This window comes from Lepidochelys olivacea, assembly GCF_965140295.1.
Source record: "Lepidochelys olivacea isolate rLepOli2 genome assembly, chromosome: 24".
NCBI lineage: Eukaryota > Metazoa > Chordata > Testudines > Cheloniidae > Lepidochelys > Lepidochelys olivacea.
In genome coordinates this window covers 15,782,457-15,901,761 of record NC_140434.1, presented here as the reverse complement: position 1 = coordinate 15,901,761, position 119,305 = coordinate 15,782,457, and the positions used below count along the sequence as shown (strand labels likewise).

Below are 119,305 nucleotides of genomic sequence, written 5' to 3'. Positions count from 1 at the left end.
GGGGTCCGCACCTCCATTTGAAATTTTTTAGGGGTCCACAAATGAAAAAAAGTTGAAAACTCCTGATCTACACAGCTATTTTTAATGCAGTCACACACGTCCCACCAGCAGCCGGGCTGGAAGGCTCTCTCTCATACGCAGGTAGATGTACCCCTAGAGTCTTTAAGACCGATATTAGATGTCTTTCTGAAAGGTGTGCTTTAATCCTGCTTCTGGGAGAAATTTTGTGGCCTGTTAATGTGAGGGTCCAGCTGAATGGTCACAGAGGTCCCTTTTGACCTTGGAATCTGTGAATGGATAAATCTCCGTGTTCCTCCCCTTCCTTCCTTTGCCTGAGTGACAGTAGGATTGTCCAACATGTTCATAACACTTTTTGCTCTGCATTTGATAATGTCTGTCATCTAGTCCCATGCTTCAGGGCTACAGCCAGTCACCTGCAGGGGTCAGGAGGGATGTTTTTCCTCGATGCACAATTGTAATTTGAAGGTGGGTTTCCACCTTCCTCTGATGCATCAGAAGGAAAATTCTGACATTTGGGGTTGAAATGAAACATTCTGATGGGTTGAAATGGAATTTTTCATTTTGAATCCATATTTCGAAAGAAAATGAAATTTTGATTCAAAAATGAAAATGTCGATTTGAAATTATATTTCTGTTTGTTGTATTTCTTCCCATTGGAAAATTCTGCTGAAATCAACCTTTGCCCATAGAAAAAACTGAAGTAGATGAAATCAGGTTTGTCAAAAATAAACTTCTTGGGTGCAAAATTTCTAAATAGCCCCGCCTGGGATGGCCTGACATCTGCATTCCCACTGTCTCCCTCGCTGAGGGTGGGACGGGAGTGCCCCTTACTCCTATGATATGCACAGTCCAGAGCGATGGGGCCCCACTGTCCTAGCTGTTTCACAAACGAGTTGAATCCACAGATCTGAGGGAAGCCTGTGGCGCTGACTCAGAGAGCAGGAGGGAAGGTGCGATGTTAAATATTTACTCTAAATTTTTATCTTCGATAGGCTGAAGTTGTTGTTTTTGGACCGATACCAGACCAGGTCCCCAGCAACTTGCACGGAAATCACAGAGCCAGATTGCCAGAGAGTGCAAATCAGCATAGCTACATTTTAGGCAGTAGGGACAGATCCCAGATGGCATAAATCAGTGTCACTCCATTAGAGTCAGTAGGCCAGGTTTCAGCTGGTGTAAGTTGACTGTAGCACCTTTAAAGTAAACAGGTCAGAGCCCAGCTGGTGAGAATCAGCCACAGTCCAAATGGGGTCAGTGGGGTGATACCCCACCTGGTGTGAATCAGGCCTAGCTCTATTGACATGTACACCTATTTGCACCCGCTGAGGATCTGGTCCAGTAGGTTTTATGGGTGGTCATTTGCAGGCAGGATTTGGCCTGTCATCTTGATAAAGACCTTATCAACTCCTGGGTCATGAGAGAACTGGAACAGTAAACAGGGTAAGGAAAGCTCTGTGGGACAGTTCTCCCAAGAAGTCAGTGAAACAGCTAATAAAGGACGGCTGGTGCCAGATGGTGACTGCACTTCGATAAAACTTCTCACAAGGGGCGTCTAACAAACCATAAGGACTTGCCCGTTGAGTGGTAGGGCCCAGCTTGGCAGCTGCTGCTGTAAATCAGTGTAGCCCCACTGGACTCAATGCCAATTGGCCTCAGGTGAGGATCTGTCCCCTAAGTTTCTGTGGTAGGTTGGAACCAGGGCATCAAACCCATTCTGTGAAGAAAGCTGAATTCAGGCAAGATGCCCCACAGACGCACCTTGGCATGGTTCTATTAAATTCCGAGGGCCAGCTTCCTGGCTGATGTAAATATGTGCCTTTCACACAAAGTAAGAGCTTACAGGCTCAAAAGACATGGTAGGCAAAGGGCTGGAGAGGAAACAGTGGGACAGAGTGGGGTAATAACTTATTGCTTATCCACATGGAGTTAGTGCGTAGCAAGCTGAGGGGTAATCTGCAGAGCACAATCTTGCCTGTCATTCTGTGGCTGTGTGGCCCCTGCTACCCTGGGCACTTGGACATTGGAAACACCAGGATGTCAAAGTGCCCTGCAGAAGTTTTAGAGCACACTAGCAGGGTCCGCGCAGCCACTGTGTGCCCAGCAAGCGAGAGTGCTGTAGATGTTTACGCTGGCTTGTCATGCACTCAGGCTCTGGGTGGACAAGCCCGTCTCAAAGTCACCTAGCAGATCTGTGCTAGACCCAGCTGTACGACATAGCTCTCCAGCCTGTGAAGCCAATGGCCTGTGGACTAGATCAATGAGCCAGCTCTCCAGTGGGTGTGTATCAGAGCAGCTTCAGTGGAGTCAAGGAAGTCAGATCCAGAGCTGGCATAATTCCAGAGCACGTGACACTCTTTCAGTCATAGAGTATCTGGCCCAGTGAGTTAATCTGGGAATTCACACAAGGTGAGAGTAATGCCAATGTTTAGGGTTGGCACAAAGACCTTTGCACCATATAATAAATCCCACACAGAATAATGATCAAACCCTCCTTGCATGTTATAAAAGACAGCTATGTATGGTGATTGGATCAGATCTTCAATGGGTGTAAACCAACGCCTCTCCATACGCTCCAACAGAGCAATGTCAATTTACACCAGTTGCAGACCTGGCCCATTGATGCCAGTGAAGTGACACTGATTTATATCATACGCAACGTGGCCCTGATCTCAGTGGGGGCAGGGACTATCTATCGCTGTGTCTGGGCAGCACCTGGCACAACAAGATCTGAGCACCAGAAAGGACCCTTATGATCATCCAGTCTGACCTCCTGCATAACAGAAGCCAGAGAACCTCACCCAATAATTCCTGCATCAAGCTGGTAAGTTCTGTTTGAGATAGTTCGGAAAGGGACCCAGTCTTGATTTAAAGACTTCCCTATGCTAGAGAATCCACCAGCTCTCTAGAGAGATGGAAAGTCCACCACTTCTTGACCAATCGCATAGCTTTGTTAGCTCCTTCTGAAGTGCCTCACAATCTTCTTTACACCCAACTAACCAATGTGTATTGTTGGTAAGTGGTGCCTTCTCATTGTCCACTCCTCCCTCCTCCAGACTGGTCTTACAAATGATACTTAGGTCTTAAATGGGGCATTTCATCCCTGTCATTTTACAAAAGCAGGTCACTTTGGGGAGCCTGTTTTACAGATGTGCCTAGAGAGAGGGCCAAGGACATACACTCAATCAGTGGCAGAGCTTGGAATGAAACCCAGGAGTCCTGACTCCCAAGTCTGCTGATCTAGCCACTGGCCCCACTCCCCTCCCAGAGCTGGGAATAAAACCCAACAGTCCTGGTTGCTACTCCTTGTGCTGGAACCCACTAGGCCCCGCTGCCCACCCAGAGCGGTGGATAGAACCCAGGGGTCCTGCCTGATTCCCATTTGGCTGGTCTAACTATCAGACTTCACTCCCTTCCCATAGTAGAACCTTGGAGTCCCTACTCCTGCCCCAACCACTAGTTCATACTGCCTTAGCGGGGGTATAAGCTGGAACCCCCACTGCTGAACTCCTTCCGTGTTAAAAACTGACCATCTACCCGTACGCTGATTCCTGTTCCTACTGATCCATGGGTACCTCTCACCCAAAGACCGGGCTCCTCAATATCCCGTAGTGCGGGGCTTTATCGCAGGAGTTGTGAGAGCCCAAACAAATCATATCTTCTGGACTCCTCCCTTTCACATTTGTCCACTCCCTTGAAAAATTCTAACAGGGTGGGGTGGCTCAGTACTTGACATCTGTCAGCAGCCAAGCCTATAGGGGCACAATAGCGTAGTGGGGCTCCTTATCTTTTATGCTTCCCTTAATAAATATGTGCAGCCCGTACTATTCTATAACTTTCAATATTAACTTTTTAACAGCCCCAAGCCCCACCCTGTTATTAGTATGAGCACTGTTTTTTATGTCAGTAATGCTTAGAGACTCCACCTGAAATCAGGTCCCAGTTGTGCCAGTGTGATGAAGTGGGAATGTTCTTAATGTTTTCTCTGAATACTGTGTGGGTGCCTCAGTTTCCCCGATGCATTTCTTAAGTATCTAGGTGAGGGGATAAGGGGGTGTGATTGTTGCAGAGCCCTAGAGGGCAGGTGTGATGGTGTCTGCACAGAGAATGGCCGACACCCTGTCTCCTGGCAATTGATGGCCTGGGCCCCTGCCCTGCAAGGTGCCAACTGAAGGTGTTGGAGAATAAAGAGATCAGGTGGCCTCCTTGCCCGGGAAAGAGACAAAGGCCAGAGGAGGGGGCTGGAGAGGGTGTCAGTTTGGAGCTGGCTGGGGAGACGGGGGGAGGCCCAAAATCTGGGTCTGGGCTCCCTACCCCCAAGATGGACCTAAGTGAAGGGTTCTGTTTTCTGTACCTACAAGCTCTGTTTTAGACCATGTTCCTGTTGTCTAATAAACCTTCTGTTTTAGTGGCTGGCTGAGAGTCACGGTGAATTGCAGGAAGTGGGGGGGGGTGCAGGGCCCTGACCCCCCCCCCCCACTCCATGACAGCCAGGCACTGCATGGACACATGAGAGATAGTCCCTGCATCAGCTGAGATCAGGGCCCTATCGTGCCAGGCACTGCCAAGACACACAAAGAGGGAAACTGTCCTTGCCCCCAAAGAGTTCACACTCTAAACAGACCAACTAAGGGATATTCTCACCCTTTTATAGGCGAGGGAGCTGAGAGGATAAGTGACTTGCATGAGGTCACACAGAGATTCTGTAGCAGAGCCAGCAACTGAGAGCAGGAGTCCTGAGTCCTGATGCCTTAACCCAGACCAGCCTTCATACCACTCTTGAATAGGAATTGGCACTATCTTAAATGGTGCAACATTCCATTGTGATGAAAAGAAAAATATTAAATTTATCACCAATGAACATGGAGAGGAGAGAAATGGTTTGCTGGTGAGATTTATTTTCATTCCTTGTGAAGCTTCTGCTGTTCTTGGTGTAAACATTAGTGAACGTCCCCATTGTCTGCTTGCTGATTAAAGGCAGCAAAATCAACTCTCAGAACTTCTTTCCTGCCCCAGCCCCTCACAGCACTTGTTACTACACAATTTGCGGTTAGCATTTGATTGAGGAGATCAGAGCGTGGAAGATGGGTCTTCATTCTTACCATCATAGCCAGGTTCCCAGCTGACATTTCAATGATCATCCTGCTGTTTGAACCTCTACGGCTGGAAGGGGAAAGAAAACAAGTGTGAAGTACAGGGCACGTTTCATAGAGTCCTAGATATTAAGGCTATAGGGGACCATTATGATCATCTAGTCTGACCTCCAGTATAACACAGGCCGGAGAAATTCACCCAGTGGCCCCACTACTTGAGTCTGACTAAGGCACAAGTCTGGATTTGAAGACATTAGGAGCGAGAAAATCCACCATGTCCCTGGGGAGATTGTTCCAATGGTTAATCACCATCACTGTTAAAAATTTGGGCCTTATTTCTTATTTGAATTTGCCTGGCTTTAACTTCTAACTATTGGTTCTTACTCTGCTAGATTTAAAAGCCCTTTATTACCTGGTATTCCTCATGAAGGTCCTTATACCCGGTAACCAAGATACCAGCAAATAAGCCATATAATAAGCTGCAAAAAATCCTTAGTGCAGGGATTTCACATCTAGCTCCTCCCAGTTAACAGGGTATCAGTGTCTCTGTAGCTACCCCTCTCCCTTGTGGAATAGAGGACATTCTTGCAAGCCTTCTAAATGATGGGACATGGGCATCAGCATAATAGGAGGGAGAGGAGAGATTTTGGGGAGCAGCCCTCCTGATTTACACCAGGATCTGTGCAGCCCACGATGTTTCATAACACACACAACATCCATGGCCTGTTAGTTTACAGCTAATGACAGACTCATAAATCTCTCTACATGCGCCAGACAGGGACAAAGGGACAAACGGCTAGACAGGACATAAAATTCTTGTAAACAATTTTATAGCTTTCTCCAAGATGAACCCTATTGGTTTTATTAGCAGTGGTATGAGACTAGCATGGATAGGGGTCCACTCCTGGTTCAGGGCCCATCCACATAAGGGATGGCCCCTGCCCCCAAAATCTTACAGTTTAAGGCCTTGTCTACACTGGGAAGTTTTCCCACTATAAGCTAAAGTGTGAATTTAAACCAATATAGTTATACTGGTATAATGCACCATGTGGACGCTCTCTTTCCAGAGTAAATTCGGGGCAGCCTTGTAATGCCATGCCCCTGGGTGGGTGATCAGCAGGAATCCAACAGGGGACCGCTGAGTCTCGGAGCAGGAGTGGCTACTGCCTCAGCTAGAAGACTCGCATCCGTTAACCGAGGCTCCTACAGGCTCATCGAGTGTGAAGTACAGGGCACGTTTCATAGAGTCCTAGATGTTAAGGCTACAGGGGACCATTATGATCATCTAATCTGGTGGTTCTCAAACTTTTGTACTGGTGACCCCTTTCACATAGCAAGCCTCTGAGTGTGGGACCCCACTTAAAAATTAAAAACACATTTTTATATATTTACAACCATTATAAATGCTGGAGGCAAAGCCGGGTTTAGGGTGGAGGCTGACAGCTTGCGACCTCCCATGCAATAACCTTGCAACCCCCTGTGGGGTCCCGACCTCCAGTTTGAGAACCCCAGATCTAGTCTGACCTCCAGTAAAACACAGGCAAGAGAAATTCACCCAGTGGCCCTGCTAGTGATCTCACTACTTGAGTTTGACTAAGACATCGAGTCTGGATTTGAAGACGTCAGGAAAGAGAGAATCCACCACTTCCCTGAGGAGATTGTTCCAATGGTTAATCACCATCACTATTAAAAATTTGGGCCTTATTTCTTATTTGAATTTTCCTGGCTTTAACTTCTAGCCATTGGTTCTTACTCTGCTAGGTTTAAAAGCCCATAGATGACACACAAAATAAGATCCTGCCCATAACTCATCTGGCCTGATGGGTTTTGTTCTTTGTCCTGCAAGAAATAATTGGAGGTTATTTCTCTTCACTTGGAATTTTTGTCCAGCAGGAGAGAACCCAGCACAGTGCTAGGGGCTGGGGGGATATCTCCCCCACGTTCCTATACTGGCCTCCTTCCCCAGTATGGCTGAGACCCTCCCCAATCTTGTTCCTTGTCCTCCCCCCGCCCCTGCTGCATTGGTTTTCCAGTCTAGCCATACCTTCTGCAGCAACCTTGCCCTGGTTCCTTATTGCTGGGCAAAGAAATAGAACAGAGGAGTCAGAACAGACAAGAAGCAACAGATATTTGGGACGTGAGGATTCGGCCCTAGAGACTCCAGCAATCTCATGGTTTTAGGATTGCTGGAGTCTCTACCACGTTGATGCCCATCTTAAAAGGATCCTGTAAAAAAGAGCCAGAGGTTAACATACCAGTCCCTATTTTCTCCCCTCTGTCATGGGGATACCTGAACTAGCAGGGGACCCTGTTAGATGGATCCCTCTGCTCACCCACCATGAGACGCAATGGGACTCCCATCATCACACTGGGGCTCTTGGTTCTGATCTCACCTCTCTGCCTAGGACACACTCAGATGATGTTAAATAACATCCAGCCCATAACTCACCTGGGTGTCTGGGTTTTCTTATTGGCCCTGCAAGAAATAATTGCTGATTATTTCTCTTCAGTCATCCTCTCTCATGTCCAGGATGAGACCCAACACAGTGCTAAGGGCTGACTGGGGGGCCTGCTGGAAATGTATCTCCCGAGGTTCTCACATTGAGTGTCAATTCCAGTGTCAAAGCCCCACACCAAGCATTTCCTCCCAGCCCTGATTTTCCCCCTTCTGGCTGTAACTACACTTCATAGCAGTGACCTTGCGGGGCAAAGAACAGGTGATGGAAGACAGAACAGACAAGAGGCAGCGGGTAGTTGGGTCATTGAGACTCAGCCCTAGAGATTCCATCGGACTCAAAGTCTTCTGAAAACACTTATCGCCCGGGATGTGGCCAAATGTCACTGAAATCTGCTGGCTTTATCGGATGAACATAACCAAAAATAACAGCATCTCTCGTCTCTGGCAGATGGCCAGGAAAACAGAGCCACAGGCAGGGGAAGCTGAGCCAGCATCTGACCCATTTTCTACAGACAGGAGCTGCCCCAGCGTGGATGAGTAAGATCTGTCCAGCTTTTCAGCCTCCCCAAAGTCTGTCTGGCATTGACGGGACAGGATGAGCTGTTCCCGCGGTTACACCTCAAGGGGGAAACTGTGGCAGGGGGCACCTGCAGGGCCAGGCTCGGCCAGCAGGAGGTGCCACAGGGAAGACAAATCTTTTGACAGAGGTTTGGGGGTGGGAGCCATCCTTATACTGCAGCCTAGCGCAACGGTCCCTGTCCTCTAGGAGCTGCCATAATACAAACAAATAAGCAGACACTCACCAGCCCCAGGTTCAAACCAAAACCAGGCTGTAAGAAAGAACCAGAGGTTAACGTGCGGGTCCCCATTCTCTCCCCTCCGTCATGGGGACATCAGATCCAGCAGGGGACCCTGACCTGGAAACATCCCTTCTCCGGGGGTTTCCCTTCCCGCGTTGGGTCCTCACACAGACAGGGCACTGGCCTGGGCCGAGCCAGACACGAGATGGGGCAGAGTCTCCAGTGGCCCCTTCATACAGAGTGGGGGGTAGGAGGAGCCAGCTGGGAAGGGGCCTGGAGTCCCAGCTGTGAAGCCCTAACTCTGCAGGGAACCCGGCAGCTGAGATGCCCCTTGTGCGCTGATCACCGGGACTGCCCGTGTTACCCCACTGGGGAGCCCCTTGCAGTCACCACTGGAATCCCGCTGGCAGAGCGGGACACTGGGTGGGCTCTTCCCTGGTAGATGGACCTCTCTGCCCACCCAGCATGAGAGACACGGGACTCCCATCGCTACACTGGGGCGCTTGGTTCGGATCTCATCTCCCTGCCTGGGGGGCCCTCAGGTGATATTAAATAACATCCAGCCCATAACTCACCGGGGCTCCTGGGTTTTGTTGTCCGCCCTGCAAGAAATAATGGGTGTTTTTTTCTCTCCATTAAGGGTGACCAGACGGCCTGATATTGGGACCGTCCTGACATTAGGGGCTTTGTCTTATATAGACCACTCTACTTCCCTTCTCCCTCCACCCCCCCGCCCCCACTTGCTCTCCGGCACCTTACGTCTATTCTCCTCCCTGTGCCCAGGAAGAACCCCCCTTCCCAGGGGCTTACAGCAGAGCCTGCTGGGAACGTATCTCCCAGGTTCGTAGAGTGGCCTCCAATCCCCTTGTGTCTGAAACCCTCACCACCCATTTCCCTCAGCACTGCCCGACTTCCCCTTCCAGCCAGACCTGCATTTCCCAGCACTGACCTTCCCCAACCCCTTATTGCCAGGCCAGGCAATGGACCAGGGGAGTCAGAGCGGACAAGAGGCAGCAGATATTAGGGGCATGGGGATTCGGCCCTAGAGACTCCAGCTGAGATGTCCCTTGCGCTCTGATTACCTGGCTGTCCTGTTACTCCACTGGGGATCCCCTGGCAGTCACAGCTGGACTCCAGCTGCTAGAGGGTGTCGTTCTGTGGGCTCTTGCCTGTCAGATGGACCCCTCCACCCACCCACCCACCATGAGAGGAAATGGGACTCCTCTAGCCCTATTGATGGCATTAGTTCCAAATTTTGTGGGATAGTCCTAAAATTGGAGAGCTCCTCGTGCAATGAAGATGAAGTCCCGGTTCTCAGTAGCGACTGTTCTGCGGTGTTTTGGAGGTGCAGGAAGGCAGGATGTGGGGTCGGAAGAACTGGGGCCCATGAGCACAGAAAGCGGAGGGGAGAGAACAGGGAGTAACAGGCGAGCGGAAACAGACAGAATTCGGGGGCGAGGTGGGTCAGTGAGGGGAGAAGATCAGTGTGTGCATGGCCTGCACTACGGGCTCCTGAATGCAGACGGGGCAGAGGTTGACTTTCACTGTGTGCCTATGCAGTGCCTGGCACAATGAGCCCCAGTCTCCCTTGTGTCCGTGTCTGGGCCGCACCGGGGACATCTTGGCATGGCTGCAGGGCAAATCAGGATTCTGGGCCAAGATATAGCCCCCAAAAGCGACAAATGTTTTTGAGGGCCTCAGTTGCTGGGAGTGCAGCTGTAGACACCTGGAAGAGCCCTGGTTTTCAGAAGGCAAGTGCTCGGCGCTTTCTGAAAACAGGGTCCTCGAAGGTTTTCAAAGCCGTACCCCCAAACACGGAGGGATTCAAAATCACTAAGCACTTTTCAATTGTTGACTCATGAGAGGTTTCTGTCTGCCCAGCAGCTGCTGCCTTTTTGATGGGCTGAGATGGAAACATCTGTACTAGTCTTCAGTGAGCATCTGGCCCATTGACTCCAATTGACCTATGGAAGATTGACCCCGCCTGGAATCTGGCCCCATAGACACCAATGGAGCTACGGCCGATTGATCCCAGCTGGGGTCTGGTCCCATGGACTCCAATGGAGCTACGGTCCATTGACAGCAGCTGGGATCTAGCCCGTAAAGTGAAGTTACTCCCAAAGAAAGCAGCGTTTAGTACTTACCTGCTGGCAAAGGCCTGCTTGCCCCTGTGCCATATTTTGTTAGGAAAACCAGGAGTTAGAGCATTTGGGAGACAATGAGACGTGAGCAAAGGGCTGAAGATTTGCAGAAGTGAGTAGAGATTTTTAAGGCCCTACTTGGGACACTTTAATTTTCAGGAAGCGCTGAGCCCCCTGCCTCTGAAAATCAGACCCCTCTGGGACCCCAAACTGAGACCCCAAAATCACTGGTCATCCATCTGTTGACTAATATCTGCTGGCTAGCACATATATATATACACACACTGCACCATCAATGTATATTAGCATGTATTAAGTAGCAGTAACATTCAGCACAAATATTGTAACAGGGATACAGGCTAAACTGGCCTATACCATAACACTGTTCCCTTAGGCTACGTATTCCATAACTCCTTGTGTTTTTGCTGAAGTAAGCCGTTTGGCATAAGCAGATAGGAAACTTGCCAAAATCAAGAGATAGTCATACAAGCTCAGGAAGTATCTTCACAGACTAGTACCTGGAATGCTGGTATCCAAAACAAAGATAAGGAAAGAACAGAACAAGAAGTTAGGGAACCGGGACAAACTCGTGGGCTGGATTTTAGTGACATATAAAGAGATGTGCAACTTGTAAAATCTTAACAAGAACAAGAATGGCCAGACTGGTCAGACCAAAGGTCCATCTAGCCCAGTATCCTGTCTGCCGACAGTGCCCAATGCCAGGTGTCCCAGAGGGAGTGAACAGAACAGGTGAGCCATCAAGTGATCCATCCCATCGCCCATTCCCATCTTCTGGCCAACAGAGTCTAGGGACAACATTTCTGCCAATCCTGGCTGAGGAGGGAGGGATAGCTCAGTGGTTTGAGCATTGGCCTGCTAAACCCAGGGTTGTAAATTCAATCCTTGAGGGGGCAATTTAGGGATCTGGGGCAAAATTGGGGATTGGTCCTGCTTTAAGCAATCGTTTGGACTAGATGACCTCCTGAGGTCCCTTCCAACCCTGATAGACTATGAAAGAATAATCTCTGTTAAACTGAAACATTTTGTGATCTTCATACATTAAACTCAGAGTAGCCAGGAAATCTGGCTGCTGGTGGAAGTGGCAAGGCTGCACTAAGACTCTTGACCGGCAGGGGGTGATGTGGCATTGCAGGCAGCTGGGGCATCCAGGGCTGCCAGCACAGGGCTGCGTTCCTGGGGGTGGGGTGAACTGGTCAGACTGGGAGGTGATAGTGATGCTGGTTATTGATCATTGCAGGGAGTCAGAGTGGCTAGGGCAGGAAGCAGTGCTTTTTGCACAGTAGGGACTTTTACTGGGAAGCAATGGGGTGGAGTGGGTTAGAGCGGGGTAGCGGGGGAGCTGGGAGCCACGACTCCTGGCTTCTTTCCCCAGTTCTGGGAGCAGAGTGGGGTCTAGTGCATAGAACAAGGGTGATGGGGACTTTTCCATTGTGTTACCAGACTTGCCATTGAGAAGCGTCATCGCAAGCAAATGTCTTAAGCTCTCTGTACCTGCAATCAGTGGTCCAGTGAGGGGGGCCCTCACTTTGCAGTCAGGGCTGGCCCTGATGCCCCAGTGTGGTACTAGGGGGTGCTGTGCTGCAGGGAACTGGGTGGGGAACAGCCCGACAGTGAATGGGCGACAAGCACATGGCACGTGAGAATAAAGACACAAACTCCATGTCTAGGCAGACACTTCATTGGGGCTGAGCAGGAGGGTTAGCGTCCCCCCGAACCCAGACAAATTCAGCCCCAGACTGCCTTCGATCTGCACCCAGGCAGGGCTAGGGAGCCTCATGGTGCCCACAGGGTGACGGACAAAGGGGGTCAGAAGTCGCAGCAGATCCCACAGCCTCGCCACCCAGGACAGCAGAAACAGCAGAAGTGACAGCCAGCGAAACTCTGAGCCTTTTGGAAGAGATGGAGAGACTAGAGTGAGGCCCGCCCTTAACCGACACCCCGATTACCTTCTCCCAAGCCGCTTTCCACTCCCAGAGCTGGGGACACAACCCTGACTGCCAGCCTCCCTGTGCTAATCACCAGGCCCCACACCCCTCCCAGAACTGGGGACACAACCCAGTAGTGCTGGCTCGCTGTCCCTTCCCATCTTTTCCCCAACCTGTTATTCCAATGTGGTGTTGGAGACACTTTTTGATCTGTACAGAAGAATTTAAATTTTAAAAGGCTTCTGGGAGGGGAGTGGGGTCTAGTGGTTAGATCGGGGGGGGGGGGGGTGGGAAGCAGAGGAAGAACAAGGCTGGGAATCAGGACGCCTGGGTTCTATTCCTGACTCCCAGCAATGAGTGAAGACTAAAGGGTTATGTTCTCTACATACAGGATGTCAGAGTTCATGGACTGACCACCGCTGCCCTCTGCTGGGCAGGAGAGAGGCTTGTTGGTAGGAATCTGCCATGAGATATTATTGGGGTTAACCCATGCAATAGTATTGGTATTAAACCGTGGAACTCATTGCCACAGGATATGTTGGGGTTAACCCATGGGACTCCCTACCACAGGCTTTCCTGGAGTTAGCCTGTGGGGCTCCCTACAACTGGATATTAATGCAGTCAACCTATTGGATGTATCAGGCATTTATCTGATCAACCACCTGCCACAGGATTTTATTGGGGTTAGCCCATGGCACCCAGCATGCCCCTCCCCTTCCCCCATCAGTCCCAGCAGTGACACAAGCGAAGCCACCTCCCACTACTCACCGCTTCTCTCTTCACCATCTCCTTGGACTCGCCTCGTCCTTCCTCCAAGGGCTGGGACTCCGAGCCCTGACAGAGCGGGAGAGCAGGGAGTCACTTGTGCTCCATGTGTTTCTTTCACCAGCAGTCGTGGCTCCGGAGGGATCATGGGGAATCTAATGCCCGTCTCTAAAACACGTCCCGAGTGGACTGCTGGACTCTGTCCCCAGCTCTGGCAGTGGAGCGGGGTCTAGGGGTCAGAGCAGGGGTGCTGGAAGTCAGGACTCCTGGGTTGTATCCCCGGCTTTGGGAGGGGAGGGAAATCCACTGCACTGGAGCAACGCGGGCCGGCGGCTCTGAGAAGCAGGACTACTGAATTTCATTCCCAGCTCTGCTGCTGATTTGCTGTGTGTCCAGGAGCAACTCACTTCCCCAGGCAGTGCCTCAGTTTCCCCTCCCACCCTTTACTGCATTGGAATCTCTTTGGGGCAGGGTCAGCCTCTCGCTGTGTGTCTGGACAGCACCTGGCACACCAGGAATGGTACAGGGTCCCCCACTCACCCCAGCCAGGGACATTCCATGGATTCCCTCGGCGCAAAAGAGGGACACGAACAGGAGCAGGACAGCCAGCATCTGGACTCTCATCTTCTCTCGGGCTTGGATCTTCTCTGTGAGTAGCCGAGTGGAGCTGGGAGCTACAGGGGCCTTTATTCACTAGCTCAGAGCCCTCTTGGCCAGCGGAGTTAGTGATCTGCAGGAGAGGGCAGATTCCAGTCAGGACGGGGCTGGATGAATAGCTGTTTACCTACGATCCACGTCCTTTTGGGAAAAGACTCTTGTGGTTCCAAAATATGGGCAGTTTTTACCAGAATGCTTCCGTCTCTAGCCAGGTGACAACACCCTCTGCCAGTCAGTCCTGATTCTCAGCCCACTGCTCTGACCTGCTCGACCCCCCCCTAAGTAGGGTAGAACGAGGGTTGCCAATTTTGGTTGGACGTATTCCTGGAGGTTTCATCACATGACATCATCTTTCATTAAAGCTTAATATTCAATTCCAGGAGACATCCTGGAGCGTGGGGAACCCAAGAGAACCCAGGAGTCCTGGCTCCCAATCCCCCTGCTCTGATCTACTACACCCCTCTTCCCTCCCAGACCTAGTGATGGAACCCAGGTGTCCTGACTCAATTCCCTTTAACAGCCTTCCACCCAACTCCACAGTCTGGCCTTCTTGTTTGGAGGACATAGGCCAATATTTTAAGACTTTGGCCAGAGATTTTGATGGACTCCACGTTCATCTGGATCAGCTTGGAAAAGATTCCCGGAGGTGCTGCTCTCCCAGATTCCAGTGCTGTGGGGACTTGTCATTAGTTATATTACAGAGGTGCACGAATAGACCCCAACAGATCAGGGTTCCTTCGGGCCGGGTGCTGCCCAGACACAGCGAGAGACAGTCCCTGCCCTGCAGGTGAATACCCTGCTCAGCATTTCAATAACTGTGTCAGTCTGGGACCGAGCTCCAGGCCGACGGGGCCGGGGAATCACACCGCGGGGCTGCGGGCTGGGGCTGTTCATTAGCCAGAGCCCGGGCCGAGCTGTCACAGCACCAGGCGGCCTAGATTGGCTCCGAGATAGCGAGCTCAGCACAGCCCCTTCACTGGAGCATGAGACGGGGGGCAGGGAAGAGGACGGGGCCAGACCAGGGCCGGCTGCACCTGCCCCTTCCCTGACTGCAGCCGTCTCTGAGCCGCCACCTCCCTGGGGGGATCTCGCTGTCGACTGCTCTAACCGGAACCGAGACTACACTGCCGGGGGATGAGCCGCCTTTGCTCTGCCGGCCCGATGGGATGCAGCCCCTGCGAGGAGACCTGTCTGAAAGACCGACTGTCTCTGGCTGTATCTGGGCAGCGCCCGGCCCAGTGGGGCCCTGATCTGTTGGGGTCTATCCGTGCACCTCTGTAATATAACTAATGACAAGTCCCCACAGCACTGGAGTCTGGGAGAGCAGCACCTCCGGGAATCTTTTCCAAGCTGGTCCAGCTGAACGTGGAGTCCGTCAAAAACTGCCACAAACCTCTGAAAATGTTGCCCTGTGTCCTGCAGAGAAGAAGGGCAGACCTTGGAGGGTCTTAATGTGTGCTCCCCATTCCCATGTCAGCACAGTCTGGGGAAGGAGGGGGAGGGGAATTTGCCCCGTTAGCTTTGGATTAAAAATGGCCGAGATCCTTAAACACTCCTAAATTCAAAGGCCAGGTCGGCCCACTTTTCAGACACCCTGCGGGGAGTGGGTGAAGGGCAGAGAGCAAAGATCCAGCCCCTGGCCCATGCCTGGCTCTCAGGTGGGTTCAGGGGTTAATCGTTAACCAGGCATGTTCCAGTAAAAGGCCAAGATCCCTGCTGTGAGGCTGCAAATCTGGAAATGCCCCAAACGGGGGTGCCGGGGAGGGGCTGAGAGTCTGGACTAGCCTCAGCTCTGGGAGGGGAGTGGGATCTAGAAGGAGTGGGGCTGGGAGTCAGGACTTCTGGGTTCTCGACTCTATCCCTGGCCTAGAAAGAGTCGGGGAAGCCTTACTCGCGGTGTGACCCCCTCTTGTTACAGTGTCTGGGATTTGGGCCTGCATGTCCCCTCTAAGGAAGGACTCCGATTTGCATGGCCGAGCCCACACGCCCCCTGCCCTGCTGTGCTGTCTACGGCAGGGGCTGATCAGATCCTGTGAGGTCTCTGACAGGCTGCAAAGTAGAGACGTATGGCATGGGGCTCCCCTGTGCTCCCCACCCCCACCAGCTCTGCAGGAGCCCCTCACTCCTCACCCACAGCCCCATGCTTGCCCAGCCCTGGGATTTCGCGGTTACCCACTCCAGACCGGGCCTAGACGACACTCCCAGGGGATGAGCAGCATTTGCTCTGTAGACCCGACGGGATCTGATTCCCGGTTTGAAGCTGAGAATTTCCAGTTCTCAAGGTCTTTGTGTCCGAACATCCCACTGGTTCACCGCAACACGGACAAGAGACACTCCGGGTCCGGGCAGATCTCCGCTTTGCGCTGGAGGGGTGGCTCCCCGCTTGGAGAGCCGTCCCCACCCGAGCTGGTGCTGAGCACAGGCAGCTTCCCAGGGAAGGGATAATTGTAGCCGGCCAAAGGCTGTTTCTGCAGCTAACTGTCCCGTTCACAACATAGGGACCTAGAGCGAAGCCGGGCCGAGGTGCCCGCAGGGGCTGGGCCTGGGACCAGTGAGGGGGCAGGTCGCATCCTGCTGGTTTTCTCCTTCCCTGCCCCGAGAGCAGGGGGGGCTGCGTGTTCCCAGTCCCTGTCCCTACCCAGGATCGCCCCAAGGAGCAGAGCAACTCCTTCATCGCTCCCCACTGGCACTGAGGGAGCATCCACCTGCCCCCAGCTTTCCCCTTCCGGAGCCGCAGAGCCAGGAGCCCCCCTCCCTGATCATTAGCCTCAACCTCCTGTCGATAGCCCTGCTGGGGGCACTCAGCCTGGGCGTGGAGCTGGCTGCTAAGAGACTTCTGCCCCCGCGGCCACCCGGGTCCCTTCGAAAGCTGCTGGGGAAATGTCAAAGAGCATCAGACCTCAAAGGCAAAGGAGGGAGTAGGGGCCTGGCTGCCTCAGGGAATGGGACACAGGGCTGCTCGCCTCTAGGGGACAGGATATTAGGAAACACTATTTCACTCGGAGGGTGGTGAAGCACTGGAATGGGTTACCTAGGGAGGTTGTTGAATCTCCATCCTTAGAGGTTTTTAAGGTCAGACTTGACAAAGCCCTGGCTGGGATGATTTAGTTGGGGTTGGTCCTGCTTTGAGCAGGGGTTGGACTAGATACCTCCTGAGGTCACTTCCAACCCTCATATTCTATGATTTTATGACAGGGGAATTTTGTGATTTCAGGATCTTTGCGAGTTAAGCTGTGAGTAGCCAGGAAAACTGGCTGCCGGTGAAAGTGATCAGGCTGCACGAATGCTCTTGACCACCAGGGGGTGATGTGGCATTGCAGGCGGCTGGGGCGTCCAGGGCTGCCAGCACAGGGCTGCGTTCCTGGGGGTGGTGTGTATTGGTCAGACCGGGAGGTGATATTGATGCCCGTTATTGATCATTACAGGGAGTCAAAGCTGGGACGAAGCAGCGTCTCTTCTGCAATCCTTTTAGTGAGAAACAGTGGGGTGTAGTGGGTTAGAGTGGAGGGAAGAGGGGGCTGGGAGTCAGGACTCCTGGGTTCTCTCCCCGGCTCTGGGAGGGGAGTGGGGTCTAGGGCATAGAACAAGGGTGACTGGCACTTTTCTACTGTGTTACCAGAATTACCATTGAGAGGCGTCATCTCAAGAAAATGTCTTAAGCTCTCTCTTACTTGCAGTCAGTGGCCCTCTGAGAGGGGCCCTCACTTTGCCATCAGTGCTGACCCACTACACCAGTGTGGCACTAGGGGGCGCTGTGCTGCAGGGGTGGGGTAGGGTGGAGGATCTCCCCTGGCAGTCAGGGCTGGCTCCAATGCCCCACTGCGGTGCTAGGGGGTACTCTGGTGCAGGGGGCGGGGTGGGAGACAAACTCACAGGGAATGGGAGAGAAGCACATGGCATGTGGGAATAAAGACAGAAACTCTACGTCTAGGCAGACACTTTATTGGGGTTGAGCAGGAGAGTTAGCGTCCGCCCTCCCCGAACCCAGTCGCTTGGTGCCAGGCGGTTTCGGCCCCAGGTTGGCTTGGATCTGCTCCCAGGCAGGGCTGGGGAGGATCACGGCGCCCGCAGGGTGACCAGCAAAAGGGGTCATGAGGAGCAGCAGAACCCAAAGCCACCATTCCCAGGACAGCAGTTATAGCAGAAGTAACAAACGAAATCCGGAGCCTTCTGGAAGAGATGGAGAGACTAGAGTGAGGCCTGCTCTTAACCGACTCCCCGACTACCTTCTCCCAAGCCGCTTTCCCCTCCCAGAGCCAGAGACACGACCCAGGAGTCCTGATTCCCAGCCCCGCTGTGCTAACCACAAGACCACACTCCGCTCCTAGAATTTTCCCCAAACTATTTTTCCATGTGATGTTTGAGGCACTTTTTCATTTGGGAGAGGAGTGGGGTCAAGTGGTTAGATCGGGGGCTATGGGGAGCGGAGGAAGGACAAGGTGGGAATCAGGACTGTTGGATTCTATTCCTGGCTCCCAGCAATGAGTGAGTACTAAAGGGTTATGTTCTCTGCATTATATCAGAGTTCATGGACCGACCACCACTGCCCTTTGCTGGGCAGGAGTGATGCTTGTTAATGGGATATTATTGGTATTAACCCGTATGATAGTGTTGGTGTTAAACTGTGGAACTCATTGCCACAAAATATGTGAGGGTTAACCCACGGGACACCCTACCACAAGGATTTCTGGGGTTAACCTGTGGGACTCCCTACCACTGGATATTAATGGAGTCAGCATAGGTGACATTTTAGACATAAATCTGTTGACCCACCTGCCACAGGATTCTATTGGGTTAGCCCATGGAACCCAGCATTCCCTTCACCTCCCAGCACCTCCCACCACCTCCTGCTACTCACCGCTTCTCTCTTCACCATCACCTTGGACTCGCCTCGTCCTTCCTCCGAGTGCTGGGACTCCGAGCGCTGTCAGAGCGGGAGAGCAGGGAGTAACTTGTGCCCCACGTGTTTGTTTGACCAGCAGTGGTGGCTCCGGAGGGATCACGGGGAATCTAACACCCATCTCTAAAGCGCGTCCCGAGTGGACTGCTGGGCTCTGTCCCCAGCTCTGGCAGGGGAGCGGGGTCTAGTGGTCAGAGCAGGGGCGCTGGACATCTGGACTCCTGGGTTGTAACCCCAGCTCTGGGGGGGGGGAGGGAAATCCACTGCATTTGAGCAGCAGTGGGAGGGGGCTCTGAGAGGCAGGACTGCTGAATTCCATTCCCAGCTCCGTTGCTTCCTTACTGTGTGACCAGCAGCAACCTACTTCCCCAGGCAGTGCCTCAGTTTCCCCTCCCACCCTTTACTGCATCGGAATCTCTTTGGGGCAGGATCCCCCTCTTGCTGTGTGTCTGGGCAGCACCTGGCACACCAGGAATGGAACAGCGTCCCCCACTCACCCTAGCCAGGGACGCTCCGCGGATTCCCTCGGCACAAAGGAGGGACACGAACAGGAGCAGGACAGCCAGCATCTGGACTCTCATCTTCTCTTGGGGTTGGGTCTTCTCTGTGAGTAGCCGAGTGGAGCCAGGAGCTACAGGGGCCTGTATTTATTCACTAGCTCAGAGCCCTCCTGGCCAGTGGAGTTTGAGATCGGCAGGGGAGGGGAGATTCCAGTAAGGACGGGGCTGGATGAATAGCTGTTTACCTACGATCCATGTCCTTTTTGGAAAAGACTCTTGTGGTTACAAAATATGGGCAGTTTTTACCAAAAAGCTTCCCTCTCTAACCAGGTGACAACACCCTCTACCAGTCAGTCCTGATTCTCAGCCCCCTGCTCTGACCTGCTCGACCCCCCACCCCAAAGTGGGGTAGAACAAGGGTTGCCAATTTTGGTTGAACATATTTGTATAGGTTTCATCACATGACAAAATCTTTCATTAAAGCTTAATCTTCAGTTCCAGGAGACATCCTGGAGGGTTGGCAACCCAAGAGAACCCAGGATTCCTTGCTCCCAGCCCCAGTGCTCTGACCCATTGTTGGGGACACTGGGGCATGGCCACTAGGTAACTCGACGGGATGGAAGACCACGAGCGTCGATGAAGCCCCCTCGCACTAGGCCCCGGTGTCCTTGGCCCCCCCTCCCGCCTGGAGGCCCTCGCAGCAGCTCTGCGTGCTAGGCCCAAGTGTCCTTGGCCCCCCCGCCTGGAGGCACACACAGCAGTTATGCTGAGAATCTGCAACAATATGTTGCAGAGTCAGACTGCCTGAAACTAAACAAGGCCAAACAGGGGAGATAGGGAAGAACAATGCTGAATAAAGCAGCTTTATGTATAGTTTAACATATGATACAGAGAACCAGGGAACTAGCTGGGAACTGGATTGGCTGGCTATATGGATACTTGGGGCAGCTTGCTATTGGATAAGTATGCTGGGAAAAAGGATGTATAAAAGCCTGTGTAACTTCCTGCTCTGTGTGCAGGATTTGAGATTTTATTCTCCCTGTACCTTTTTGCAGCTGCAAATAAACTTTTCTGCTTCTCCACCCCGTTGTGATTATTGGGTGTAGCACACCGGGTAACGAACCAACTCAAGCTGTTGTTCAGCCTCTCGGCACTGGGTGCCGGCAACACCATTACACCCCATTTCCGTCCCAGACCTTGTGCTGGAACCCAGCTGTCATGACTCAATTCCCTTTAACACCCTTTCACCCCACTCCACAGTCTGGCCTTCTTGTTTGGAGGACAGAGGTCAATATTTTCAGACTTTGGACAGAGATTTTGATAGACTCCATGTTCAGCTGGATCAGCTTGGAAAAGATTCCCGGAGGTGCTGCCCTCCCAGACTCCAGTGCTGTGATGAAACTTCCAGGAATACATTCAACCAAAACTGGGAACCCGCATTCTACCACAGTGGGCCATTGGAGCCAGCCCCGACTGCCAAGGGAGAGGCCCCACCCCACTCCCTGCAGCACCGAGCCCCCTAGTGCCACGCTGGGGCACTGGGCCCAGCCCTGGCTGCAAAGTGAGGGCGCTTCTCACTGGGCCACTCACTGCAAGTACGGAGAATTTAAGAGATTTGCTTGAGATGACGCCTCTCAGTGGTAAGTCTGGTAACTCAATGGAAGAGTCCCAGTCACCCTTGTTCTGGGACCCCACTCCCCTCCCAGAGCTGGGAAAAGAAGCCACTGGGATACAGGACCTTTCCCTTCTAGACGACGTCAGCTCCAATCCAGCCCAGGGCGGGGACTGGCTGGCTCAGGGGCTGGGGAATGGGACTCGCGGCCTTTCCCCTCTAGGTGGGCACTGGTACCAATCCATCCCCAGGGCTGGAGACAGGACTGGCTGGCTCAGGGACTGGTATCCTGGGCCTTCTCTATCTCAGCCACCGACAGTAGTGTCTCTGATGGGGAGCACGAGAACAGCATGGCAAGCAGAGGAGAGACATTTGGTGGTTTAGGGGGAACTGGCAGCAAACTTTAACCTTTCCGCACATCTCTAAATGCAGGGGGGAGGAGGCAGAAACATGAGCAGAGAAGCCAAAACAATCTAGCAATCAAAGCTCAGGTTACAAATCTTCCCCCATACCTGGTGCTTCAGAGGAAGCAGCGACCAGAAACCAATTCTGCTGGGTCTGTCAGCTCTGGGAAGGGAGTAGGGTCTAGTGGTTAGAGCCGGGGAGCCAGGACTCCTGCGGGTCTATCCCCAGCCCTGGGAGGAGAGTGGGGATCTTCAGAGGTAAAAGCATGAACCTCAGCTGCTTGAGCTGGGTATTTTAATATACTCGTCCAACCATTATTTTGGTCGTGCCCAGAGGCCCCAGCTGAGATCTGGGTCCCATTGTGCTGGGCGCTGCCCTGCCGAGACACAGTGAGAGACAGTCCCTGCTCCAGTCTCTGCTAACAGACTAAATGTATGAATGATTAACATCCCGGGGGGAAACTGAGGCACGGGCTCACAGACTCTAAGGCGAGACGTGACCATCATGATCATCTAGTCTGACTTCCTTCACATCGCAGGCCACAGACCCTCACCCACCCACTCCGCTAATAAGCCCATAACCTCTGGCTGAGTTACTGACATCCTCATATCTTGATTTAAAGACTTCAAGTTACAGAGAATCCACTAATTTAAACCTGCGAGCGACCTGGGCCCCATGCTGCAGGTGCTCGAAACACCACCACCACCCCTGGGTCTCTGCCAATCTGATTCTGGGGAAAATTCCTTCCCAGTTCCAAGTGTGGCTCCCACTGAGACCCTGAGCATGTGGGCAAGATCCACCGGCCAGACACCTGGGAAAGAATTCTCTGTAGGCAGCCCTGTCAGACCATCCCCTACAGAATCGTGTCAAGCTCCGTCTTGAGATAAGTCAGATATTTTGCCCCCACTGCTCCCCTTGGGAGGCTGCTCCAGAACTTCACTCCTCTGATGGTCAGAAACCTTTGCCGAATGTCAAACCTAAACTTGCCGGGTGTATTGGTTGATTTCAAGAGGTCTCTGAGCCGCCCACGGGATGTGGCCGTGAAAAAGGCTCACACAGTCGTAGGATGCGTCCGGCGAGGTATTTCCAGTCGCGGCAGGGAAGTGTTAGGAGTAGGCAAGGCACTGGTGAGACCCCCTTGGGAGCATAGCGTGCAGTGCTGGGCTCGCAGGGTTAAGGAAGATGAATCCAAATGGGACCAGGTGCAGAGAAGGGCGACTAGGATAATCAGGCAGGGGCTGGAGCTGGTTCTAGCCAGATGCCTTTGTCTTCCGCGTCTTGATGCCAGCAGCAGGCTGCAAAATCTCCCGGTGAGTGCCAGATTCATCGCCTTTCTCCTTTGCAGGGGTAGGTGCGGCTGCCAGGACTGGAGTCATGTTGCTGGTTTGGTGCCGACGGGGAGCAGATCTCCTGAACGGAGCAGCGCTGCTTCCAGCCGAATTGGGCTGGGGCCCTTCTGGTCAAGGAGCCCAGAGCTGCCGCTGCAATTGTGTGTGAGGAGCAATAGTGTCCCCTTCTGGAGAGAATCAGGTCTGCTCTTGCGTGTGGGTTTGAGCAGGGAGGCTGGGCTTGGAGCCTGGACTCCGGGGTTCTATCCCCGGCTCTGGGAGGGGAGTGGGGTCTAGTGGGTTAGAGGAGGGGGGCTCTGGGATTAAGGACTCCTGGGTTCTATCACGGCAGGGCTCTGGGATGGGAGTGGGGTCTATGGGTTAGAGCAGGGGGGCTGGGAGCCAGGACTCCTGGGTTGTATCCTCAGCTCTGGGAAGGGACCCCACGGCATCCTGCATGAATTCCTGAAGTCAGTATCATGCAGTACTGCCACCTAGTGGACATGTACGTTCATTACACACACTGACTGCCTGAGCCCTAATGCTCAGCTCGGGTTTCTTAGTCGAGTAAGTTCTGTCCCTTCTGCTGCAAGATCCACCAGTGGGGCTGCGGGGGCTGCTGCAAGCCTCAAACAGGCCCCCAGGGACCCGCTGTGATCGTCTCTGTGTCCCTGCCCTCCTAGGGGGATGAATGCCTTTGCAACTCCAGCTGAACGGGAGCAGGGGTCTGGAGATGCTCTGAGGGATGGCTACTGCTGCTGTGATGTGGGAAACAGGGACACTTCTGGTGGGGCTGGGCAGGGGAGCATCTGTCTGTAACCTACCTCAATAAATTGATAGTGATTAAAAGACTTTCTCTTATGTGCAAGGGATTGGCTGGCTCAGGGGAGTGGGGAATGGGACATGAGGCCTTTCCCCTCTAGAGGGGCACCGGCTCCCATCTGGTCCCAGGGTGGGGGACTGGCTGGCTCAGGGGAATAGGGAATGGGACATGAGGCCTTTGCCTTCTAGGCAATGCCAGTTCCCATCCGGCCCCAGGGTGTGGGACTGGCAGGCTTGGGGGTGGGGAATGGGACCCTGGCCCCTTTTGGGCATTGTAACGATGCTGCCTTTGGTGGGACCCAACTGAAAGTGTCAATTCAGGACAAATTGCTCAGAGCAGGGCAGTTACAGCCCAAGGCTGGGGTTCCTTTGCACATCAAGGCAAGCCAAACCAGCCAAACAGAGAGGACTTCGGTTTTACCCCACTGGCTAACTACAAGTCACACAAGCAATTCCCTTAGACACTCCAGTTTCCCAGTATCACCAACAGTCATTATGGGGACGAATGGTTATGAAAACCAAAACCCCAGTAAAAGAAAAAGGTTCTCCTGATCCCAGAGGGCCAAGCCCCAAACCCAGGTCAATATACAAGTCAGATCTTACCAACAAATGACGCTGTTGCCAATCCTGTAGAATCTAAAATCTAAAGGTTTATTCATAAAGGGAAAAAGATAGAGATGAGAGCTAGAATTGGTTAAATGGAATCAATGACATACAGTAATGGCAAAGTTCTTGGTTCAGGCTTGTAGCAGTGATGGAATAACCTGCAGGCTCAAATCAAGTCTCTGGAGAACATCCACAGCTGGGATGGGTCATTTGTTCAGAGCTTCAGTTTGTAGCAAAATCCCTCCGGAGGCAAGAAGCAGGATTGAAGACCAGATGGAGGAGCTGCAGCAGTGTTTTACAGTCTCTTGTCATTTGGCCTTTCTTTCTTTGTCCCAAAGACACGCATTCCAGCACATGGCCTGGAAAAACCTCAGAGTTCTGTCCATAGGCATGTCCCTGCAGACCTTGCTGAGTCCCAAGGTGTATCTGCCTTCTCTCAATGGGACAGTTATATAGCTGATGGTCCTTAATGGGCCATCAAGCAGGCTAGGCAGAGCTGACACCAAATTGTCCGGGATGTTCCCCAGAAGCATAGCACAAGTTTGAAATACAGACAGTATAGAGCCAATACTTATAACTTTGAATACAAAAATGATACATGCATACAGATAGCATAATCATAACCTGGAAACCATAACCTTCCCAGGGACACCTTACTCGCCAAACTTCGTACAATATTTGCTGCAAATATATAACAGTGGTTGCAACAATGATCTATATGGTCACAGTTTATGTCAGTAACATCACAGGTGCCACTTTCTAACTCAGATTTAAGGGTCATAGGACGTTCACTGGCTCTCGGATCAAGGGTGAATGTCACCATATAAGAACAGGAGCTCTCGGTAGCAGGACAGATGGGTGGAGAATGATGCAAATCTTCTTCTAAGACTTGTTCCGTTCCCAAGTGTGTTTCAGTTCCACTCTCTTGCATTTCTGTGACCCACTGGGCTTTGCTACCCTGCATGAGTTGGAGGGTGAATTCTCAGCTAGCTAGTACTGACCCTTGTACCATATCAAGAGTCTGCCAGTGAACCCCACTTCTAGTGAAGAGTGAATGCACTGCTGACTCACAGAGGGGGGCAGGTACTTGCCTAAAGTCACAGCGCAATTGTAGTCAATTGTGGTCTAGTGGTTAGAGCAACAGAGTCCAAGCAGGACGCCTGGGTTCTATCCCCAGCTCTGGGAGGGGAGTGAGGTCTATTGGGTTAGAGGAGGGGAGCTGAGAGCCAGAACTCCTGGGTTCTTGCCCCAGCTCTGTCACTGACCTGTTTTGTGATCTTGGGCAAGGAGACGTCCCTGCTCTGTGGCTCAGTTTTCCTCTCGTGCAACATGAAAAAACCATATGCGGTACCAGGAAACAGTTATTCACACTGGGTTAATCCAACAGTTGGCCTTAATCTATTGTCAGTTCCTTGGAATGCTCTGAATGACCTAGCAGGTGCTATAGATCCATAAGGATAATTTTATCTCTGCCAAACTTACTACACCTTTAGTCAACACAAAGTCATAAAATTTAGGGCTGGTGGAAATTGCAGTAATTACCCAGAGGTCAATACTGGTTTACACTATGATTTACACACGACTAGGGCTCCGAGGGCCTATGGTAACACAAATAAAAATAATAAACTCCAGTGGAACTACAGCCAATTGACACCAGCTGGGGGTCTGGCCCCATTGATTTCAGTGGAGCGACCGCCAGGTGACCCCAGCTGGGGGTCTGGCCCCATTGACTCCAAGAGAAGAACAGCTGATTCACACCTGGGCTGTTTCTACAGGCTCTTTTTTGATTAAAATATATGCAAAAGTGCTAAATAAAGGGATGTGTCTTCACATAGGCTTGTCTTTTAAAGGGATTATTCCTTTACAAAACTTTCACCTCTATTTGTTAACAAATTACTTTTATAAACTAGCCGGCTGTGGCTTTAACTCTAAGGTAATTTCTTTTTGTATTTTACCTTGTGAATAAGATTACTTACAAAGCAATGCCATCTTTACATAACAAAAGAAAAATGTTTAGTTTAACAAGTCTTGGATATCATTTTGTTTTAAAAGCAGACCTAGGGCTTTCTTGTTATGTTCTGGCCTTCTTATCTCCAATCACAGAGGCTGTTTTTGCTGACAAGGGCTTTGCTGCTGTTTCAAATTGTGCTTATTAAAAAATAACCCACGTTAGTCTAAACCCCAGGGGAAACACTTTTTTTATCACTATACCTTACTTCTATAAACCAGTTCTCTGTGTTTTTAACCCTGGGTTGTTCCTGCAGACTCACATGTTATTGAAACACTGTGCCAAGGGGGTTAAATAAAGGAACGTGTCTTCAGATAGCCTTGTTTTTCAAAGGGGTCGTCGTCTTCTTTTCTAACCCACTACCTTCAAAGGGCTGTTTCAAGTTGTTCTTACTAAAAACCTTGGGGAAAAGCTTTTAAAAACTTTTTGTTCGTCAGGGTTTAGGCCATGGTTGCTTCTGCGTGCTCTTTTTTATTGAAACACCTCTATAAATAAAGGACTGTGTCTTCAGATAGATTTGTCTTTTCAAGTCATTATAAAGCGGAGCTTTATTCCTTTACCAAACTTAATGTAACTTTTACTGGTGTTTGGTCAAAAGTTTGGGAAAGAAGCAGTCTCCTTCTCTGTGATCCCAGAGGCTGTTTTTGCTAAGGGGCTTTGCAGCAGCTTCACATTCTTCTTACTAAAAAATAGCCCCTGTTAGTCTAAAACCTAGGGAAAAACTTTTAAAAATGGTTTGTGACTAAAAGCTTAGGGTTTTAACTTTTATGAAAGCCCCCCTGTAAAAGGACTACCTGGCAGGAAAATCTGCTGAGGGTCTGGTTTTTCAGGTAAGGATAAGGCAGTTGAAGGGGAGAGAAGGGAGTTGGCTCTCCTTTAAAATCTTGGGACTCTAGGATTGGTTCAGGAAAATGAATTCTATGACGCTGCTGTAGAACAGCCTCTGATTGGGCCGATCCAAAGGCGGTGACAACAAGTCTGATAACAGAGGGTTTGAACCAGGGAAGTTGCCTCATTCTACAGAAAAACTTGAAAGGTAAGAATTCTCTCTCTCTCTGATTCAACCATGCGCTGCCTATCTTTGCCCTTTGCAAAGGGGCTTTCTTTTCCCTTTTCTTGCCCTGTTCTTTTTTCTTAACCTACCCTTGTATTGAAATGCTTTTCTATTCACTTTTTTACCATGTGCTTACTAAACAGGCTTTGCCCTGTGTGTTCTTTGTCAACCTAGTTTTCAGTGTTTTTAAAAGCTCTTTTCTTAACCTACCCTGATATCGAATAGTTTAAATGTGTTGTTTTTCTTAGCCCCCTTTTATAGTCTTTACCATGTACTTACTAAACAGGCTTTGCCTTAGTAAATTCCCTTTTTAAACCTAGTTTTTAATATTATTTAATTATTTTAAATGCTCTTTTCTTAACCTACCCTTATATTTAATACACTTTTTACATTTATCTCAAAATTTTCTGTTCTTTAATAACATGCCAAACTAGGCCTTTAAAAGAAAAGGAGGACTTGTGGCACCTTAGAGACTAACAAATTTATTTGAGCATGAGCTTTCGTGAGCTACAGCATCCGATGAAGTGAGCTGTAGCTCACGAAAGCTCATGCTCAAATAAATTGGTTAGTCTCTAAGGTGCCACAAGTCCTCCTTTTCTTTTTGCGAATACAAACTAACACGGCTGCTACTCTGAAACTAGGCCTTTAAAATCATCTCTCCTTACTCAACCTCCCCAAATAACCTTTCTTTTGTTTTTTCCTCTAAACTTTACCCAAACTTTCTTTTTTCATCTTTAAACTCTCACTCTATTCTTTCAACCTTTTGCTCTAAATGTATCCAAGTACAAACACACACACCACTTCCCCCATTGAAACATACACATTTTTTTTTCAAAATGACCGACAGCGCCAAACTTCGGTGCCAATGGAAATGGGGTTGGAGGGAGGGACATAAGCCCCAAAGGGGGTGTGGAAACCTGTCAAAAAATGCATGGTGATGAATGCTATCGAGCCGGATAATACTAACAATTCATAAACTCAAAGTTGGTACGTAGGAAGAACATCTCTCTACAATAGAAACGAACACAAATAAACAGGGTCTCATTGTTCTGTTTTGCATCTTTAAATAAGATGCAGTTATTGCCCTCAGCATCTGGCATTATCCTGACTGGGCTGATCTTAGCAAAGCAAGGTTATCGTGTGTTTCTTCTGCTTCTCTTACCTAATCACTATTTGCTAGGCTACTGACCTCTTGACCAAACTCTGGACTTTGGGCCTGTAGAAAGAGTTGACACAATCCAAAGATCAGGTTGTTATATAACAGCAAATGCATTTTAACGCTTCAGGCAGTATCATCAATGGGTCACAGAGGGATTCGGTGCATGACCCGGCCGCCATCCAATGTCCACAAACACTTGGGCCTCAGTCTTCAAAGGTGTTTTAGGCTCCTAAGTGCCATTGATTTCAATATGCAGTGTTGTTGTAGATGGGTTGGTCCCAGAGGGACAAGGTGAAGGAAGGAAAATCTTTTCTTTGACCAACTTCTCTTGGTGAGAGAGACAAGCTTTCAAGCTACACCGAGCTCTTCTTCAGGACTGGGAAATGTACTCAGGGTGTCACAGCTAAACACAAGGTGGAACAGATTGTTTGGCACAAGGAGTTAATGCATATTTCAAGGCCCTGCCTAGGTTTCAGAGCCCAAGCTCCAGCCCAAGCTAGAATGTCTACATGGCTATTAGCCCCACAGCACTAGCCCCCCAAGTCTGCAGCTCCAGGCTTGCCCTCCTCTGTGACATAGTGTCAGGGCTGGTCGAAAAATCCACACTGATTTCCATTTCCTCCTCAAAACCCACCTTTCCCGTGACACATATAGGAAGTTGCAACCTGATGACAGCTGGGGAGATGGCAGGTTGTTTGTCACCTTGTCTCTTCCACTCCTCCCCGGGGCTGTATCTTTGTCCACCTGGCATAGATGGATGTTTTATATCTGTAAGCGCTTCGGGGCAAGTGCTGCTGTTTATTATATCATCTCTCCTCTGCCTTGCATGTCAGTTCCCTGTGAGATGAGAAATCAGTCCAGCTATTGGTTGGTTGCAGTTGTTTATTTGCTCTTAAGGATCTTTGTTTTCAGTTTGTACTGATTCAGTTTGTACTAAAGGAGTTGGCGGATGTGATTGCAGAGCCATTGGCCATTATCTTTGAAAACTCATGGCGATCAGGGGAGGTCCCGGACGACTGGAAAAAGGCTAACCTTGCCCATCTTTAAAAAAGGGAAAAAGGAGGATCCTGGGAACTACAGGCCAGTCAGCCTCACCTCAGTCCCTGGAAAAATCATGGAGCAGGTCCTCAAAGAATCAATTCTGAAGCACTTAGAGAAAAGGAAAGTGACCAGGAACAGTCAGCATGGATTCACCAAGGGAAAGTCATGCCTGACTAATCTAATTGCCTTCTATGACGAGATAACTGGCTCTGTGGATGAGGGGAAAGCAGTGGACGTGTTGTTCCTTGACTTTAGCAAAGCTTTTGACACGGTCTCCCACAGTATTCGTGCCAGCAAGCTAAAGAAGTATGGGCTGGATGAATGGACGATAAGGTGGATAGAAAGCTGGCTAGATTGTCGGGCTCAATGGGTAGTGATCAATGGCTCCATGTCTAGTTGGCAGCCGGTATTAAGTGGAGTACCCCAAGGGTCGGTCCTCGGGCCGGTTTTGTTCAATGAATTCCTTAATGATCTGGAGGATGGTGTGGATTGCACCCTCAGCAAGTTTGCAGATGACACTAAACTGGGAGGAGAGGTAGATACGCTGGAGGGTAGGGATAGGATACAGAGGGCCCTAGACAAATTAGAGAATTGGGTCAAAAGAAATCTGATGAGATTCCACAAGGACAAGTGCAGAGTCCTGCACTTAGGACGGAAGAATCCCATGCACCGCTACAGACTAGGGACCGAATGGCTAGGCAGCAGTTCTGCAGAAAAGGAACTAGGGGTTACAGTGGACAAGAAGCTGGATATGAGTCAACAGTGTGCCCTTGTTGCCAAGAAGGCCAATGGCATTTGGGGCTGTATAAGTAGGAGCATTGCTAGCAGATCAAGGGACATGATCGTTCCCCTCTATTCGGTACTGGTGAGGCCTCATCTGGAGTTCTGTGTCCAGTTTTGGGCCTCACACTACAAGAAGGATGTGGAAAAATTGGAAAACGTCGAGCAGAAGGCAACAAAAATGATTAGGGGACTGGAACACATGACTGATGAGGAGAGGCTGAGGGAACTGGGATTGTTTAGTCTCTGGAAGAGAAGAATGAGGGGGGATTTGATAGCTGCTTTCAACTACCTGAAAGGGGGTTCCAAAGAGGATGGCTCTAGACTGTTCTCAGTGGTAGCAGATGACAGAACAAGGAATAATGGTCTCAAGTTGCAGTGCGGGAAGTTTAGATTGGATATTAGGAAAAACTTTTTTACTAGGAGGAAAAACACTGGAATGCGTTACCTAGGGAGGTGGTGGAATCTCCTTCCTTAGAAGTTTTTAAGGTCAGGCTTGACAAAGCCCTGGCTGGGATGGTTTAGTTGGGATTGGTCCTGCTTTGAGCACGGGTTTGGACTAGATGATCTCCTGAGGTCCCTTCCAATACTGATATTCTATGATTCGTAGAGAAAACTTCCTGGGTTTTATAAAAGCTGTGATCTGGCGTTTGCCAATTTCCGCATGAATTTTGGACTGATCCAGTACATGAAAATACAGATGATGTTCAGCAAATCCAATACATGATGTCAGGTAAATGTGTTGATGTTAATCAAAGTTAGGCTAAGTGTGCCTGCGTGAGTGTCTATTAAAGTAAGGCGCTGTAGTGGAAAATACACCTGTGTATGCTTGGCCTATGTGTACATGCAGTTAATGTCCAGTTCATTAAGTAAACAACAGCATTAAACTACTTTACTTTCTTGGAAACCTTTTCTCTATTTGTTGCTTTTCTCTGTTCTCCCATCTCCCAGTACTAACCCTGGTATTTACCCAAAAACTGCAAAGATGATTTTTTGCACTGGTTTTCACCTGTTTTTTAATCTTTATAATAAACACTGATATATTCTCAGGACATTTTCAATAAAATAATAACTGAAAACCAAGGGGATTCTTTACAATATATACCCTAGCCCTGGAACAGAGAAGACACAAACAGCATGCAGGCGGCTCCCTCTCAGTAATCCCAGGCCATACACCCATGCTTGGTTTTCAAGGAGCAACCCTGCCCCAAGAACTGACTCCGGTTAGAGAGATTAAGACAGGGAGCAAACTCTTTTACTGCTTGCTACAGCTCCCTCCTGAAGTAAACTCCATCACAAAATGAACGACAACGCAGAATGGCTAAGGAAAAGGACTTGGAAGACTACATGTAACAGCACCACCTGGTGGCTCCTGATGTAATATGTTTGCTCAATGTCCATCACAGTGGGGTGGGTCCTTGTGACAGATGGGAGACCTTGGAAGCATGTAAAAATGTGCCAGATGCTCCATGTCCCTGGCATATTGATAGCCTTTTGTACCAGGATATCTTCTATGTAACTGTGTGTTCCTGGCTCACTGGGTGGGTTTCCTCTGGAAACTGGAATCAAACTGCAGTCTCCCAGTGCTGGTTATGCTGATCCCCCCGGGACCAAGCTGTATAAAGGGGCAGCCGGAACTGACTCAGGACCCTCGTTTGACCCTCCAGCTGATGTAAGATTTTAACCAAGAGGGCAGTGTCCTACTGGAAGGGTTGGAAACCCGTCAGGGCCTCCTTGTGGATCCTGGTATAGAGCTTCCAACAGGTCCGTATTATAAGCACCATGATGACATCTGCACAGTCTGCTGGGGACTGCTGCGCCCGCCCAGTGACCACAGCTGGCGTCGTCGTACAGGGGGAAGCATATAGGGAAGTTCTGTTCCGGCTCAATCCTGCGAATCCACGACTCTGGGACGGCCCCACAGGCAGCGGCTGGTAGATTCAGGCCTCGTGCCCCTTCACAGGTCAGTGGAGACTCTGAGAGCACATTGTGCTGGGGTATTTTTGTCCATCCTGATTACATGGCCGAAGAGCATGCAACACCGGTTTTGAATAATGAGCAACTGAAGGAAGGCCAGATCGCCAAGAAATCACCACATCTAACAGGTGCCAGACCTTGAGTTCGGTCTGCCCCACTGGACTGCAGGAAGGTTGCTCCTTCCTCAGTGACTTGATCGCTTTGTGGCAGAAGGAGCTCCGCATTGCCAGCTCTGGTGCGGGTGAGCTCTCTGACAAGAACTGTGTTGTACCCAATACCGTTCACCGCTAACATGCTCCATGTGGCGGCATGGGACGCACCCCTAAGGCCTGCTTTGGACTTCCTATATTTTAAGGCATGTCCCTTATTTAAATAACAAATTGCCTGTCCCATACTAAATCAGTACAGGATGCCTGTTATCCTGGAGTTCAGCTTGGGCTGCCTCCTGGCCGGTTTTACAGCCTTGCCGATTGCTGGTGAAAACGTGCCGTTGATTTTTTCACTGGGACCAACTGAGGGAATGTTGGTCCCGGTGGAAAAAACCCCTGGGACATAAGCTGCATGCGTGCACAGCCTGACAGTGAGACTGCGCACATCCAGCTGGGAGCACGGCCGGCCTGGTACTCCGGGCCCTGCTCTGTGTGGAGGACTCATCTCACGAGCCAACAAAGGGAGGTGAGGAGCAGGGTGGTGCTCGGAAAACTGTCCCGTATGATTGAAATACAGTGTTAGGAGCCCTAGAGATGGGGGGCGCCTGGCGAGCTGGCGTGGGCGCTGACTGGCTGCATGATCTATTTTCTCTATAATGCTTTTGTCCTAAATCAATGTCCTGTGCCCTGGGAGAGCCGGCTGGTCACTGGGAGCCTGTCCGTAAGCCCTGGCAGAGAGCGGCTCACTGCTGCTGGAGTAAAGTCAGACCGGGACACAGGTCCTCACCCACAGACAGGTGACTGCCGGAGCTTGGCACCTTTTCTAAAATAGACACTGTAGATCAACCACCAGATATGGGCTGGATGCAGGGATCCCTGGGGGTAGTTCTCTGGCCTGTCTGATGCAGAACGGCAGAGTGACTGATCAGTGGCCTTAGGCTCTATGACTCTAGGACATGGGAGGAAGGGAGCACAAAGAACTAACCCTTGGCTTTTTCTAACAGGGTTGGCAGTATGGATCTGATTATTATTATGACCCCCAGGTAAGTCTCAGACATTCTGTCAGATAGTAGAGCCTCTTATATGTCTCATAATGAGAGATCAGACACAGCTCTTGGGCCTTTCCTGTGGAAAGTGGAGGAGACAGATTAAATGAAAGACCCCTGGTGCATCAAACCCACAGAAAAACCTAGACAGATGGATGGCCAGGCTCGTGGAGGACTCTAGTCTACCTCCCTGATAGTTCAGGGACCCCCATTATGTGTCCATTTTGGCAAGGCCAACCTAAAAGAACGTGGTTCCTGCAGCCTTTGGAGCTGAGCACCACCACCAACCGGCTGCTAAATGCTGCACAATAACAGCCAGCTAGAAGCTGTCAGGGACGGTTACACAACTGTTAGGCTCAGCAGATGTGTTCATCCCACTGTACAGGGGGCAGGTGCTGGGTGGAACTCAAAGCATGTGTCTCTGTCACAGGTTTTCAAATACATATGTGAGGAGATAGCTAGATATGCAGGTGTGTGGATGGATGGATAGATAAGTATATATGGGGCTAGATAGATAAGTACATATGCAGATTCATGGAGGATAGGTCCATCAATGGCTATTAGCCGGGATGGGCAGGAATGGTGTCCCTGGCCTCTGTTTGCCAGAAGCTGGGAATGGGTGACAGGGGGTGGATCACTGGGTGATCCCGTTCTCTTCATTCCTTCTGGGGCACCTGCCATTGGCCACTGTCGGAGGACAGGACACCAGGCTAGATGGACTTTTGGTCCGTATGGCCATTATGGCCATTCTTGTCCTTATGATTTTACAAGTTGCACATCTCTTTATATGTCACTAAAATCCAGCCCTTCAGTTTGTCCCAGTTCCCTAACTTCTTGTTCTGTTCCTTCCTTGTCTTTGTTTTGGATACCAGCATTCCAGGTACTAGTCTGTGAAGATACTTCCTGAGCTTATATGACTATCTCTTGATTTTGGCAAGTTTCCTATCTCTTTATGCCAAACGGCTTACTTCAGCAAAAACACAAGGAGTTATGGGATACGTAGCCTAAGGGAACAGTGTTATGGTATAGGCCAGTTTAGCCTGTATCCCTGTTACAATATTTGTGCTGAATGTTACTGCTACTTAATACATGCTAATATACATTGATGGTGCAGTGTGTGTATATATATATATGTGCTAGCCAGCAGATATTAGTCAACAGATAGATAACCAGTGATTTTGGGGTCTCAGTTTGGGGTCCCAGAGGGGTCTGATTTTCAGAGGCAGGGGGCTCAGCGCTTCCTGAAAATTAAAGTGTCCCAAGTAGGGCCTTAAAAATCTCTACTCACTTCTGCAAATCTTCAGCCCTTTGCTCACGTCTCATTGTCTCCCAAATGCTCTAACTCCTGGTTTTCCTAACAAAATATGGCACAGGGGCAAGCAGGCCTTTGCCAGCAGGTAAGTACTAAACGCTGCTTTCTCTGGGAGTAACTTCAGTTTACGGGCTAGATCCCAGCTGCTGTCAATGGACCGTAGCTCCATTGGAGTCCATGGGTGTTAGGGGGCTTATTCCTTCACCCACTTACTTCCCTGGTCCTTCTCGCATGAACAGAGAGCAACAATACCCGAAGTCCAAAGGTGCAAACAATTCGATGTTTATTGGGGTGAACTTCCAGCAAGCATGATTCCAGTTTCCTTCCTTAGTATCCTCCTTCCCACCTCTGACACCACAGAGCCTTACACCTGTGTCCCTGTTCCCATTCCAACCCTTAGCCAAACATGATTCAAACTTCCTTACTCCCATTCCCTGTTCCCATTTCCCCCTTTAGCAAAACATGATTCCAATTTTCTTACCCCCATTCCCTGTTCCCATTTCCTCCTTTAGCAAAACATGATTGCAATTTCCTTACCCCCATTCCCTGTTCCCATCTCCCACCCCCACCCCCACTCCCCCCCACACCCACACCCCCTCACTTCCTCATTGACTCCAGATTATATAGTAAAACTTGAGTTCCGCTTAGCTATACCTTAACCAATCATTTTCCTGAAATTTAACTAACCAATCCTAACATATTGTAACATGATTATGTAACCAATTATATCCCACCACCTTAATTAGTTTACACCCAGCAAAATTAATTATACAGCAGACGGGAACAATCACAGAACCAGACAGAGATTACACAGACAAACAATAGCAAAGTGGGAACTATAATGACAAGACAATACAGAAGTGAGGATTTCACATCCCAGTATTGATAAGTGAGTTCTTGCCAGACAGGATGCTATCAAACTAAGTTTCCTTTTACATTTTCTAGGCACTTCCCTTTCTCTGGAGGTGATAGGAATACAATCCTGTCCTGATAGTGCCTAACAGCCCAATAGCACCTTATTTCAATGTGACTAGTTTGGAATGTGAGGATGTGACCGGTCGCTTCCCAGCTTATGGCTGCCTCTGCTGCTTAGCCAAAGGCCTTAGCCTAAGAACAGGGCCTCAATCTGTCACAGTAAGAGAAGGCCCTTACACCGGCAGACAGTGATTTCTTTCTTTTATACCTGTAGAACTAGCCAAGCGATAAGAATACACCTAAATTCTTAGAGTATAGGCCTTTACAGACAGGCCTGAATATCTATATCCTAACAATGGGGCCAGATCCCAGCTGGGATCACTGGGCCATAGCTCCAATGGAATCCATGGGACCAGAGCCCAGCTGGGATCAATTGGCCGTAGCTCCATTGGTGTCTATGGGGCCAGATTCCAGATGGGGAGTCAATGGGCCAGATGCTCACTGAAGACTAGTACAGATGTTTCCATCTCAGCCCATCACAAAGGCAGCAGCTGCTGGGCAGACAGAAACCTCTCATGAGTCAACAATTGAAAAGTGCTTAGTGATTTTGAATCCTTCCATGTTGGGGGTACGGCTTTGAAAACCTTCGACGGCCCTGTTTTCAGAAAGCGCCGAGCACTTGCCTTCTGAAAACCAGGGCTCTTCCAGGTGTCTACAGCTGCACTCCCAGCAACTGAGGCCCTCAAAAATATAAGTTGCTTTTGTGGGCTAAATCTTGGCCCACAATCCTGATTTGCCCTGCAGCCATGCCAAGATGTCCCTGGTGCTGCACAGACACGGACACAAGGGAGACTGGGGCTCATTGTGCCAGGCACTGCATAGGCACACAGTGAAAGTCAACCTCTGCCCCGTCTGCATTCAGGAGCCCGTAGTGCAGGCCATGCACACACTGATCTTCTCCCCTCACTGACCCACCTCGCCCCCGAATTCTGTCTGTATCCGCTCGCCGGCTACTCCCTGTTCTATCGCCTCTGTTTCTTGTGCTCATGGGCCCCAGTTCTTCCTACCCCACATCCTGCCTTCTCGCACCTCCAAAACACCGCAGAACAGTTGCCATTGAGAACCGGGACTTCATCTTCATTGCACGAGGAGCTCTCCAATTTTAGGACTATCCCACAAAATTTGGAACTAATGCCATCAATAGGGCTAGAGGAGTCCCATTTCCTCTCATGGTGGGTGGGTGGGTGGAGGGGTCCATCTGACAGGCAAGAGCCCACAGAACGACACCCTCTAGCAGCTGGAGTCCAGCTGTGACTGCCAGGGGATCCCCAGTGGAGTAACAGGACAGCCAGGTAATCAGAGCGCAAGGGACATCTCAGCTGGAGTCTCTAGGGCTGAATCCCCATGCCCCTGATATCCACTGCCTCTTGTCCGCTCTGACTCCCCTGGTCCATTGCCTGGCCTGGCAATAAGGGGTTGGGGAAGGTCAGTGCTGGGAAATGCAGGTCTGGCTGGAAGGGGAAGTCAGGCAGTGCTGAGGGAAATGGGTGGTGAGGGGCTCAGACACAAGGGGGTTGGAGGCCACTCTACGAACCTGGGAGATACGTTCCCAGCAGGCTCCGCTGTAAGCCCCTGGGGAGGGGGGTTCTTCCTGGGCACAGGGAGGAGAATAGAGGTAAGGTGCCAGAGAGCAAGTGGGGGCGGGGGGGTGGAGGGAGAAGGGAAGTAGAGTGGTCTATATAAGACAAAGCCCCTAATGTCAGGACGGTCCCAATATCAGGCCGTCTGGTCACCCTTAATGGAGAGAAAAAAACACCCATTATTTCTTGCAGGGCGGACAACAAAACCCAGGAGCCCCGGTGAGTTATGGGCTGGATGTTATTTAGTATCACCTGAGGGCCCCCCAGGCAGGGAGATGAGATCCGAACCAGGAGTCCCGTGTCTCTCATGCTGGGTGGGCAGAGGGGTCCATCTACCAGGGAAGAGCCCACCCAGTGTCCCGCTCTGCCAGCGGGATTCCAGCGGTGACTGCAAGGGGCTCCCCAGTGGGGTAACACGGGCAGTCCCGGTGATCAGCGCACAAGGGGCATCTCAGCTGCCGGTTCCCTGCAGAGTCAGGGCTTCACAGCTGGGACTCCAGGCCCCTTCCCAGCTGGCTCCTCCTACCCCCCACTCTGTATGAAGGGGCCACTGGAGACTCTGCCCCACCTCGTGTCTGGCTCGGCCCAGGCCAGCGCCCTGTCTGTGCGAGGACCCAACGCGGGAAGGGAAACCCTGGAGAAAGGATGTTTCCAGGTCAGAGTCCCCTCCTGGGTCAGATATCCCCATATCAGAGGGGAGAGAATGGGGACCAGCACGTTAACCTCTGGCTCTTTCTCACAGCCTGGTTTTGGTTTGAACCTGGGGCTGGTGAGTGTCTGTTTATTTGTTTGTATTATGGTAGCGCCTAGAGGACAGGGACCCTTGTGCTAGGCGGCGGTATAAGGATGGTTCCGAACCTCTGTCAAAAGATTTGTCAAGGACCACTTGGACCACTTGGAAGGAAGCTAATTATGGCACAGGCAGGACGGATGGAACAGGGCTGGCTACTCTAGACCTCCTGGTCCTTTGAGGGCCAGGCCACTCTGTTACGCGATCACAGTGGGCACGAACTGTCTCACCCCCACCAAGTCCTTTGGCAGCATCGGCGTTCCAGGGAGAGATTGACAGAGGGAAGGAGAATGAATGTTCCCAGTGCGGGGTCCCCTGCAGGCTGAAAGGTCCCCGTGGCAGAGGGGAGCGAAGGGGAATCAATTAACTAACCTCTGGCTCCTTTTTCCAGGAACCTTTTGATTTGGGCATCAATGTGGTAAGGGTTTGAATTTCCCTCTGCTGCCGAGTCTCTCCCGTGCCAGCATTTCCTCGCACACGGGAGACCCCGGCCCTAAAGGACAGTGATACGGGGCTTTGTTGGGCTGGGTAACGTGACTGGAGGTTGGATGCAATGATGAGCCCTGATCTCCAAGAAGGGCTATGAACACTGACCTAGGCAAAGGAAGGGAGGGGAGTATCTATTGGTGTAACCACGGGAACAGCTCATCCTGTCCCGTCAATGCCAGACAGACTTTGGGGAGGCTGAAAAGCTGGACAGATCTACTCATCCATGCTGGGGCAGCTCCTGTCTGTAGAAAATGGGTCAGATGCTGGCTCAGCTTCCCCTGCCTGTGGCTCTGTTTTCCTGGCCATCTGCCGGAGACGAGAGATGCTGTTATTTTTGGTTGTGTTCATCCGATAAAGCCAGCAGATTTCAATGACATTTGGCCACATCCCAGGCGATAAGTGTTTTCAGAAGACTCTGAGTCCGATGGAATCTCTAGGGCTGAGTCTCAATGACCCAACTACCCGCTGCCTCTTGTCTGTTCTGTCTTCCATCACCTGTTCTTTGCCCTGCAAGGTCACGGCTATGAAGTGTAGTTACAGCTAGAAGGGGGAAAATCAGGGCTTGGAGGAAATGCTTGGTGTGGGGCTTTGACACGATGGGACTGACCCTCAATATGAGAACCTCGGAGATACATTTCCAGCAGGCCCCCCAGTCAGCCCTTAGCACTGTGTTGGGTCTCATCCTGGACACGAGAGAGGAGGACTGAAGAGAAATAACCAGCAATTATTTCTTGCAGGGCCAATAAGAAAACCCAGGCGCCCAGGTGAGTTATGGGCTGGATGTTATTTAACATCATCTGAGCATGTCCTAGGCAGAGTGGTGAGATCAGAACCAAGAGCCCCAGTGTGGTGATGGGAGTCCCATTGCTTCTCATGGTGGGTGAGGAGAGGGATCCATCTAACAGGGTCCCCTGCTTGTTCAGGTATCCCCATGACAGAGGGGAGAGAATAGGGACTGGTACATTAACCTCTGACTCTTTTTTACAGGATCCTTTTAAGATGGGCATCAACGTGGTAGAGACTCCAGCAATCCTAAAACCATGAGATTGCTGGAGTCTCTAGGGCCGAATCCTCACGTCCCAAATATCTGTTGCTTCTTGTCTGTTCTGACTCCTCTGTTCTATTGCTTTGCCCAGCAATAAGGAACCAGGGCAAGGTTGCTGCAGAAGGTATGGCTAGACTGGAAAACCAATGCAGCAGGGGCGGGGGGAGGACAAGGAACAAGATTGGGGAGGGGCTCAGCCATACTGGGGAAGGAGGCCAGTATAGGAACGTGGGGGAGATATCCCTCCAGCCCCTAGCACTGTGCTGGGTTCCCTCCTGCTGGACAAAAATTCCAAATGAAGAGAAACAACCTCCAATTATTTCTTGCAGGACAAAGAACAAAACCCATCAGGCCAGATGAGTTATGGGCAGGATCTTATTTTGTGTGTCATCTATGGGCTTTTAAACCTAGCAGAGTAAGAACCAATGGCTAGAAGTTAAAGCCAGGAAAATTCAAATAAGAAATAAGGCCCAAATTTTTAATAGTGATGGTGATTAACCATTGGAACAATCTCCTCAGGGAAGTGGTGGATTCTCTCTTTCCTGATGTCTTCAAATCCAGACTCAATGTCTTAGTCAAACTCAAGTAGTGAGATCACTAGTGGGGCCACTGGGTGAATTTCTCTTGCCTGTGTTTTACTGGAGGTCAGACTAGATCTGGGGTTCTCAAACTGGAGGTCGGGACCCCACAGGGGGTTGCAAGGTTATTACATGGGAGGTCGCAAGCTGTCAGCCTCCACCCTAAACCTGGCTTTGCCTCCAGCATTTATAATGGTTGTAAATATATAAAAATGTGTTTTTAATTTTTAAGTGGGGTCCCACACTCAGAGGCTTGCTATGTGAAAGGGGTCACCAGTACAAAAGTTTGAGAACCACCAGATTAGATGATCATAATGGTCCCCTGTAGCCTTAACATCTAGGACTCTATGAAACGTGCCCTGTACTTCACACTCGATGAGCCTGTAGGAGCCTCGGTTAACAGATGCGAGTCTTCTAGCTGAGGCAGTAGCCACTCCTGCTCCGAGACTCAGCGGTCCCCTGTTGGATTCCTGCTGATCACCCACCCAGGGGCATGGCATTACAAGGCTGCCCCGAATTTACTCTGGAAAGAGAGCGTCCACATGGTGCATTATACCAGTATAACTATATTGGTTTAAATTCACACTTTAGCTTATAGTGGGAAAACTTCCCAGTGTAGACAAGGCCTTAAACTGTAAGATTTTGGGGGCAGGGGCCATCCCTTATGTGGATGGGCCCTGAACCAGGAGTGGACCCCTATCCATGCTATTCTCATACCACTGCTAATAAAACCAATAGGGTTCATCTTGGAGAAAGCTATAAAATTGTTTACAAGGATTTTATGTCCTATCTAGCCATTTGTCCCTTTGTCCCTGTCTGGCGCATGTAGAGAGATTTATGAGTCTGTCATTAGCTGTAAACTAACAGGCCATGGATGTTGTGTGTGTTATGAAACATCGTGGGCTGCACAGATCCTGGTGTAAATCAGGAGGGCTGCTCCCCAAAATCTCTCCTCTCCCTCCTATTATGCTGATGCCCATGTCCCATCATTAAGAAGGCTTGCAAGAATGTCCTCTATTCCACAAGGGAGAGGGGTAGCTACAGAGACACTGATACCCTGTTAACTGGGAGGAGCTAGATGTGAAATCCCTGCACTAAGGATTTTTTGCAGCTTATTATATGGCTTATTTGCTGGTATCTTGGTTACCGGGTATAAGGACCTTCATGAGGAATACCAGGTAATAAAGGGCTTTTAAATCTAGCAGAGTAAGAACCAATAGTTAGAAGTTAAAGCCAGGCAAATTCAAATAAGAAATAAGGCCCAAATTTTTAACAGTGATGGTGATTAACCATTGGAACAATCTCCCCAGGGACATGGTGGATTTTCTCGCTCCTAATGTCTTCAAATCCAGACTTGTGCCTTAGTCAGACTCAAGTAGTGAGGCCACTGGGTGAATTTCTCCAGCCTGTGTTATACTGGAGGTCAGACTAGATGATCATAATGGTCCCCTATAGCCTTAATATCTAGGACTCTATGAAACGTGCCCTGTACTTCACACTTGTTTTCTTTCCCCTTCCAGCCGTAGAGGTTCAAACAGCAGGATGATCATTGAAATGTCAGCTGGGAACCTGGCTATGATGGTAAGAATGAAGACCCATCTTCCACGCTCTGATCTCCTCAATCAAATGCTAACCGCAAATTGTGTAGTAACAAGTGCTGTGAGGGGCTGGGGCAGGAATGAAGTTCTGAGAGTTGATTTTGCTGCCTTTAATCAGCAAGCAGACAATGGGGACGTTCACTAATGTTTACACCAAGAACAGCAGAAGCTTCACAAGGAATGAAAATAAATCTCACCAGCAAACCATTTCTCTCCTCTCCATGTTCATTGGTGATGAATTTAATATTTTTCTTTTCATCACAATGGAATGTTGCACCATTTAAGATAGTGCCAATTCCTATTCAAGAGTGGTATGAAGGCTGGTCTGGGTTAAGGCACCGGGACTCAGGACTCCTGCTCTCAGTTGCTGGCTCTGCTACAGAAACTCTGTGTGACCTCATGCAAGTCACTTATCCTCTCAGCTCCCTCACCTATAAAAGGGTGAGAATAACCCTTAGTTGGTCTGTTTAGAGTGTGAACTCTTTGGGGGTAAGGACTGTCTCCCTCTGTGTGTGTCTGGGCAACACCTGGCACACCTGGGACCTGATTTCAGGTGGAGACTCTAAGCACTGCTGACATAAAAACAGTGCTCATACTAATAACAGGGTGGGGCTTGAGGCTGTTAAGGAGTTAATATTGAAAGTTAAAGAATAGTATGGGCTGCCCATATTTATTAAGGGAAGCATAAAATATAAGGAGCCCCACTACGCTATTGTGCCCCTATAAGCTTGTCTGCTGACAGACGTCAAGTACCGGCCACCCCACCCTGTTAGAATGTTTCAAGGGAGTTGACAAATGTGAAAGGGAGGAAATATGATTTGTTTGGCTATTTGATTCCCATTCGCCTGATCTATCTATCAGACTTCACTCCCTTCCTATAGTAGAACCTTGGAGTCCCTACTCCAGCCCTAACCACTAGTTCTTACTGCCTTAGCAGAGTGTGAGCTGGAACCCCCACTGCTGAACTCCTTCCGTGTTAAAAACTGACCATCTACCCGTACGCTGATTCCTGTTCCAACTGATCCATGGGTACCTCTCACCCAAAGACCGGGCTCCTCAATAGCCCGTAGTGCGGGGCTTTATTGCAGGAGTTGTGAGAGCCCAAACAGGCCATTGGCTTCACAGGCTGGAGAGCTACATCCTACGGCTGAGTCTAGCACAGATCTGCTAAGTGACTTTGAGACGGGCTTGTCCACACAGAGCCTGAGTGCATGGCAAGCCAGCGTAAACATCTACAGCACTCTCGCTTGCTGGGCACACAGTGGCTGCGCGGACCCTGCTAGTGTGCTCTAAAACTTCTGCAGGGCACTTTGACATCCTGGTGTTTCCAATGTCCGAGTGCCCAGGGTAGCAGGGGCCACACAGCCACAGAATGACAGGCAAGATTGTGCTCTGCAGCTTACACCCCAGCTTGCTACGCACCGAGCTTCCATGTGGATAAGCAATAAGTTATTTCCCCTCTCTGTCCCACTGTTTCCTCTCCAGCGCTTTGCCTGCCGTGTCTTTTGACCCCGCAGGGGGTCATGATGAGATCGGACCATTACTTTCTGCATTCCCGGGAGGTATTTGAATTTCCCTACCCCCCAGTAGGTGCACAAGACCTTTTCACACCATCCCTACTTCAGTTCCACAGCACTCAAAAGTCGAGAGGCAAAGGCCACAGGTCGGTCCTTTGCTCCATATGCCTGTGTTAACGCACAACCAATGGTAGTGTCCAATACCAAAGGGTACAGATAAAAGAGTTTCTTCCCATCCGGGAGACCAGCCCTGGAGCACTGGCCAGGTTTTCCTTTAGCACTCTCACTGCCTCAGGACACTCTTCTGACCACTCCCAAGTTGAGGCTCGGGTGAGGTCAAATACAGGCCGGGCTATTTCTGCATAATTGGCCACAAAATCCCTGCAAAATCCAGAAAATTTTGCAAGCTTTTAACATCCCAAGGCAGTGGCAGGGAGTGGATCAATTGCACCGATCCCTTATCAATTTCCCTTCCCATCCGGGACACTTCTGCTCCTAAGTAGGTCACTCTTGTCTGTCCCATCTGAGCCTTTTTCCCATTGACCTTCAACCCTGCTCTTGCCAAAGCTTGAGGACCTGCTCAGTTAGTCCCCTCTCTTCCTCCTCTGTCCCTGACATTAGCAACAGGTCCTCTACATATTGTGTGCACCTTGCTGAATCCACCCCCTCCGGAGCCTGACTCATTTATCTGTGAAAAATTGCAGGGGAGTCCCGATATCCCTGGGGTAGGACCGTCCAGCAGAATTGTCTGCCCTCCCATGTGAATGCTGACACGAGGTAGCTAGTGGCAGAGACCAAACCCCATTCGCTATGTCCAAAACAGTGAAAATTTGGAACGGGGGTCCAGTACGAGCGAGCATTTCAGGGTCCGCTGCCACCACTGAGGCTGGCCAATTGGCCAGAGCGTTTAGTGCCCGTAATCCACAGTGAGGCGCCAGGCACCGTTTGGCTTCCTCACGGGCCGCACAGCAGCATTGCAAGGGGATGCAACCGCTCGAATCAGTCCCCGCTGTTCCGATTCCCCATTCGTTGTCCCCACCTCTGCCAAGGCCTCCCGAGGAATAGGATACTGTTTCTGTGGGGGAGGGTCCCCTCCCTCCAGCAGTACCTCCATGCGGCCCCTCCCACAATCCAGGTTATCCTTCGTCCACACAGGGATGTGTTCCCACCCGGCCGGGGGTGGTGGGAGGGCATGTGCTTCTTTAATGGTCCAAGTGGCTATCCCCGTAGGGATGGTACAGCCCTGCATCTGCTCCAGTATCATAGAATATCAGGGTTAGAAGGGACCTCAGGAGATCATCTAGTCCAACCCCCCTGCTCAAAGCAGGACCAAGCCCCAGTTTTTGCCCCAGATCCCTAAATGGCCCCCTCAAGGATTGAACTCACAACCCTGGGTTTAGCAGGCCAATGCTCAAACCGCTGAGCTATCCCTCCCCCCCAATAATGCATCCAATTGGCTAAATCCACTACAAGTCCCAGTTTGTGTAAATCTCCTGCCCCCCACAGATTAAGCAGATCATTACAGCCCCACATAATCTCCCCTTCCCTCCAGATTCCTGTGACCTGTTCCCGCCTCAGGGTTAACTGTGTCTCCCCTCCCGTTGCCCCTACAATTGCCACCGTCCCTTCTGAGGGTCTCCCCTACCCCCATGTGGTTAAGCTGATGGCTGCTCCAGTGTCTATCAAAATATCCCTCATGGGACTCCCTTCAAATGGAGCGTGGGGCCACCAGATGCGTTTTGTCCTAAACTGAGAACATGGACAGGAAGCCTCCCAGGGCACCCCTAAGTTGCAGCACCCACCTCTGTCCCTCCCACTGGTTCACAGGGGGGTCAAGGGGGTCCTGGCACCGAACACATTCCTGTCTCCAAGCAAAATTGTGTGCCTGGCATTTCAGGCAGTCCCAGTCCCCTGGCCTCCGGGGCTACTTTCCTCCTGGTCTGGTAAGATCCTGGGTAGTCAGTTTAGCCTGCAGTCTCTGGATCTGTTGCTCTATAACTGCCTGCTCATCCCTACTATCCCCCAAAGCCCGGCCTCTCCCCCTACCTCCTCCCCTCTGGGCTGACGCAGCCCTTTCCACCTTGTATTGATCCCCCGCAGTAATCGCATGGACTGGCTCTCCCCCCAATGCATCTGCCTTCACACATCTGCCTGTTCCAGAAACCAGGGTAGCTGATTGGGAGCAAGTTCAGGGTGCTGCAACCTTAAATGCCCCACGAACCGCGGATTGCTCAGCTCCAACCATTTCTCCAGCAATTCCACACCCCTACCCTGCTCCACACCCCTACCAGGTCCCAGTGCCCTGCCTGGGGCATCACCCATGGACCGTCCAGGGGATCCACCCAGCACCGTGCCCATGGCTGTATGCGATTAAGTGTATCCTGCCTGTTTCCCCAGGGATTCGCTTCATTTTATTCATCCCCGCAGTACGAGAGTACACCCCAAACAACTGTTTTGCCACCTGTCCGGGGATTAGAAATGGGTATTCCACTCCTGCCACATCGACTCCCAAGGTGCCTCGTCACCTCAGTCCCTGGAAAAATCATGGAGCAGGTCCTCAAAGAATCAATCCTGAAGCACTTGCATGAGAGGAAAGTGATCAGGAACAGCCAGCATGGATTCACCAAGGGAAGGTCATGCCTGACTAATCTAATCGCCTTTTATGATGAGATTACTGGTTCTGTGGATGAAGGGAAAGCAGTGGATGTATTGTTTCTTGACTTTAGCAAAGCTTTTGACACGGTCTCCCATAGTATTCTTGTCAGCAAGTTAAGGAAGTATGGGCTGGATGAATGCACTATAAGGTGGGTAGAAAGCTGGCTAAATTGTCGGGCTCAACGGGTAGTGATCAATGGCTCCATGTCTAGTTGGCAGCCGGTATCAAGTGGAGTGCCCCAGGGGTCGGTCCTGGGGCCGGTTTTATTCAATATCTTCATAAATGATCTGGAGGATGGTGTGGATTGCACTCTCAGCAAATTTGCGGATGATACTAAACTGGGAGGAGTGGTAGATACGCTGGAGGGGAGGGATAGGATACAGAAGGACCTAGACAAATTGGAGGATTGGGCCAAAAGGAATCTGATGAGGTTCAATAAGGATAAGTGCAGGGTCCTGCACTTAGGACGGAAGAACCCAATGCACAGCTACAGACTAGGGACCGAATGGCTAGGCAGCAGTTCTGCAGAAAAGGACCTAGGGGTGACAGTGGACGAGAAGCTGGATATGAGTCAGCAGTGTGCCCTTGTTGCCAAGAAGGCCAATGGCATTTTGGGATGTATAAGTAGGGGCATAGCGAGCAGATCGAGGGACGTGATCGTTCACCTCTATTCGACATTGGTGAGGCCTCATCTGGAGTACTGTGTCCAGTTTTGGGCCCCACACTTCAAGAAGGATGTGGATAAATTGGAGAGAGTCCAGCGAAGGGCAACAAAAATGATTAGGGGACTGGAACACATGAGTTATGAGGAGAGGCTGAGGGAGCTGGGATTGTTTAGCCTGCAGAAGAGAAGAATGAGGGGGGATTTGATAGCTGCTTTCAACTACCTGAAAGGGGGTTCCAAAGAGGATGGCTCTAGACTGTTCTCAATGGTAGCAGATGACAGAACGAGGAGTAATGGTCTCAAGTTGCAGTGGGGGAGGTTTAGATTGGATATTAGGAAAAACTTTTTCACTAAGAGGGTGGTGAAACACTGGAATGCGTTACCTAGGGAGGTGGTAGAATCTCCTTCCTTAGAGGTTTTTAAGGTCAGGCTTGACAAAGCCCTGGCTGGGATGATTTAACTGGGAATTGGTCCTGCTTTGAGCAGGGGGTTGGACTAGATGACCTTCTGGGGTCCCTTCCAACCCTGATATTCTATGATTCTATGATTCTATGAAAAGACTATGCCATATTATCACCTGGTCCTCATGAGTTAGACCCCCCATCTCCCTGCCCACCTCCAGTAGCCACAGCACAAACTGATCCCAATCCTCCCGGGGTACCTTTCCCAAATGGCCCAGTACTGCCTCCCGGTCCTTCAGGGACAAGGAGCAGATTTCTGTCTCTTCTACTACTTGTGGGGCATGGTCCCTCCACCCGCAACCAGGGCCACTATTCCGGCTTCTGCAGTTCCTCCTGGGTAGCCGCTCTTACAGGGGCTGTAACTGTGGATCGCTGGATTATAATGTCCCCTGGCAGTGGTGGGTACAGTGTATTTTCAGGGTAGAGTGACGGAGGTGTCTCCTTCAGTTCCATTAGTGGGGCAGATGTTTTGGGGTCCCCAAGTCCATTTCCCCCATGTTTACATTGATACAATGCCTCCTCTAAGTCTCCTACGCTCCCAGCAGTTCATCCCTCTTTTGCCGATTGCCTCACAAGACTCCTCTGTCCATGCAGCAGCCCGTGCCTTCAAATCCGCTCCCTCAGTGGTTCCCAAACTTGTTCACAAAATGTTACAGGGGGTTGTCAGGAAAAAATTCCCTAATGGCGGAGAGAGTTGTTCCTAGGAACCCCAGGTAGCACAGGGCCAGCAGCCCAGAGCCCCGGGACTTCCAAGAGCTAAGCAGATCAAAGCAAGCATCTCTATCACAGTGAGGAGATTTAAATTTCAAGACTCCTTATAAGAAATGGAAAGGGAGGTGGGTATTTTTTGCTGTTTTTAAAATTATATAGGCCGCTAGTGTTGTTTTTAAAATTATTATGATGAACAAGTTTAAGCTTTGTTGTAATGTGTGTTGGTTGCCTGGACTGCTCAAGACCTGAATGCTTGTGTAGAAGAAACTCTTTGAGTTGGCTTCTTAAATCCCTTCATGCTGTTTCACATCTGATACTCCTTGATGAAACATAGGAGCCTTTTCTTATAACAGGCTGATTCATAGAATCATAGACCATTTGGAAGGGACCTCAGGAGGTCATCTAGTCCAACCCCCTGCCCAAAGCAGGACCAATCCAATTCAAAGTGATACAAGCTATGAAAGTGAGAACTTGGAAGAGTGTTGCCATTTTCATAATGTACTAAAAATACTGTAATGATAAATAATAATTAATAATAAATAGTGTGTAATAAGCATGTCATAAAAACAAATTTTATATTTCCAAGATCGCTGCTTTTATCATTTATACTCAGGTAAAGGAGAAAATCCCTGGAAATGTTCATTTTTAGGAGGGGGTTCGCGAGACTTGACATTTTAGTGAAAGGGGTTCACAGGTTGTTAAAGTTTGGGAACCACTGATTTACCTCTACCACTAACATGGATTTTTCTGTTAAAATCCATTACTGATCCACAGTCCCCTCCAAATCCTTAATGTGTTGGGGGGAGATCGGCTTCCCTTTTTACCCAGTGTGCCATCCCAGCACACAAACCTTGTAATACCATTCCCTATTTCCTATACTCCTTTCCCTTGGGGTCTCCCAAAACCTCCCCCATCTCCTTCTCAATCTCATCCAGGTAGTCCCCTACATCTGGTATGGGCCCTGATTCTTCCTTATCCATTTGTTCAAAAAATCCGTTACCCTGGCTTGCCAGAACCCGCAACTACCATCATGAGAGTTCACCAAACCCACTCCAAGCAGCTGTGCAGACTGTTGGGGAGGGGGACTTACAGGCTGCCACTCACCTATCCAATGTGATGTATCCGAGTCACGGCACCAAGATGTTAGAGGGCTTATTCCTTCACCCTCCCACGTCCCTGGTCCTTCTCGCATGAACAGAGAGCAACAATACCTGAAGTCCGAAGGAGCAAACAATGCAATCTTTATTGGGATGAACTTCCAGCAAGCTTAAATCCAAGTTCCTTTTTCCTTATTTTTGATCCCCAACTTACTTCCTGTTTGCCCCTAATTTATATAGTAATATTTTCAGCTATATCTTAACCAATCATTTTACTAAAATTTACCTAAACAATCCTAACATATTGTAACATGATTAGCTAACCAATTATATCCCACCACCTTAATTAGTTTACACCCAGCAAAATTAATTATACAGCAGACAGAAACAATCACAGAACCAGACAGAGACCAGGCAAATAAACAATAGCAAAGTGGGAACTCTAATGACAAAACAATACAGAAGTGAGGATTTCACAACTACACGGATGTAAGCAGTGTCAGGATGAGCTCCACCCTGACATCTGGTGGTGAGGTGTGGCAAGTTGTGAAAAAGAACTTCAGGGGATGATCTTATTTGCATAGGTACACCCACCCCACCTAGAATGAGGCCATAGCTGCCCAAATGGTCACTTTGGCTGCTGTGGGATCCCCAGCGTCTCTGTTATTGGGGCAGGAAGAATAAATTGTTATTACCCTGATTATGGGAACTGTGCTTGGAACTGTACTGGGCCTTTTGTTACGATGGAGGGACTCGCCATCAACTAAGTAGCACTCGCTAGGCAAGGGACATAGGTTCCAAACCTTTGTGAATTGAGAGAAGCTGGGGATAGGTGTTAATACTTGGTGGTATAGGTCACCTGGTGAGGGCCTTACATGCTAATTGTACGTCCTCCTCCACTGTGGAATATCAGAGCTAATGTTGATTCCATTAGGAGCCTAATTATAGGTTGCTGAGCTGAATTCGCTTTGGGCTAAGGGTGCACCAGCCCTGAGGCTCCCCTACTACAAGCTGAAGTCACAAGAGAGCTAAAAAGTGACTAAGAGCTGAAATCACTGAGCGTTGTGTTAAGTAGTTTGGGAGCCTGAAGATCTATTGTGGAGCAATTTGCCGGACGGCAGGAGCGGCTTGTGGACCGGCTGGTGGAGCAGTTCATGGGACGGCGGGAGCTGCCTGTGGGACACGGGGCAGAGCTGAGCGGAGCAGTTTGTGGACCCGCTGGTGGAGCGGAGCGGAGCGAAGCCCTATGGAGCTGTGGGGCAGTCAGCTTCAGATCACGTAAGGTGCCCCTTACCTCTTCCCCCCCGCTCCCCCATCTCCACCCAGGTTGGGAGGTAAAACTCTGCAGATAAACTTTCGAACTCTGGGGCTGCCCTGACCAGGGACAGAGACTTTTGGGCCATTGGACTTTTGGGACTTTGGGTGATTTCAGGTTGCTGGACTCAAGAACCCAAGGGAAAGGACACGCCCCAATTTGCTGTGGGTGGGTTTTTGCTCACGGGTTGTGTTATGAATCCTGTTGGTGGTGTTTCCCCAACATAATGCCACATTGTTTCTCTCTGTTATTAAAAGGCTTTTTGCTACACTCAGACTCTGTGCTTGCGAGGGGGGAAGTATTGCCCTTTGGAGGTGCCCAGCGGGGGTGGTATATATTTGTCCCAGGTCACTGGGTGGGGGCTCGAGCCGGTTTGCATTGTGTTATTGGAATGTAAATCCGTCCCACGCACTGTTCTGTCACAGGGTGACATGCCCGGAGTCGTTTATAAGCACCTGGGGTAACCTCCGAGTAGTCTTGGAAGAATTAGAAGTTTGACAACGAGCTCTTCAATCTCCCAGAGAAAGGTCTAACATGATCCAACAGCTGTAATATGACGTTAGATACATTCAGACGAGAAGGGCGTGGATTTTTAACAGTGAGGTGAAAAATCACTGGAATAGTTTACCAAGCTGTGAGGAGGGGGAGTTCTTCATCCCTGGCAGCGTACAGATCACGATGGCATGTCTTGCTGAAGCTTCCACACTAGGGATTATTTGGGAGACATTCTCAGGCCCGTGTGACACAGGAGGTCAGATGAGATGATCACAATGGTCCCTTCTGCCTTGGAATCTCACAGTCTAGTGCATATTATGACCCCCGGCTACTGACATGATCTGAAATACCCGACAGAGCTGAGATAAAACAAACGGGGAAAATACACACAAAAGAGAAAACCCAAGTACAACAGAGATTTCAAAAAGAAGTTTTGGAATGACCTGAAATGAGGTGAATTTCTTTGTTTCAAAATGTTTCCTCAGCTGGGGCATGAACTGGTTCTGGCAAGTCCCCACAGCACCGGAGTCTGGGAGAGCAGCACCTCCGGGAATCTTTTCCAAGCTCATCCAGCTACACATGGAGTCCATCAAAATCTCTGGCCCAAGTCTGAAAATATTGACCTCTGTCCTCCAAACAAGAAGGCCAGACTGTGGAGTGGGGTGAAAGGCTGCTAAAGAGAATTGAGTCAGGACACCTGGGAAGCTCTGGGAGGGAAGTGGGGTGTAATAGATCAGAGCAGGGGAATTGGGAGCCAGGACTCCTGGGTTCTCTCGGGTTGGCAACCCTCCAGGATGTCTCCTGACATTGAAGATTAAGCTTTAAGAAAAGATTATGTCATGTGATGAAACCTCCAGGAATATGTCCAGCTAAAATTGGCAATCCTCGTACCACCCCACTTTGGGGGGTTCGAGCAGGTCAGAGCAGGGGGCTGACAATCAGGACTGACTGGCAGAGGGTGTTGTCACCTGGCTAGAGACGGAAGCATTCTGGTAAAAACTGCCCATATTTTGTAACCACAAGAGTCTTTTCCCAAAAGGACATGGATTGTAGGTAAACAGCTATTCATCCAGCCCCGTCCTTACTGGAATCTCCCCTCCCCTGCCGATCTCAAACTCCACTGGCCAAGAGGGCTCTGAGCTAGTGAATAAATACAGGCCCCTGTAGCTCCCAGCTCCACTCGGCTACTCACGGAGAAGACCAACCCCGAGAGAAGATGAGAGTCCAGATGCTGGCTGTCCTGCTCCTGTTCGTGTCCCTCCTTTGCACGGAGGGAATCCGCGCAGCGTCCCTGGCTGGGGTGAGTGGGGGACCCTGTTCCATTCCTGGTGTTCCCGGCCCTGCACAGACACACAGCGAGAGGGGGATCCTGCCCCAAAGAGATTCCGATGCAGTAAAGGGTGGGAGGGGAAACGGAGGCACTGCCTGGGGAAGTGAGTTGCTCCTGGTAACACAGTAAGGCTACAGCAGAGCTGAGAATGGAATTCAGCAGTCCTGCCTCTCAGAGCCCCCCCACCCCTGCTGCTCTAATGCAGTGGCGTTCCCTCTTCTCCCAGAGCCAGAGATACGACCCACAAGTCCTCACGTCCAGTGCCCCAACTCTGACCACTAGACCACTAGACCCCGCTCCCCCGCTCTGGGGACAGAGCCCAGCAATCTGCTGAGGACGTGCTTTAGAGACGGGTGTTAGATTTCCCGTGATCCCACCGGAGCCACCACTGCTGGTCAAACAAACACGTGGGGCACAAGTGACTCTCTGCTCTCCCGCTCTGACAGGGCTCGGAGTCCCAGCAGTCAGAGGAAGGACGAGGCGAGTCCAAGGTGATCGTGAAGAGAGAAGCGGTGAGTAGCAGGAGGTGGCTTTGATTGTGTCACTGCTGGGAGGTGAAGGCCATGCAGGGTTCCATGGGTAACCTCAATAAAATCCTGTGGCAGGTGGTTCAAGCGATGTATTTCTAAAATGTCCCATCGGCTGACTGAATTTATATCCGGTGGTAGGGAGTCCCACAGGCTAACCACAGTAAACCCTGTGGTGTGGAGTCCCGTGGCTTAACCCTAACATATCCTGTGGCAATGAGTTCCACCGTTTAACTCTGACACTGTCATATGTGTTAACCTCAGTAATATCCCACCAACAAGCATCTCTCCTGCCCACCAGAGGGCAGAGGTGGTCAGTCCATGAACTCTGACATCTTTGCAGAAAACATAACCCTCTAGTACTCACTCTTTGCTGGGAGTCAGGAATAGAACCCAAGAGTCCTGATTCCCAGCCTTGTCCTTCCTCCGCTCCCCCCAGCCCATGATGTTACCACTAGACCCCACTCCCTCCCCTCCCCGATCAAAAAGTGCCTACAGAACCACATCTGAGTAATAGTTTGGGCAAAATCTGAAAGGGGAGTGGTGTCTCGGGATGAGAGCAGGATGCTGGGAATAAGGACTCCTGGGCTGTGTCCCTGGCTCTGGGAGGGGAGCGGGGTCTAGTGGTTAGCGCAGCGGGGCTGGGATCAGGACTCTTGGGTTGTGTCTCTGGGAGGGGAAAGCAGCTTGGGAGAAGGTAGTCGGGGGGTCGGTTAAGGGCAGGTCTCACTCTTGTCTCTCTGTCTCTTCCAGAAGGCTCCGGATTTCGTTTGTCGCTTCTGCTATAACTGCTGTCCTGGGAACCGTGGCTTTGGGTTCTGCTGCTCCTCATGACCCCCTTTACCGGTCACCCTGCGGGCGCCGCAAACCTCCCCAGCCCTGCCTGGGAGCAGATCCAAGCCAGCCTGGGGCCGAAACCGCCTGGCACCGAGCGACTGGGTTCGGGGAGGGCGGACGCTAACCCTCCTGCTCAACCCCAATAAAGCGTCTGCCTAGACGTGGAGTTTGCGTCTTTATTCCCATGTGTTTGTCGCCCATTCGCTGTGGGGCTGTGCCCGACCCCACTCCCTGCACCACAGCGCCCCCTAGCACCACAGTGGGGCATTGGAGCCAGCCCTGACTGCCAGGGAGAGACCCCACCCCACCCCACCCCTGCAGCACAGCGCCCCCTAGTGCCACACTGGGGCAGTAGGGCCAGCACTGACGGAAACTACAGACAGCTTAAGACATTTGCTTGAGATGACGCCTCTCGGTGGTAATTCTGGTAACACAGTAGAAGAGTGCCAGTCACCCTTGTTCTAAGCCCTATACCCCACTCCCCTCCCAGAGCCAGGGAAAGAACCCAGGAGTCCTGACTCCCAGCCCCGCTTCCCTCCGCTCTAACCCACTACACCCCACTGCTTCCCACTAAAAGGGTTGTAGAAGAGACGCTGCTTCCTCCCTGCTTTGACTCCCTGTAATGATCAATAACGGGCATCAATATCACCTCCCGGTCTGAGCAGTACAACCCCCCCGCAGGAACGCAGCCCTGTCCTGGCAGCCCTGGACGCCCCAGCTGCCTGCAATGCCACATCACCCCCTGGTGGTCAAGAGCGTTCGTGCAGCCTGGTCACTTTCACTGGCAGCCAGTTTTCCTGGCAACTCACAGCTTAACTCGCAAAGATCCGGAAATCCCAAAATTCCCCTGTCTCAGTCCCTGCCCCTGAGCCAGCCGGATCAGAGCCAGCGCCCCCTAGAGGGGAGAGGCCCCGTGTCCCAGTCCTTGCCCCTGAGCCAGACGGATCAGAGCTGGTGCCCCCTAGAGGCGAGCAGCCCTGGGTCCCATTCCCTGAGGCAGCCCGGCCTCTACTCCCTCCTCTGTCTTTGGAGTCTGATGCCCTTTGGATTTTCCCCAGCAGCTTTCGAAGGGACCCGGGTGGCCACAGGGGCAGGAGTCTCTTAGCAGCCAGCCCCACGCCCAGGCTGAGCACCCCCAGCAGGGCTATCGTCAGGAGGGAGGCCAGCGGTCAGGGAGGGGGGCTCCTGGCTCTGCAGCTCCAGAAGAGGAAAGCCGGGGGCAGGTGGACGCTCCCTCAGTGCCAGAGGGGAGCGATGAAGGAGTCGCTCTGCTCCTTGGGGCGATCCTGCGTACGGACAGGGACTGGGAACACGCAGCCCCCCTGCTCCCAGGGCAGGGAAGGAGCAAACCAGCAGGATGTGATCTCTACCCTCGCTGGTCCCAGCTCCTGCGGGCACCTCGACCCGGCTTCGCTCTAGATCCCTATGTTGTGAACGGGCCAGTGAGCTGCAGAAACAGCCTTTGGCCGGCTACAATTATCCCTTCCCATTTCCCCCACCCACACCCCCCACACTTCCTAATTGACTAGACCATATAGTAAAACTGGAATTCAGTTTAGCTATACCTTAACCAATCATTTTCCTGAAATTTAACTAACCAATCCTAACATATTGTAACATGATTATGTAACCAATTATATCCCACCACCTTAATTAGTTTTCACCCACCAAAATTAATTATACAGCAGACAGGAACAATCACAGAACCAGACAGAGATTATACAGACAAACAACAGCAAAGTGGGAACTATAATGACAAGACAATACAGAAGTGAGGATTTTACATCCCAGCGATTGATAAGTGAGTTCTTGCCAGACAGGATGCTATCAAACTAAGTTTCCTTTTACATTTTCCAGGCACTTCCCTTTCTCTGGAGGTGATAGGCACTATCAGGACAGGATTGTATTCCTACCAGCCCAATAGCACCTTCTTTCAATGTGACTAGTTTGGGATGGGAGGATGTGACCGTTCGCTTCCCAGGTTATGGCTACCTCTGTTGCTTAGAGAAGGCCCTTACATGGGCAGACAGTGATTTTGATTCTTTCTTTTCTACCTCTAACTAGCCAAGTGACAAGAATACACCTACATTCTTTGAGTACAGGCCTTTACCGACAGGTCTGAATATCTATATCCTAACACTCCACCTCTTTTTTTTCTTTTTCTTTTGGGATCCTCCTGCCCAGGTATCCCTGGAAAAGCATAGGACATATGGCGACACATTCCCTGACAGAGCCAGGCATCAAGGTGGAAGGTGTCGCTATTCCATTTGTCCCACTGCCCCTTGTGTAGTCTAGTGCCCTGCACCTTCTCTCGTACGGCTTACCACACCTATTCCAATTAGTGTTCCAGACTTCCCATTAGAGTGGGCCTGAGAAGGTTGGGTCCGGGTTGTCTAGTACACTGCAGGGTTTGGAGGGCTTATTACATTACTTATAGGTTATCTCCCTTTGCAACGTAACACAACTACAGTTAACAATACAAAATCCACAGCAACACCGAGTCCTGACCACGGCAGTATGATCCAACATCCGAGACACCCCCAAAACGCGGCCTCTCCTCCTTCGACGGGGTCACAATCTTATGTGTCCAGTTGCTGGTAATTGCTTTTCCAAGCTCATCCAGCTAAACATGGAGTCCGTCAAAATCTCTGGCCCAAGTCTGAAAATATTGACCTCTGTCCTCCAAACAAGAAGGCCAGACTGTGGAGTGGGGTGAAAGGCTGTTAAAGACAATTGAGTCAGGACACCTGGGTTCCACCTCCAGGTCTGGGAGAGAAGTGGGGTGTAATAGATCAGAGCAGGGAGATTGGGAGCCAGGACTCCTGGGTTCTCTCGGGTTGGCAACCCTCCAGGATGTCTCCTGGCATTGAAGATTAAGCTTTAAGAAAAGATTATGTCATGTGATGAAACCTCCAGGAATATGTCCAGCTAAAATTAGCAACCCTCGTACCACCCCACTTTGGGGTGTTCGAGCAGGTCAGAACAGGGGGCTGACAATCAGGACTGGCAGAGGGTGTTGTCACCTGGCTAGAGACGGAAGCATTCTGGTAAAAACTGCCCATATTTTGTAACCACAAGAGTCTTTTCCCAAAAGGCGTGGATCGTAGGTAAACACCTACTCATCCAGCCCCATCCTTACTGGAATCTCCCCTCCCCTGCCGATCTCAAACTCCACTGGCCAAGAGGGCTCTGAGCTACGGAATAAATACAGGCCCCTGTAGCTCCCAGCTCCACTCGGCTACTCACAGAGAAGACCCAACCCCGAGAGAAGATGAGAGTCCAGATGCTGGCTGTCCTGCTCCTGTTCGTGTCCCTCCTTTGTGCAGAGGGAATCAGCGCAGCGTCCCTGGCTGGGGTGAGTGGGAGACCCTGTTCCATTCCCAGCCCTGCACAGACACACAGCGAGAGGGGGATCCTGCCCCAAAGAGATTCCGATGCAGTAAAGGGTGGGAGGGGAAACCGAGGCACTGCCTGGGGAAGTGAGTTGCTCCTGGTCACACACTAAGGCTGCGGCAGAGCTGAGAAAAGAATTCAGCAGTCCTGCCTCTCAGAGCCCCCCCACCCCTGCTGCTCTAATGCAGTGGCATTCCCTCCCCTCCTAGAGCCAGGGATACAACCCACAAGTCCTGACGTTCAGCGCCTGTGCTCTGGCCACTAGACCCCACTCCCCTGCCAGAGCTGGGGACAGAGCCCAGTAGTCCGCTCAGGACGTGCTTTGGAGACGGGTGTTAGATTCCCCGTGATCCCTCCGGAGCCACGACTGCTGGTCAAACAAACACGTGGGGCACAAGTGACTCCCTGCTCTCCCGCTCTGACAGGGCTCGGAGTCCCAGCACTCGGAGGAAAGAGGAGGCGAGTCCAAGGTGATGGTGAAGAGAGAAGCGGTGAGTAGCAGGAGGTGGCTTTGATTGTGTCACTGCAGGGAGGTGAAGGGCATGCTGGGTGCCATGGGCTAACCCCAGTAAAATCCTGTGGCAGGTGGTTCAAGAGATTTATTTCTAAAATGTCCCATCAGTTCACTGAATTTATATCCAGTGGTATGGAGTCCCACAGGCTAACCCCAGTAAACCCTGTGGTATGGAGTCCCGTGACTTAACCTTAACATATCCTGTGGCAATGAGTTCCACAGTTTAACTCTGACACTGTCGTATGTGTTAACCTCAGTAAAATCCCACCAACAAGCATCTCTCCTGCCCAGCAGAGGGCAGCGGTGGTCGGTCCATGAACTCTGACATCCTGCAGAGAACATAACCCTTTAGTATTCACTCTTTGCAGGGAGTCAGGAATAGAACCCAAGAGTCCTGATTCCCAGCCTTGTCCTTCCTCCGCTCCCCCCAGCCCCTGATGTAACCACTAGACCCCACTCCCTCCCCTCCCAGATCAAAAAGTGCCTACAGAACCACATGTGAATAATAGTTTGGGCATAATCTGAAAGGGGAGTGGTGTCTCGGGATTAGAGCAGGATGCTGGGAATCAGGACTCCTGGGCTGTGTCCCTGGCTCTGGGAGGGGAGCGGGGTCTAGTGGTTAGCGCAGCCGGGCTGGTAATCAGGACTCCTGGGTTGTGTCTCCAGCTCTGGGAGGGGAAAGCAGCTTGGGAGAAGGTAGTCGGGGGGTCGGTTAAGGGTATGCCTCACTCTAACCTCTCCATCTCTTCCAGAAGGCTCCGGATTTCGTTTGTCGCTTCTGCTATAACTGCTGTCCTGGGAACCGTGGCTTTGGGTTCTGCTGCTCCTCATGAGCCCCTTTGCCGGTCATCCTTCAGGCGCCGCAAACCTCCCCAGCCCTGCCTGGGAGCAGATCCAAGCCAGCCTGGGGCCGAAATCGCCTGGCACCGAGCAACTGGACTCGGGATGGGTGGACGCTAACCCTCCTGCTCAACCCCAATAAAGTGTCTGCCTAGACGTGGAGTTTGTGTCTTTATTCTCACGTGCCATGTGCCTGTCGCCCATTCCCACCCTGCCCTCTGCATCACAGCACCCCCTAGTGCCGCAGTGGGGCATTGGAGCCAGCCCTGACTGCCAGGGAGACACCCTACCCCACCCCACCCCTGCAGCACAGCGCCCCCTAGTGGCACACTGGTGCAGTGGGTGAGCACTGACGGCAAAGTGACCACCCCTCTCAGAGGGCCGCTGACTGCAAGTACAGAGAGCTTAAGACATTTGCTTCAGATGACGCCTGTCCGTGGTAATTCTGGTAACACAATGGAAGAGTCCCAGTCACCCTTGTTCTATGCCCTATACCCCACTCCCCTTCCAGAGCGCGGGAGAGAACCCAGGAGTCCTGACTCCCAGCCCCCGCCCTTCCTTCTACTGTAACTCACTAGACCCCAGTGCTTCCCACTAAAAGTATCTCCTGAAGGGGCCGCGCTGAGCTCGCTATCTGTGAGCGAATCTAGGCCGCCCGTACTGTGACATCTTGGCCTGGGGTCGGCCACAAACTGACACAGTTATTGAAATGTTCAGCAGCATCTTCGCCCGCAGGGCCGGCGCATGGGGCCTTGGAGCCTCCTGCAGTGACTGAGCTCAGGGCGACCTGCCAGCCACACCCAGATTTCAAGGGCTGCTTCTATTTCTGAGGGGGTTAACCCACGAGACTCCCTGCCACTGGGTGTTAGAGGGGTTAGCAGACAGGACTCTCTTCTAGTGGGCATTACCAAGGTTAACCTGCAAGAGTCCCTGCAACTCAGTATTCGTGGAGTTGTCCCAGAGGACTCTTCCCCTGGATATTTGTGGTATAGACCCGGAAGACTCCGTGTCACTACATATTGAGTGTTAGTGGGTTAACTCATGTGACTCCCTTCCACTGGGTATTAGTGGGGTTAACCTGTAGGACTCCTTGCTGCTGGCTATTAGTTGGATTAAGCCCTGAAACTTCCTATCACTGGATTTTACCAGGTTTAACTCATGTGACTCCCTGCCCCTGGATATTAGTTGGGTTGCCCCATGAGTTGCACTAATGCCATGTACAGAGGTGATATCACAGCCCTGCTCCCCATTCCCCTGCCAGCACAGCCTGGGGGGTGGTATTTGCCCCTTTATCTGTGGACTAAAAATGCCCCAGGTCACCAGACACCCCTAAATTCAAAGGCCTGGTCACCCCACTTCCTAGACACCCTGCAGGGAGCTGGTGAGGGGCAGAGAGCAAAGATGCAGCCCCCTGGCCCAAGCCTGGCTCTAAGACGGGTTCAGGGGTTAATCGTTAACCAGGCATTTTCCAGTAACAGATCGAGTTCCTGACTCTGGGGCTGCAAATCTGGGAATGACCTACATGGGGGAGCCAAGGATAGATGGGGCGGGGAGTGGGAACCAGTGGGGGTGGGGCTGGGAGTCAGGACTCCTGTGTTCTCGACTCTACCCCTGGCTGCAGGACCTCTTGTGTGCTGGCCTAGAAAGAGCGGGGCAAGCCCTACTCGCGGTGTGACCCATCTGGTTACAGCGGCCGGGATTGTCAGTGCCTGGAAGAGCTGGAGATCTGGGGGCCTGCACGTCGCCTCTAAGGACGGACCCTGGTTTGCACAGCTGAGCCCACATGTCTCCTGCCCTGCTGTGCTGTCTACGGCGGGGGCAGATCCAGGCATTAGTAGGAGCATTGCCAGCAGATCGAGGGAAGTGATTATTCTCCTCTATTCGGCACTGGTAAGACCACATCTGGAGTATTGCGTCTAGTTTTGAGCCCTCCACTACAGAAAGGATGTGGACAAATTGGAGAGACTCCAGCGGAGGGCAACGAAAATGATCAGGGGGCTGGGGCATATGACTTACAAGGAGAGGCTGAGGGAACTGGGCTTGTTTAGTCTGCAGAAGAGAAGAGTGAGGGGGGATTTGATAGCAGCCTTCAACTACCTGATGGATGGAGCTTGGCTGTTCTCAGTGTGTGGCAGATGACAGAACAAGGAGCAATGGTCTCAAGTTGCAGTGGGGGAGGTCTAGGTTGGATAAATCATGATGGGACGTCTTTCTAAAGGATCCACACTAGGGAGTATTTGGGGGCCGTTCACAGGCCTGTGTGACACAGGAGGTCAGACGAGATGATCACAATGGTCCCTTCTGCCTTGGAATCTCAGAGTCTAGTGTATATTATCTAGTGTGTTAAGCTCAGTTTGCGGTTTCGTTTATTTACTAGGTAATCTGCTTTGATCTGTTTGCTATCACATATAACCAATTAAAATCTATCTTTTTGTAGTTAATAAACTTATTTTATATGTTAATCCAATCCAGTGTGCGTTTGACTAAGGTTCTGGGGAAAATCTCAGCTTGGTTTCCACAAGTGTGCATGGTCTTCTTCACATTGAGGGAGAGTCGAACCGGGTATTAAACCCACATACTGGCCAGATTTGACGAGGACAGGACAGCACAGCTCTGGGGTCTGAGGCTGGGAGGCCAGCGGTCAGAGAACCGGCAGATAATTGCAGGTGGGTGTGTCCCTGCCTGTGTGAATGCTGGTGAAAAGGCTGCCTGGAGGGCTTTGCAGCTTGTCACAGCAGCACAGCACGAGAGGGAGCCCAGTCTGGTGGGTCAGGGGGCTCAAAGGTACCCCAGTTCCAGGTGGCAACCTGGAGCAAACCCCTCACAGAAAGGTCTAGGTGCTGCTGGCCTTGGTCTGGGCCCCGTCCTCTCCCCTGTTCCCTGTCTCATGCTCACACTGAAAGGGCTGTGCTGAGCTCGCTATCTCTGAGCCAATCTAGGCCGGCCTAGGGTCTAGCTGATAAACAGCCCCAGCCCACAGCCCCACAGTGCGATTCCCCAGCCCCGTCGGCCCAGAGCTCGGCCACAGACTGACACAGTTATTGAAATGCTGAGCAGTGTCTTCGCCTGCAGGGCAGGGCCGGCGCGCGGGCCCTTGGAGCCTCCTGCAGTGACTGAGCTCAGGGCGACCTGCTGGCCTTGCCCAGATTTCAAGGGCTGCTTCTGTGTGTTAGGGGGTTAACCCATGGGACTCCCTGCCACTGGGTGTTTGTGGGGTTAGCACACTGAACTCGCTTCCAGTGGGCTTTACCAGGGTTAACCTGCAGGACTCCCTGCCACTAGGTATTGGTGCTGTTAACAGGTTGGACCCTCTTCGACTGGGTATTAGTAGGTTAACTCATGTGACTCCCTGCCCCTGGGTTTTAATGGTGTTAACCTGTAGGACTGCCTGCCACTGGCTGTTAGTGGGGTTAACCCCTGGAACTTCCAGTCACTGGATATTAGCATGGTTAACTCATGGGACTCCCTGCCCCTAGGAATTAGTTAGGTTACCCCATGAGCCTCACTAATGCCATGTACAGGGGTGATATCACAGCCCTGCTCCCTATTCCCCTGCCAGCACAGCCTGGGGGGCATTCGCCCCTTTAGCTGTGGATTAAAAATGCCCCAGATCACCAGACACCCCTAAATTCAAAGGCCAGGTTGCTCCTCTTCTCAGACACACTGTGGGGAGCAGGTGAGGGGCAGAGAGCAAAGATCCAGTCCCCATGGCCCATGCCTGATTCCCAGGCAGGCTCAGGGGTTAATCGTTAACCAGGCATGTTCCAGTAACAGATCGAGATCCTGGCTCTGGGGCTGCAAATTTGGGAATGCCCCACACCGGGGAGCCCAGGAGGGATGGGGAGGGGAGTGGGATCTAGTAGGGATGGGGATAGGAGTCAGGACTCCTGGTTCTCTACCTCTGGCTTCAGGACCCCTTGTGGTTGCTGGCCAAGAAAGAGCAGGGCAGGCCTCATTCACAGCGTGACCTCTCTGGTATCAGTGGGATTGTCAGTGCCTGGAAGAGCCACAGAGCTGGGGGCCTGCACGTCTCCTCTAAGGCAGGACCCCGGTTTGTGCGGCAGAGCCCACACCCCTGCTGTGCTGTCTATGGCGGGGGCTGATCAGATCCTGTCAGGGTGTAAATCCAGCACCCGCAGCTCCCCTTTATTAGCTCAGGTCTCTGACAGCCTGCGAGGTAGAGACCTAGGACATGGGCTCCTCTATGCTCCCTGCCCCCACCAGCTCTGCTGGAGCCCCTCACTCCCGACCGGCAGCCCCCTGCTAGCTCAGCCCTGAGCTTCCCCCACTCCCCTGACTGCTTCGCTTCAACACCCACGTTCATCTGAGTGCACGGGAGGCCGTTCTGGTGGCAGGAAGAGGCCGGGGGGAGGAGTCCCAGAGGCAGGTGGGTTTTCATGAAATGCCCCCAATAAGAAGGCAAGAAATCCCGAAAACAAACAAGAGAAGCACCTGAGGAAGGAACAGATCCCAGGAGTCCTGACAGCCCTGTCCCGCTCTCTTACTCTAACCACTAGACCCCACTCCCTTCCCAGAGCCAGGTATTGAACCCAGGAATCCTGACCACTCATCTCTGCTCTGACCCGCAGGCCCTGCTCTCCCAAGCTGGAACAGGGGTCCTGGCTCCCAAGCCGCGGCTCTCAGCCCCTTAGCCCGGCACGGGACGCTCAGCGGGGAGTTCCTCTACCTGGCGGGGCCACCACACTCCAGTCCCCTGCTGGCTGCGAGCGAAGACTATGAGGCTGGAGCTGGGCTGCCTGGTGCTGTGGATCCAGCTCCTCCCCTGGGGTCCAGGTTCCTTCGCAGGTCAGTGAGCTTCCTTCTCGGGGTGGGGGAGAGCTGCGCCCCCTCCCACCCCCGTCCCAGGGTGGGGGAACAGGAGCTGTGTGTCTGCCATAGACCCCCGTGTGACCAGCACAGGGGGACTTGGAACCAGGACGCCTGGGTTCTAGCACCAGATCTGGGAGCGGAGTGGGAGGTAGGGCGGGGGATCATCTGTGTTATTATCTCTTCTGAACTGATCGTCTATACTTTCCACGGTATGCATCCGATGAAGTGAGCTGTAGCTCACGAAAGCTCGTGCTCAAATAAATTGGTTAGTCTCTAAGGTGCCACAAGTCCTCCTGTTCTTTTTGCGAATACAGACTAACACGGCTGCTACTCTGAAACCTGAAATGTTTATTTCTCCTACCGTAACTCTGCCCTGTTTGCACACGGAGGTTGTCCCACTGCAGCGAATCTCTGTCCCATTAGATTTCAGAGTAGCTGCCGTGTTAGTCTGTATCCGCAAAAAGAACAGGAGGACTTGTGGCACCTTAGAGACTAACCAATTTATTAGAGCATAAACTTTCGTGGGCTAAAACCCACTTCATCGGATGCATGCAGTGGAAAATATAGGAGGAAGATTTTATCTACACAGAGACCATGAAACAATGGGTGTTACCAGACACACTGTAAGGAGAGTGATCAAGTAAGGTGAGCTATTACCAGCAGGAGAGAGAAAAAAAACCTTTTGTAGTGATAATCAAGGTGGGCCATTTCCAGCAGTTGACAAGAACGTGTGAGGAACAGTAGCGGGGGAAAATAAACAAGGGGAAATAGTTTTACTTTGTGTAATGACCCATCCACTCCCAGTCTCTATTCAAGCCTAAGTTAATTGTATCCAGTTTGCAAATGAATTCCAGTTCAGCAGTCTCTCCTTGGAGTCTGTTTTGAAGTTTTTTTGTTGAAGAATTGCCACTTTTAGGTCTGTAATCAAATGACCAGAGAGAGTGACGTGTTCTCCGACACACCACACACCAGAACCACTAACCCAGGAACCTACCCTTGCAACAAAGCCCGTTGCCAGCTGTGCCCACATATCTATTCAGGGGACACCATCCTAGGGCCTAATCACATCAGCCACACCATCAGAGGCTCGTTCACCTGCACATCCACCAATGTGATCTATGCCATCATGTGCCAGCAATGCCCCTCTGCCATGTACATTGGTCAAACTGGACAGTCTCTACGTAAAAGAATAAACGGACACAAATCAGATGTCAAGAATTATAACATTCAAAAACCAGTCGGAGAACACTTCAATCTCTCTGGTCACTCGATTACAGACCTAAAAGTTGCAATTCTTCAAAAAAACCCTTCAAAAACAGACTCCAACGAGAGACTGCTGAATTGAAATTAATTTGCAAACTGGATACAATTAATTTAGGCTTGAATAAAGACTGGGAGTGGATGGGTCATTACACAAAGTAAAACTATTTCCCCTTGTTTATTCCCCCCCCCACCCCCCACCCCGGTACTGTTCCTCACACGTTCTTGTCAGCTGCTGGAAATGGCCCATTTAGATTATCACTACAAAACGTTATTTTTTTCTCTCCTGCTGGTAATAGCTCACCTTACCTGATCGCTCTCCTTTTTTGTGTGTCTGGTAACACTCATTGTTTCATGGTCTCTGTGTATATAAAATCTTCCTCCTGTATTTTCCACTGCATGCATCCGATGAAGTGGCTTTTAGCCTACGAAAGCTTATACTCAAATAAATTTGTTCGTCTCTAAGGTGCCACAAGTCCTCCTGTTCTTTTTGTCCCGTTAGAGCGAGTCAGCCCCCCATGTACCCATGGAGAAGCTGGTACAAAGAGGTGCAGACTGGGAAGGCTTTACCTGAAGGGCAGGGAAAGAAGCGATCGTTTAGCTCTGCTCCTCAGGGCGATCCTGCGTACGGACAGGGACTGGAAACACGCAGCCCCCCTGCTCCCAGGGCAGGGAAGGAGGAAACCAGCAGGATGAGACCTGTCACCTCATGGTCCCAGTCCCTGCATGTGCCTCGGCCTGGCTTAGCAATAGGTCCTTCTGTGGCGAACAAGCCAGTTAGCTGCAGAAACAGCCTTTGGCCGGCTACAATTATCCCTTCCCTGGGGAAGCTACCTGGTTAGCTGGTAAAGGGCAGGATCTGTCTCTCACTGACCATTTGGGCAGCGCCCGTCGCAACTGGGCCCTGATCTCAGCTGGGGCAGGGACTGTCTCTCACTGTGTCTGGGCAGCGCCCGGCATGACGGGGGATTTCTAGTTATTGTAATACAAAGAACCCCAAGTATGAAGCGACAGGGACGGCAGGCTGGGAATACTAGTGGGTCGCGCTCTGTGTTTTCTGCAGCTTGAACGCATTGCACCCCCGCAGGTGCCCCTTCCCCCTCTATTTCTGGACTCCCTGAACCCTCCCCCCAACTCCTCTGTCACGCCAAGGGCTCTGGCTGCCCACCTTCTCCCCTCCCCCCATGTTAGGGTACCCCAGTCTTCCCCATATCCCCCCTCGCCCACTATTGCCCCCCATTCTCCTCCCCCACACCAGGCGTTTTGTGTGCACCCCCAGATCCCTCTGTCCGCCCCAGTTCCTCAAGCTCTGCTTTGCCCCGTACCCGCATACTGGTGAACGCCATTCTCTCCCCTGCCAGGGGCTCCGTGTGCCCCTCAATCCTCCCTGCCTCCCACACCAAGGGCCCCCAATCTCTCTCCATGCCAGAGGCTCTGTGTGCCCCTCCATTCCTCCCTGCCCCGCACACCAGGTTCCCCTGTTCTCTCCCCTGCCAGGAGCTCTGTGTGCCCCCCATTCCTTCCTGCCCGGCACACCAGGTTCCCCCATTGTCTCCCCGTGCCAGGGGCTCCGTGTGCCCGCTCGGGATCACTCGGGGTGTCTGTCCGAGCACTTTACGAATCCTGGCAAACGTGGTGATGAAATCGCCGCAGCAGCGGGCCCCGGGGGGCCGGGACGCAGCCCTGGGCTGACTTGTCTCTGCCCCCCTCTGCACGACGCTGCAGCCCAAATGAAGGAAGCTGTTCGCGTCCCGGCTTGGCGCTGGCCCAGCCGTGGGTACGCTAGGCAGGCTGCCTGAGCCGGGGGAGCTGCTTCTCCCAAGGGGGCTGAAGCGGGGGCAACAGGTGAGGGGGAGGAACAGTGGAAAATCCCCAAGCAGGAAAACAAAGCGAGCCGGGGGCAGCATTCGCCTCCCACATTGGCCGGCCGCCTGGAGTGAGTCATTGCGAGGCCAGTTAACCCCTGGGGATCTAACCCCGGTACCAGGCCGCCCTGCCCCGTGTCTATACTGGCCACGCCAAGAGCCCCAGTTCCCCGGGTTGCTCGGTGCTTCCTTTGCAGGGGTTGGGCTGTGTCCCCGTGGCCCGGGGCTGCGTGCTCATCGGGAGTGGGGGGGAGTGGCAGGCCGCTGGGCAGAGCCACATTTACAGTCCACTGCTGCTGGGGGGGGTGCGGGGGGGAGGTAAACTCCCATTTCCCCCGGCCACTTAGGGCTTAAGAGAACAGGAGGACTTGAGGCACCTTAGAGACTAATAAATTTATTTGAGCATGAGCTTTCGTGAGCTACAGCTCACTTCATCAGGTTAAGAGTTTCGCTGGCTCGCACCTCCGCTGGGCCAGCGGCAGCCTGGGATAAGAAGGCAGCGGAAGGCGGAAAGGCCCCTGTCACGGCGAACGGCTCCCTCTGAAGCCAGGCAGGACTCTGGGGAAGTCTCCTCTCTGGGAGCAGCCTGTCTGGAGGCTCCACCTTCCTGGGTCTGACCTCGGAGCATTCAGCATCCTCTGCCCCTCCGTGTGCTTCCCACAGTGAGTCCACTCAGGCGGGGTCATGGGGGGGCCAGAGGATCCTGCCCCCCAACTCCGCAGTCAGACGTGACTCTCAGCCAGCCAAGAAAACACAGGTTTATTAGACGACAGGAACATGGTCTAACACAGAGCTTGTAGGTGCAGAGAACAGGACCCCTCAGCTGGGTCCATTTTGGGGGACAGTGAGCCAGACAACCACGTCTGCACTTCACTCCATGTCCCCAGCCAGCCCCAAACTGACTCATCCTCCAGCCCCTCCTCCTCTGGGCTTTGTCCCTTTACCGGGCCAGGAGCTCACTGGATTCCTTTGTTCTCCCACCCTTTAGCTCTCACCTTGCGGGGGCAAGGGCCAGGCCATCAGCTGCCAGGAAACAGGGTGTCGGCCACTGTCTGTGTCCAGACCCCTGCACACACCTGCCCTCTAGGGCTCTGTAACGATCATACACCCTTCTGCCACCCCCTAGATACTTAAGAACTGCATAGGGGAAACTGAGGCACCCCCACACTATTCAGAGGAAACATTAAGAACAGTCCCGCTTTGTCACAGCCCCCAACCCCAGCTCAAGCTCTAGCATGGTGGGGAAACTGAGGTAGGGTGGGCGTGCAGGCGTGTGCTTGTTCTGGGGCACGCTGGCCTTGTTCTGAGGGCAGTTCCCCGGCCTACACCAGACGAGCTGGTGGGATCTACGGCTCCGGTGGCAGCTGAACCTGCTGGGGCTCCAAGCCCTTTGGCACACGGGGGAGGGCTGCTCCGCGAGCTGGCACCCAAGGGTGCCAGGAGGCCACGGAAAGCCGCGCAGGCTGGAGCCGAATGAGACCCAGGGAACCTTAAAAGCACATGGGCCAGGGTGAGGAACCCCAATGCAGCAATCGGGGGAGCGGCTGCGAGACGGTGGTGCCTCCTCTTTGCCACACGCCAGGGTCCCCCAGTCTCCCCCCATGCCAGGGGCTCTGTGTACCTCTCACTTCGTCCTCTGCCATGTTTAGGTCCCCGCTCCCCTCCTGCCGGTGGCTCTGTGGCCCCCATTTCCCTCTCCCCCATGTGAGGGGCTCTGTTTGTCATCCCCCCGTTTTCCTTCCCCCCATGCCAGGGGTTCTGTGTGACCCCCATCCTCCCCCCCCCCCCATAGCAGGATTCTTGATCCCCCCACCCACCCCCCCCGCATGCCAGGGGCTTTCTCTATGCCCTCTTCTCCCCACACTTTTCCATCCCTCAATGTTTGTGACCTGTGGGGGTGGGGGCGCTGGGCGCAGCTGAGTGGGGGGGCCGGGGGAGGCTGGTTAGGCTGCCACTCCGCACTCAGTGCTGGAAGCCGGCTGCGCTGATCAGATGCAGCCTGGGGTGGGGGGCTGTGTGTGTCCCCGGTTTCCCCCGTTCTGTGTTTGCGATTTCCCCCCAGAAATCACCGCCGGAGCTGGGTAATCCACTGGCGCATAGCCAGAGCGGCAATTAGCCCATTGGGTTCATTAGTGAAATCTGTGCTGTTCGGGTTTGAGTCTCGCTTTGCCTGCTCCCAATGGCCTCGTTACCTGATTTGACCTGATGCCAGCTTCCCTTGAACAAAACCGGATGAGTGTGAGACATGAGGACAAACATTTAATGCGTGTGTGGCGGGGGGAGGGTGGAGAGTGTCTGCTCTTCGTGCCGCAGAGAGCCCTTGGTACAGAAATCCCTGCTCCCATGTCATGTACGCAGCTAGGGAAGTGACTCAGGTGATAGGATGGGGAAACGGAGGCATGATGTGATTAAGTGACACACCCAAGGTCGTACAGAGACAGGGATAGAACCCAGGAGTCCTGATTCCTAGCCCCTCTTTGTGCTAACCCAGTGATTCTCAAACTTTTGAACTGGTGACCCCTTTCACACAGCAAACCTATGAGTGCAACCCCACCTTATAAATTAATCCCCCCCACACACATAATACCCTTGTGACCCCCTGAGGGGTCACAACCCCCAGTTTGAGAACCCCTGCTCTAACCCACTAGACCCCAGTCCCCGGCGCCAAGGATAGAACCCAGGAGTCCAACAAGGAAGATGCACTAGTATCATGTTGCAGGGAGTCCCACAGACACACCCCACTAACATCTAGTGGCAGGGAGTTCCATAGGACCCTTTTGTAGCCCCTCCCCATGCTTGTGTCTCTGTACAGATGCCAACTTCACTGTGGTGCAGTCTCCGTCTGAGGTGGGCGTCATCCGGGGAGACAACGCCACCCTGAACTGCACCTTCTCCCGGGGGCTGTCCCCAGACAAGGGCGCCGTCTCCTGGTCCCGAGGTGGGCCGGGGGGAGAGGCCGCTGTGCCCCTGCGAACCCGCTTCGCACTGGCCTATCCCGACACCTTCCTGCGCAGAGGGGAAGGGACCCTGGCCATCACCAACGTCAGCCTGGAGGATGCTGGGAAATATGTCTGCCGGGTGCTGCTGTGGGGCACCGGGGAGGCCCAAGGCAACGGGACCCAGCTGCGTGTTTATGGTAAGGGTCCCTCCCTGCATCCTCTGGGGAGGGGCGCGGAGTCACAGTCAGGGGCTGGGACCTTTGTCCCACTCTGGCTTAGCTGCTCTCATGGCTCCTGTGTGTGGGTGTGTTCCTTGATCTGTCCGCCCCCTGCTGGAGGGGATGAGAACTGCTCTGTGTGTGTGTTGCCCCCTGCTGGAGGGGATGAGAGCTGCTCCGTGCATGTGAGATTAGAGCCAGCCAGTTCCCTGCCCTGGGGCTGGGTCGAAGCTAGCACCCTCTACATGTCCCGTTCCACTCTGGCAATGTCTTTATGACCCTTTCCCAAGATGTGTCAGTCTGATTATTTTTCCCCTCTCTGTCGGTCTGTCTCCCCCCGTACCCGGCATTTGTCTGTCCCGTTTCACCCCAGCCCAACCCTCCCACCCAGTTATTTTCCTCCAGTTTCACCCGAAGCCGGAGTCAAAATGGACCCTGGTTTGCAGAACCGCTGGTTTCTACCCCCCACCTGCCCGGCTCACCTGGTACCGAGGGAGCGTCCATCTGCCCCCAACCCAGCCACTGCAGGAGTGTGGGGACCCGACCGGACCCCTCCAGGCTTCCACCACCCTGGACTTACCCTCTTCAGGACCAAGAGCCACCTATACCTGTCAGGTGGGGCACCCATCCCTGCTGGTTCCCCTCAGCACTGATTACACCTATGGTGAGTAGGGGGAGACCAAATCCTGTCATGTAGCAGGGAGTCCTGTGGGTTGGCCCTACTCACTTCCAGTGGCGGGGAGTCTCGTGGGCTGGTCCCAGTTACATCCAGTGGTGGGGAGTCCCATAGGCTGGTCCTGCTCACATCCAGTGGCAGGGAGTCCCACAGGCTGGCCCTGCTCACTTCCAGTGGTGGGGAGTCCTGCAGGCTGGCACCACTTGCATCCAGTGGCAGGGAGTCCCACAGGCTGGCCCCACTCACATCCAGTGGTGGGGAGTCCCGCAGGGCAAGGGAATGACGTGGTGATGGGGAAAGGGTTTGGGAGGATTTGAGGCTTCTGGCTAGATGCAGAGCGTCTCACACAGTGACAGGCCAGGGCGTTTGCCTCAGGAGGGGCTGCAGGGCTGGTGGGTACCAACAGGAGAGGGGAAGGTGCTGGACATCAGCCCCATGTGCTCGGTACAGCTCATCTGCCTGGGGAGAGACCTGCAGGGACACTGGGAGCCTCCTGGGGATCCGGATTTTCCCTGCATCCTTAACTCTGGGGCTTTCCCCTTCCAGACCCGCAGCACCAGGAGCCCCCCTCCCTGATCGCTGGCCTCAACCTCCTGAAAATAGCCCTGCTGGGAGCACTCAGCCTGGGCATGGGGCTGGCTGGTAAGAGACTCCTGCCCCAGTGTCCCCCTGAGCCCCTTCAAAATCTGCAGGTTTTTTAAATGCCAAAGGGCATCAGACCCCAAAGGCAGGGACGGGAAGGGAGACCCTAGCTGGGCAGGAACTGGGACATGGGGTCTTTCCCCTCTAGGGGGCATTGGCTCTGATCCGGCCCTAGGGCAGGGGATTGGGACATGGGGTCTTTCCCCTCTAGGGGGCGCTGGTTCTGATCTGGCCCTAGAGTGGGGGACTGGGACACGGGCCTTTCCCCTCTAGGGGGTGCTGGTTCTGATCCAGCCCTAGGGCGGGGGACTGGGACATGGGCCTTTCCCCTCTAAGGGGCCCTGGTTCTGATCCAGCCCTAGGGCGGGGGACTGGGACACCGGGCCTTTCCCCTCTAGGGGGCTCCATCACTGTCTCTCACACACACCAAAAGCAAGGCTCCCTGCGGTGGGTGTCTGGGGCGACTGAGGCAGGAGCCCCTCCCTGGGGGGTTAGATGCCAGGGGCCAGATACAGAGATGGGAGGGTTAGCTGCAGACCTGCTGGACTCCTAGCCGTGCTCATGCCCCCTTTCTTCGTGGTCCTTCCTTCTAGCCTGTCGGAGGTCTGGCCTAGGGCGACGCCGCCCGCTCCGGGGGAGTGAGGCCCTGTCACAGAAGGAACCGGTCCGTTCAGTGCTGGGACTCACCACCAGGGGGTGCCCTTCCATGGGCTCCCCATCTCCAGGAGCTGCACCGGCTGCTTGGATTCTGGGGGCTCAGGCAATAGAAGGAACTGAGACTCGGAGAGGGGGAAAGGATTTGGCCTGGGTCATGCAGATGGGGAGAGAACCCAGGAGTCCTGGTTCCCCTCCCCCTCTCTAACCACCAGACCCCACTCCCCACCCAGAGCTGAGAGAGAACCTAGGAGTCCGGGCTCCTAGCCCTCCCCCTGCCCTAACCACTAGACCCCATTTCCCTTCCAGAGGTGAGAGAGAACCCAGGAGTCCTGGCTACCATCCCCTCCGCTCCCACTCTAACCACAAGACCCTCAAACCTCTCCTGGAGCCTGAGATAGAACCCAGGAGTCCTGGCTTCCAGCCTCCCTGTGACTCAGAGGGAGCCAAGGGTGAGAGGATGAGGGTGAACGACTGGGGGGTGGCAGGCGGGGTTGGGGAGGAGTGATGACTCAGGCAGAGTGGATGAGGGTGCCCCCTAGAGGTCCAGTTCCTCCCACCCTACCGCCCACTGCCCCGGCTCTGGCATGCCATGTGCCCAGGCTGTGCAGCGCCCATCTCTGATCAGTGTCCACACTGCACATGGCACATTCCTGGCACATTCCTGGCAGGCTTCGCATTCTCAGGGCAACCAGGGATCCTCCTTCCGCACTGCGGCCAGCCAGCTGTCCCTTGCCTGTGTGCTGCTTAGCATCCCACCGCCTGACAGCCCCAGGAACCCCACTGCACACTGCTTCCCTGGCACAATCTGCAGGAATCAGGACATGAACCCTGGTGTCCTGGCCAAATGCCATCTCACAACCCCCTGCAGCATTATGTGCGGCTGTTCCCCAGCTGCCCCGCCCCAGAGGAGGCTACATCTCAGCACCAGGCACACCATCTCTCTGTTGTGTTGGCTGTTAAACATATGAGGGGATAATAGCCTACTACTCCTGCAGTCCTCCATAATGGGATAACAGCCTACTACTGCAGCCTTCCTACAGAGGCTCACCCAGCGGAGCGCTGTGGGGCTTATACTGATTTCTAAACTGGCAATGTTCCGCCCCATTCTGCACCAGTGGAGATAGCTGCGGCTGTTAATAAAGCCCTTATCAGATGAAATAAGCTGAACACAGCCCTGATTCCCTTGTGCCATCCCGGCTGTCGGGTTTCAGTGCTGCGCTCTTATCTAAACCCTCGAGGTTGCCTGGTTCTCCTGATAAATTAATCAACAAACAGCCCTTAGCATGGAAATCAGAGGTTGTGCCACTTCTTCTCAGCTGGAAGGAGACATAAATTCAAATACTTGGCCAGATACGCAGCTGGTGACAAAGCAGTGTAGGTGTTGCTGATTGGCACCAGAGATCTGGCCCCATTGACCCCAATGGCGCTCCAGCCGATTGACCCCAGCTGGGATCTGGCCCCATTGACTTCAATGGAGCTCCGGCCCATTGACCCCCGCTGGGATCTGACCCCATTGACTTCAATGGAGCTTTGGCCCATTGACCCCAGCTGGGATCTGGCCCCATTGACTCCAATGGAGCTCCGGCCCATTGACGCCCGCTGGGATCTGGCCCCATTAACTCCAATGGAGCTCTGGCCCATTGACCCCAGCTGGGATCTGACCCCATTGACTCCAATGGAGCTATGGCCCATTGACCCCAGCTGGGATCTGGCCCCATTGACTCCAATGGAGCTCCGGCCCATTGACCCCAGCTGGGATCTGACCCCATTGACTTCAATGGAGCTATGGCCCATTGAGCCCAGCTGGGATCTGGCCCCATTGACTCCAATGGAGCTCCGGCCCATTGACCCCCGCTGGGATCTGACCCCATTGACTTCAATGGAGCTATGGCCCATTGAGCCCAGCTGGGATCTGGCCCCATTGACTCCAATGGAGCTATAGCCCTGTGACGAAGTTGGGGATTTTTGTCGTGTTTTACATGAATAGCGTGTGCGCGCCTCAGTTTCCCTGTGTGCTGCATGTTTAACAAGGTGGTGGGAGAGGGTTTGTTGTTGCAGAGGACCAGGTGTGACCTCGCCTAGCAGCCAGGTCCCCCAGAAAACGGCCTGGAGATGGGGAACCCTAACAACTGATGACCTGGTGACTAAGAGGCCAACCCTAGCTTGGCCATCAGCCGGTTCTGGCCAGTGGGAGGACAAAGGGCTGAGGAGAGAGGACCCCAGTGACCTGACCAGCTGGTTCCAGCCAGAGGGGAACAAAGGACGGAAGAGAGAGGGCCCCAGCGACCTGTTTACCTGGACAGAAGATAAAGTGCAGGGTCTTGGGACTGGAGGGAGAGAGCAGGCAGAGCGCTCCTGCTGTGCTGGGGGAGGCCAGGCCTGAGGCCCTGAGTTTCCTGTGCTGGGTTCAGAGGCTCAATAAACCCCCCTGTGTTACGCTGGCTGAGAGTCGCTCCCGTCTAGAGAACAGGGGGGCATTACTCCCTCTGGGAGTGGAGGCCCCAGGGGTTCAGAGCAAGTGGACTCCCTGAGGGGGCCCACGGCGAGGGACAGGCGTGCTGGAGGCTCAGAGAGGTGCAGTTCCAGGAGATGGAGGGGCTTAACCCCCGAGAGAGAGCAAAGCCCCAAGAAGGGCTGTCGCACTGAAGGGGGTTCCCCCCAGGGACTGTACGGGGCCAAGAGTGGGCATGACCTGTGAGTTCGTAACAGGCCCATTGACCCCAGCTGGGGGTCTGGCCCTCAAGCTATAGCATCTTTCTGCCTCAAGGAGTCGAGTCCATTTTACAGATTGTAGTGCATGGAAATGGTGTGTTCTAGTGATTAGTGGAGAGGGGAATGGGAGCCAGGACTCCTGGGTTCTATTCCTGTGTCAATGTGGGCAAGTCCTGTTCATGCTCTGTGCCTCAGTTTCCCCTCTGTATACTAACAAGACTTCCCATATATTGCAGAGCTGCCAATCGGCGCTTGTTTCAAAGCCCTTTCGCACTCAGGGTGGAGGGTTTATTCCCGTCTCCCAGCCAGGTACATAGAGTGCTTTGCAAACATTAGCTAATTAAATGTTGTTATTGTTCAGGGGCTGGATAAATATAATTCTATAAGTTGTACAAGCGGCAGACAAATGAGGCAAAGATACGGGCTAAGATACAGGCGACCTGAGGGAGGGCTAGGAAGAGACTTCCAGCCCCCTTCTAACCACTAGACTCTGCACCCGTCCCAGAGCTGGGATAGAACCCAGGAGTCCTGATTCCCAGGCCCTCCTCATGCTAACCAGTCCCATTTGTAGGTTACATTCACACACTCCATTATCTCCTTGATAACCAGACCATGTCACATTCTCCGGGATAGAAACCAGTGGCCCGATTGATTCCAAACCTCTTGCTTCAATGCCCTGCGTCGGCTGCTTTAATTAGCTTCTCCTTGCCATGATTACAGAGCCTAATGAGGTGGCTTTGGCTGAACACCCACCTACAGGCACAGATGGGGACAAATCCGGGGGGTAGCAGCAGAATGGATGATCAAAGTTTGAGATGAGGCCACCAGCGGGATGCATTTCCATGAGAGTCCACCGGGGGGTGGGGGGGGGTCGAGGTGCCTGAGGTGTTGCAGTACCCAGCGACTCCACCAGAGGGAGGTGTTGCAGTCTCACGCTGCACAAACCCATGCCACGCACTGCCAGCAGGATGCCTCCCACCATTGCGATCCGTGAGAGCTAGTGCTCTCTGTCGCCCCCTCTTGCTGTGGAGGTGCACTGCGAGTGGGCCCCATCTCGCCGGCCCAGAAAACAGCCTACAACTGCCGCCCGCCCACCGCAGCGCTGCTTTGTGGCAGGAGGCAAAGGTGTGTGTTTTGGTACCAAGGTGGAGGGTTTGAGTCCCAGCCGAGGATCTGTGAGAGGAGGGCCGTGTTGCTAATAATTGCAACAGGAAGGCACCTGGTTTGTCCCAGGATGATGATGTCCCAGTAGCCGGCTCTTCGTCCCTAAATCCCACAGCGCTTTACAGGTCAGCGTCATTATCCCCACTGTACAGCGAGGGAAACTGAGGCACGGAGTGGGGAAGTCACGCAGCAGGCCAACAGACCAGGGCTCTGTCTGCTCGGCCTCGCAGGGCAGGGATTCCTTCTACACAGTGAACGGCAGAGGCCTTTGATGCAGAAGGGAAGGGGGTATGGGGCCTAGACATGCTCAGCGGTGGGTTCCAGTCCTGACCTGATCATGTCATGAGGTTGGTGCTTTCCAGCTTGGTCCTGGCCCCAGAGAGAGGATCCCGGGCAGCGGGGGGTGGGGAGGGCAGCTCTGGGAAGATGTGGATCTGGGAAGAGGACCCAGGAGTCCTGACTCCCAGCCCCATGCTCCAACCCACTGGACCGCAGCACCAGGGATAGAACCCAGGAGTCCTGCCTTCCTAACCCACTGGACTGCCCCACAGTCAAGTCAGTCTGTGCGTGCTGGGGGTGGGTGACTGCTGGGATCACAGCTTGGAGCAGCAAATCTGGCTGCGCCCAAGGCCTCTGCATTGCTCCTGGGGCTGCCCCGGCGTCAGCTTCTCCGTTCGTCGGTAGAAGACCTTCCTGGCCAAGGGGGGCAGGGAGCAGACGCCCCAGAGCCGGGCCAGGAACCTGCGGCAGGAGTGCTGGACAGCGGAGGAGGAGAAGTAGAAGATGACGGGATCCAGGCTGGCGTTGAAGGTGCTCAGGAGCAGGGCCTTGTCCCTCCAGGCTGGGCTGGCCCGCTGGACGAAGCCCACCACGTGGGAGACGTTGTAGGGTGTGAAGCAGACGATGAAGACAGCGAGGGTGGCGGCCACCAAGCCCACGGCCCGCTGCTTCTTCCCCCGGCGGATGTGGGGCGAGGAGACCACCACCCACATGAAGCCGCAGTAGCAGAAGGAGGTGAGCAAGGAGGGCACCAGGAAGAGGACGATGCCCAGCTCCAGGCGCATGGGGAGCAGCACCCGCAGCTGGCTGGGGGTGAAGTCATCGTAGCAGAGGTCCCTGGAGGAGGCGAAGGCGCTGGTGCCGTTGGCCGGCCCGCTGCCTGGCTGCAGCTCGGTCACGTAGACGATGCTGCAGTGGGCCAAGGAACACATCCACAGGCCCAGGCTGGCCAGGATGGCATAGGCGGGTCGGCGCCGCAGCTTGTAGCGGATGGGGTAGGCCGCGGCCAGGTAGCGCTCCACGCTGACGGCCGTCAGGAAGAGGGTGCTGGAGTAGATGGTGCTGAAGTAGAAGAGGCCGCTGAGGGGGCAGAGGAAGGCGGGCAGCGGCCAGCGCCCGGCCCCGGCCTCGGCCACCTTGAAGGGCAGGAAGGCCAGGAAGCAGAGGTCGGAGAGGGTGAGGTTGAGCAGGAGGATGCAGTTGGGGGTGGCCTTGCGCCGCAGCTTGCGGATGAGGGCGTGCAGGGCCAGCAGGTTGGTGGGGAAGCCGGTCAGGATGGTCAGCAGGTAGATGGAGAGGTACAGGGCGCGCTCCTCGGGCTGCGGGGCCATGCTGGGGGCATCGCACCTGGGGAGAGACGGGGGGGCAGGGTCAGCGTGGGACGTGGGGCCTTTCCCCTCTCGGGGGCGCCGGCTCAATGGGGGCAGGGAACGGGACATGGGGCCTTTTCCAACTAGGGGGCGCCGGCTCCCATCTAGCCTGTGGGAGACGGGCTGGCTCGGGGGCGGGAGAGGCAGGGAATGGGACATGGGGCCTATCCCCTCCAGGAGGCACTGGCTCCTATCCAGCCCCAGGACGGGGACTGGCTGGCTCAGGGGCTGAGATCTGAGTAGCCAGCGGAGTATTTTGCTTGGCTACCAAACCTGCTTTAATTCAGGCCTTAGTGGCCCAGGCTTGGCAGTCACTCGCACCCCTCGCTCCTTCCCTCCCCACCCCACCGGAGCACAGCTGGGGCATGACAACCTGCAGGAGCGGGGGCCACGCCAAGATCCCGAACACCCTGGGGGACCCCAACCACCCTAGCCAAGATGTGTCTACCCCTGCTCTGCCCAGCCCCATCGCTCTCTCTTGGCCATGGGGGGGAGCTCATTCCCCCTCCCCCCCCGTCGGCATGCACCCCCCCACGCACTTCCATGGCCTCCGCTCCAGACAGGCGGCGTCACCCAGGCAGCCCCTCCTCACCGGGAACGCACAGAAAGGGCCGTGCATTGCCAGGGATGCATATGTGTGTGGACACACAAGCAGCGTATCCAGCAGGTGGCAGGGCTAATACACAGAGCAGGACTCATCCCCTCCAGCAGGGGGCAGCAGGGGGACGGACACACACACACACACACACAGCAGGGCCCAGCCCCTCCAGCAGGGGGCAGCAGGGGGACGGACACACACACACACACACACACACAGAGCAGGGCCCAGCCCCTCCAGCAGGGGGCAGCAGGGGGACGGACACACACACACACACACACACAGAGCAGTGCCCAGCCCCTCCAGCAGGGGGCAGCAGGGGGACGGACACACACACACACACACAGAGCAGGGCCCAGCCCCTCCAGCAGGGGGCAGCAGGGGGACGGACACACACACACACACACACACACAGAGCAGGGCCCAGCCCCTCCAGCAGGGGGCAGCAGGGGGACGGACACACACACACACACACAGAGCAGGGCCCAGCCCCTCCAGCAGGGGGCAGCAGGGGGACGGACACACACACACACACACAGAGCAGGGCCCAGCCCCTCCAGCAGGGGGCAGCAGGGGGACGGACACACACACACACACACAGAGCAGGGCCCAGCCCCTCCAGCAGGGGGCAGCAGGGGGACACACACACACACACACACACACACAGAGCAGGGCCCAGCCCCTCCAGCAGGGGGCAGCAGGGGGACGGACACACACACACACAGAGCAGGGCCCAGCCCCTCCAGCAGGGGGCAGCAGGGACACACACACACACACACACACACACAGAGCAGGGCCCAGCCCCTCCAGCAGGGGGCAGCAGGGGGACGGACACACACACACAGAGCAGGGCCCAGCCCCTCCAGCAGGGGGCAGCACACAACACACACCCCCCCAGAGAGCAGGGACCGGTAGACACACACAACCAGGACACCCCAAGTAGCTCCCCTGACCCCCTGCCAATGTAGCCCCAAGGAGGGAGTGGGGGGGCGGAGACTGTACCCAGTGCCCCAGGATGTGAAGCGTCACTAGGTCAGCTGCAAGGAGCCCGGCGTTTATCAGCACCCCAGATCTCGATGATGACATGGCTCTGCCGTTCAACCGCACACATCCGCCCCACGCTGCCCTAGATACTGTTTAGTGTCCACAGCCGCTGAGCGAATCCTCCGTCACTGTCTAAGCAACACCCAGACTTAGGACAACAACCGGACCAGGGCACGTCTCACCCGGCCCTGAGACACGGCCACATGTGGTGCGGGGGGCAAGCTGGGGAACAGCCACCTGGCAACGCCGCACAGGGACGGCTCGCCTGGTGCTGGGGAACTGGATCAGTGCTAATTCCTGGGTTCTGTCTCCGGGAGCAGGGTCTGGTACGTTAGAGCAGGGGGAGGGGGCTGGGAGCCAGGACTCCTGGGTTCTATTCCCAGCTCTGGGAGGGGAGGGGGGTCTAGTGGTTAGAGCAGGGGAGGCTGGAAGCCAGGACTCCTGGGTTCTATTCCCAGCTCTGGGAGGGGAGGGGGGTCTAGTGGTTAGAGCAGGGGAGGCTGGAAGCCAGGACTCCTGGGTTCTATTCCCAGCTCTGGAAGGGGAGGGGGGTCTAGTGGTTAGAGCAGGGGAGGCTGGGAGCCAGGACTCCTGGGTTCTATTCCCAGCTCTGGGAGGGGAGGGGGGTCTAGTGGTTAGAGCAGGGGAGGCTGGGAGCCAGGACTCCTGGGTTCTATTCCCAGCTCTGGGAGGGGAGGGGGGTCTAGTGGTTAGAGCAGGGGAGGCTGGGAGCCAGGACTCCTGGGTTCTATTCCCAGCTCTGGGAGGGGAGGGGGGTCTAGTGGTTAGAGCAGGGAAGGGGCTGGGAGCCAGGACTCCTGGGTTCTATTCCCAGCTCTGGGAGGGGAGGGGGGTCTAGTGGTTAGAGCAGGGAAGGGGCTGGGAGCCAGGACTCCTGGGTTCTGTCCCTCATGGTGAGAGAATACAGATTAGAGTTGGGGACAGCCCCTGCAGGCTGCTGCCCGCATTGATACATCATGAGCTCTTGAGTGTCTCATTGCAGGTTAAGGGAACAAATTATCTCCCAAGAGACGGACAGTGGGCCAGTTACAAGGTGTCTCTTCCCCCGCATAGTCACGGCCTAACTCAATTCAGGGGCTTGGCACATCTTCCTGGGAGAGGGCCTGAGTCTCTCCCACAGCTGCAGTTCCCGTGGCTGGCCTGGAGGCTCAATTCCCATCCCACGGTCGCTCTCCCGCTAGATTAGAATCATAGAATCATAGAATAGCAGGGTTGGAAGGGACCCCAGAAGGTCATCTAGTCCAACCCCCTGCTTGAAGCAGGACCAATTCCCAGTTAAATCATCCTAGCCAGGGCTTTGTCAAGCCTGACCTTAAAAACCTCGAAGGAAGGAGATTCTACCACCTCCCTAGGTAACGCATTCCAGTGTTTCACCACCCTCCTAGTGAAAAAGTTTTTCCTAATATCCAACCTAAACCTCCCCCACTGCAACTTGATTACCTACACTAGCTCTCCCCACGCAGTCAGGGCTGGCCCCAACGTGGGGCAAGGGGGCGCTATGCTGCAGGGTGGGGTGGGGGCTCCCTGGGGAGCAGGGCCAGGCACTCTCCTCTGGCAGTCCGGGCTGGCCCCGGTCCCCCAGAGTGGTGCTAGGGGGCACTGTGAGGCAGGGCAGCCCAGGTAATGTGTGTACATTGCTTATCTGTGTTCTCTGAAGCCAGCGCCTTGGCCATCTCTCCTCTCCCTTATCTGTCAGACAGTCGGGGTGAGAACGTGGGAACCACCGCAGTGCAAGATCCCCCCCCAACCCTGCCTGCAAACCGTGGGCCGACAACCCCACACTTTCCCACGGCCCTTCCTCCGCTAGGAGACCACGCGACAGCTGAACAGAGCGCTGCCCAATGGAAAGCCCCCCGACTCCCTTCCGAAGGGCTGGGAGAGAGGACACGGGCCCCTGCAGGCACCTCTCTAGCTAGGAGAATAAATAGGCTAACCTGGCCCTTGGGAGCCAGGACTCCTGGGTTCTATCCCGGTTCTGGAAGGGGAGTAAGGTCTAGTGGTTGCTTAAAGTGTTGGGGGGTGGGCAGGTGGACTCAGGACTCCTGGGTTCTGTTCCCAGCTCTGCCCTATACGCCCTGTGTAACCTTGAGCAAGTCACTTTGTGCCTCAGTTTCCCCCAGTCTATAAAAGGGGGGCAGGCCAAGTACCAAGATCAGCTCGTAACTGCACCATTAAGGTTGAACAAAGCTCCTGTTTTAGCAACTGGGCCTCTAGATCAACAGCACAGCCCATGTGAGCTAAGAGAGTCACTCCGTTACCTGGCAGATATAGTAGGCTAGTATCCCCTTACATCTTCCAGCCCTAGAGGAGGTTGCACTGTAGATCCAGGAACTGGCGGCCCCAGCCCAGCTGCTAATGGCTGGCGCCTGCTTAGAGGATGACTTAGGGCATGTCTACACCCAGTGTGCAATCTCTGAGTCGTAGGGCCTTGTCTAGCCATTAGGAAGGTGACAAGATGCTCGGCTCAGGATGGGAGGTACACGCCCAGTCCCGGCAGGCCAGTGAGTGGCAGCGTGCCAGGGGATCTGGGCACGGCCACGGGTATGTGGGGAGCCCAGGGCTAGGTTGCCAGGGGGCTGTGGGTTGGGATTGAGGGACACCGGCAGAGCTGGGGTGCATGCAGAGCTGGCTGGATCTAATGAAGGGAGATGAGCTGCCAGCGTGGGAGGGCTTTTCTCATCATGCTGATCAGGGGAATCTAAGTAGGAAACCGAATTTCCCTTCCCTCGAGTGGGTGAGGGATGAAGCACCAGGGGCTCTGACAGCCTGGGGGAGCTGCTGGTCAGTGGGGCAGGGCTTCCCAGCCGCTGGCATCTGGTATACACCATGCAGGGTAACTTCACTCCCCACCTTCCTGAAGCAGAGCTCCCAGCCCCCCTTCCTGAAGCAGAGCTCCCCTAGACCCCCCACTCCGCTCCCAGAGCCAGGGAGAGAAGCCAGGAGTCCTGGCTCCCAGCCCCCAGCCCTGCTCTAACCACTAGGCCTCACTGGCTCTAATCTACCAGGAAGAAATGCCAGCTCGTGCCTGGGCTCTGGGCTGCAGTCACACCAGCCAGACCCTCTGCTCAGCTCAGTACCTCAGAGCCTAAATGTACCCGCCCTGCCCTTCCCTCCCCACATCCGGGCCTGGTCCAATGCCCCCTACCTGCTGAGGGGACCCTGGAAAATGGGGGTTACAGCCCCCCACAAACCACCAAGCCCAGATCTGTTCTGCCCCAGCCTGCCCTGCGGTGATGGGGGAAAGCTTTCGGGTACTAATGAGGCAGCAGCTGATCAGATTTGGTGACAAGGCACTGAGATGCGCCCGCCTCTGGGGTGTTGCAGCCAGGGAACAGTCACACAGCAACGCCACACGGGTACTGCTCAATTGGATCAACATTGATACCTAGGTTCTGTGCCCAGCTCTGGGAGGGGAGTGGGGTCTAGTGGTTAGAACAGGGGGTACTGGGAGCCAGGACTCCTGGGTTCTATCCCCAGGTGTGGGGTCTAGTGGTTAGAACAGGGGGTACTGGGAGCCAGGACTCCTGGGTTCTATCCCCAGGTGTGGGGTCTAGTGGTTAGAACAGGGGGTACTGGGAGTCAGGACTCCTGGGTTCTATCCCCAGGTGTGGGGTCTAGTGGTTAGAACAGGGGGTACTGGGAGCCAGGACTCCTGGGTTCTATCCCCAGGTGTGGGGTCTAGTGGTTAGAACAGGGGGTACTGGGAGCCAGGACTCCTGGGTTCTATCCCCAGGTGTGGGGTCTAGTGGTTAGAACAGGGGGTACTGGGAGTCAGGACTCCTGGGTTCCATTCCCAGCTCTTTTGTTGTATTGGACACAGCAGTAGTTGCCCAATGTTCAAATAAAGCCACCAGTACAACTGGGAGCCGGAGTTCTCTCTGCCAGTCCCAACCTTTAGACTCCCCTGCACTCCCAGAGCTGGGGACAGAACCCTGGTGTCCTGGCTCCGCATTTCTCTCTGTGGGTTTGTGCTGGATCTTCATTGTATTCAGGCATCTCTAACATCCAGGGGTGTTTGATCTCTCAGCCCTTTGTCCCTCCCCAGTCACCCAGTGACTCTGCCCGGCGTCAGGGCTAATGGTGCAGGGGCAGCCAGTCTGCTGGTTGTGTGACGCGAAAGCCAAACAGCACTTTCCAATTTCCAGGAATGGATCTGAAGGCTGCTAGGGGCCAACGTGCAGAAAAATAAGAAAATTACAATAAACATCCTTCCCGAAGAGCTTTGGAGAGCTGGAGTCTGCAGCAGAAAAGCAGCCGGTGTTTACACAACATGCTAAAGGCTGAATGAAAGAAACAGATTTGCCACACAGCACATCATTAACCCATGGAACTCCCCACCACTGGGTGCTAGCAGGGTTAAGGATCCAGGCCCTGCTATGAGAGACAGTCCCTGGCCCCGGGGGGAGATCAGGGCCCCGCTATGCCAGGCACTGCCCAGACACGCAGCCAGAGTCAGTCCTTAGTGAAGCAAACTCCTGGCAGGGGTGTGAAGTTGGGTGTGTTGGCTTCTCTGAAAGGCAGGCATGGACACACGTATCATGGTCACACCAAAGGATCGGTGCATGCACACAAAGACCCAGAGCGGGGCTCAACTCCTCCAGCAGGGGGCAGCAGGGATCCCCCCCAGCAGCAATCTCAGGGGTCCCACGATCACAAACATGAGAGCACAGCATGCCCTGATCTGTTTCAGGGTCGTTCTCCAGGAGGGCGGCCGACAGGTCCTTTGGCATCTGGAGCCCTCGGCCATGAGGGATGCTTGTCCCGGGGCCGGGAGCGCAGCCAGCTCATCACTAGAGCAAACCTGTCTCCCCAGTGGAGCCAGGTCCCCATGGGACGCCAGGAGATGGGGTCGCAGGCAGGCTCATTGGCACGCACCGGAGCAGGACTCGTGACTTCGTCCACTCTTGCTTCCGGCTTCTGTCATCCCGGCTCACGGGGGCGGGGGGGAATCTCAAATCCCCCAGAGCTATAAGGATTGCCTGAAACCCCCTGCTCTAATCACTAGACCCCGCTCCCCTCCCAGACCCAGGGTTAGAACCCAGGAGTCCTGGCTCCCAGGCCCCTGCTCTAACCATTGGACCCCGCTGCACTCCCCAGTCCAGGGCCATACTGACATGCATCTCTTGCCTACAGGGAGGTGTTTGTGTGACACAGAGGGAAAAAATCGATCCCATTAACGGTTCCTCAGCACGGGGCCCCGGGGTCGCTGGCATGGACAGCAGCAAACAGGTGCAGCCCAGCGTTGCTGGGAAGCCAGAAAGTTTTCTGCGGTAGGTAAACAGAGACTGTTCCAGCCCTGGCGAGCTGGGGCAGGGGACAGGCCACCTTCCACCTCTAGGGGGCATCGGATCCCATCTGGCCCCAGAGTGGGGCACCGGCTGGCTCTGGGGACAGGGCATGGGATATGGGGCCTTTCCCCTCGAGACCACACTCCCAATACACAGCTGGGAATGGAAACCAGGAGACCTAAAGAAAGATTGATTCAAAACATCCACCTTCCTGGGTTGGATCCCCAGTTCTGGGAGGAGAGTGGGGTCTAGTGGGTTAGAGCCAGGGGGGAGCGGAGGGGGGCTGGGAGCCAGGACTCCTGGGTTCTTTTCTGGGAACCGCCATCTGCACAATGAGTTGCTTTACACAGAGAACCATGGAGCTGGTATAAGACTGGAACATCTGCCTGTCTATCCATCCATGGACACCTATCTGTCCATCTTTCGTTGTGTTCCTCTATCCTTTTCTATACACCGCCTTTCCTCTCTCTGCCCTGTGCTGTTTGCTCACAGGCCCCAGGCTGGGACAGAGTACCAACTGAACTCACCGGGGTGCTGGGTCAAGTCAGATCTCAGCCGTTGCGTAGATAGAGGGGGTGTCCGGGGATGGATGGATAGACAGAGAGGGTCTATGGAGATAGATGCAGTGTATGGGGATGGATAGATAGATAGAGGGGGTGGATGGGGATAGACAGATAGATTATAGGGAGGGAGGGATAGAGAGGTGGGGAGGATGAAGGGATGGGGAGATGGAGGGGTGTAGAGGGCTGGATGGATAGGGAGACAGAGGGGGATGGAGGCGTGGGGGGGATGAAGGGATGGAGAGATGGAGGGGTGTGGAGGGACGGTGGGATGGGGGATAGAGACTTAGCCGAGTGCAGGGGAGGGGGATGGAGGTGGAGGGTTGCATGGGGACCGAGGGCAGTGCAAGGCTGGATGGGGCTCGGGGGGGGGGGGGGAGGATGGAGGGTGTAAGAGGAAGCAGAGAGGTAGACGGGGGTACCAGGGGGGAATAGATGAAGCGGTTGGTTAGGGGGGGATAGGGGGACTATAGGGGATGAATGGATATGGGGGGGATGGACAGAGGAGTGGCTAGGGGAATAGACCAAGGGAGGGATGGGAGCTATGGACAATGGGGGAGGGTGGGATGGATAGAGGAAGGGTTGGGGCTATGGGGGTACATGGGGGCTGGTTGGGGGACTGTGGGGCTATGGGAGGCGGGATGGAGGGGGATTGGGGGGATCTCACACACACACACACATTCTACAAAGGACAGATTAATTGGGGGGTGGGGCCAGGGAGCTGGATGGATGGGGGTGCATTGCGGGCCTTGGGGGGGCATATGGGAGGATGGATAAAGGGAGAAGGGGTTGAGGTACGTGGGGGAGGATTTGAGGGATCGATGGATGGGGTGCACAAAAGGATGGAGAGACGGTGGGATGGGGGATCCGTGGGGGATGGATGGATCTGGGGTGCATGGGGGGAGGGACAGATGAAGGGAAGAGCGTATGGGGGGATGGGGGCTATGGGGATGGAGGGGGAGGGGATATATGGGGGCTGGGGCCATGGGAGTGGGGAATATGGAGTGGATGGGAGGCCAGGGGGGCTATGCGGGTGCAGGGGGTGGGGGCCATGGGGAATGGCTCTCAGAGGCACGCAGAGATTTAAGGCCAGGGGGACACGCCCCCCCCTTCCCAATCCCCAGCCCCAGCCAGGCACCTACCACGCTGGAAGGTGGCCGGACTCCTGGGTCCCTCGGCTGGATCGCTGCCTCCTGAATCCCGTCCCGTCTGCTCCGCTCCAGCGGCTGCAGCCCCCGCACCCCTCCCGCACCAGCTGGCACCGCCCGAGGGCGGGGCCGGGAGCTGCGGGGCGGGGCGGGGTGGGGCGGGGCTAAAGTGGGCACGAACTGGGGGGGACTGGACGGGGGCGGGGGAGATGCACCGGGATTTGGGGGGGGGTGGATTGGGAGCTCGCCCTGGGGGGCTGAACCCTCTTGCAGGACAGCTGGGGGACACAGAGGTGGCTGGATCCCGGCCGCCCTCTAGCTCCCGGGGGGCTGGGAAAGGAGGGATCGTTCCCCCCAGGGAGGGGGCAGGAGCCACAGCGCTCAGGCTGCTGAAGGCTAAAACTGGACAAAGACCTGGCAGTGGGGAGCCGCTGAGAGCAGAACCCAGGAGTCCTGGCTCCCAGCCCACTGCTTTAACCACTAGCCCCCCCTCCCAGAGCTGGGGATAGAACCCAGGAGTCCTGGCTCTTCCCTCCCAACCACTAGACCCCACTCTCCTTCCAAAACTGGGGAGAGAACCCAGGAATCCTGGCTCCAGGATCCCCTTCTTGGGCCACAAAACAGCGCCCAGTATTCCAGAGCTGGGATGGCGGGGGTCTGTGGGTCGGCACTGGCAGAGCTAACATGGGGGGAGGAGTCCCGGGGGGGGGCGGATAGCAGGGGCTGTGGGTCAGGATTGAGGGGCACCAGCAGAGCCAGGCTGGGGGGGACCCCAGGGCTGGGGCAGCAGGGGGCTGTGGGTCGGGGGTGAGGAGTATCGGCAGATCTGGATTGGGGGGGGACCCCAGGGCTGGGGCAGCAGGGGGCTGTGGGTCGGGATTTCTCCCTGGCTATTGTTATTATAATTCCCCATCCCTGCCTGCTGCAGGCCTTTCTCTCTGTTTGCCCTTTTAATACCCTTTCTATTATGTTCAACGACTTCCCCAATAAACCTCTGCCCCGACCATGGATCTAACCTTTCATCTCTGCCCAGCTCTGCGCTTCCCCTTTTTCCTGGTCTCCCTGGAGGATTAACTACACAACATAAACACGCAGTTGAGTGAGTGGCAGCTGGTCTGGACCCAACCGAACCCCGCCATACCCTGCCCCCACTAGGACTCAGAGTCGTCGTTTGCATAGGCAAAGTGGGCAGTCAGACAGTACATTTACAATTTCCCTAATGCTTTCCTTCTTTAACGATCTCAGCGCCGAGACTCGGCCACCTCTGGGGCGGCGCAACGGGGGAGCAGTCACCCGGGGAAGGCTCGCCTGGCGCTGGGATGCGCCCAGCTCTGGGGTGGGACGGCAGGGGAACAGCTGGACAGCAACGCCGCACAGGGATGGCTCGCCTGGGCAGCGGGTTTAAAACAAATAAAAGGGAGTTCTTCACACAGCGCACAGTCAACCTGTGGAACTCCTTGCCTGAGGAGGTTGTGAAGGCTAGGGCTATAAGAGGGTTTAAAAGAGAACTGGATAAATTCATGGAGGCTAAGTGCAATAATGGCGATTAGCCAGGATGGGTAAGGAATGGTGTCCCTAGCCTCTGTTTGTCAGAGGGTGGAGATGGATGGCAGGAGAGAGATCCCTTGATCATTACCTGTTAAGTTCACTCCCTCTGGGGCACCTGGCACTGGCCACGGTCGGTAGACAGGACACTGGGCTGGATGGACCTTTGGTCTGACCCAGTGTGGCCGTTCTTATGTTATTATGCTGGGATGCGACCAGCTCTGGGGTGGGGCAGCTGGGGAACAGCCTCATAACGACACCCCCAACTATTTCCCCAGCGCAGTGCCCCTGTGCCAGCCTTCCCCTGCAGCCTGCACACGTCTCCCCTGACGTGGCTGGGGGCTCTGGCCTTGCAGGCATCTCCTGTTCTCTGCCCAGGGCTCTCACCAGAGGGCACGAGTGCCACCATCTGTCCAGGCGCTGCAGGACGTCGCCGCGGCTGATCTAAGGGGCCCTGCGGGGCGGACCCGCTGGGGAGACACAGCTCAGCACATGGGCGCGACACTGCCAGGTTCTTCCAGGGCCGGTGGGAGCCGGGGACAGCTCAGTGTGGGTTTGATTTGTGCTGGGCCGGCGGCTGGCTCGGCTGGGACCTGACCTGGTTACCCCCTGGGCCATGGACCCTGGCAACTCCAGACATCTGCCCTGGGTCTAGGAGTCTAGGACACGTGTCCTCACCAACCACGCCCCGCGTCCCGCTCTGTGTCTTGCCCCATGCAGCCTGCCGGCCAGTATGTCCCCCTCACACCCACTTGCAGGATCCTTTGGTAAGCGCCACCCTCACCCTTTGATTAAATATGGGGCGGGGGGGGGGAACTGTTCCCACTGTCACAGAGCCAGCCACACTCCAGCCCTCCTGCATGGGACAGGCCGGAGAACTGCCCCCCATAACCCCAGCGCCAATCCATTAAAAACCCAGCCAATCCTGATCTAAACCCTGAGCAGATGGAGAAGGCCCCAGGCCGCTAGGGAAATTGTTCTGGTAATTAATGACTCTCACCAGGCCAAACGTCGACGCCACGCCATCAAAGCGACCCAACATCGGCACACGGCCGCTGCAGGAATGACATCGCTCGTGCGTGGCTACACTGGGGTCCCCGTGTCGGCGGTGTACGTCCCCCCCACGAGGGCCTGGCTGACGGCACCGCCCCCGTGGGACGGCCCCTGAAAGCCAGCGACCGGTGACATGAGCCGCACGGCGTCTGCCCTGACACTGTGCATCTCGGTAGATCTCAGGGGAAGCTTCTTGGCTGGTTTCCCCCCGTTCCTTATGCAAGGAAAACACCCCTGCAGTCCACGGGATGGGGTCACCACCCGGCCCAGCAGCAGAGCCCAGACGCCCCATCCTGGTCAGTGTGGATTACGTCCCGTCTTTGTTATCGAAACCCGCCTTGAAAATCTCTCCCCTGCGTCTCCGTCTGCTGACGTCAGGATTGCTTCACACATCGGAGCCTGCCCTATGTCCCGCCGCTGTCCGAACAACCACCAGAGCCTGTTAAAACCTCCATCCATCACCGGTCTGCGTCTAGACGTGGCAGGTCAGATCTCTCCGCTCCCGCAGCCTTCACCACAGCGCCGACGCCCACGGAGGAGGGCACGCTCGCTGGGCTCCACGTGGCCGGCTCTGGTTGAGGGAAAGGTCAGCCACGGGGGGCCAGGCCAGGCAGTTACACTCAGCCGCTGCGGTTGGGATTTTCCGGCTGTTAGTCACCCGGAGTTTGAATGCAGTGAAACGTTTGTCAAATATTTTCAGAACAGGAAACGACCCCCCCAAAGGTGCTTGTGTCTCAGAGGACGAATGGGAGGCAGGTTCTGTGCACGGATCAGCCATAACAGGGTCATTTTTTCTGGCTTTCTTGGCTGCAGCCATTGGAGCAGCAGAATGTGAGGTGTGCCACGTGCCGCGTGCCAGCCGGGTCCCGCTCTGCGCCCTGCCACGTGCCATGTGCCAGCCGGATCGCGCTCTGCTTCCTGCCAGGTGCCATGTGCCAGCTGGGTCCAGCTCTGCATCCTGCCGTGTGCAGGGTCCCGCTCTGCGTCCTGCCACATGCAGCCTGCCAGCCAGGTCCTGCTCTGCGGCCTGCCAGGTGCCGTGTGCCCAGCGGGTCCCACTCTGCGTCCTGCCACGTGCCGCGTGCCAGCCAGGTCCAGCTCCCAGTGCAGATCATAGAATCATAGAATCATAGAAGACTGGGGTTGGAAGGGACCTCAGGAGGTATCTAGTCCAACCCCCTGCTCAAAGCAGGACCAATCCTCAACTCAATCATCCCAGCCAGGGCTTTGTCAAGCCTGATCTTAAAAACTTTTAAGGAAGGAGATTCCACCACCTCCCTAGGGAACCCATTTCAGGGCTTTACCACCCTCCTAGTGAAATAGTGTTTCCTCATATCCAACCTAGACCTCCCCCACTGCAACTTGAGACCATTGCTCCTTGTTCTGTCATCTGCCACCATGGAGAACAGCCGAGCTGCATCCTCTTTGGAGCCCCCCTTCAGGTAGCTGAAGGCTGCTATCAAATCCCCCCTCGCTCTTCTCTTCTGCAGACTAAACAAGTCCAGTTCCCTCAGCCTCTCCTCATAAGTCATGTGCCCCAGCCCCCTGATCATTTTAGTTGCCCTCTGCTGCACTCTCTCCAATTTGTCCACATCCTTTCTATAGTGGGAGGTCCAAAACTGAACACAGTACTCCAGATGTGGCCTCACCAGTGCCGAATAGAGGGGAATAATCACTTCCTACGATCTGCTGGCAATGCCCCTACTTATACATCCCAAAATGCCATTGGCCTTCTTGGCAACAAGGGCACACAGCTGACTCATATCCAGCTTCTTGTCCACTATAACCCCCAGGTCCTTTTCTGCAGAACTGCTGCCTAGCCATTCGGTCCCTAGTCTGTAGCGGTGCATGGGATTCTTCCATCCTAAGTGCAGGACTCTGCACTTGTCCTTGTTGAACCTCATCAGATGTCTTCTGGCCCAATCCTCCAATTAGTCAGACCCTTCCCCTCTCCCACCCCCCGTTGTCTGATCCCCTCATCATTTCCTGCGACTCTGAACACTGAAACAGACATAAACTGTGGGTGGGGGAAACGCCGAAAACGAACCATCGAGATTATCTGTGGAATTTATTTTAAAACCGTCCACTTGAAAGGCGTCGTGGGTCCCTTGCAGCGGTGGAGCAATAGCTGAAAAGCAAATGGCCCGGGGAAAAGGGGCTAGCGGCTGGGACGCCCTTGCTGGCCTTGGCTGCCTTAGGGCCTGGCTGCTCCGTAACGGCCGGACTCATCCAGGCGGCAAATATCATCTAACCCCCCACCACCACCCCCGCACAAAACCACACGCGATGCTGGAGGATCTTGAGAATTTCCCCCCACCGCCTGCCCGCCCGCCCGCCCCTGGCGTTTGGTTTCCTTCTGGTGCCCCTGCCCCTCGGGGAGACTCGGTGCCCCCCGCATGGCTGGTCCTTTACCCAGAACCCCCTGGCTGGGTGTTAGCCCAGCACCCATGTGTCCCCACTAAACACCGCCCCCCAGTGGCCGCCTTCCGCCACTGCAGCCGCTGAACAGTCAGGGTGGGACTGTCTCTGGTCCCCCCACCTTCCCCTGGGGCTCTGGTGTGAGGTGCTGGTGCCCTCTGGTGGACGCAGCAAGTACTGCACCTGGCTTTTTCCAGGACTGTGGGACATCTGTGGGGGTCGGAGGGGGGAATGGCACTCCAAAGGGGGGGACAGCCAGGGGCAGGAGGGGAACACGGGGGCAGGGGCGGTGTCTCTGGCTGACTGGGGTCTGCCCATGGACTGCAGGCGCTGCATAGCTAGGCCAGGGAGTGCCTTCATAGGGCTCGTCCTTGTGCCGCGCTTAGGGGGCGGCTCCGGGACTTCCTGGGAAAAGCGGACGGTGCCAGAGCTGAGTGATGCCTTCCAAGGAGCTCCCGACCTCCCCCACCCTGCAGAGCCCCTTTCCCAGGCTCCCAGATCCTGCCTCGGCTGCCACGGCCTAATCTAAAGACACAGCTCTCCTGGTGCCCCTCACTCCCGACCCGCAGCCCTCCAACCCAGCCCTGGGCTCCCCACAGCTCCGCCAATGCCCCTCACTCCCTACCTGCAGCCCCCTGCTAGCCCAGCCCTGGGCTCCCCCCAGCTCTGCCGGTGCCCCTCACTCCTAGGGTGACCAGACGTCCTGATATTATCGGGACAGTCCCGATTTTAACCCATTTGTCCCATGTCCCGACTGCACATCAGTCGGGACGCCCATTGTCCTGATATCGGGGATGGACCGCTCACCATCACCGCCAAAGTCCCGGGGCCGGCGTGGCGGAGCTTCCTGGGGCAGCTCCCGGCTGCAGGAGCCTGCAGGTCGGGCGGCCCCGGGGCACAGGGGGGTCTCCGTGTGCTTCACTGGCTCCCTCCTGCCCAATCAGAGCTGCGGGGGCGGGGCTTGCAGGCGCCGGCAGCGGGCAGAGACCCCTCCGCCCCCTTCGCCCCCACCCCCGCACCCCACCCACCCGACCTGACCCGACCCGATCCTAGGAGCCAGAGGGACCTGCCCGATGCTTCCTGGGAGCCATCCCAGGTAATCACCGCCGGGACTCCCCACCTCAGCCCCCGGCAGGTCCCTCTGGCTCTTAGGGTCGTGGCGGGGGGGGGGCGGGGGGTAGGGGGCTCTGTGAGCTGCTCCCACCTGCAAGCCCCGCACTGCGGCTTTTCCCGGCCAATGGGAGCCATGGAGCTCACGTTTGTGGCGGGCGCAGCACGTGGAGAGTCTGGGGACCCCCCTTGGCGCTCTGACCCTTGGAGCCAGAGACCTCCCAGCAGGGCTGGTGAGTGCGGCCAGGGAAGGGGGCAGGGTGTGATGGAGTGAGTGTCTGGGAGGGGTGCTGGGCTGTGAGGGTGTGGAAGGCACTGGGCAGTGGGGGAGGTTTGTGTGTTTTGGGGTGCTAGGCAGTGGGGGCCTGTTGGGGGGTGCTGGGCAGTGGGGGAGATCTTTGTGTGTCAGGGCACTGGGAAGTGGGGGTCTGTGTGGGGCAGTGTTTAGTTGGGGTGGTGGGGCTGTGGGGAAGGGCACGGGGAGGGAGGGGGGAGAAACCTGTGGCCCTGGCCCCGTGGCTTCTGCTGGGGGCTGGAGCTGGGGCCAGGAGTCCTCGGGTCCTGGCCCTGTGGCTTGTGGTGCGGGCTGCCGCAGGGGCTGTACACCCCTCTTGCAGCTTCCTAGGGCTGTGCGCCCCCTTTCATGGCTCCGGTCGGGGCTGCGCCCCTGTGGCTCTCCCGCACCTCCCCACCCCCCCCCACCCCCCGCTCGCCCAGTGTGTCCTGATGTTTCACTCTTGCGATCTGGCCACCCTACTGACTCCTGACCCACGGCCCCCTGCCAGCCCAGCGCTCCCCTCCCCCCTCCAAGCTCTGCCCGTGCCCCTCACTCCGGACCTGCAGCCCCGCCTATCCCCCACAGCTACGCCCATGTAAGCGAAGGGTGGGAAGCTCGCTCTGGGCCAGCCCTGCGGCTTGTGGAGGAATCACCCCGACGCAGAAGCGAGCGTCTGTCAGTCTTGCTGTCGGCCCTTAGCCCGCCAGATGGCCCTGGAGATTCAGGGCTATGGGCAGAAGCGCAGGGTAGAAATCCCCAGCTGCAGACGCAGGCAGATTGTAGCCCATTAACCATGGGGCCAGCCTGGATTGCCAGGGGAGAGCTTCCCACCCTGCCCCCTGCAGCACAGCGCCCCCTAGTGCTGCCCTGGGGTCATAGCAGACATACCTCCTCCCCCTCCCCCACAGCTCCCCTCCCGCTGCTCTTGTGCGTGAGGGGTTGGGCGCCCCTGTGTGTGTGGGGGGGGTGTGTGTGTGTTACAATGTGGCATGAGGGAGAGGCCCTCACTGTACATCTGCACATTGCTGAGGGGAGGGGGTTGTATATTTGCTAACAGAGTTCGCTGTGCAATGAGGTTTGCTGGGTCTCAGCCCCATTTGGAGAGGAGCCGACCTGCGCCCAGCACCCTGCCCCCCAGGAGCTGGACAAGCCACGGTGACTGAGCCCAGGAGAGGGGGCTGCACATCCGTTTACAGGGGGCTGTATGGGGGGCTCCTGCTCTGGGGAAGTCCCAGGGGGAACCGGGGGGCGGGAGGAGCTCCGTTGCAGCATCCCATGGCCTGGGACCTGCTCGTCCCTCCAGCTGCCCACGTGAGATCCCCCTGGCTGCCCCAGGCCCTGCCGGGCCCAGTTATCCATTAACCCCGTTAATAACAGAGCCAGGGAGACACTGTTTGTTTACACGCGGTGCTGGATTCACGCCCTGCAGTTAATTAAAAGTTGACAGAGACAATATGCTTGTGTTCTACTTCCTAGCCCTGGTCCCCTCCCATGGATAGAACCCAGGAGTCCTGGCCCCCAGCTCCCCCTACCCCCAACTCTAACCCATAGACCTTACTCCCATCCCAGAACTGGTGATAGAAGCAGGTGTTGCTGGCCTCTGCCAGAAGCTGGAATGGACGACAGAGGATGGATCACTGGATCATTCCCTGTTCTGCTCATTCCCTCTGGGGCACCTGGCACTGGCCACTGTCGGCAGACAGGATACAGGGCTAGATGGACCTTTGGTCTAACCCAACCTGGCCGTTCTTATGTTCTTATAGAGCCCTGGTTCCCAGCCCCCCTGCCTAGAACCCACTAGACCTGAAGAAAAATAAGAAAATAATCACTACTGGATAATAAATCAATAACTTTATTTAATATGTAGCTAAAGCCAGTGCCCCTGGAGGGCGCCAGATTCACCAGCAAAGGGAGGAGGTGCAGGACCTTGCACGAGGGAGATCTCAGCTCTACGTCCGGACCCGGAACAGACCCGCAGCTCTACGTCCGGACCTGGAACAGAACCGTGTGCCTGCTAATCGCCCATCCCCCGCCAACAGTGTACTTGGAGGATAAAAGGTCTACTACCGCTGCAAAAGGCCTTTAGACCACATGAGCCCTTCAATGTGGTGCTAAAATTCCTGCATTCAACTCTTACTCAATAACAGCCTGTTCCCACCGCTGCTTGCATAGAGGGCTGCGCATTGACGGTGAAGGTCCAGAGCCCAAATCCTTCCCATCCACATGGCAGATAACGGCCTTACTACTGCTGCCAACACATGGCACTGCTCCTTTAGCTCAAGCAGTAGCATGCTGGGCTGCAGCCCCCTGCGTTCCAGTCCCACCGAGGCGGTAACCACATTTCCACAGAGGCCAGCACACACGGATACCAGTGGCCAAGGAGGAGGAGTTCTCCATAGCTCCACAAGGGCAAACTCGGGCCCCTCACAGAGCCTGGCCCTTGTTCATCTGCCACTAAATGGTTCCCCTGAAACGGGACAAGCTCAGCCCCGCCTGTTTGCCCTCCCTCAAGCAACCCCCACTGGCAGTTACAGCTCCTAGTAGCTGGCTTGCCGGTGGGCCCAACCATGGAGAAGGAGACCCGGAGTGGGTGGAGGACACCAGGGGGACCCTCCAGCTGAAATAGGTCTATGTTTCACTTGTGAGCCAGCAGCTGCACAGGAAGGCCCTTGACGCCATGATGCCCCTGACACTGAGAGAAGCCGGATCCCTGAGGAAGTTGGGCCACCCACTCCAAAGCTGAAGTAGGCCAAAGTCCGGTGGGCGCTTGGTCAACCGCTCAGTTGTGGCCCGGCAGTGGCAAAAGAAGGCCCTTGACACCATGGCGACCCCACCTTCAGGTCAGCCAAAGCCCTCTGGAGCCAAGTTTGGCCAACCACATTGAAGCTCAAGTAGTCCAAAGCCTTGTGAAAGTTGGGCACCAACTTCAAGCCCCGCCGCACGCTGCTGTCTAAGGAAGGACGGCCCTCTCGGGAGGTGCAGGGAAGGACAGAAGATGCCGTCCCTGGCTCAAGTGCAGGATCTCTTGCTCCTGCAGCACATGGGACAAGGAAGGCTCTGCGGAGGAAACAGAGAGTCGGTCTCACCCTGGGAGTCAAGTCGTTGACCCCTCAGTCTCGTCCCCACTGGCCGCCTCCACCTCTCTGCCTCCTTCCGCGCAGCAAGTCAAGCAGGGGAGATGGCACCGGGCCACGAAGGTACTGAGTTTGTGCCACAGGCTGGCCAGGCACTTTGTGAAGGCCCGTTTGACGGCAGTGGAGGAGAAGTAGAAGATGACGGGGTCCAAGGCGGTGTTGAGGGTGCTGAGGAGAAGAGCGTACACCCTCCATTCGGGGCTCTTTTTCTGGACAAAGCCCACCACGTGGGACAGGTTGTAGGGGGCGAAGCAGAATATGAAGTTGAACAAGGTGGCCATGGCCAGGCCCACGGCCCGCCGCTTCCTCCGAGCCGGGATGTTGGGCAAGGCCACCAGGATGCGGATGAAGTTGACATAGCAGAAGATGGTGACAGTGAAGGGGAGGCAGAAGAGGACCAGGAAGAGCTCCAGCCGGAAAGGGAGGACGACCTGGAGCTGGCTAGTGGTGAAATTATAGTAGCAGTTGAAGTATGCAGTCCTGTTCTGGCTCTGGTCTAGGAATTGAACAATGTAGACGATGCTGCAGTGGGCGGAACCCACCACCCAGAAGACCACAGAGGTGGCGGTGGCATAGGCTGGCCGGCGCCGGAGCTTGTACTTGATGGGAAAGGCCACCCCCAAGTAGCGCTCAACGCTGACGGCCATGAGGAAGAGGGAGCTGATGTAGATGCTACTGTAGAAGACGAAGTTGGTGAGTGGGCAGAGGAAAGTGGGCAAGGTCCACGTCATATCTGAGATGGCCTCCACCATCCTGAAGGGGAGGAAGATGAGGAGGAAGATGTCGGAGATGGTGAGGTTGAGGAGAAGGATGTCGACGGGGGTGGGTTTCTGGCGGACCTTCACCAGGAAGGTGTAGAAGGCCAGGAGGTTGGATGGGAGGCCGATCAGGAAGGTGAAGATGTAGACAGTGAGAAACAGTGGGATGGAAATTCTCAAATTCATCTTCTCAGCTCCTACAGAGGAGAATGGGCTCATCAGTTGCCGAAGGAACCCAGGAGTCCTGGCTCCCAGCCCCCCCCCCCGCTCCGACCCACTAGATCCCGCTCCCCTGCCAGGCCTGGGGATTGAACCGAGGGGTCCTGGCTCCCAGCCCCCCCCTGCTCCAACTCACTAGATCCCGCTCCCCTGCCAGGCCTGGGGATTGAACCCAGGAGTCCTGGCTCCCAGCCCCCCCCCCGCTCCAACTCACTAGATCCCGCTCCCCTGCCAGGCCTGGGGATTGAACCGAGGGGTCCTGGCTCCCAGCCCCCCCCCCCGCTCCAACTCACTAGATCCCGCTCCCCTGCCAGGCCTGGGGATTGAACCGAGGGGTCCTGGCTCCCAGCCCTCCTTACCCGTATCCATGCGAATAAACTCGGGGCTCCCGTTCCATAAGCTGACACTAGACATAAGGCTGGAATTTATGTAGCCGGCTGAAGTATTTATTTAGCTCAGTTTCCTGTTTAGCCAGCGGCAGGCGGGGCGGGGGCGGGGGGGGGAAGAGTGCTGTGAGATCCCAGTGCTGGAGAGATTGGAGGGCCTGGGATGCACGAGATCGCGTGAGCAAACACACGGGGATGGGCTGTGGGGGTGGGGGCAAGCAGGCAGCTCGGAGGACAGGGAAGTGGCTGTTACTCAGAGGGAAATTTTCATAAATATCATCATCAAATGTGGGGTCTAGTGATCGGGGCGGGCTGGAAGCCAGGAGTCCTGGGTTCTCTCCCTGGCTTTGCGAGAGGAGTGGGTCTAGTGTTCAGATGCGGGGGGTGGGGGGAGGGACTGGGAGCCAGGACTCCTGGATTCTGTCCCTGGTTCTCAGGGGTGATTTTGTGGTTAAAATAAGGGATAAGGAGTCAATGCACAGAACAAGGAAACACAACCCAGGATTCTTGATCTTTCAGCTCCACTCAACCCACTAGACCCCACTCCCCTCCCAGAACCAGGGAGAGAACCCAGGAGTCCTGGCTCCCCCCTCCAGCCACTGAGCCATCCCAGTGACTCTGAAGAGCAGCCCGCCAGCTTTCCAGGGCCAAGGCGTCCTGCACCCGTGCTCCAGACAGGCTGTGGGGGCCCTCACGTCAAGGTGCGATGGCCCTTCCGTCCCCTGGGTGCACATAGCTCTACCCCCGCCTCCCAGCTGTGGGGAAATCGACCGTTAAATAGCCTCATTACGGAGAAGTTAATAAGCCTCTCCTGTAAAATACACCATTGTCTGAGCCCGACCAGTCCCTCGCTCCCCTACTAACTGCAGGGCAGTCTAGTGGGTTAGAGTCGGGGGGAAGCTGGGAGTCAGAACTCCTGGGTTCTGGATGGTTAGGGCACATCCTAACCCCCCCATAGCAGAGCTGTCCCCCACCATGCCCCTCTATATCCATCTTTCTCCATACGCACCCCTTATCCAGACAGGCCGTGGGTGCCCTCACGCCAAGCTGCGATGGGCTTCCCCAGGCTGCAGGTAGCTCTACCCCCACCTCCCAGCTGTGGGGATCGATCGTTAAATAGCCTCATTAAGGAGAAGTTAATAAGCCTCTCCTGGAAAACACACTATTGTCTGAGCCTGGCCATTCCTTCTGCCATCTGTAATCACTGCTCCTAGATCCCTTACCAATGGCCGGGGGTCTAGTGGGCTGGGAGCCAGGACTCCTGGGATCTAGCCCCAGCTCTGGGAGGAGAGTGGGGTCTAATGGGTTACAGCAGGGGCGGGGGGCCAGGGAGCCAGGACTCCTGGGTTCTGGATGGCTAGGGCACTTGGGAGTGGATGGAAAGATGCAGAGCTGTCCCCCCATTCCCCTCTATATCCATCTTTCTCCATACGCAGCCGGTATCTAGCTATCCAGCCTCATAAACTCCCATCCATGGCGCTTAACAGCTATCTATCCATCCATCCCCCTGCCTTTCTGCAGCTCCCTTCTCCCACCTCGTGTCCACAGCCCTGTACTGCACACACTCACCCCAGCTCTACGCAAGAGGCATCAGGCCGAGCCACTGGTTTGAATCCCGGATCGGCCGGTTCCCCCAACCTGCCAGCTCCCTGCTCTTTGCCCGAGTTGGATCTCAGTCGAGTCAGGGCAGGATTGCTGGTCATTCACGCAGGGATGCCCGAGGGGGATAAATCCCTTGGGGCTGGAGGCTTGGCCGTGTAAACAGAGCCCGCGCCTCGAATGGAAATACTCCCCCCCGGCTGTCATTTCAGCCAGCTCATAAAACCAGGCACTGGGCTGCTTGATCCTGCTACCCAGGTTGGCCAGCTTATTTTTGCTCCCTGGGGTAATCCTGTGGAGCCAGGACTCCTGGGTTCTATCCGCAGGTCTGGGAGGGGAGTGGGGGTCTAGTGGTTAGAGCTGGAGTGGGGGGTGTCTTGGAGCCAGGACTCCTGTGTTCTGTCCCCAGCTCTGGGAGGGGAGTGGGGTCTAGTGGTCAGAGCTGGGGGGGATGGGTGTCTTGGAGCCAGGACTCCTGGGTTCTGTCCCCAGCTCTGGGAGGGGAGTGGGGTCTAGTGGTCAGAGCTGGGGGGGATGGGTGTCTTGGAGCCAGGACTCCTGGGTTCTGTCCCCAGCTCTGGGAGGGGAGTGGGGTCTAGTGGCCAGAGCTGGGGGGACGGGTGTCTCGGAGCCAGGACTCCTGGGTTCTATCCCCAGCTCTGGGAGGGGAGTGGGATCGGGGGGCCGGGGGAGAGGTCTGAGAGCCAGGACAGCTAAGTTCCATGCGCAGCTCTGGGAGGGCTGTGGGTTCTACTAGTCAGAGCAGGAGGCTGGGAGCCAGGACTCCTGGGTTCTCAGAATAGGGATAGGTGTATGTGCTAGCCAGCACATCTCTCCTTGTCGTGCCCTCCTACAGTTCTTGTCAGTCCTTCCGCTCTCTGCTTTCAGAGATAAACCCACTTCCTCTCCCGGGCTGGCTGGCTGCTCAGATGTGGTGGCATGACATGGAACCGTGACGAGTTCAGACCCATAGTCAGGTTCCCCGAGCCCTTGGTAATGGAGCCGCTGTCTGGGAGAGGAGGGATTGTCCCCTCCAGTCTTTTCCTCCAAGTGGGGGACCCATTCTGTGGGGGATGTAATGACCACACCCTATATCCTGACTGGCACCTCCGCATCCCAGTGCTGGGTGCCCCCCATACGTGGACTGCTGTGTTCTCCTGTCTCAATGTTCCCCTCTCCCTGTCCTCACCATGCATGCACTCAGCTGAGATAGACAAATTTCCATCCCTCACTGCCCACATCGCTCAGCCCTGATCGCTCGGTGGTGGGCGAGCGCGTTGCCAAATTAGGTCACAAACCTTCATCCCCATTTTACAGGTTGAAGAACAGAGTCAGAGCAGGGAAAGGACATAGCCATGCTGGGGAAAGAACCCAGGAGTCCTGGCTCCCCCCCAGTCCCCGGCTCCAACCACTAGACCCCACTCCCCTCCCAGAGCTGGGGCTAGAATCCAGTGGCCAGTTGAGGCAGCCACTTCCCTTTTACTTTGTTGCTTGTTTGTTTCTTTTTAATGTCACAAAAGCAAAACTAAACTTTGCACAGATACCTGGGCATGACTGGCAAAGGGAAATACACACTGGTCAGGGCTGGGAATAGAACCCAGGAGTCCTGCCCCCGGGCTTTAACCACTAGACCCCACTCCCCTCCTTACAAGCCCTGACCCAGGCAGCTAGAGAGCCCATCCTCACCTCCTGTCCAGCAGCTAGTGCCCTGGGAGCCTGCAGAAGGGCTGGAACCCAGGTGTCCGGGCTGGGAGCCACCCCAGGCGATGTGTCAGGGATGAGCTGGTGGCTGGTCTCCTGCGTCCCGGCTGGGGAGTGAGTTTTCTGTAGCCCAAGCAGCTGGTTATGTTGTGTCTGTGTCTTCGCCCCAGGAAACCCCACTGGTCCCCTTCCTCGGAAATCCACGCAGAAAGGATGAGAGATGCAATCGTTACTTCCTCGTGAGAGGTGTGAACCAGCACGTCCTCAAGGGAGTGTGAGCCTCCCCCGCCACGGGTCAGCTACTGCACCCTGCTGGAGACAAGGCCCCCTGGGTTCTCTCCCCAGCTCAGGCAGGGGAGTGGGGTCTGGTGGTTAGAGCAGTGAAGGGCTGATAGCCGGGACTCCCAGGCTCTGGAAGAGGAATGAGCTCTAGTGGTTCAACCACAGGGCACTGGAGGAAAGGGTGCACTGGATTTATGGCTGCTTCCCGGGCTGCAGCGTTTTTCATAAACAAGCAAATCCGAGTTCATATTTCTATGCTCGGGCTCCGGGGCGCATGAAAACCCTGCATAGAGCACCGAGACACGCATAGGAGCCACGGCTGAGTGGGAGGGAATCCTGACTGACTGCTAAAGACAGGGACAATGGGGCCAGATCCCAGCTGGGGTCTTTTGCCATGAGAGCCCTTGGCCCAGAAGTCCTGGCTCCCAGCCCCCTTCTCTAACCACTAGAACCACTCCCCTCCCAGAGCTGGGGAGAACCCTGGCTCCCAGCCCCTCCTGCTCTGACCTCTTGAACCACTCCCCTCCCAGGCCCAGGGAAAGAACCCAGGAATCCTGGCTCCCAGCCCCCCCTGCTCTGACCAGCAGTTCTCAGTCCATTTTAATGAGGTTGCCGGGGCTCGTGTTTGACTCACTGGGGCCCACGGGGGAAAGCCCAAGCCCCTGCCAGAGCCACGGCACAGCCGAAGCCTGAGCCCAAGCTGGATATAAAGATTGTCTACAGCAGCAACCCGCTTCTGACAACAGCAAAAGAGGACATGACCTAGTGCCCTGTGTTAACCACTGAGTAACACGGGGCACTGGGGTCATGTAGTCATTTTTGTTGTCAGAAGGGGGGCGTGGTGCAATGAATTTTGAGAATCTCTGCACTAGATCTTCCCTGCTCCCTTTCCAGAGCTGGGGCGAGACCCCAGGAGTCCTGGTCCCCAGCACCCCTGCTCTGACCACTAGACCCTACTCCCCTCCCACCGGTGGGAAGAGAACGCAGGAGTCCTGGCTCCCAGCCCCCCGCCAGCAGCTCCAACCTGTAGACCCCGAGCAGAGGAGCTGAATCCTGCCTGCCCCATGGTGGTGGGTTGCCCCATTAGCTGCAGAGACGTTGGGCAGGGCCAGTTCTGCCCTCGGCGAGACAGGAGGAAACGGCTGCCCACAGCAGCGGCTGGAGCTCGTGCTGCACCCAGTGCAGGGCCCCTGTGGTCAGGGCTGATATGGGGCCTTTGTAAAACTCTCAGCACCCAGACTTCTGGAAAATCAAACGGAGCTGCAAGCTTCTGACTACCAAATTTCCACAGGTTTCCTCTAGGGGGCACTGGGCCCGATCCGGCCCCTGGGCGAGGACTGGCTGGCTTGGGGGAGTGGGACATGGGGCCTGTCCCCTCTAGTGAGCGCTGGCTCCGATTCAGCCCCAGAGCAGGGGACTGGCTGGCTTGGGGGAGTGGGACATGGGGCCTGTCCCCTCTAGTGGGCGCTGGCTCCGATTCAGCCCCAGAGCAGGGGACTGGCTGGCTTGGGGGAGTGGGACATGGGGCCTGTCCCCTCTAGTGGGCGCTGGCTCCGATTCAGCCCCAGAGCAGGGGACTGGCTGGCTTGGGGGAGTGGGACATGGGGCCTGTCCCCTCTAGTGGGCGCTGGCTCCGATTCAGCCCCAGAGCAGGGGACTGGCTGGCTTGGGGGAGTGGGACATGGGGAATCATGAGAGATGGAGTGGGGAGCATTTAGCCAGCTGGTGCCAGAGGGAGGGGCTAATCCTGAGAGCCCCCTCCTTTCCCCTTGCCTATCCCGACTCCCAGCCCCACCTGTTCTAACGCACTAGGCCTCCCTCTTCTCCTGGAGCTGGGGATAGAACCCAGGAGTCCTGGCTCCCAGCCCCTCTGCTCCAACCCACTAGAACCACTCCCAGGCTCTCACGTCTCACCCCGCCTTTGCCATGACCCCGGGGGGCTGCGGCAGGAGTCCAGCGGCCAGCTGGTGGTCGTGACGCAAGGCAAGGCAGGCCTGCTGGGGGACGTAGTAGGGGCTACACACAAGGACCCCAAAGTCGGGCTTGCCCCGGCCCCCCTTCCCTTGCCCAGCTCCGAGAAACAGAACCCCACCCCCACCCCAAGACATGGAGAGCCGGTTCCACTTCACGCAGGGCAGTGGCCTCATTGGCACGGCCCCGGGCGCCCCTGGCATCTCACGTTGGCTATCCGCCATCCCGTCGGGGTTATGTTGCATCAACGGGTTTTTTTTATTACTGACACCTGGGTTTATTATTTCTTAATGAGCCGGCTGGGAAAAATCTCCTCAGAATATTGCTCAAAGGGTCATAAATTTCCTCGTGAGCAAAGGGCCCTTTGGGTGAGGTTTTTCTCCACCAGCCCTCAGCGTCCAAGTGGCAGCCAGCGGGGATAGAATTTAAGGCCAGAAGGGACCCCCTCCCACCAGTCAGTGTAACTCAGATACACCTCTATTAAGTCCTGTGACGGGGTTGCTGCCTTCAGGGCACCCCCTTGTGGCATGGGGTGGCCCTACTGCAGCCCTGCCTCAGTTTCCTTCTTTTCAGGGCTTGTCAATAAACTCCACCCGGGCTTTTGTCTTGGCCCATAACCCCACTGGTTTGTTCCCACAGAGCCTTGACGATAAAGTCCTCGACATCCTGATGTGGGTCCTTCCAGCCAGCCCCCTACTTGCCCTGCTCTGGGAGGTGACTCTCTGCCCTCCCTAGGTAGAGTCTTTTCCTGCCTGGATTCTGAGGGCCTCCTGCAGGAGCCTTCTCCAGGTCTCTGCCGAAATCTCTGCCTTCCCCACGTCTTGCTGCCGGGCCCTCTCCATCATCTAGGGACACAGATTGGCCATGTTGCCAGTGGGGCTGGGCTGCATCTCCCTTGAAAGCCGCCCCCCGCTCCCTCTGTGAAAAGCCCAAAGACTCCAGTTGGACTAGACTGTTAGAGGGTTTTCCCTTCACCCTCTCCCCTGGTTCTTGTCACACCGCAGACAGAAAGCAGAAGACCAGAAGTCCGAAGTTTAGATGGTTATTGGGGTTAGTTCCAAGTAAGTTCTCCATGCCAACAGAGTCTGTTCCCCAGTGTCCCCCTTCCCAGGTCTGACGCTGCAGAGCCCGGCCTGTGTCCCCGTTCCCCATTCCCACCTCCTCCTTCTTAGCAGGCCCCAGTATACCTGCAAGGGAGACTTTAACTGTTCTTATCTGTTCCCATTGTCCTCACAAACCCTGAAGCAACACACACAATGCCTTTGTTCTTTGTTCACACATATTTGTATAAGAAAGAAGAGCAGCAAAAAGTCAAACCCCAAATTCTATCTCCGGCTCACAAACAAGCCTAGATCCGAACACTCTGCCCCTTTCTTTTCTTTTCTTCTGGGATCCACCTGCCCAGGTGTCCCGGGAAAAGCATCGGACGTATGGCGGCACATTGCCTGATAGCGCCAGGTATCAAATGCAATTGTCAGTGCTCCATTTGCCCCACTGCCCCCTGGGCAGTGTAGCATCCTGCACCTTCCCTCGTACGGACACACTGCACGTATATTCCAATGAGTGTGTCAGATTCCCCATAGTGATGGGCCCGAGCAGGTTGGGTCTGGGTTATCCGTTACACTTTGGTGGAGGGCCTCTTACATTACTCATATGTGGCAATCAGTGGTTGTGCTTTGTGGGTCTGTGCCCCCCGAATCACCACGCTATACATTGCAGGATTAGTATACTTAACAATGGGCCAACAACCATAACGATTCACAGTAACATTGAGAGCCCTGACCACTGTAATGTAGTCCAGCATCCGGGCCACCACCAGGCATACTGCTTCTCCTCTGACTGGGTTAAGATCTTGTAGCACCATTCTGGAGTGTATATTTTAAATGTGTCCTGTTGTTGGCAGTTGCATCCAGCTGCTCCTGCAGTCTTTGCATGATTTTGTCCATATTATGAGTCCACTGGATAGTCACAGAGATATGGGGTATTGTCCAAACCAGTTCGACCACTTGGCATGGAATCGCGTAGTGTGCGCTGGTTCAGTTATTTACAGCAATGAGTTCCACAGATCCATTTGTGCACCAAAGTCCCGATTGCAGCGTGTAGGTGTGTGCAACTTGGTCGTGCTGGTGCAATTGTGCCCCCTAGTGTTGTGTACATTCCCTGCAAAACACCCCATGCACCACATACATCACCCCTAATGGCCTCCATTTGCAACAGGCCATTGGTTCTGCCCCTCTGTGGTCACTGGGGAGGGACACTCCCAAATATTTTTATGGACAAACAATTGTTCAACTGAATTATTCAATTTACCCCATTCCACTTTCCCCATCGAGCCCCCAGTGGGTCCCAGCGAGCCTCTTCCTTCCTCATTACTCCCATAGGGCTCATGGGGACCGTCCTTAGTTGCCGTCCCATTCCAAGGTACCACGGTAACTATTACACAGGTGCTAGCTCCCGAATTGAGCATTTTGCATCCCCATACACACCTGCCCCCAGGGAGGCCTTCTGAAGCCATCCCCCTCCCACGTCACAAAGGTTCCTGTCCACTGAGTTAACCGTCGGCTCACCTCTGCCGCCCTCTTTCACCCCGTTGTGATTGCAGACAGTTGCCAGTCATGCATTGATTTGCTGCTGAAGTTTTACATTTCGGCTTATCAGTTGCTTATCGGTTACCCAACTGCCCCCCAGGTTCCATACACCCAACCCTGTGCTTCCCGCTCCCCCGAAACCCTCTCGGGCGACGATTCCATGTGTGTCCCCTCCCCCAGCACTGAAGTTGCAGCTTCAAGCCTTCTATGGATCTGCTGCAGCTGGGGTGTACTCAGTCCACCCACCATTCTCTGGGGTGCACCACCCACCCACACAGTGGGCTGGAAAGACACTTTGAAGAACGCTGGTTAAACCCGCTCCCACAGTGGCTCCCAAATGTTTGCCCGTCGGGGGGTATTTCCGGCTCCAGGCTGCGGCCAGCTTAGATCAGGGTTTTCCCAGCTTGGCATCCATATTACATGTAGGGTTACATTCTGCAAAGCGGTTAAGTTGTCATATACCCAACTTTCCCCTGGTACGTACGTCATAACTGAACGTCCAGGGGGTTTCCTCTGTGGAGGTACCATTATGATTACCCATGGCAATGTCACACCCCAATTGTGGGACCCCATAACCCAAACACCCCAGGAGGCCAGAGGGTTATATTTTTGGGGCCCTCTGTGACAAACCACAGGCCCAGATGACTGTGTTTCCCACTGTCATTGATCATGGCATAGCCTAGGGAATACCATGTAATATTTCCTGATAAATTTGATATTCTCCACCAGGGTTAGGACCCCTTCCCATCCAATCCGTATACCACATACCGGCACTGCCAAATTCCCATGTGGGTAGGGGATCAGAGGTACAATTTCCTATGGGTAAATCCTTAAAGTCCTTATTTGCCTCATTACCACAAGTTGGGGGTGTAGCAGTCCATGTGTTTCCCCCCTTTGCCACCTCACGTTGCGGGATCTGGGCCGGGTTTACAACAGCAACCATTGTGATTAGCAGCAACGATTGTTTGATCCTGGGCCAGGGGGTCCTTATTTTCCCTTTGTGGGTCCACCTGTAAGATGCATGCAACAGAATTTATCCATCCTCCTTTTTAACCCCAATTCTGTGCCTTGTTATTTGCATGTAATGAACCCATTCCCGCCCTCCATTCTCTGCTCCCAATAGCAGCAGGCTGGGCCCCAATCGGTCAAAGACTAGGCAAGGCCCCTCCGTTTAGGAGCTGGGAATGGATGGTGTTCTCCCGGACTGTGGTCCATCACTTGATTTCCCCCCCGTGGGCAGACCGTGATCTCCAGGCAGGTCATACCATACGTTGACCTTTGCTGCTATATGTGTTAACCCTTCTTGTACAATATCCACCAACATAACGGTCAGAACAAGACAAACAACACAAACCACACAACACAATCTGCGTCACGGCAGTAGACCCACGGTGTTCTGGATTATTCTTCCACTGGTGCCAGCGTGCCTGCAGAGTGTCTGAAAAACAAAAGAAACATTTCCCAGCCTCCTGGTGGGGAGAGATTATTGCTTAAAAATACCCCTTCCTTTTACCAATCTCCTTGCTGACTGCAGGAAAAACAGAATTATCTCCAGATTTTCTTTGTTTTATTCTAAAGGCAAACTAGTGAATTATCCCACTGTTCATTTATGAAATTCATGAGGTGGGGTGTACCTCAGTTTCCCTTTGTGCACAACAGACCACGTTTGTAATGGTTTTTCTGCTGTGCCAAGCTTTAAGGTTATTCACAGGTAATAGCTGAGAGGCAGCGTTACCATGAGACCTTTGACATGCGATTTGCTTTCAATTACCGTTTTTAGCATGCTTAAAACTTCCCCCACAAATCATACGCATTATACACTGTTACAAGGTTACTCCCAAGCATTTATGCCAAGGTTAAACACTGTGATAGTCTGATTACTTAGAGCCACATCCGGGCTCAGTGTTTCCGACATTGGTTCTTTTCACCCTTCAGAGGCGCCGGATGGAACAGAGTGTGTGCGCTCAGCGGGGTCAACTCACTGCCAACCCAGGGCGGCACTAGGGGGCGCTGTCCTGCAGGGTGCAGGATGGGGGCTCTCCCCAGCAGCCAGGGTGGGCTGCTCCCATGGTTTATCGGCTACAATCTGCTTCGTCACTGTCTGCAGCTGGGGATTTCCACCCTGCATTTCTGGGCATAGCCCTGAATCTCCAGGGCCATCTGGAGGGCCAAGGGCCAATAGCAAGACTGATAGATGCTCGCTTCCGTGTTGGGGTGATTTCACCATAAGCCACAGGGCTGGCCCGGAGCGAGCTTCCCATCGGTCGCTTACGTGGGCGCATTGGCAGAGCTGTGGGGGGATGGGGAGTCGCCCAGGACTGGGCTAGCAGGAGGCTGTGGGATGGGCGTGAGGGGCACCAGCAGAGCAAGGGAAGCTGCAGACTGGGAGAACGGGGCAAGCAGAATTGGGCTTGGGGTTTTTTTTTTTAAGTTGCTTTCATTTTTGGAGCCTTGAGGGTTTGCGGTTTGTTTGCTTTGGAGGTGGCTGATTTGGCCTTCGAAGCCGGCTCGGCTGGGCTGCCTCCCCTCCAAGGCATTAGGCCTGGACGCTCTGCTTACGTGCCATGCGGGGCCCCGGGCGGTGCAGGGGGAGGCAGGATCTGCTGCTGCTCAGTGCGCTCCGGGCGGGGCTCTGAAGCCGTCACACAAGAGCTGGTGCCGCTGGGCCCTGGCGGCCTGCGCAGAGCGCCAAGCATTGCCAACTTTCTAATAGCACAAAACCGAACGCCCCCTACCCCCGACTCACTCCATCCCCCGCTCCCTCGCTCGTTCTCCCCCACCATCACTCACTTTCACTGGGTGGGGGTTGAGGTGTGGGAGGGGGTGAGGGCTCTGGCTGGGGGTGCAGGCTCTGGGATGGGACCAGAAATGAGGGGTTCAGGGTGCAGGAGTAGGGTCCGGGCTGGGGGCTGGGCTGTGGGAGGGGGTGAGGGCTCTAGGAGGGAGTTTGGCTGTGGGAGGGGCTCAGGGCTGGGGTTGGTGGTTGGGGTGTCAGAGTGGGTGTGGGCTCTGAGACGGAGTTAGCGTGCGGGACGGGGTTCCAACCTGGGCTAGGGGTCTGGGGTGTGGGAGGGGGTTCAGAGTGCGGGCTCTGGGAGGGAGTTTCGGTACGGGAGGGGGCTCAGGACTGGGAAAGGGGGTTGGAGTGCAGGCTTTGGGAGGGAGTTAGGGTGCGGAGGGGGTTCCGATCTGGGGCAGGGGGGTTGGGTGGGGAGGGGGTTCGGAGTGCGGGCTCCAAGAGGGAGTTTGGGTACGGGAGGCAGCTCAGGGCTGGGGCAGGGGGTTGGGGTGCAGGGTGCGGGCTCTGGGAGGGAGTTAGCGTGAGGGAGGGGGTTCCGACCTGGGGCAGGAGGTTCAAGGTTCAGGCTCCACCTGGGCGGTGCTTACCTCAGGAGACTCCTGGTGGGTGGCGCAGCGGGGCTAAGGCAGGCTGCCTGCCTGTCCTGGCTCCGCGCTGCTCCTGGAAGTGGCCGGCATGTCCAGCCCCAAGGCAGAGGCGTGGCCAGGCAACTCTGCATGGTTCAGGAACTGCCCCCACAGCACCCATTGGCCACGATTCCCGGCCAATAGGAGCTGCGGAGCCGGCGCTCGGGGCGGGGGCAGCGCGCGGAACTTCCCTGATTGCACCTGCACCAAGGGACTGCAGGGACATGCCGGCCACTTCCAGGCACTGCGCGGAGCCAGGGCAGGCAGGGAACCTGTCTTAGCCCCACTGCGCCACCAACCGGACTTTTAACGGTGCTGATTGGAGCCGCCAGGGTCCCTTTTCGACCGGGCGTCCCCAGGCCCAGAGCAGGAAACTGCTGTGGACACCTCCCCTGCCATGAGCTCTGTCGGGAACTGGATGCCCCCCCCAAGCTCCTTGCAATGTGCGTGTGTGTGTGTAGAGGGAAGATGCTGCATGCAAATCCCACTCCCCTCCCCCGAGCTCCTTGCAGTGTGGGGGGGCACATGCTGCATGCGAGTCCCACTCCCCTCTCCCAAGCTCCTTGTGCAGGGTGGGGGGGGGCAGATGTGTTGGCGAGTCTCACAAGAAGGAAAACGGCACTGTCTTGCCAGCCAAGCCCAGCTGGTTTCAGAGGGAGGGGAGTGGGGGTGCTTCATACAAATTCCCTAATTCTGGTTGATTGGTTCTAGTTTTGCTGCCTGCAAGATCCAGTGACCCAGTAAAAATATTACAATAAGAAATGTGTGTGCACTTGCATTATAGTCCGTGTCAAGTGGGGGGAGGCAGAAAATCCATGACTTTGTCCTCCACCCCCAATGCAAGGAGCTTGGGGGTGGGGAGTGGGACTTGCATGCAACATCTGCCCCCCCCCCCAACACACACACAAACACACTGCATTGGGCTCACCCCATCCCTCCACAGCTCTGCTGATGCGCCCTCGTAAGCGAACAATGGGAAGCTCGCTCTGGGCCAGCCCTGCGGCTTGTGAAGGAATCACCCCGACACAGAAGCGAGCGTCTGTCAGTCTTGCTATTGGCCCTTAGCCCGCCAGATGGTCCTGGAGATTCAGGACTTATGTGCCGAAGCACAGGGTAGAAATCCCCAGCTGCAGACTGTGACGAAGCGGGACTGTTCTTAATGTTTCCTCTGAATATTGTGGGGGTGCCTCAGTTTCCCCTAGGCAGTTCTTAAGTATCTAGGGGGTGGGATAAGGGTGTATGATCGTTGCAGAGCCCTAGATGGCAGGTGTGTGCAGGGGTCTGGACACACAGAATGGCCGACACCCTGTTTCCTGGCAACTGATGGCCGGGCCTCCCCCCCCCCCCCCCGCCCTGTGCAAGGTGAGAGCTAAAGGGTTGAAGAACAAAGGAATCCGGTGACCTCCTGGCCTGGGAAAGGAACAAAGCCCAGAGGAGGAGGGGCTGGAGGGAGTTTCAGTTTGGGGCTGGCTGGGGACATGGAGTGAAGGGCAGACGTGGTTGTCTGGCTCACTGCCCCCAAAATGGACCCAGCTGAGGGGTCCAGTTTTCTGCACGTACAAGCTCTGTTTTAGACCATGTTCCTGTCATCTAATAAACCTCTGTTTTACTGGCTGGCTGAGAGTCACGTTGACTGCGAAGCTGGGGTGCAGGACCCTCTGGCTTCCCCAGGAGCCCTGCCTGAGCGGACTCGCTGTGGGAAGTGCACGGAGGAGCAGAGGATGCCGAGTGCTCCGAGGTCAGACCCAGGAAGGTGGAAGCCGGGTGAGCTGAGTGTCCTGCAGACAGGCTGCTCACAGAAAGGAGACTTCCCCAGAGTCCTGCCTGGCTTCATGGGGAGCAGTTCCAGAGCATCGCCCAGGGACTCCGTGACAACTGGTGGTAGCGGTGGGATCTACTGCACGCCATGGACGGCGCTTCCTGCAGTAAGTGACTGGGGAGCAGTAAAACGAAGGGGGATTGATGGGGATCGGGCGTGCTGAAGATTCAGAGAGAGACGGTTTCAGGGCGCGATTAACCCCTGGGTGTGTGACCAGAGAGGACTTTTGCAGTAACGGGGTCCCCGGGGGATTGCAGCGAGCAGTCCCAGGGGGGAGGAGTCTGCAGCTCAACCCTGGCAAAGAGGTGGTGACCTCGAGAAGGGCTGGCAAACTAGGGGTTCTCCCTGGAGACGGTAGGGAGCTGAGAGCACACAGGCCTGTGAGTCCACAACAACTTGGGAAGAGCGGAGTGATGGCCTGTCACCGTCTCCTTAAGAAGGACATTTTTGTAACCCTGTGCAGAAAGAGAGGGTTGAGCACTGGAAAGTTCACCAAGGCACAGTTCATCGTGCAGCTGGAGGAGCAGAATCCTGCCGCTCTCAGGTGCAGATTCCTGACCCCAAATGGGGCTATAGCAGGATCTGGGAGCAGCTGGAGTAGTAGCCAGGTATCGCCAAGACTCCTGTCCCCGACCAGACGAGGGTCTTCACGATCGGGTTCCCCATCCAGGGATCGGAGACAGACGGGATTGGAGCTGAGTCCGAGAGAGCAAGAGGACTGTGAGAGACAGCGAGAGCCCGAGAAAGAGCTGCAGAAGCAGCAGCATGAACTGGCAATGGGGGAGCGGAGAGGCCTAGGGGACCTCCCAGGGGTGAGTGGGGATAGACCTTGGGGGGCCAGTTCTGCAGGGAACCTCGAGACTAAATTGCTGCCCCTGGTTAAGGAGGGGGGGATGTGGATGCCCACCTCACTGCCTTTGAGCAGGCTGGAGATTTGAACCAGGGGGACCCTGCAGAAAAGCCCCGGTGTCTAGCTCCCTTGCTGGGTCCCCAGGCCATAGACTCTGTCAGCCAGATGGGTGGGGAGGTGGACAGGCTCCCACTCCTGACCCCAACCTATCTGTCTGTGTGGAGTTTCCTGGGGTCAGGCCCCTCAGATCTCCAGTGGGAGCAGAAGGTGATGGTCAATGGAGAAAAAGAAAAGGAGGACTTGTGGCACCTTAGAGACTAACCAATTTATTTGAGCATGAGCTTTCGTGAGCTACAGCTCACTTCATCGGATGCATGCTGTAGCTCACGAAAGCTCATGCTCAAATAAATTGGTTAGTCTCTAAGGTGCCACAAGTCCTCCTTTTCTTTTTGCGAATACAGACTAACACGGCTGGTACTCTGAAACCAGTCAATGTGGAGACATTCGTGGGGTGGCGAGGTCCTGGGACAGAGAGAACTCTTGTCAGGCCCCTGGTGGTGCAGCCTCAGATGCTGAGGGTCTGTGTGAGCTGGGTGAGGGTCCCAGGGACGAAGCCCCTCGCCCTGCCTATGGCCCAGATCCCTGTGCAGACCCAGGAGGGGTGGGGCTGGCTGGCCGTTGGGGTGCTCCAGGACACCAGCTGTGAGACCCTGTTGTGGGGTGACTGTGTCTCTTTGGGACAGGATCCAGGCCCTGATCCTGTAACTGCCAAGGGTTTGAATTTGAATCCAGGGAATCAATCGGTGTAGAGGGAAATGGTCAGTGAAAATGCAGATGACCTGGCTGGCAGCAGGGAGGAGCTGCTAGGCACCGGAGAGGGGGGCTCAGGGGGCTCATGCTGGCTCTGATGCTGTGAGGAAAGCAGCGAGCTCGCTGCCTACCCCCACTGGGACAGCAAGGGCAGCGCTGAGCACAGTGGGAACTGAGACCCCAGATGAGTGGGGGGAGACACAGGCAGGGCAGGGTATTTGTTGGGAGTGGCAAGGTGCTTGGTAAGGAAAGTCTGGATGAGCGGAGGCAGCCTTGTGAGCTGATGGCTGTGTCTAGTCAGCAGGGTGGGAAGGCGAGGAGAGTGGCAGATGAGTGTCCCTGGACCTTACCTGTTAGCTGGGTGGAGAATTGGGACAGTGAAGGGAACTTGCCCGTGTCTGTCAGGGGTATTGACTTGTCTGTGGAGGGAGCTACCCTGTCTCCAAGCAGTTGTCTGTGACCAGCCTTGTGTGCTGGGACAAGGGGAATGAGATCCCAAGCTGTGTGTGTGGTGAAGGAGAAAGTGTGTCTGGCTCTTCTTGTCTGTGGAGCAGACAGAAGGGGTCTTTCAGCCTGTGATGGTTGAGGGTTGTGCAGTTGTCTCAGAGTTCGTTCTGGATTCAGCTAAAGCCCAGGAAGGGAAGGGTCCTAAGTTTGTGTTTGCTCAGGAGAATGGCCCTGTAACTAGGTCGCATCCAGTTAGTGTCTATGTAAAATCCCAGAGAGCAGACAATTCTGGTGCTTGTATTTTGCCTGTTGCTAGTGTCTTGTTGGGAAAGGGTGGAGCAACTCTGTCTAATCAGGGTGAGATCCTAGCCAGGGCACAAGGAGAGCATGAAGGTGATGTGATTGTGTTACCTACTGAGGGTGTGGAAGCCTGTAGCAAGAAGGAAAAGATTCCTGAACTTGTGTGTGGCAAAGGGAAGGAGAATGCTTCTGACCTTTTCTCTAGGAAGTCTGTAAGGTTGCCTGAAAGGGGATTGTGGAGGAATCCGCCGGATGGGCCAGAGGTAATTCTGGATGTAAGGGAGACCCAGAAAGAGTCTGTTGTTGCTCAGGAAAGTGTTCTTCTAGAGCAAGCCCTCGGTGAAGAGCGTAAGAGCAGAATTTCTGTGAGGGGTGAATTGTTGCATAGAAAAGCCCTAGGGAAAGGAATCCTCAGGGAGTCTTTGCAAGCAGTTTACTGCAACTGAAGGGTTTGAAAGTGATTTAATCAAGAAAGTTTCAGTTCCTAAGGGCTAGAAATTTTCTGTTGTGAATGGATCCACTGACTTTCCTGTTGAAAGATCCAGTGTGGATAGCTTTGAGAAGGTCTCAGATGAAGTGAAAGCTGTTAAGAAAGTTAAACAGTCTGATAAGCAAGTGGCTGTGTTTGGCCAGCTTGTTGGGGAGAAGACCCAATCCCAGTTTGACCCCCTGGGGTTATGGGGTGGCCAAAGGGCACGGGCCGCATAAACCTTCCCACATGCGGCCTGCAAGTGCTATCGACCACCCCCGGCCTAAGGGAGGGCGTGAAACTGGAAGGGCCTGGTGTAACTCCTACCAAGGAATGAGAGAGATGCTGGGGCATCCATGGGAATGTTGGTGGCTTCGAACTTCCCCAGGTCACTGGCTAAAGTGACCCCGCTCAGTTCGATCTCGAAGGGGGGAGAAATGTGATGAAGCGGGACTGTTCTTAATGTTTCCTCTGAATGCTCCGAGGCCAGACCCAGGAAGGTGGAAGCCGTGTGAGCTGTGTGTCCTGAAGACAGGCTGCTCACAGAAAGGAGACTGCCCCAGAGTCCCGCCGGGATTCAAGGGGAGCAGTTCCAGAGCATCGCCCAGGGACTCCGTGATACAGACGCAGGCAGACTGTAGCCGATTAACCATGGGGCCAGCCAGCATCGGGGCCAGCCATGACTGCTGGGGAGATCCCCCATCCTTCCCCTACAGCACAGCTCCCCATGATCATCAGGGCCAGCCCTGGCTGCCAGAGGAGATCCCGCACCCCACCCCTGCAGAACAGCCCCCCGAGTGCCTCTCTGGGGTCAGCAATGAGTTCACCCCATTGAGCGCACACACTCTGCTCCGTACTGCTCTTGTGAGCTTGTGCTGTGCGAATGTCCTATGGGTGCGTTAGTGTGGTGAGATTTTGTGCAGCTGGGGTGAGCAGCAGTGGGGCAGTAGCACTTCTGGACGACAGGCCAGGCCCCTGGAGATCTGCGCAGAGCTCACCCCCGAGCTGCAGGGGTGGAATAGCTTCATGAGAGCGCCCCTCAGCACGGAGAAGCGCGCGGCTGTCACCATCTGGAAATTCCTCACCCACAATTGCTGCTGGTCAGGACCTGGCTGTTCGGGGTTGGTAGATAAGCTGAAGGGCGGTTGTTGTGGAGGTGTGTACCGCCACCAGCAGGGTGACACTCAGGAGGTTGTTGGTGGACGGGCGCCGAGGGTTCCCGAAATGGGGGCATTGATGGAACCCATCTGCCTGTTTGCTCCCCACGCCAGGCCTCGGAGTCCATCAACGAGCCGGGGTCTCTCCATGGTGCTCCAAGACCTGGCTGATCTCCACGGCCAGCTCATCCGTACTGGGGTGGGCTGGACACAGGAGCTTTAGAAACTCAGCCCAGCTTCCTGCAATGAGCAAATGGACCCAGGGCCACCACAACCAGGAAGGGTGGTGTGACTTCTCCTGTCCTTCCAGGAGACCAGCTTCTCCGCTCCCCCGGCTGATGGGACCTCTCACTGGACAGCTGGACGGCAGAAAGGAGTCCACCCCGTTTAGCTGCAGCATGCCAGCGGGGTGCGCACCGGGAAGGTGGAGGTGTCTTGAGGCTGCTGAGCAATATCTGCCTCATGTCACAGCCGCTTGGCCGTGTTTAGCACAACAGCTGAGGGCTTCGCCCGTGGCCCCTGGAACATTATGAGGCCACATAAGGGCCACACCTGAGCAGAGTACGGGGCCAGGGGCCTTGGTCTTGGACTCTCCTCTCCTCTCCCTGGGGCACAGGGTTTAGTCTAGTCCAACTGGAGTCTTTGGGCTTCTCACAGGCAGGCGGGAGGGGGCCCTTTCAAGGGAGACCGGGCCCAGCCCCACCGGCGACACGGCCAATCTGCCTCCCGAGATGTGGAGAGAAACCTCACCGAACGGGGACCTTTGCTCACGAGGAATTTTATGACCTTTGTGCAACGTTCTGAGATTTTTCCCAGACGGCTTGTAAAGAAATAATAAACCCAGATGTCAATAATAAAAAAACCCATTCACGGAACATAACCCTGACCGGGCAGACGTCCAACGTGAGGTGCCAGGGGCACCCATGGCTGTGCCAATGAGGCCACTGCCCTGCGTGAGGTGGAATCGGTTCTCTGTGTCTTAGGGCGGGGAGGCGGGTGTCTGTTTCTCAGACTGGGCAAGGGAAGGGGGGGCCATGGCGAGCTCAGCATCGGGGTCCTTGCATGTAGTCCCGCTATGTCCCCCAGCGGGGCTGCCTTGCCTCCCGTCACTGCCAGGAGCTGGGTGCCCACCCCAGCTCCCCAGGGTCATGGCGAAGGTAGGGTGAGAAGTGAGAGCCCAGGAGACAGGACTCCTGGGTTCTATTGGGAATGGGGCCAAGTGGCTTAGAGCAGCAGGAGCTGGGAGCCAGAACTCCTGCGTACTCTCCCTGGGTCTAGGAGGGGAGTAGGGTATAGTGGTTATAGCAGGGGGGGCTGGGAGCCAGGACTCCTGGGTTCTATACCCAGCTCTGAGAGGAGAGTAGGGTCTAGTGGTGAGAGCAAGGGGGCTGGGAGCCAGGACTCCTGGGCCAAGGGCTATCAAGGCAAAAGAGCACAGGGTGGGTCCATAGATGCCAAGCGCAAACACTGCAGTGATAAACGCCCCCATCGGAAACCCGTCTCCCCCCTGGAAGGACGGGTGAGCCAGCCCATGGCGCTCCCACATGAACGTCCGTCTGGGCACACGCCAGGTAGCACGGAAGCCAGCTGGGATCTGGCCCCATTGACTCTGTCTTTAGCAGTCAGTCGGATTCCCTCCCACTCAGCCATGGCTCCTATGCGTGTCTCGGTGCTCTATGCAGGGTTTTCGTGCGCCCCGGAGCCCGAAGGAAGAAATATGAACTCGGATTTGCTTGTTTATTTAATATCGCGCTTCTGAAAGAAGCTACAGCCCTGGAGATCAAAGGAACAACCATAAATCCAGCGCGGCTTCTCCTCCAGTGCCCTGTGGTAGAACCACTAGACCCCGCGCCCCTCCTGGATTAGGGGAGACAACCCACAAGTGCTGGCTCCCAGCCCCCTAGCTCTACCCACTAGACCCTCACCTAGAGTGAGGGGGACACCACACCCTCTCAGGGACGTGCTGGTTCGCACCTCCTGCGAGGCAGGAGGAAGTAACGATTGTATCTCTCATCCTTTCTGCTTGGATTTCCGAAGAGCGAGACCGCTGGGGTTTCCTGGGGAGCCTCCACAGACACAATTTAACCAGCCACCTGGGCTACAGAAAACTCACTCCCCGGCTGGGACGCAGGAGACCAGCCAGCAGCTCATCCCTGACACATCTCCTGGGGTGGCTCCCAGCCCGGACACCTGGGTTCCAGCCCTTCTGCAGGCTCCCAGCACACTGGCTACTTTGAGAAGAGGTGAGGATGGGCTCTCTAGCTGCCTGGGTCAGGGCTCACCTGGAGGGGAGTGGGGACCAGTGGTTAGGTTGGGATGGGGGCGGTGCTGGGAGCCAGGACTTCTGGGTTGTATTACTGGCCCTGGAAGGGGACTGGGTTAGAGCAGAGCAGGCCCGGAGAAAGGACTGCTGAATTCCTTTCCCAGGCCTACGAGGTGAATGGCATCTACTGGTTAAAGCTACATGTCAGAACTCCTGGGTTCTTTTCCCAGCCCTGACCAGTATGCTTTTGTCTTTACCCATCATGCCCAGGCCTCTGTGCAAAACTTAATTTTGTTTTTGCAAAATTAAAAAACAAACAAGCAACTAAGTATAAGGGAGATTGCTGGCTCAGCTGACCACGGGATTCTAGGCCCAGCGTGGGAGAGGAGTGGGGTGTAGTGGTTAGAACAGTGGGGGCAGTGAGTGAGGACTCCTGGGTTCTATCCCAGATTGGGGGGAGTGCAGTCTAATGGTTAGAGCTGAGGGGAGCCAGGACTCCTGGGTGGTCATTACATCCCCCACCGAATGGGTTCCCCCACTCGGAGAAAGAGACTCGAGGGGTCGATTCTCTCCCACCTGCCGTGGGAGTGGTGCCCTTACCAAGGGGTCTGGGAACGGAACCATCAGGTCCGATCCGCTCGCGGTTCCATATCCTGCTACCACATCTGAGCAGCGAGACAGGCTGGGAGGGAAAGTGAGTTTCCTTCCGTTAGGGAGAGCGGAAGGACCGGCGGTTTCTAACTGCAGGAGGGCATGACTCTTGGAGAGATGTGCTGGCTGGTGCATACACCCAGTCCTGTTCCTGGAACCCTAGCTCCCAGCCCCCTGCTCTGATCACTAGACCCCACTCCCCACCCAGAGTCAGGGATAGAACCCAGGAGTCCTGGCTCCCAGTCCCCCCGCTCTAAGCCACTAGACCACCCCCCTGCAATTGGTGGGGAAGCAAGGGGCTGGTTGGGCTCAGACAATGGTTTATTTCACAGGAGAGGCTTATTAACTTCGCTTTAATGAGGCTATTTAATGATCGATCCCCACAGCTGTGAGGTGGGGGTAGAGCTCCGTGCACCCCGGGGAAGGAGGGGCCCATCGCAGCTTGGTGTGTGGCGTCCACAGCCTGTCTGGAGCACGGGTGCAGGACGCCTTGGCCCTGGGAAAGCTGGCAGGCTGCTCTTCAGAGTCACTGGAGTGGCTCGGTGGATAGAGGGGGGAGCCAGGACTCATGGGCTCTCTCCCTAGCTCTGGGAGGGGAGTGGGGTCTAGTGGGTTGAGTGGAGCTGAAAGGTCAAGAATCCTGGGTTGTATTTCCTAGTTCTGCGCATTGACTCCTTATCCCAGAGGTGGGCAAACTACAGCCCGTGGGCCACATCCAGCCTGCGGGACCGTCCTACCTGGCCTCTGAGCTCCTGGCCGGGGAGGCTCGCCCCCGGCCCCTCCTCTGCTGTCCTCCCTCCCCCGCAGCCACGCTGCCTGGCGGGCAACACACCTTGTGCCCGCCCACCTCCCAGGCTTTCCAATAAGCCTGTCCTGCCGCTCTGAGTGGTGTGGTAAGGGGGCGGGGGGAGGGAGGGATGGATAAGGGGCAGGAGGTCCCAGGGGGCAGTCAGGAGACAGGGGGCAGTTGGATGGGGTGGAGGTTCGGGGGGGGTGGTGGTCAGGAGACAGGGAGCAAGGGGGGGTGGATAGGGGGTGGGGTCCCAGGGAGTCAGGGGGTCCTTGGAGGGGTGGTCAGGGGACAAGGAGTGGAGAGTGTGGGTTGGATGGGTCAGTGGTTCTGGGGGGCCTGTCAGGTGGCGGAGGTGTGGATAGGGGTCAGGGGACAGGGAGGAGGGGGGGTTGGATAGGGGGTGGGGTCACAGGGGGGGCAGTTAGGGGAGGGGGGTCCCGGGAGGGGGCGGTCAGGGGACAAGGAGCAGGGGGGGTTGGATGGGTCAGGAGTTCTGAGGGGGGCAGTCAAGGGGTGGGAAGTGGGAGGGGGCGGGGGCCAGGCTGTTTGGGGAGGCACAGCCTTCCCTAACCGGCCTTCCATACCATTTTGCACCTCTGATGTGGCCCTCTGGCCAAAAAGTTTGCCCACCCCTGCCTTATCCCTTATTTTAACCACAAAATCACGCCCTGAGAATCAGGTACAGAACCCAGGAGTCCTGTCTCCCAGCACCCCCAACTCTAATCCACTAGACCTCACTCCCCTCCCAGAGCTGGGGATAGAACCCAGGAGTCCTGGGTCCCAGAAACCTCCCCCACTCTGACCACTAGACCCCACTCCCCTCCACCGTTGATAATATTTATGAAAATTTCCCTCTGAGTAACAACTGCTTCCATGTTGTCCGAGCTTCCCACTTGGCCCCCACCCCACCCCAGCCATTCCCTGTGTGTTTGCTTACACAATCTCATGCATCTCAGGTCCTCCAATCTCTCTGGCGCTGCCCGCCCTTCCCATCTGCGCCTGCCCCTGGCTAAACAGGAAACTGAGCTAAATAAATACAGGAGCTAGCTACATAAATTCCAGCCATATGTCTAATGTCAGCTAATGGAACGGGAGCCCTGAGCTTGCTCGCATGGCTATGGGTAAGGAGGGTTGTAAGCCAGGACCCCTGGGTTCTATCCACATGATTGGGAGGGGAGTGGGATCTAGTGGGTTAGGGCAGGGGGGCTGGAGCCAGTACTCCTGCGGTCTATCCCCAGGCTGGGCAGGGTTTGACGAGTGCAACGGGTTCTCCCCCCCGGGATGCCACCTGGAAATGGGGTACCACTAAGCCCCCTGACCCACCAGCCTGGGCTCCCTCTCACATTGTACTGCTGTTGCAAACTACAAAGCCCTCCAGCCTGCACTTTCACCAGCATGTATACAGGTAGGGACACACCCAGCTGCTCAGGCAGGCACCCTCTCTGGAGTATAAACCCCAAATTACACCATCTTGTGCTGCACGGAGAACTGTACAGTGTAAGCTCATAAAATTTACCCCCTCCCTCAATGTGGAGAGGAATATGCAACAGCCTTTTGCCCCTGAATTATGAGTCCCACACACTGGTTTAGATAAAGCAAAAACAAGTTTATTAACTTCAAAAGATAGACTTTAAGTGATTATAAGGAATAGCAAACAGATCAAAGCAGATTACCTAGCAAATAAACAAAAAACCGCAAACTAAGCTTAATATACTAAATAGATTGGATATGAGTAGCAGATTCTCACCCTAAGAGGTGATACAGGCAGGATGCAGATTCTAAAAGGACAAGCTGCACTTGCTTTACAACTTGAAATCCCTCGTTTTTTCCTTCACAGGCTAGAAATCCCTTTAGCCTGGGTCCAGCACTTCCCCCAGTTCAGTCTTTGTTCCTCAGGTGTTTCTAGGAGTCTTCTTCTGTGGGGAGTGAAGTACCCCAGATGATGTCACTCCCCGCCTATATAGCTTTTGCATATGGCGGGAACGTTTTTTTCAAAGCTCGGTTCCCAGACTAGTCTGT

The 119,305-nt window shown here is 54.7% G+C and overlaps 3 protein-coding genes, 3 long non-coding RNA genes and 1 pseudogene across 8 annotated transcripts; 3 read left to right on the top strand and 4 right to left on the bottom strand.

The window, feature by feature from the left end:
* Positions 1-12,275: 12,275 nt before the first annotated feature.
* Positions 12,276-13,867, bottom strand: LOC311512166. The gene is made up of 3 exons (XR_014709419.1): positions 13,762-13,867; positions 13,225-13,290; positions 12,276-12,418 (listed from the first exon to the last, which is right to left on the bottom strand). It is a non-coding gene; the product is annotated as an uncharacterized lncRNA (long non-coding RNA).
* A 3,937-nt stretch (positions 13,868-17,804) lies between these two features.
* On the bottom strand, positions 17,805-19,826 carry LOC311512152. The gene is made up of 3 exons (XR_014709416.1): positions 19,276-19,826; positions 18,737-18,802; positions 17,805-18,048 (listed from the first exon to the last, which is right to left on the bottom strand). It is a non-coding gene; the product is annotated as an uncharacterized lncRNA (long non-coding RNA).
* Positions 19,827-27,075: 7,249 nt separating this feature from the next.
* On the top strand, positions 27,076-53,408 carry LOC311512461 (uncharacterized protein). The gene is made up of 8 exons (XM_084613671.1): positions 27,076-27,095; positions 33,224-33,262; positions 37,325-37,351; positions 38,314-38,340; positions 39,149-39,175; positions 41,555-41,615; positions 52,325-52,390; positions 53,159-53,408. The coding sequence occupies exons 2-8, from the start codon at positions 33,234-33,236 to the stop codon at positions 53,237-53,239; spliced, it is 318 nt and encodes a 105-aa protein (XP_084469797.1). The 5' UTR covers positions 27,076-27,095; positions 33,224-33,233; the 3' UTR covers positions 53,240-53,408.
* Positions 53,409-56,456: 3,048 nt separating this feature from the next.
* Positions 56,457-58,062, top strand: LOC311512573. Of its 2 annotated transcripts, none has more exons than XR_014709479.1 (3): positions 56,457-56,597; positions 57,061-57,126; positions 57,905-58,062. It is a non-coding gene; the product is annotated as an uncharacterized lncRNA (long non-coding RNA). The 2 variants fall into 2 exon arrangements; XR_014709480.1 differs by having other exon boundaries at positions 57,902-58,062.
* A 1,590-nt stretch (positions 58,063-59,652) lies between these two features.
* LOC311512434 (tapasin-related protein-like) lies at positions 59,653-73,482 on the top strand. Its single transcript, XM_084613641.1, has 6 exons — positions 59,653-59,879; positions 62,579-62,795; positions 68,757-69,080; positions 69,475-69,765; positions 70,324-70,419; positions 71,013-73,482. Exons 2-6 carry the CDS (start codon positions 62,726-62,728, stop codon positions 71,279-71,281), a joined length of 1,050 nt encoding a protein of 349 aa, XP_084469767.1. The 5' UTR covers positions 59,653-59,879; positions 62,579-62,725; the 3' UTR covers positions 71,282-73,482.
* Positions 73,483-74,145: 663 nt separating this feature from the next.
* LOC311512285 (free fatty acid receptor 3 pseudogene) lies at positions 74,146-85,388 on the bottom strand (annotated as a pseudogene). Its single transcript, XR_014714637.1, has 2 exons — positions 85,255-85,388; positions 74,146-76,578 (listed from the first exon to the last, which is right to left on the bottom strand). The product of XR_014714637.1 is annotated as a free fatty acid receptor 3 pseudogene (transcript).
* Positions 85,389-93,550: 8,162 nt separating this feature from the next.
* Positions 93,551-96,188, bottom strand: LOC311512165 (free fatty acid receptor 2-like; the record flags this gene model as incomplete). The annotated part of the gene is made up of 2 exons (XM_084613223.1): positions 93,551-95,752; positions 96,134-96,188. 2 exons carry the CDS (start codon positions 96,186-96,188, stop codon positions 94,758-94,760), a joined length of 1,050 nt encoding a protein of 349 aa, XP_084469349.1. The 3' UTR covers positions 93,551-94,757.
* Between the last annotated feature and the right edge of the window lie 23,117 nt (positions 96,189-119,305).

What these genes read in the sequence shown, in the direction of transcription:
- LOC311512461 (XM_084613671.1), top strand. Translation starts at nt 33,234, where the DNA reads ATGGATCTGATTATTATTATGACCCCCAG. An exon ending in ATTATTATTATGACCCCCAG is followed by an intron (nt 33,263 to 37,324) that starts GTAAGTCTCAGA and finishes TATTTCTTGCAG; the next exon opens with GGCGGACAACAAAACCCAGG. An exon ending in TTGATTTGGGCATCAATGTG is followed by an intron (nt 38,341 to 39,148) that starts GTAAGGGTTTGA and finishes TATTTCTTGCAG; the next exon opens with GGCCAATAAGAAAACCCAGG.
- LOC311512434 (XM_084613641.1), top strand. Translation starts at nt 62,726, where the DNA reads ATGAGGCTGGAGCTGGGCTGCCTGGTGCTGTGGATCCAGCTCCTCCCC. An exon ending in GGGTCCAGGTTCCTTCGCAG is followed by an intron (nt 62,796 to 68,756) that starts GTCAGTGAGCTT and finishes GTCTCTGTACAG; the next exon opens with ATGCCAACTTCACTGTGGTG. An exon ending in CCTGGGCATGGGGCTGGCTG is followed by an intron (nt 70,420 to 71,012) that starts GTAAGAGACTCC and finishes CCTTCCTTCTAG; the next exon opens with CCTGTCGGAGGTCTGGCCTA.